The sequence below is a fragment of the Magnolia sinica genome, chromosome 3, assembly GCF_029962835.1.
Source record: "Magnolia sinica isolate HGM2019 chromosome 3, MsV1, whole genome shotgun sequence".
Classification (NCBI taxonomy): Eukaryota; Viridiplantae; Streptophyta; class Magnoliopsida; order Magnoliales; family Magnoliaceae; genus Magnolia; species Magnolia sinica.
This window is the reverse complement of record NC_080575.1, coordinates 72635145-72779323: the sequence shown is the minus strand read 5'-3', so window position 1 is coordinate 72779323 and position 144179 is coordinate 72635145. Positions and strand designations below refer to the sequence as shown.

Genomic DNA, 144179 nt, shown 5'->3' with positions numbered 1-144179 from the left:
GCTGGGAGCTAAGAATGGGGCACTACGGAGGCTGTCGGCACAGGATTAGGCAATCGGGATTCCTGTGAATCCAATTTTCATATTTGAGGCGTGACAGTAGTGCTCTCATTATCATCACAAATTTCAGCAAGCACTTTTTCTAAATCAGAATTTTTCAAGTCCCCAAAAACTTAAATCAATTCCTAAGTCAGACTAGGTTTTAATTCATCTTCTTCTATCAAGCGGTCCATGAAATTCAGCTCATGGATCTCATTATTATCAATGGGCTGGTTACGTAGATTAAAAATATTTAGCTCTAGAGTTATGTTACCAAAAGACAAGTTCATCATTCCATTCCTACAATTTATAATTGCATTTGAAGTTACTAGGAATGGGTAGCCTAAAATGATGGGAACTTGAGCACTAACATTAAACATGGTTCAATGTCTAGTACAATAAAATCCATGGGGAAGTAGAATTTCTCCACTTGGACTAGCACGTCCTCTAAAATTCCCCTTAGTACCTTAGTGGAGCGGTCAGCGAGTTGGAGTGTAATCATAGTTGGTTTAAGCTCACCTAACCCCATTTATTTGTAAACCGAATAAGGTATTAAGTTAACACTTGCACCCAAATCTAGCAAAGCATGCCCAATTTGAAAATTCCCAATAATACAAGGAATTGTGGGACTTCCTGGGTCTTTGTATTAGGTACAGCCTTTTGTTGAATGATAGTGCTCACTTTCTCAGTAAGGAAGGCCTTTTAGTGCACATTTAATTTCCTCTTTGCAGTGCACAAGTCCTTAAGATATTTAGCATATGATGGAATTTGTCTAACGGCATCAAGCGGAGGAATATTGACAGTAACCTTTTGGAGCACATCCAACACCTCTTGATATTTCATGGGAACAGTCAAATTCCAAAGTCTAGATGGGAACAGAACTGGAGGCTCATATGACTTAGTCTCTTTATCTTTTTGTTGTTGTGACTCTCAAACTATAGCCGGTTCATCATTCTCTTAAGCCAGTGGCTCATCCTCCGATATTTCTACCAATAACATTATCTTGTTATCGACCTCTTTCCTACTTCTCAAGGTAATGATGGCCTTAGCTTGTTCATGATGTAGCTCACTTAGATTTGATTCTCTAATGAAATGTGTATTTCTAGGGTTTGGCACAAGTTGAGAAGGAAGGGTGCCTTTTTCCCTAGCTTTTAGTTGAGTCTTAATCTTAGCCACGACCGTCTTTAATTCCTGATTTGATTGGATTAGAGATTGATTCATTTGAGCTTGAGAGTTCATGAATGCGGTCAATGCATCCTCCACAGATGATCGCTTTGGCGGGGGCACATATGGTGCATTGTTAGATGCCCCAAAAAAGTTATTTTGTGGAGGCATTTTAGGTGTATTGGGCGCATTAATTTGTAGTCTATTCCTCCAACTAAGATTAGGATGGTTACGCCAACTTGGATTATACGTGTTTCCCATTGGTTGCATAACCGAGCTTTGGTAGTTATATATAGCATTTACTTGCTCATGCTGATGCGTGATATTTTGTACAACTAAGATTGTTGGACAATCCTCTATGTCATGGTCTGTACCACCACAAATGTTACAAAAATTACCTAAGGAAGTGTTTGCTTTAACCATATCAACCTTCCTAATTTCCAAGGCTTCGACCTTTCTAGCCAATGCAACGAATTTTGCATTAAGGTCGTCTTGCACTCTTAGAACATACTTCCCAACTTTCTCTCTAGGAATGGGTCTAGTTTGGTCTGGTTTATCAGAGACATCCCATGTCTGCATATTCTCTCCTAACATGTCTAAAATATCCTCAGCCTTTTATGATCCTTGTCAAGAAAAGTTCCCCCACACATCATCTCTATGAACTGACGAGTATCCATGGTGAGTCCCTTTCGTAACGCATCAATCACGTGTCATGGTTCATAACCATGATGTGGACAAGTAAGTAGAATGTCTTTAAAGCGCTCCCAAGCTTAGAAAAATAGTTCATTTCCCTTTTGGGAGAACGACATGATTTCCTGTTTAAGTGCATTTGTTTTGTGCTCGAGAAAGAATTTTTTCAAAAACTCTCTACTTAAGGCTTGTCATGTAGTGATGGTATTAGGTCTTAGAGAGTTGAGTCATGCTTTGGCCCGATCCTTTAAAGAAAATGAGAATAACCTAAGTTTAAGTTCATCCCTATTGCCATTGTTTACTTGTAATGTTGCAATTACTTCCTCAAAATCATTGAGGCGCGAGTAGGGGTTTCAGAATCCAAGCCATGAAATTTAGAAATCAATTGAATCATACCTCATTTAAAATCAATGTTCCTTGTGTGAGTAGAAAACACTATGCAAGATGGTAAAGTTGATCTCTCAAGGTGTAGATGTTCATGTAAAGTCCATGGTTGGTTTAACACATTCCTATGAACTTCATTTTCATCCTCAAGAGGATGATAAGGTTGATTTTCTCTGTTTTGATTTATAATTGGATCTGGCATATTTGGATTTGGATTATTAACTGGGTTTGCCATAGAATCCAAGTGATGTTGAGTGCCTCTTCTAACTGAATGATCAAGGCCTGGAACTAGTCCACCTTCGGAAGAGGGTCAATTGTTTTGATCTCTACTCCAACGAGACATAAATCATCCACAGCATACAGTAAATACCAATAATTCAAATAGCAAGTATGATACTTAAAATAAAAATAAAAACTTAACCAACAACCCAAGCGGCAGGGCCAACTATAAGGGTTCAATCCACAAAGCAAAAATAAATCAACGACCCAGGCGGCAAGGCCGACCATGAGGGTTCAAACCACAAAGAAAAAATAAAAAATAAATCAACAAAAGTAAAACTAATGTAGAAATTAAACTATGCTAATCTGAAAAATAGATTCAAAAGATGTTCTTTGTGATCAAACAGCAACTGTAGGACAATCATAGCACTTAGGTGATAAAATTTCAAGCAGGGCAACCTTATGTCATAGTTAGTACTTGAAAGACCCAACTAAATTTATTTTCAAAGAAAAATAGAAAATCTGCAAAAAATTTAGAGGGTTTAGAAGAGAACTTACCTTGGAAAAGAACTTACCTAAGCTATCTTATACAGATCTAATCTATCTCAGTCTCTCCCCGACAACGGTGCCAAAAACTTGATGGCTTGCCTCCAAGTACAGAGGTTTGTAGGTAATATCCCGTAAATACAAGGTCGATCCCATAGGGAGATGAATTGTGAGAATGAGAAAATCAAATGCAAAACAAACTAAGTAATAAAAAAAACCAAACTAATTATTTGATTTTAGGATTTTTGAATGGATGTAATTCAACTGAATTAAAACAACACTGAAGTTTCAAAGTTCCACACATAGGTTAATGTTCCAAAATCATGATGGCTTGGATAATACAACTAGGATCTGAGCACTATGGTCAGCCTAATTGGAAAATAAAATAGCTTAAATATTTTAATAAATGATATAAATATTAGAAAATCATGGATTTACACCATTGATATATATTCTCAAGCACCAGTGATTTTAAGAATTCAATATCAATGAGATAATGAATCAAAGAAATGTAACAGGTTGAGAACTTCTCCTATCTAGGAAATTTGATTGATCTAGGGTAAGCCTATCATCAATGTGGATCTCATATGATGGAAATATATGGATCTCACAAGAGGATAAAAAATAAAACCTAAACAATAGATAACATTCATACATCATTCTTCTCATCATTAAAACAATCAATCATCATAACTTAAAGAATTATTAAACACATGTGCTTCCCTTCTAGCTTGGGTTAGAGGAAACTAGAAAAACATAACTAGAATAGAGAAAGAAAGCAACAAGAAAAAAATAAATGTAAATAGAAATGATTTAAAAGAAAATTAACAATTTAGAAAACTTAAATAAAATTAAAAACACTCTAAAAATCCTAAATCTTACTCTTGGATGCTTTTAATGATGCTTCTGAATGCCCTGGGAAGCCCCGTTTATAAGTGAGGAAGTCCAATTTTCGTATAAAGTTGGAAAACTCTAGAAACAACCTCAAATATACGCATTTTCTTAAAATAGACTTCTCATTACACAATTTGTTAAAATAAAATTCACTCTGCACAGTTTTCCAAAATAGACTTTAGAGATTCACAATATACTTTTTTAAGACCATTTCAGGATTCTTCACTTCAAATCTTCGATTCTTTTCATTCCTCACTTGGTTTTCTTGGATCGTTGGCATGTAAATTCTTCAATCTTGGTCTCCTAAGATCCATCCCTTACTTTAGTGATTCTTGAGCATCAAATTCATGCTTTTAGCACACATTTTCAATCCAAGCTCTTAAATTCACCTTACAACACATACATGAGTAAAATAGAACATTAAGCCGATTCATGTTCATAAAACTAAGATATAAATGTGGCAAATTATACAATATTTGAGTCTCAACATCAAGTTACATGGATTGTTGTTAACAACCACATTCCATGCAGGATACAACAATGATCCATTATTCATCATAACCACGATCCATGTACATGACAACCACGATCCATTGTGCATTTGAACCACGCCCCATTGTCCATGACAACCAGGACCATTTGCGCTTCATAACAATGACCCTTCGTACTGGCCTCAATGCTTGATCCACCCTTTAAGAAATCGAACCTCGACCATTGACAGTGTCACACCCCAAACTCGGAAAGCAGGCTCACAAAATTTCCAATTGCCAAATCCGGTGCCGACAGCCTCCTTGGCACCTCATTCTCGGCTCCTAACGCCCATCCACTAGATTCCGATCCTGGGATCCTATGGGGAGGATTTTCAAACTGCATTTATCTCGTAAGAAGCATAACAACAAGTTTGCCTAAATCACAAAGGCAACGTCATCATCACATAACCACTAATATAAACAATTGAATATAGTGCTGAAAAGAAAATACATATATCGACAATCAAAGATCAAGAAGATAGTTGCACGCTCTAAGCTCAACGCTGCTATGACCTAACACCACCTGCACACATCTATTGTGCATAAGCTTATGGACAGCTTAGAGGGTGGTGAAAGTGTGTGCACAAGATAAGTGCCAAGTATGCAATATCAGAACAGTGTGGAAACATACTGGTAAATCCATAAATACCATTAACCTTATCAAGACTATGCAATGTAAAAACATAATAAGCCAATATCATATACTGAGAAAGCAATATAGAATAACTATGTAATGCGGAGACATATTAAGCTAAATATCATATACTGAGGATGCAATGTAATATGCGGTGCGAATGAAATGACTAAACTGGAGTGTGAAGTCGAGATGATAGTACGTAGGGTCGCAAGCAATGGGGTCCATCACAAGGGACTTCTATCCAAACCAGTCCCATACCTAAATTTGGATAGAGAGGCTTAATGTGGTAAACTCCTGATCTCAGGTTGGTTACATGCCTCAACCAAAATCATAGCCATTGTGAAGGTATGTATAACAATTAGTTACGCACCATCAGCCCGAGTGAATAGTGAATGAATAAATGAATAGGTATAATGCTGAGTACGTAACTCTGACTCAGTAAGTCCACGTATTAGTACTATGCATCTCTGGGATCATCACTGGGGTCTAGTACACTCTACACTAGCTGCCGCCTCCCTAGCCACATAGTCATGGAAGTGGAAAAGACCTCACTACCTGCCTATCAGTAGTATACTATTGCCTACTCAGCTCATCAATATCGAACCCATTTGGGAGCAGGTTAAACTTAGCCTAGCTAACAGCCCCCTCACTAAGGTGAATAAGGCCACACCCCCTTCCAACCGACCACGACATAGTGGGAGATGTGGCCTACTGGTATTTGGCACTCGGACGCTCATGTATATCCACTCGGTCTAGACATTGGAGCATCTCCTAACCATGGAGGTTTAGGGACTTTCACCCACGAACATCTAACATGCCCAGATGCTCGAACCAAACATTTTCGGTGTCCCATCTGGCCATCCAAGATATGCTTGTGGAGGCTACGGCCCTGATATCGCTGGGCGTACAGCAGTCATATCACAAAATGAAAGATGCATGAGTCACATAGTCCAATCATGCATCAATCCTACGCATACCATGCACTCATGTGGGTCGACTTCGCCTATCAAGGAGCCCCATGAACAACCTACCCAATGGCATATGCAATGGTCAACCACATCTTATAACAAACATGCAGATGATGCGTATGGGCATGTATCATGATGTTATGCTATCACATACTAATAATTGACATCGATAACCTGCACCAATAATCAACATTGATAATCGGCCTCAATAATCAGCATCAACCTCGATAATTAGCACTAATAATCAGCACCGATAATCATCATTGATAATCGACACCAATAATCGGCCTCGATAATTGGCACCGATAATCATCATCGATAATCGGCACCAATAATTAGCACTAATAATCAGCACCAATAAAACATCGATAATCAGCACCGATAATCAGCATCGATAATTGGCACCAATATTCAGCATCAATAATTGACATCAATGAGAATGGGCCTAACAAGGCCTAAGGGAAGGTCACAATGTAGACATTCAACCATCATTGCCCATCAGTGTGGACATTTAACCAACATTGTTCTCAAGGAGTGGTCCACATAGAGCCTAAATGTAGTGGGGCCCATGGCCTCACACAAGGCCTCACATACAACATAATGGACCTCACACAAGGGCCTCTCATACATCATAATGGGCCTCATTGTATGGACCATATATACATCACATTCAGCCTCAACATAAGGGCCTCATATACATTACAATGGGCCACATTCATAGGCCTCAAATGCATCACAATGGGCCACATACATGGGCCTCAAATAAGTCACAATGGGCCTCACCAAATGGGCCTCTTACTTAGGCCTCAAATACATCTCAATGGGCTTTAAATACATCATATTGGGCCTCACATACATCTCATTGAGCCTCAAACAAGGGCCATATGTGCATCACAATAGGCCTCACTACATGGGCCACATATACATCGAATTAGGCCTCAAACAATGGCCACATATATGTCAAGGTAGGCCCCATGATCTAAATGGTTTGGATATAACACATCCTCACGATCTAGCCCACCATCCTAGACAGATGGACAGTGCAGATAAAATAAATACATCAAGGTGGTCTTCATGTGTATTGTCCAGATGGACAGTATGGATACAAAATTCATACATCAAGGTGGGTCCTACACGGCAGAAAATAGATGAATAGCGTGAAGAAACACATGCCTCATGAAGAACCCGTCGTCCAGAGGTTTGGACGATGTGGATCTAAAGCACATACATCATGGCAATCCCCACGTGGGACCCATGGACAGACAACATGGGTGAAACTCATACATCAGATGCAGGGTCCACACGTCCCACGTGGATGGATGGCTTGGATAAAACACATTCAGCATGGTGGGCTACACCTACCACCGTCCAAGTACGGATGGTGTGGATATAAAACACTGACATTAAGGTGGGTCCCACCCCCACATCAGCCACACTTATGGGGTGGGCCCCACGTCCCAATCAGTGGACGGAGTGGATATAAACTAGATGCATCAAGGGGTCCCACCATCCAGAAACACTGGACGATGTGGATATAGAACACATTTATTAAGGTGGGCTCCATCAAGATGGACGGACAGCTAGGATGGGATCCACACATTAGGTGGGTCCCACAGAACTTGCTGACGTAGTTCAGCAACTATATAGCTGCCCGGTACACCAGCTAATCTACACCCATTAGGTGGGTCCTACGTGGGGCCCACCAGATATACATATATATGCTTTATAATATATATATATATATATTATATTCTTTTTTTATAGCAACATCCAGGCACTGGATGGCTTGGATAATACATCATGGTGAGGTCTACCGTCAGATGGACAAACGGACAGACGGTGTGGATGATACATATGCTAGGTAACCACACCGTCCTACATACATCATGATAGGTCCCACAGCTGTTGGACGTCAGTCCAACAGTGTCCATTGATGGACAATAGGGGATAAACTACATAGATCAATGTAACACCCTAAAATTCGGGGGTCGAGCATAACTCAACTCCCGAGTTTCAAACCATCACTTATACAACATATTTAATGATGGATGTATGTTGTCTGTATGAGTACATAAAACATGGAATAGATTAAGCCAAACTGCAAACATAATTCAGGGATAAGTGAAGGACACAAGCAGAAGACTTAAAGAAACATAAGTGTACATGTGCAGGTCCTTGAAATACATACACATGCCAGGTCATACTTACAAGTATTGCTATCAAAAAATACAAGCATCAAATGACATTTTCTATTCCAAAAGAAAACCCAGAATCCCGGCATATCAGGACATGGCTCACAAGAACCCGCCTGAGAACTGCATAAAAGAAAATGCGGCCTCATCATCCTCGTACTACTGCTCTGCCTCAGGGGTCGCATCAACATCTGCATCTAAGACAGAGTCTGGTTGGTGTTTAAACACCGCCCCAGAACATGGGAGTGAGTGATCAACTCAGTGGAACAATAAAGTAAAGGTTAACATGTTATCAATTCAATTAAGCAGTAATGATAAAGCAGAACAATTAAACATGTCCTAATTACTCTTGTTAGTGCAAGGATGTATGCATAAATGATGCGTGCCCTTGCCTTACTCCCTCAGTGTCTTCATCTTACGTTACGCATGACATCCTCCCGCAGTGCCAACGACTTCCACGCACATGTAGATGCGATGCATGAACATGATTACCAAGTTATTATTAGTTCTTTTCATACAGCAAGATTGGGAAGCTAAGGTACCTTCCTCATATCAATTTCCACACAGTGATCCATTCTAGGGTCGTCAGTCTTAGGCCATCTCATACGATTATATGGTTCTAGGTCGCTGCAAAGGGCTCGTCACCAATCAATGCATGCCTATCATACCTTTGTTACTACTCTAAGGCTCGTCGCCTTAATGCAGTATCAAGGTATACTCGAGGTCACTACAAAGGGCTCGTCACCAATCAATGTAGGCCGACAGCACGAATATAGTGTCCCATGCCACCATAATCGGCTCACGAGTCTGGTGTGCTCACTGGTCACTACGGGGAGGCTCGTCACCCAAGTGTAGGCCAATAGCTCGACCACGGTGTCCCATACTACCATGTCCGGCTCATGAGTCTCAGCGGATCAAGGTACAACGGTTAACAGAATTTCATCAATAATTTTGGTACCCTAGATTCAAACAATAGTGTCCATACATGGTGAACATACATCGGACAATCGGGTTACTTAACGAACTCGACTAGCACGAGTGCACATTGGGTTGAACGACATAGAGTGCGCAAACACTCCGTGTGGCCAAACTACTGTCGACAACTCTAATACGACTCGGGTTCGTCAAATCACGTCCTTTGTGGTGAAAGCAATCTCAGCCACGAACTCAAGGCCGATTACCAATTTTCTAGACTATTTCATAGTCCCAACACATTCCATTATAATAGATATACATATACAATTTAGAACAGTAATGCAACCACAATTCAAATCATGTAGTATGTGAGCATTTAGAGAGTATCAACTTAACATGAATTTAAACATAAGTAATACTTGAAGTTAAACAACAAGGAATGTGACTTACACGTAGGAAATCATACACATCAATATGAGAGTTGAGAATCGTTTCTCAACGCCCGTAAATAGGATAATACATTGCACTTTAAACCATTCAGACATTTCTACAAACACTTAGCCTACATAGTTCAACATACATGACGTATGTTGGAATACACGCATTTGGACAATTCCTTTTGCCAAGGAGTTGACACACATACAACTAGCACAAGTATACGATAAATAATCATAACAAACACATGTTCATAGTTTATACGTATACGATACTTCCTACATATACATAGAATACACAAATCTCAATATAACACATACATATCAGGAACACAAAATAAACATAGCATTTGGCATGTGAAACTTCCACCCACAACAAGAATAAACCATTAACTGACATTGAAAGCCTTGAAAACCATAACCTATACGAATATAGTCTGCACCTTAAACCAGAAAAAGCGCACAGAACTGATTCAGACGATATGTCTTCGTCAACGGCGACTAGATAACCTAAGGCAAGAATAGAAATGAGCTACATCAACACATAGACTATTCTAAGCTCTAAACAGATTAGGGTTAGATTAACTTACCCAAGGATGAACTTAGAATCGCCGAAATAACGATTCAAAAGTGATGGTTTAAGGATGTAGAGTAACAAGAAAGAATCCCAAATGATTCACCAACTTCTCTCTCACTTTCTCTCACTTTTCCTCTCTCTATCTTAGCTAGGGTTTAGGAAATTCGTATGGTATAGAGGGTGAGGGTTTTAAGGTCTTTATATAGGCCTAACATTGATGAAAATAGCCCCAGGGCCAAGGTATACTTAGGTTATAACCAAATCAGGCCTCTCTCGATCCAACGGAGCACTTCCGGTGGTCCTTTTTTCACGTGCAGTTGGACTTAAGCTCACTGACCATGGATCTAGGTCAGGCTGAGTTTTCATACCGATCGGATTTACAGATTAGCCGTGGCGGACCACTCTCAATTCAACGGTCACCGAAACTCGATCAGGTCCACAAGCATTATGACATGCCTGGGCCATCTTCCCTGATCCGAGGGTAAAATTGGGTCAGAATCCAACGGTCAGATTGCTTAAAATCGTCGCGCAAGCGACACGACTCAGATTTCATAAAATCATATTTAATTTCTCACCGTTCTCACACTCTTTACTCTGGACTCAATCAAATCGACCTAGGACATCATCTGGACTTGATTTTTGAGGTGATGGTCAAGTCCAACATGGTGACCATAACTGTCTAAGATCATTGCTACCGAATTTTTGACGCGTGGTCCAGGTCCGATCCAAAGCTTCTAAAAATTTCCAAGAGCAACTGGATTTAGCGTTGAATCCTAGATTTCAGAGTAACTTAGCGCTAACGATTCTACAGGTTTTGAGTCCTGCAGATCAAATTTAAAGTGATTGATACTAATTTCACAAGCAATCGAGTTTATCGCTAATTAACCCACAAACAACTTCTAAGGAAAATAGAGGTAGTACTCGGGTCTTAGCACGAAATTTTTCGGGTCATTACAATCTACCCCCCTTAAAGAAAAATTTCATCCTCGAAATTCGTACCTTCTCATATTCCTCAAGGATCTGAGGGTAGCACTTTCTGACCTTAGCTTCAGTCTCCCAAGTAGCCTCTTCTTCACTATGATGCGTCCATAGTACTTTCACAAGAGGGATGACCTTGCTACGCAATACCTGCTCCTTCCTATTTAGGATACGCGTCGGTCGCAGTACATATGTGGCATTCTCGCTCAACTGCACCTGCTCCTAACTAATAATATGTGAAGGATCATGAACGTACTTCTACCGACGCGTATGCTACCGCTCCCACTTGAAATATGAAATATGAAATATGTTATGCACGCTCGCAAGTGGTGTGGGCAAAACAAGGCGGTATGCTACCGCTCCCACTCGATCCAGAATTTGAAATGGACCAATAAATCTCGGCGTGAGCTTTCCCTTTTTACCGAACCGCAGAACTCCCTTCATAGGGGAAATCTTAAGAAATACATGGTCTCCAACCTTAAACTCAAGCGGTCGCCACCTCGTATCAACGTAACTCTTCTGCCTGCTATGGGCTGTTAGAAGTCGACATCGAATAATGTTAACTTTCTTTGAAGTCGCCTGCACCAACTCCGGGCCAATCAAACTACGCTTGTCAACTTCTGCCCAGCAATGCAGTGCTCTGCACGGGCGACCAAACAATGCCTCGTAGGGAGCCATGCCGATACTCGCCTGGAAACTATTATTATGCGTGAACTCTGCATAAGGGAGACAATCATCCCAACTGTCCTCGAAATCCAAAACACAAGCTCGCAATATGTCTTCCAGAACCTGATTCACACGTTCCGTCTGCCCGTCTGTCTGCGGATGAAACGCGGTGCTGAACTTCAATTTCACACCCATCGCTTCTTGGATACGAGTCCAGAAGATAGATGTGTAACGCGTGTCTCTGTCAGACACAATCTCCGAGGGAACTCCATGCAGACGTACAATCTCCTTGGTGTTCAACCTAGCCAACTCGTCTGTAGAGTTTGTGACTCTGATCGGTAAGAAATGAGCTGACTTCGTCAATCGGTCGACGATCACCCAAATAGAGTCATGTCCCTTCCTCATTTTCGGTAACCCTGAAATAAAATCCATAGAGATGAAGTCCCACTTCCATTCTGCTATGGGCATGGGCTAAAGCAGCCCAGGAGGTCGGTGATGCTCTGCCTTGACCTGCTGGCACGTGAGACAACGAGATACAAACTCAGCAATATGAACATTCATGTTGTCCCACCAATAAGATCTTCTCATATCTTGATACATCTTCGTGCTACCTGGATGCATCGCAAGCTTAGAATTATGGGCTGACTCGAGAACCTCCCGTCTCAAGTCAGGAATGTCTGAGACATAACCGGCCATGAAATCGTAGGCCCCCATCTGAACTAACACTCCACTCAGAGTCCTCATCTGTACCAACCCCTCTCTCATCTTCGCCAAAAGCTCATCATCTGCCTGAGCTGCAACGATCCTCTCGTCAATGAGGGGCTGTACACGAATGTGTGTGATAACCTCATACGGCTCTTCCACAGTAAGTTTCTGCTCAAAGTCTCGCACAAACTCCAACATGTCCCATTCTGCTATCATTAGCGGAGCCACAAACTCTATAGCCTTCTTGCGACTCAATGCGTCTGCCACAAGGTTCGTCTTGCCCGGATGGTAAGAAACATCGAACTTAAAGTCTTTCAATGTTTCCATCCATCGACATTACCTCATATTCAAGTCACGCTGCGTGAAAATATACTTAAGGCTCTTGTGGTCGCAAAAGAGCTCGAACTCCTCTCCGTAGAGGTAATGTCTCCAGAGCTTTAATGCAAAAATGGCAGTTGTCAACTCCAGGTCATGTGTAGGATAATTTTCTTCGTGTTTCCTCAATTGTCTCGAAGCATATGCAATCACCCTGTCCTTCTGTATAAGGACACAACCCAGACCAACGCGAGAGGCGTCAGTATATATCGTATACCTAACCCCTTGCTCTGGCAATACTAGCACAGGGGCGGACGTCAACTTGTCCTTCAGCTCTTAAAAAGCTATCTCCGCCCTCTCATTCCAAGCAAACTTCAAATCTTTCCGTGTCAACTAAGACAACGGTCTGGCTATCTTCGAGAAGTCTCGTATGAAGCGTCGATAATAGCCTGCTAGACCCAGAAAGCTTCTCACCTCAGTAACTGAACCAGGCTGCTTCCAGTCCTAAACTGCAGCAACCTTAGCAAGATCGACAGCTATCCCTTCCTTGGACACCACATGTCCTAGGAACTTGACTTCCTCTTTTCAGAAATTGCATTTCTTGAACTGCACAAAAAGCTGATTCTTCCTGAGAGTATCCAAGACCGCTCTTAAGTGCTCCTCGTGCTCTTCCCAACTCGTAGAATATATCAAAATGTCATCGATAAAGACAATGACGAATCGGAACAAGAATGGCCGAAATACCTTGTTCATCAGATCCATGAATATGGCCGGTGTGTTCGTAAGACCGAACGACATCACCAGGAACTCATAATGGCCAAATCTAGTCCTAAAAGCGGTCTTCTGCACGTCTTCATTCTTGACGCGCAACTGGTGATACCCTGACTGCAGATCAACCTTCGAGAAGTACCGTGCCCCCTTTAACTGATCAAATAAATCATCGATCCTGGGCAAAGGATACTTGTTCTTCACAGTCACCTGATTCAACCTGCGATAATCAATACATAATCGTAAGGAACCATCCTTCTTCTTAACAAACAGGACAGGTGCTCCCCAAGGAGACACACTAGGCCAAATAAAACCCAATTTCAACAAGCCATCTATCTGTTTCCTCAATTCCTCCATTTCACTTGGAGGTATACGATAGGTGGGCAAAGAAATGGGTGCGGCACCAAGCATGAGATCGATAGTAAAATCAATCTCACGCTGCAGGGGTAATCCAGGAATCGACTCGAACACATCTTCAAACTCCCGAACTACAGGCGTGCTTTTAAACGCCGATCCAGCAATACTCTCCAATAGAGAAGTATAATAACCAGAAGAAAAGGGTAACTGACCTGAACTGGGAAAGTAACTGTCTCACCCTCAGGTCCTTGGATTATCACCGACCTAGATTCACAATCAATCTCCACCCACATCCTCGTGAGCCAATCCATACCCATAATGACATCGTAATGGTAAAGAGGTACGACAAAAAGGTTAACAAGAATCGATCCACTCCCTAGATCAATCAAACAATCCATACAACGCTTGTCCATAGCAGAGGAGATCCCTGTAGTGATAGTGAGCATCACTCCCTTTATAATAACAGTGCCCAAACTCAGGCCCCTAACTGCCGCATACGATATAAGAGAGGTAGTGGACCCTGTATCCACCAACATAGAAACGGAAATACCTTGGATGTGAGCAGTAACCTCGAAGGATCTCGGCACCAAGTCAGCCATAGGCGCTTCAGCTGAGAGCGCATGAACTCGAGCCTGCTGCTAGCGATTCAGTGGAGGAACCATGGGCCGCTGAGGTGGCTTAAAGCTAAGTACAGAAGGTCTGAAGGAGGGATGAGTTGGCGCTGAACGAAGAGGTGGAGGTGATGTAACCTGAGGCATCGGACGGCTGATCCTCTGCGGTGGAGTAAATCCACTATATCCCGCATACGTGAAAAGCAAGTACGATCTGAATGCCCCATCTTCGTACAGTACGAACAACAAAAATCAGCTCGCACCTGCTGCACGGGCGGCATTGAACGCCTCGGAAGAGAATCTGCCTACGGCCTCCTACCGAGAAATGGTGCACTCTAAAAGTCAGGTCGTGGTCTGGGAACCATGGGTGCTCGCATACGGGATGACCTGTCCCCGTCCTTCTCATCTCGCAGGGACATGCTCACCAACTCTGCATAGGAAGATATGCTAACACAGCACATCTTCAATCGGATCTCAGGCCTCAACCCCTCAGAAAAATGCTGCATCCGCATCGGTTGATCACTCAGAATCAAAGGAGCATAGTGACCTAGCTCAGTAAACCGGTTCTTGTACTCCGTCACCGACATCCCTCCCTGACAGAGGCAAAGGAACTCACTATCCTTCTCGTGTCGGTACATAACCGAAAAATACTTCTCATGGAAGTGTGCCTCAAACGCCTGCCACGACCACTCATACCCTTCCACAATAGTGCGAAGAGCACTGTCCCACCATAAACTGGCCTCCTTCTCAAACATGAAGGAGGCAAAGTCGACCTGCTCAACCTCAGAACAGTGCAGCTGTCTCAGCATCTTAGAGATGCGATCAATCCAGTACTCGGCCTCCTCGGGTCTATGAGAACCCACAAATGTGGGAGGTCGTAAGCGCTGGAATCGCTCAAATGTGCCGCTCCCAGATGGGTGCATAGGTGAAGCAGGTGGAGTCACCCCCATCGACTAAGCAAAGATGCCAGCCATGGAAGACAGAAACCGCTGCTGCTACTATTGCTGCTGCTGCTGCTAGTGGTGGTGCTCTGCATTAACAACATCATCTGCTCAAACCTATCAGAAGGCAAAGCAGACAAAGATGCATACGACATCGACGCAGATGCACAGTTCGGCTCAGGAACCGAAGGCGTGATTGGAGGAGCCATAAGTGGAATCATAGGTGTCGGCCCAGCACCAGTATGAGACGGGCCCAACTGAGGATCTATCTGGCTATCACTTAGGGGAGAAACCCTGGCAAGCGACTAGACCAGAGAGAGACAGGCCGAAGTCTTCGAACCCTTAGGAGGCATACCCTACATTCAACAGAGGATGCAACCTGTAAGATTCAATCATCCAGATAATCCACCCACACAGCATTCACAGCACAACTTCAACGATAACAACATGCATTTCATTTAACAAAATTATCGCAATATAAGAAGTGCAGCATTACATGAATCGCGACAAGGAAAGCATGTGAACTAAAACATCTAAAACTTCAAAAAATAAACAACTTCCAACTACTAAGCCAACAATGGTAAACAACAAAATAAAGCAAAGGACGACTACAACTGCAGCTACTCGTCAGAATCAGGAGATGGAGGTAGGGCACCCTTATCCTGTAAACAACACAGGATAGACTTCAGAGTTTGAGTCACCTTCTTAAACTTATGCTTCACAAGGCCTCGAAGATTCATGATATCCTGGCGTAGAACAGCCTGACCCTCCTCAAGCCGAGCGATACGGGCATCCATGACAGCTTGATCTGCGCTCTGCTCTGGTGCCACAGGAGGAGAACTCTCACTCGTATCCTGGGCCTCTACCTCTTCCTCGTCCTGCTCTTCTTCTTCTTCAATCTCAGCTCCACCCTCGCCATAACTCTCTTCCTCATCACTCTCTGTCTCATCGTCACTTTCTGAGGCTTGTCGTCGACGAGGCCCAATGTCCATTTGATTTAGGGTCATCTCATTAATGTAGCGAACAGGTACCGACTTTTCTGCACCAACCCTGAAGCCAAACTCATGTGCATGCTTACAAATGAGTCGGACAAACAGGAGTGATTCGGTCCTCCTATTCGAACGAGCGATAAGGATAATCTGATGCAAGATGTATGTTGGCGCACATAGCTTCTCTCCTTGCCCCACCTGATATAGGAAATCTACCATCAGGCGTGTACACTCGCTGCGGTTGCTCCACCTTGGATATACATTGAATGTGCACATGTGGTGAAGCAAGCGGAAGTCGTCCGTCATGTTGGTAGCTAGAAGGCTTCAATTAGGCTGCCATTTGACCAGACGACCACACAGGAGCTGCGTGCAGCTATCCCTCTCACGTGCACTGCTCAAATTCTTCTCACTGGCATGCACCTCACCAAGCGGCACATTCAGGAGCCGGGATATCAAAGTGACGTTGACCGTGGCCTCCCGACCGCTTCGACAAGGGATCTTGAACTGCAGAGGCTCTAGTGAAGGATCATGAATGAGGGTATAAAAAGCTCAAACAGTGCTCGCATTGGCGCGATATTTACCCTCAAACAAAAGACACCAACCGGCCCCTTCCAGGCGCTCCAACAAGAGAAACTCGCTAAATAGCCGCGGATCTACATGAGCCTCAAAAAGGACCTTACGTCCTTCATAGACTCCATGAGATAGCTCCGCCAACAAGGTTCTTCCAATGGAAGCTTGAGGATCAAGGTCCCGCTTGGTCTGAAACTCACGGGTGGCGGTCGTGCTCGCGGCGGCACCTCTCGGCCTCCGTGCACGGGTTGGGCGGCTAGGCCCGGCTTCATCCACGATCACATCAACATCTGCATCTAAGACAGAGTCTGGTTAGTGTTTAAACACCGCCCCAGAACATGGGAGTGAGTGATCAACTCAGTGAAACAATAAAGTAAAGGTTAACATGTTATCAATTCAATCAAGTAGTAATGATAAAGCAGAATAATCAAGCATGCCCTAATTACTCTTGTTAGTGCAAGGATATATGCATAAATGATGCGTGCCCTCGCCTTAGGTAATGACCTTGGAAATTTTGTGTAACGCCCTGAAATTCGGGGGTCGAGCATAACTCAGCTCCTGAGTTCCAAAACATCACTTATGCAACATATTTAATGATGGATGTATGTTGACTGTATTAGTGCATAAAACATGGAATAGATTAAGCCAAAACACAGATATGATTCAGGGATAAGTGAATAAAGCAAGCGGAAGACTTATAGTAAAATATGTGTACAAGTGTAAATCCCTGAATTACATATACAAGCCAGATCATTTGAAAGTGTTATTTAACAAAATTATAAGTATCAAATTACATCATTTCAATTCCCAAAAAAATAATCCCAGAGATCCCGCGCAACAGACCGAGGCTCACTAGAACCCGTCTGAAAACTGCATATAGGAGAAGGCAGCCTCGTCGTCATCCAGCTCCCGCTCTGCCTCAGAAGTCGCATCCACATCTGCAACATCAGAGCCTAAGACAGAGTCTGGTGGGTGTGTAACACCGCCCCAGAAACTTGGGAGTGAGTGATCAACTCAGTGGAACAATAAGGCACTGGTTAACATGTTATCAGTTCAATCAAACAGTAATGATAAAACAGGACAATTAAATAAATCCTAAGTACTCTTGTTAATGCAAGGATGAATGCAGTATGATGCGTGCCCTCACGCGTACACCTTCAGCGTCTTCATCTTACGTTACGCATGACATCGCCTCAAAGTGCGCCACATCTACAAAGCACATGCAAATGCGGTGCATGGATATGATTACCAAGTTGTTATTAGTCCAATTCATACAGCAGGATTGGGAAGCTAAGATACCTTCCTCATGTCACCATCCAAACAGTGATCCATTCTAGGGTCGTCAATCCTAGACATCTCATACGATCATATAGTTGAGGTCGTAGCAAAGGGCTCGTCACCAATCAATGCACGCCTATCATACCTTAGCTACTGCACTAAGGCTCGTCACCTCCTTGCGGTATCCAGGTATGCTCGAGGTCACTACAGAGGGCTCGTCACCAATCGATGTAGGCCGACAGCACGAATATAGTGTCCCATACCACCATAATCGGCTCACGAGTTTAGTTGCCCATTGGTCACTACGGGGAGGCTCGTCACCCCAGCGTAGGCCGACAGCTCGACCACGGTGTCCCATACCACCATGTCCGGCTCATGAGTCTTAGTGGATCAAGTACCATAGTTAACAGGATTTCACTGGTAAGTTCGGTATCCTAGATTCAAACAGTAGCGTCCATACATGGTTAACATACAACGGACAATCGGGTTACTTGACGAACTCGACTAGCACGAGCGCACATTGAATTGAACGACATAGAGTGCGCAAACACTCCGCGTGGCCAAACCACTGCCGACAACTCTAATACGACTCGGGTTCGTCTAATACGTCCTACATGGCGAAAGCAATCTCAACCACGTATATAGGGTCAATTACCGAGTTCCTGGACTAAGGCATAGTCCCAAACACCTTACACTACTACAGATACACATATGGATTGTAAGACAGTAATGAAACAACAACTCAAATCGTGGCACATACGCATCTGAAGAATATTAACTTAACATAAATGTAAGCATAGGAGATGCTTGAATTTAAATAACTTGAAATGTAACTTGCATAAAGGAAATCATGCGCATCAATAGGAGTATTGAGAATCACTTCTCAATGTCCGCAATAAGTGTAATAAGTCACACTTAGATCATTCATGCACTTCTACAACCACTTAGCATACATGGAACAACATACATGACGCATGTTGAAATACATGCACTTAGACAATTCCTTTTACCAAGGAGTCGTCATACATGCATCTAGCATACATACATGACAAATAATCATGGCAAATATAAGTGCATAATTTATACGTATACGGTACTTTATAAATACACTTAGAATACACAAATCTCAATATAGCACATGCATATCAGAAAAGCAATGTAAACATGACATTTGACATGTGAAATCTCATCCATAGCAAGAATAAATCACTAACTAGGATTGAAAGCCTTGAAAACCATAACCTATACACTTAAAGTCCGCACCTTAAGCAAAGAAAGAACCGCCGAGCTGATTTAGACGAGTTGTCTTCGTCAACGGCGCTAGAATACCCTAAAATAAGGATAGAAATGAGATACAGCAACACCAAGACTAGTCTAAGCTCTATCACAGGTTAGGGTTAGGTTAACTTACCCCAAAGGAACTCAGAACCGTCAGAAGAACGATTCAAAGTGAAGGTTCAAAGATGAAGAAGAACAAGGAAGAAATCAAGATGATTCACCAACTTATCTCTCTCACTTTCTCTCTCTTTTCCACTCTCTTTCCAAGCTAGGGTTAGAGAAAATTCGTATGGAAATGAGAGTTAGGGTTTAAGGACTATATATAGGCCTTAAAATGATGGAAATAAGCCTAGGGTCAAGGTATACTTAGGTTATAACCAAAGCACGCCTTTCTCGATCCAACGAAGCACTTCTAGTGGGCCTATAACCACGAAAGGTCGGACTTAAGCTCATTGACCATGGATCTAGGTCAGTGTAACGGATCAGTGGATCGGCCGTGGCGGACCACACTCAATTCACGGTCACGGAATCTCGATCAGTCCACAAGCACTAGGATATGCTTGGGCCAACTATCTTGATCGAGGGTGAAATTGGGTAGAATCAACGGTCGAGATAGCTTAAAATCGTCGCACAAGCACGACTCAATTTCATAAAAGCTTATTAAATTCCAACCGTTCTCACACTCTTCACTCCGAGCTCAAGCAAATCGACCCAGAACATCAGATCGACTTGATTTTTGAGGTGAAGATCAAGCCCAACTCGGTGACCGCAACAGCCTAAGATCATCGCCATCGGACTTTCGACGCGCGGTCCAGGTCCGATCCAGATCTTCCAAAAATTTCCCAGAACAACTGGATTTAGCGATGGATCCCAGATTTCAGAGTAACGTAGCGCTCATTAATCTACACGTTTAGAGCCAAGCAGATACAATTTAAAGTGATTGATGCGGATTTCACAAGCAATCGAGTAAAGCGCTAATTACCCCAAAACAACTACTTAAGGAAAGATTAGCACAAAAATTCCAAGGTCGTTACATTTTGTGCTAATCTTTCCTTAAGTAGTTATTTTTGGGGTAATTAGTGCTATACTCGATTGCTTGTGAAATTCGCATCAATCACTTTAAATTGTATCTGCATGGCTCAAAACTTGTAGATTAGTTAGCGCTACGTTACTCTGAAATCTGGGATCCATCGCTAAATCCAGTTGTTCTGGAGAATTTTTGGAAGTTCTGGATCGGATCTGGACCACGCGTCGAAAGTCCGATAGCGATGATCTTAGGCTGTTGCGGTCACTGAGTTGGGCTTGACCATCACCTCAAAAATCAAGTCCATGTGATGTTCTGGGTTGATTTGTTTGAGTTCGGAGTGAAGAGTGTGAGAACGGTTGGATATTTAATAAGTTTTTATGAAATCTGAGTCATGTCGCTTGCGCAACGATTTTAAGCTATCTGATCATTGGATTCAAAAATTTGGTTGGTGTAGTTAGGAAGGTGGCCTGCATATGTTGGACCTGATAGAGATTCTGTGACCGTTGAATTGAGTGTGGTCCGCCACGGCTGATCTGAAGAGCCGGTCGGTATGAAAACTCAGCTTGACCTAGATCCATGGTCAATGAGCTTAAGTCCGACCTTTTGTGGTTATAGGCCCACCAGAAGTGCTTCGTTGGATCGAGAGAGGCATGCTTTGGTTATAACCTAAGTATACCTTGTCCTTGGGGTTATTTTAATCAAATATAGGCCTATTTATAGTCCTTAAACCCTAGCTCTCTTTTCCATACGAATTTTCTCTAACCCTAGCTTGGAAAGAGAGTGGAAAAGAGAGAGATAGTGAGAGAGAAGTTGGTGAATCATCTTGGATTCTTTCTTGTTCTTCTTCATCTTTGAACCTTCACTTTGAATCGTTATTCTAACGGTTCTTAGTTCATCTTGGGGTAAGTTAACCTAACCCTAAACTGTGTTAGAGCTTAGATTAGTCTTGGTGTTGTTGTATCTCATTTCTATCCTTGTTTTAGGGTATTCTATCACCGTTGACGAAGACAATTCGTCTAAATTAGTTCGGTGTTTCTTTACTTGCTTAAGGTGCGGATTTTAAGTGTATAGGTTATGGTTTTCAAGGCTTTCAATGCCAGTTAATGATTTATTCTTATTATGAATGAGATTTCACATGCCAAATGTTGTGTTTACGTTGCTTTCCTGATATGCATGTGTTATATTAAGATTTGTGTATTCTATGTGTATGTATAAAGTACCGTATACGTATAAAATATGCACTTGTGTTTGCCATGATTATTTGTCATGTATGTATGTTAGATGTATGTGTGACGACTCCTTGGTAAAAGGAATTGTCCAAATGCATGTATTTCAACATACGTCATGTATGTTGTGCCATGTATTCCAAGTGTTTGTAGAAATGCCTGAATGATCTAAAGTGTAACTTATTACACTAATTGTGGGCGTTGAGAAGTGATTCTCAACACTCCTATTGATGCGCATGATTTCCTTTATGCAAGTTACATTCCATGTTATTTAAATTCAAGTATTTCTTATGCTTACGTTTATGTTAAGTTGATATTCTTCAGATGCATATGTACCATGATTTAAGTTGTTGTTCCATTACTGTTTTATATTCAACATGGATATCTGTTGTAGTGTAAGGTGTGTGGGACTATGCATTAGTCTAGGAAATCGGTAATCGACCCTATGTTCGTGGTTGAGGTTGCTTTCGCCACGTAGGACGTATTAGACGAACCCGAGTCGTATTAGAGTTGTCGGCAGTGGTTTAGCCACGCGGAGTGTTTGCGCACTCTATGTCGTTCTGCTCAACGTGCGCTCGTGCTAGTCGAGTTCGTCAAGTAACCCGATTGTCCGATGTATGTTCACCATGTATGGACGCTACTGCTTGAATCTAGGGTATCGAACTTACCAGTGAAATCCTATTAACCATGGTACTTGATCCGCTAAGACTCATGAGTCGGACATGGTGGTATGGGACACCGTGGTTGAGCTGTCGGCCTACGCTGGGGTGACGAGTCTCCCCGTAATGATCAGTGAGCAATTAAACTCATGAGCCGATTATGGTGGTATGGGACACTATATTCGTGCTATCGGCCTACATTGATTGGTGACGAGCCCTTTGTAGTGACCTCGAGCATACCTGGATACCGCAATGAGGTGACGAGCCGAACTGTGGTAGTAAAGGTGTGAAAGGCGTGCATTGATTGGTGACGAGCCCTTTGCTACGACGTCAAATATATGATTGTATGAGATGTCTAGGACTGACGACCCTAGAATGGATCACTGTTTGGATGGTGACATGAGGAAGGTATCTTAGCTTCCCAATCCTGCTGTGTGAAATGGACCAATAATTACTTGGTAACCATATCCATGCACCGCATTTGCATGTGCTTTGTAGATGTGGCGCACTTTGAGGTGGTGCCATGCGTAACGTAAGATGAAGACGCTGAGGGTGTACGCGTGAGGGCACGCATCATTTTGCATACATCCCTGCACTAACAAGAGTACTTAGGATTTATTTAATTGTTCTGCTTTATCATTACTGTTTGATTGAACTGATAACATGTTAACCAGTGCTTTATTGTTCCACTGAGTTGATCACTCACTCCCACGTTTCTGGGGCGGTGTTAAACACCCACCAGATTCTGTCTTAGGTTCTAATGTTGCAGATGTTGATGCGACTTCTGAGGCAGAGCGGGAGATGGATAATGATGAGGCTGCTTTCTCTTATATGCAGTTTTCAGACGGGTTCTAGCGAGCCTTGGTCTGATGCGAGGGATGCCGGGATTATTTTTGGGAATTTAAATGATGTAACTTGATACTTATAATTTTGTTAAATAACACTTTCATACGACCTGACTTGTATATGTACTTCAGGGATTTACACTTGTACACATTTTTCTATAAGTCTTCCGCTTGCTTTATTCACTTATCCCTGAATCATATCTATGTTTTGGCTTAATCTATTCCATGTTTTATGCACTAATACAGTCAACATACATCCATCATTAAATATGTTTCATAAGTGATGTTTTGGAACTCGGGATCTGAGTTATGCTCGACCCCCGAATTTCAGGGAGTTACAAGTTGGTATCAGAGCATGATCTGGATTAAACCGGACCTGCGTTATGGTCATACACCGCACGTTGTCGCCACTTTAGTGTATTTGGGTGCGGGTCTATCGTAGATTTTGTGTTTGTGCTCCGTAGCTTCTATCGGCGAAAGTTTCCTGAAAACCTTCGCCGAGATCGAGTCTGTGCTCTCTCCTAATCACACACAGTGACCCGAAACCTTTTCTATACCATCTATTAATGAGTTTAGATGGTCTATCTTCCCTTTTTAACCCTTAAACCTTCAAGAAATCTTTATTTGAATCAGATTTCTGCCAGAATGGCCCGATAGGCGTCAAATCATGCAAGGGGCCAATCGGGGCATTTCCTGTGGGGCCCAGGGGGGACCCACACTTTTCTGAGCATGGGGGACCAGGAGGACCTCGTCAAAATGGCGAGGCATCGTCGGGATGTCCAGAGACTGGCGATGCCATGGCCGGCCAGCGGGCCAGGCCGGGTGGGCCGATGCTTCCTTGGCCTAAGGTGGCCTACCCCTCCACGATTTTCTATTTGAAACCTTTTCTTTCACCTACTTCCTTCACAAATACCCCTCCTAAGCTTTCCCTTTCTTGAAAACCTCCTCCAATCCTTTCAAATCTCTCCCTAATCTTCTTCTTCTTCCATTTTTCGTGCAAACCCATCACCCCATCTCAAAATCCTCCCTCCCATTGCTGATTTCTCTTTCTTTCCTTCTCATTTGGGCTCTTACATCCCCTTTTTGGCTCTCAAGTGTGTGGAAGCTTCACCATCTTCCTATTTCTCTCTTTCTCTCATTTCTCATGGCCCTCTTTGAGATTGTGATGGCCATCTTTTCCATTTCTTCCCTTCTTTCCTTAATGGGGAAGAAGAGAGCGCCCGTAGATGAAGCCGGGCCGAGCCGCCCAACCCGTGTACGGAGGCCGAGAGGTGCCGCCGCGAGCACGTCCGCCACTCGTGAATTCCAGACGAAGCGGGACCTTGATCTTCGAGCTCCCATTAGTAGGACCTTATTAGCGGAGTTGTCGCATGGAGTCTATGATGGCCGTAGAGTCCTTTTTGAGGCTCATGTTGATCCACGGCTCTTTGGTGAGTTTATGTTGTTGGAGCGCCTAGAAGGGGCTGGTTGGGGTCCCTTGTTTGAAGGCGAGTATCGCGCGAATGCTAGCACTGTTCGAGCCTTTTATGCAAATATTCTTGAGCCTTCGCTAGAGCCTCTGCAGTTCAAGATTCCTTGTGGTAGCGGTCGAGTGGGTATTGTCAATGTTGCTTTGATATCCCGACTCCTGAAAGTGTCACTTAGTGAAGTGCATGCCAGCGAGAAGAATGTGGACAGTGTGCGCGAGAAGGATCGTCGCACCCGATCCTTGTGTGGTCGTCGGGTCGAATAACAGCCAAATAGGAGTCTTCTGGCTACCTGAAAAGGCCAAGCTATATGTCCTAGAGGGGGGGTGAATAGGACAATGCCAAATAAAAACTTATAACAGCGGAATAATAAAGAAAATGATAGCCAAATTAAATAATAATGCAGGAAAGAAAAACAACCTCAAAATTCAGATCTTGAGAGGTTGATACAAACGTTATTCTAAGGACAACCTTACACCAAAAACAGAGTTTATGGTAGGACAACCTTATTTCTAGAAAGGTCTTTGTATCAAGTCTCAAATCGAAGAGGAATACAGAATTAAATACAAACTGAAATGAAATAACTTGTAATTAAAAATGTATTGTTCTAGGGACAGCCATACACCATAAAAATGGCAGGGCAACTTTGCTGGAACAACTTTCAAATGAAATTGAAAATTAAGGTTATAAAGGAATAGCAGAAAGTAAATTCTAAGCTATTACAACATTCTCACAAAGCTTGAAATAATTACAACATTCACCACCATACATACATCCCACAAAAAGAATAAAAATTAGAAGAGTAAAACAATCAACCACAATACAAGGGTTTATAGTGGTTCACCCTGTGTGTTCACCAATGTTAAACAACAGCCACACAAAAGCTACTCCACTCTAATATCCTCACACGAGGATATTAGCGTTCACTAAAGATAGGTTTTCCCGAGTTCACCCAAAACCCTTACAATTGTGTCTTTGTCGTGGGCTTACACAATTAAAAAAACCCCACTTACGAGTTTTCCTGGCTTTCCTCGGATAACCAAAATAACAAGATTTTTATTTGCAAATCTTGAAAGAAACCAAAATAATAGAAAGGAATTTACAATATGTAAAATACCTGAAAATCTCCTTCGTTGTAGCAGCCCGGTAGAACCAAATCAAAGTAGATGATTGAATGTCCAAGTTCAATGTCCAGTACTCGATTACAATGGTTCTAGTTCTAATAGATTTTAAATTAAACCAAATAGGGCTTGCCTTAATTGATTTTGATTCCAAAGAAAGGGAATAACAATTCCTCTTTTCAAATTAGATTGGAATAACAAAAACAAAATCAATTAAATAAAGCTAAGGAAAGAAGATATTAAATAAGTATACTTAGCTTAGATGGAGCGCAGAATTATCTCTCAGAAGTTCGACGAAGATTGGCTTGAATACTATAATTAAATCGATGATTTCTTCTGAGATTCGTGCACTATTTATAAGTGAAAAGATCAGGTCTTGGTCTTGAGTGCTCTTCGACTAGTCGAAGCTCTATCAATATTTAAAAATTCGGCGGGATATGCTCGGACCAGGTCGAGTCGTAGCCCTCCTACGATCGGTCGTAGGTCACCTGTCGTAGGTTTCCTTCGTGTGAGTCCGAATATCTTTTGGACTTCGAGTCGTAGATTCTGACGAAGATGCGCCTCCTCTGTCGACAGTTCGAGGACTAGTCAAGGCTATTTTATCCAATTTGTAACAAACTTACAGGTGAGGATTTTCTTAGACTGGTCGAAGCAAGTCTAGGACTAGTCGAAGCAGACCTAAGACTGGTCGAAGAACAGACCAATCAAATGTAAAATAACATTCGACTTATGTATCCGAAATGACCTACTTCTAAGGTCATCCTATGGTCAAACAAACCTCAATCATGAAGTATGGACATTGAAACAAGAGACCATGAAGAATGAGCCTTGAAGTCTTGATGTAGACTAAACCTTGAAGTAGCTCAATCATGAAAGTGGCTTGAGTTTCAGCTTGAGTCTTGAGTTCAGCTTGAGTCTTGCCTTGTACTTTCTTTTTCTTTTCAGCTTGAGTCTTGTGAGCAGTTCTTGCATTCAAGAGTCTTGTCTTGTGATCAGTTCTTTCATTCAGGATCTTGAGTCTTGTACTTGAGAGCTTTGTTTGATGTGAGCTTAGCTTGTTCATGTATGTTGATCCTTGAGAGAGCTTCACTTAAGCAGGTTATATATAACATAACAGTGATTTTGGCACCACAAATTTGACAATAAACAGGGATATAAACTATAGCACTTACACTACCTACATGATGGACGACTTCCGTTTGCTTCACCACATATTTACGTTCAATGTATACCCAAGGTGGAGCAACCGCAGCGAGTGTACGCTCCTGATGGTGGATTTCTTATATCAGGTGGGGCAGGAAGCGAAGTTGTGTGTGCCGACGTACGTCCTGCGCCAGATTATTCTCATCGCTAGTTCGAGTAGAAGGACCGAGTCGCTTCCTTTTGGCCGCCTCATTTGCAAGCTTGCACATGAGTTTGGCTATAGGCTTGGAGCTGAGAAGCCGGTTCCTGTTCGTCATATCAATCTGAGGACTCTTAAGCTGATGGAGGTTGGTTCTGGTTGGCATGCCTCAGAGAGTGAGGCTGAGTCTGAGAGCGGTGGTGAAGAGAGTTATGCTGAAGGTGGTGCGGAGATTGAGGAAGAAACAGAGCAGGACGAGGAAGGAGATGAGGCACAGGATTCAAGTGATAGCTCTCCTCCTGTGGCGCCAGAGCAGGGCGTAGAACAGACTGCCAGAGATGCCCATCTTACACGGCTTGAAGAAGGGCAGGCTATTTTACGTCAGGATATTGTTGATCTTCGAGGCCTTGTTAAACATAAGTTTAAGAAGGTAACTCGAACTCTGAAGTCTATCCTGTGTTGCTTGCAGGATAAGGGTGCTCCGCCTCCATCTCCTGATTTCGACGAGTATCTGTCGTCATGGCCGTCTTCTGCTTTGTTTGTTGTTTTCTTTCTGTATGTAGTCGTTGTTGGCTTTGTAGTTGGAGTGCTGTAGTTGTTGTAGTTGTTGGAGTTGTTTGTGGTTGTTTGTAGTTTCTGTGGTTGTTTAAAGTGTTAGATGTTGTTGTTTACATGCTTTCCTAGTCATGATTCATGTATTGCTGCACTACTTATATTGCGACAATTTTGATTAATGGAATGCATGTTGTTTGCCTTTGGAGTTGTGCTGTGTTGTTATGTGGATGGATTGTGACGTAGAATCTGACAGGTTGCATCCTCTGTTGAATGTAGGGATGCCTCCTAAGGGTTCGAAGTCTTCGGCTCGTCTCTCTTTGATTGAGTCGCTTGCTGGGGTTCCTCCCTTGAGCGATAGCCAGTCAGATCCGCAGGCGCGTCCATCTCGTGCCGGTGTTGGGTCGACACCTATGGCTCCTCCAGTCACACCCTCGGTTCCTAAGCCGAGCTGTGCACCTTCATCTGCTTCGCCTACTGATAGGTTTGAGCAGATGATGCTGTTGATGTAGTAGCAGCAGTTTCAGCAGCAGCAGCAGTAGCAGTAGGAGTTCCTTTCTTCCATGACTGGCATCTTTCTCAGTCAGTGGGGGCGACTCCACCTGTTTCACCTATGCCTCCATCTGGGACCGCTAGTGCCAGCGGCACTTTCGAGTGATTCCAACGCTTGCGACCTCCTACTTTTACGGGTTCTCATAGACCTGAGGAGGCCGAGTATTGGATAGACCGCATCTCTAAGATGCTGAGACCGCTGCACTGCTCTGAGGTCGAGCAAGTTCAGCTTGCCACCTTCATGTTTGAGAAGGAGGCCAGTCTGTGGTGGGACAGTGTTCTTCGCACTGTCGAGGAAGGCTTTGAGTGGTCGTGGCAGGCGTTTGAGGTGCGCTTCCACGAGAAGTATTTCCCAGTTACGTACCGACATGAGAAGGAGAGTGAGTTCCTTCGCCTCCGCCAGGGAGGGTTGTCGGTGACGGAGTATGAGAACCAGTTTACTGAGTTGGGGCAGTATGTTCCTTTGATCCTGGGTGATCAGCTAATGAGGATGCGGCGTTTCTTTGAGGGATTGAGACCTGAGATCCGATCGAAGATTTGCTATGCTAGCATTTCTTCGTATGCGGAGCTGGTGAACATGTCCTTACGAGCAGAGCAGGATGGGGATAGAGCGTCCCACATGGGAGCACCGATGGTTCCTAGGCCGCGACCGGACTTTCAGGGTGCACCTTTCCTCGGCAAGAGGTCGCTAGCAGATTCTCCTCCGAGGCGTTCAGCGCCGCCCGCTCAGTAGATGAGAGTTCGGTTGATTTTTATTCTTCTCTGTTGGAGAGTTCGGCCGAATCGGCATTAGTTAGTACGCCGATAGTTCAGGAATTTAAAGATGTGTTTGAGTCGATTCCTGGATTACCTCCTCAGCGTGAGATTGATTTTGTTATCGATCTTATGCCTGGTGCGGCGTCCATTTCTTTACCCACCTATCGTATGCCTCCGAGTGAAATGGAGGAGTTGAGGAAGCAGATAGATGGTTTGCTAGAATTGGGTTTTATTCGGCCTAGTGTGTCTCCTTGGGGAGCACCTGTTCTGTTTGTGAAGAAGAAGGATGGTTCCTTGCGATTGTGTATTGATTATCACTGGTTGAATTTGGTAACTGTGAAGAATAAGTACCCTTTGCCCAGGATTGATGATCTGTTTGATCAGTTGAAGGGGACACAGTACTTTTCGAAGGTTGATCTGTAGTCAGGGTATCATCAGTTGTGCGTCAAGGATGGGGACGTGCAGAAGACCGCTTTCAAGACTAGCTTCGGTCATTATGAGTTCCTTGTGATGTCGTTCGGTCTGACGAACGCATTGGCCGTGTTCATGGATCTGATGAACAGGGTGTTTTGGCCATTTTTGTTCCGATTCGTCATTGTCTTTAATGATGACATCTTGATTTATTCGGCGAGTAGGGCAAAACACGAGGAGCACTTAAGAGCGATTTTGGATACTCTTAGGAAGCATCAGCTTTTCACGCAGTTCAAGAAGTGTGATTTCTGGAAAGAGGAAGTCAAGTTCCTGGGACATGTGGTGTCCAAGGAAGGAATAGCTGTCGATCTTGCCAAGGTAGCTGCAGTGCAGGACTGGAAGCAGCCTGGTTCAGTTACTGAGGTAAGGAGTTTTCTGGGTCTTGCAGGCTATTATCGACGCTTTATTCAGGACTTCTCGAAGATTGACAGACTGTTGTCGCAGTTGACACAGAAAGATTTAAAGTTTGCTTGGAATGAGCAGGCGGAGTTAGCTTTTCAGGAGCTGAAGGATAAGTTGACGTCCGCCCCTGTGCTAGTATTGCCAGAGCAAGGGGTTAAGTATATTATATATACTGATGCCTCTCGCGTTGTTCTGAGTTGTGTCCTTATGCAAAAGGACAGGGTGATTGCTTATGCTTCGCGTCAGTTGAGGAAACACGAAGAGAATTACCCTACGCATGACCTGGAGTTAGCAGCTGTCATATTCGCATTAAAGCTTTGGAGACATTACCTCTATGGTGAGGAGTTCGAGCTCTTTTGCGACCACAAGAGCCTTAAGTATATCTTCACGCATCATGATTTGAATATGAGGTAGCGTAGATGGATGGAAACATTGAAGGACTTCAAGTTCGATGTTTCTTACCATCCGGGCAAGGCGAACCTTGTGGCAGATGCGTTGAGTCGCAAGAAGGCTATTGAGTTTGCGGCTCCGCTGATGATAGCAAAGTGGGATATGTTGGAGTTCGTGTGCGATTTTGAGCAGAAGCTTACGGTGGTTGAGCCGTATGAGGTTATCGCACACATTCGTGTACAGCCCCTTATCGATGAGAGGATCGTTGCAGCTCAGGCAGATGATGAGCTTTTGGTGAAGATGAGGCAGCGGGTTGGTACAGATGAGAACTCCGACTGGAGTGTTAGTTCTGATGGGGGCCTACGTTTTCGTTGCCAGTTATGTGTTCTTGACATCCCTGACTTGAGACGGGAGGTTCTCGAGTTGGCCCATAGTTCTAAACTTGTGATGCATCCAGGTAGCATGAAGATATATCAGGATATGAAGAGGTCTTATTGGTGGGACAATATGAAGGTCCAGATTGCTGAATTTATTTCTCGTTGTCTCACGTGCCAGCAGGTCAAGGCAGAGCATCGCCGACCTCCTGGGTTGTTGCAGCCCACGCCCATAGCTGAATGGAAGTGGGATTTCATCTCTATGGATTTTATTTCTGGGTTACCAAGGATGAGGAAGGGATATGACTCTATTTGGGTGATCGTCGACCGATTAACGAAGTCGGCGCATTTCTTACTGATCAGAGTCACTTACTCTGTAGACGAGTTGGCTAGGTTGTATATCAAGGAGATAGTGCGTCTGCATGGAGTTTCCCTAGAGATTTGTCTGATAGAGATACGCGTTTTACATCAATCTTCTGGACTCATATCCAGGAAGCGATGGTTGTGAAACTGAAGTTCAGCACCGCGTTTCATCCGCAAACAGATGGGCAGACGGAGCGCGTGAATCAAGTCCTGGAAGATATGTTGCGAGCTTGTGTTTTGGATTTCAAGGACAGTTGGGATGATTTCTTCAGTACGCAAAGTTCACGTATAATAACAGTTTCCAGGCGAGTATCGGCATGGCTCCCTATGAGGCGTTGTATGGTCGCCCGTGCAGAGCACCACATTGCTGGGCAGAAATTGGTGAGCTTAGTTTGCTTAGCCCGGAGTTGGTGCAGGTGACTTCAGAGAAGGTTGACATCATTCGACATCGACTTCTGACAGCGCAGAGCAGGCAAAAGAGTTATGCTGATACGAGGCATCGACCGCTTGAGTTTGTGGTTGGAGACCATGTTTTTCTGAAGGTCTCTCCTATGAAGGTAGTTCTGCGGTTCGGTAAGAAGGGAAAGCTGACGCTGAGATTTATTGGTCCATTTCAAGTTCTGGATTGAGTGGGAGTGGTAGCATACCGTCTTGCTTTGCCCACACCTCTTGCGGGCGTGCATAACATATTTCATGTTTCTATGCTGAAGAAGTACGTTCATGATCCTTCGCATATTATCAGTTAGGAGCAAGTGCAGTTGAGTGAGGATGCCACTTATGTACTGCGACTGACGCGTATTCTCGACAGGAAGGAGCAGGTATTGCGTAACAAGGTTATCCCTCTTGTGAAGGTGCTATGGACGCATCATGGTGTGGAAGAGGCTACCTGGGAATCTGAAGCTGAGGTCAAAAAGACCTACCCTCTGATCCTCGAGGAATTTATGAAGGTATGAATTTCGAGGATGAAATTTTCTTTAAGGGGGGTAGATTGTAACGACCTTGGAAATTTTGTGCTAATCTTTCCTTAAGTAGTTGTTTTTGGGGTAATTAGCGTTATACTCGATTGCTTGTAAAATTCGCATCAATCACTTTAAATTGTATCTGCATGGCTCAAAACTTGTAGATTAGTTAGCGCTACGTTACTCTGAAATCTGGGATCCATCGCTAAATCCAGTTGTTCTGGGGAATTTTTGGAAGTTCTGGATCGGACCTGGACCGCGCGTCGAAAGTCCGACAGCGATGATCTTAGGCTGTTGCGGTCACTGAGTTGGACTTGACCATCACCTCGAAAATCAAGTCCATGTGATGTTTTGGGTCGATTTGTTTGAGTTTGGAGTGAAGAGTGTGAGAACGGTTGGATATTTAATAAGTTTTTATGAAATCTGAGTCGTGTCGCTTGCGCGACGATTTTAAGCTATCTGACCGTTGGATTCTGACCCAATTTTACCCTCTGATCAGGGAAGGTGGCCTAGGCATATCCTTGTGCTTGTGGACCTGATCGAGATTCTGTGACCGTTGAATTGAGTGTGGTCCGCCACAGCTGATCTGAAGAGCCGGTCGGTATGAAAACTCAGCTTAACCTAGATCCATGGTCAATGAGCTTAAGTCCGACCTTTCGTGGTTATAAGCTCACCAGAAGTGCTTCGTTGGATCGAGAGAGGCATGCTTTGGTTATAACCTAAGTATACCTTGTCCCTGGGGTTATTTTCATCAAATATAGGCCTATTTATAGTCCTTAAACCCTAGCTCTCTTTTCCATACGAATTTTCTCTAACCCTAGCTTGGAAAGAGAGTGGAAAAGAGAGAGATAGTGAGAGAGAAGTTGGTAAATCATCTTGGATTCTTTCTTGTTTTTCTTCATCTTTGAACCTTCACTTTGAATCGTTATTCTGACGGTTCTGAGTTCATCTTGGGGTAAGTTAACCTAACCCTAATCTGTGTTAGAGCTTAGATTAGTCTTGGTGTTGTTGTATCTCATTTCTATCCTTGTTTTAGGGTATTCTATCGCCGTTGACGAAGACAACTCGTCTAAATCAGTTCGGTGTTTCTTTCCTTGCTTAAGGTGCGGACTTTAAGTGTATAAGTTATGGTTTTCAAGGCTTTCAATGCCAGTTAATGATTTATTCTTGTTATGAATGAGATTTTACATGCCAAATGTTGTGTTTACGTTGCTTTCCTGATATGCATATGTTATATTGAGATTTGTGTATTCTATGTGTATGTATAAAGTACCATATACGTATAAAATATGCACTTGTGTTTGCCATGATTATTTGTCATGTATGTATGTTAGATGTATGTGTGACGACTCCTTGGTAAAAGGAATTGTCCAAATGCATGTATTTCAACATACGTCATGTATGTTGTGCCATGTATTCTAAGTGTTTGTAGAAATGCCTGAATGATCTAAAGTGTAACTTATTATACTAATTGCGGGCATTGAGAAGTGATTCTCAACACTCCTTTTGATGTGCATGATTTCCTTTATGCAAGTTACATTCCATGTTATTTAAATTCAAGTATTTCTTATGCTTACGTTTATGTTAAGTTGATATTCTTCAGATGCGTATGTACCATGATTTAAGTTGTTGTTCCATTACTGTTTTACATTCAACATGGATATCTGTTGTAGTGTAAGGTGTGTGGGACTATGCATTAGTCAAGGAAATCGATAATCGACCCTATGTTCGTGGTTGAGGTTGCTTTCACCACGTAGGATGTATTAGACGAACCCGAGGCATATTAGAGTTGTCGGCAGTGGTTTGGCCACGCAGAGTGTTTACGCACTCTATGTCGTTCTACTCAACGTGCGCTCGTGCTAGTCGAGTTCGTCAAGTAACCCGATTGTCCGATCTATGTTCACCATGTATGGACGCTACTGCTTGAATCTAGGGTACCGAACTTACCAGTGAAATCCTATTAACCATGGTACTTGATCCGCTAAGACTCATGAGCCGGACATGGTGGTATGGGACACCGTGGTCGAGCTATCGGCCTACACTGGGGTGACGAGCCTCCCCGTAGTGATCAGTGAGTAATTAAACTCGTGAGCCGATTATGGTGGTATGAGACACTATATTCGTGCTATCGGCCTACATTGATTGGGGACGAGCCCTTTGTAGTGACCTCGAGCATACCTGGATACCGCAATGAGGTGATGAGCCGAACTATGGTAGTAGAGGTGTGAAAGGCATGCATTGATTAGTGACGAGCCCTTTGCTACGACCTCAAATATATGATCGTATGAGATGTTTAGGACTGACGACCCTAGAATGGATCACTGTTTGGATGGTGACATGAGGAAGGTATCTTAGCTTCCCAATCCTGCTGTGTGAAATGGACTAATAATAACTTGGTAACCATATCCATGCACCGCATTTGCATGTGCTTTGTAGATGTGGCGCACATTGAGGTGGTGTCATGCGTAACGTAAGATGAAGACGCTGAGGGTGTATGCGTGAGGGCACGCATCATTTTGCATACATTCCTGCATTAACAAGAGTACTTAGGATTTATTTAATTGTTCTGCTTTATCATTACTATTTGATTGAATTGATAACATGTTAACCAGTGCCTTATTGTTCCACTGAGTTGATCACTCACTCCCACGTTTCTGGGGCGGTGTTAAACACCCACCAGACTCTGTCTTAGGTTCTGATGTTGCAGATGTTGATGCGACTTCTGAGGCAGAGTGGGAGATGGATGATGATGAGGCTACTTTCTCTTATATGCAGTTTTCAGACGGGTTCTAGCGAGCCTTGGTCTATGCGCAGGATGCCGGGATTATTTTTGGGAATTTAAATTATGTAACTTGATACTTATAATTTTGTTAAATAACACTTTCATACGACCTGGCTTGTATTTGTACTTCAGGGATTTACACTTGTACACATATTTTTCTATAAGTCTTCCACTTGCTTTATTCACTTATCCTTAAATCATATCTGTGTTTTGGCTTAATCTATTCCATGTTTTATGCACAAATACAGTCAACATACATCCATCATTAAATATGTTGCATAAGTGATGTTTTGGAACTCGGGAGCTGAGTTATGCTTGACCCCCGAATTTCAGGGCGTTACACCTTACTCCCTCAGCGTCTTTATCTTAGTTACGCATGACATCCTCCCGCAGTGCCAACGACTTTCATGAACATGCAGATGCGGTGCATGAACATGATTACCAAGTTATTATTAGTCTATTTCATACAGCAAGATTGGGAAGCTAAGGTACCTTCCTCATATCAATTTTCACACAGTGATCCATTCTAGGGTCGTCAGTCCTAGGTCATCTTATACGATCATATGGTTCTAGGTCACTGCAAAGGGCTCGTCACCAATCAATGCACGCCTATCATACCTTTGTTACTACTCTAAGGCTCGTCGCCTTAATGCAGTATCAAGGTATACTCAAGGTCACTACAAAGGGCTCGTCACCAATCAATGTAGGCCGACAGCACGAATATAGTGTCCCATACCACCATAATCAGCTCACGAATCTGGTGTGCTCACTGGTCACTATGGGGAGGTTCGTTACCCCAGCGTAGGCTGACAGCTCAACCACGGTGTCTCATACCACCATGTCCGGCTCATGAGTCTTAACGGATTAAGGTACAACAGTTAACGGGATTTCATCGGTAAGTTTGGTACCCTAAATACAAACAATAGCGTCCATACATGATGAATATACATCGGACAATCGAGTTACTTGACGAACTCGACTAGCACGAGTGCACGTTGGGTTGAACTACATAGAGTGAGCAAACACTCCGTGTGGCCAAACTACTGCCGACAACTCTAATACGACTCGGGTTCGTCAAATCACGTCCTTTGTGGTGAAAGCAATCTCAGCCACGAAGTCAAAGCCGATTACCAATTTTATGGACTACTTCATAGTCCCAACACATTCCATTATAATAGATATGCATATACAATTTAGAACAGTAATGGAACCACAATTCAAATCATGTAGTATGTGAGCATTTAGAGAGTATCAACTTAACATGAATTTAAACATAAGTAATACTTGAAGTTAAACAACAAGGAATGTGACTTGCACGTAGGAAATCATACACATCAATAGGAGAGTTGAGAATCGCTTCTCAACGCCCTCAAATAGGATAATATATTGCACTTTAAACCATTCAGACATTTCTACAAACACTTAGCCTACATAGTTCAACATACATGACGTATGTTGGAATACATGCATTTGGACAATTCCTTTTGCCAAGGAGTTGATACACATACAACTAGCACAAGTATATGACAAATAATCATGGCAAACACATGTTCATAGTTTATACGTATACGATACTTCCTACATATACATAGAATACACAAATCTCAATATAACACATACATATCAGGAACGCAAAATAAACATAGCATTTGGCATGTGAAATTGCACCCACAACAAGAATAAACCATTAACTGACAATGAAAGCCTTGAAAACCATAACCTATACGAATATAGTCCGCACCTTAAACCAGAAAAAGCACACCGAATTGATTCAGACGATATGTCTTCATCAACGACGACTAGATAACTTAAGGCAAGAATAGAAATGAGCTACATCAACACATGGACTATTCTAAGCTCTAAACAGATTAGGGTTAGATTAACTTACCCAAGGATGAACTTAGAATCGTCGAAATAACAATTCAAAAGTGATGGTTTAAGGATGTAGAGTAAGAAGAAAGAATCCCAAATGATTCACCAACTTCTCTCTCACTTTCTCTCTCTTTTCCTCTCTCTCTCTCTCTCAGCTAGGGTTTAGGAAATTCATATGGCATAGAGAGTGAGGGTTTTAAGGTCTTTATATAGGCCTAACATTGATGAAAATAACCCCAGGGCCAAGGTATATTTAGGTTATAACCAAATCAGGCCTCTCTCAATCCAACGGAGCACTTCCGGTGGTCCTTTCTCCACGTGCGGTCGGACTTAAGCTCACTGACCATGGATCTAGGTCAGGCTGAGTTTTCGTACCAATCGGATTTACAGATTAGCCGTGGCGGATCATACTCAATTCAACGGTCACCGAAACTTGATCAGGTCCACAAGCATTATGACATGCCTGGGCCATCTTCCCTGATCCGAGGGTGAAATTGGGTCAGAATCCAACGGTCAGATTGCTTAAAATCGTCGCACAAGCGACAAGACTCAGATTTCATAAAATCATATTTAATTTCTCACCGTTCTTGCACTCTTTACTCCAGACTCAATTAAATCGACCTAGGACATCATCTGGACTTGATTTTTGAGGTGATGGTCAAGTCCAACATGGTGACCATAACTGTCTAAGATCATCGCTACCGAACTTTCAACGCGCGGTCCAGGTCCGATCCAAAGCTTTTAAAAAATTCCAAGAGCAACTGGATTTAGCGTTGAATCCCATATTTCATAGTAACTTAGCGCTAATGATTCTACAGGTTTTGAGTCCTGCAGATCAAATTTAAAGTGATTAATGCTAATTTCACAAGCAATCGAGTTTAGCGCTAATTAACCCCCAAATAACTTCTAAGGAAAATAGAGGTAGTACTCAGGTCTTAGCACGAAATTTTTTAGGCCATTACAATCAAAGTGGGGTCCACGCAGGTGGGCCACCCACTACCACAATGAAGTTGATATTTGTGTTTTCCGTTTGGTGCACACTAGTACAAAATGGACAGCAAGGGTGGGACCCAGACATGGCGGCAAGTATATCCCACTTGGTGGACGGCATGGATAAAAATACAAATGTCATAGGTGGGCCATCAAATGGGAAAGAGAAATAGAGAGAGAGAGGGAGAAAACGTGATGGAGGGGAGGGACCGGGCTACTATTGGCCCTCCATTTCTCATAATGCATACATCAAATGTGTCCCACCAGATGTGGGCCCTCAAATCATCAAGATCAATGGTAGGAATCCTAGATCACCGACAGATTGTAAATCTTCTAGGCTCCTTGATCTCTCAAGCTCCTAGCTTCCTCTTTGATGGAGGATGATGAGAGTTGAAGGGTTGGATGATGAGGATCTTGGTGTAGGAAGTGGGCCACACACTAGGCACTCTTTTGAAGCTTGGACATCCACTCTCTCATGGCTATTTTTGGAAAATGCTAGAGAAAATGAGATAGAGAGGAGATGTAAGGAGAGAGGGATGGTTATTGTAAGGAAGGGATGGGTTGGAGTTAACTTTGGGAATGAGAGAGAGATGGGTGACATGCTTTGTGGGTAAGAGAGAGATGGGTTGTGTATTTGCTTGTACTTGATTGATTGATGTGGTGTTTGGGTAGAGATTCTCTCAGAATTCGCAATGCGTGGTGCTTCCTCAAAATATACCCAAGCCCACAACTCTTGGCCTGCGTATCGCATCGACACGTAAGACGCGACATTGGAACCGTGGTGACGGCGCAGTCACAAGTGTATAAGTCTCAAGTCGAGCTGACTCAAATCAACAGGATGCGACTTACAGTCGCGAGCAAATGTTACCTACACATCACGAGTCACCGAAATTCGACAAGGAGAACCGTGAAAGCTTAAGGAACAGTATGGACTAGGATACAAGCCTTACAGATAGTGACAACCATGACCCCTCATGTTGGAAAACCATGACCCAGACAATGATTCATTGTTCACGGTATGTAGTGGATTGTGGTTGTCATCCAGATGGATTGGATTTGTTATGGTCATATCTGTGGGCCTCAGTAGCCTTGTACAATAAGGGGTACAGGAATATTTGTGTGTACAGTCAATCGGCCTCCCTCTGTAGCATTGATGCGTTTGACTATTCTAGTGTCTAGATGGCACATATACTATGGTACTACACTCCCTTGACTTATCATATGGTACATATATCATACGCATGATGATGGTGTGACTTGAACCACATAAATGAGTGAAATCACTTTTAAAAACTCTAAATTCACTTAAATATAATAGATCTTATGTGTATGAATCCATACTATACAAATCAGTAAAAGTAACATGCTCATCCATACGACAGTAACGCAGAAAAATTTTATATATCATACAGACTACTCTTAATTGATGGCATACGCAGCATATGCAGGCTTTTTAGGGGAGTAGATTAGGGTTGTGGTCGTGAACCACGATCCAATGTTGATGACAACCACGATCCATTGTGGATGAAAACCACGATCCAATGTGCATGTGAACCACGAGATCCAGCGACAAGGTCATGGTTGTCATATACAATGGGTGGTGTTTTCCAACAACAAACCATTTTAGATGACAACCATGACCCATTGTTCGTCATATCCACGACCATTCGAGTGGGTCGTGGTTGGCAGATGTTATGGGTTGTGGTTTTCATGGCAAATGGGTCGTAGTCGTAAAGCTAAAAGGATCGTGTTTTCCACTGCCCTATGTAATGCTGAACTCATTTTGCCCATGACCATGTATCGTGGTTACCAGGTTATATGGGTCGCTGTTGTTATGGATCGTGGTTTTCATGTTAAATGGGTCATGGTTATGATGTTCTACAGATCGTGGTTATCAGCAATATGGGTCGTGGTTCTAATGTTACAGGGGTCATAGTTGTCACGATATATGGACCGTGGTTGGCATCCACTTTCAACGACCCATACACAACAACGATCCATTATGGATGTCAACCAACATGGCTAACAACCACGATCTAATGTGCATCTAAACCACGATCACAAGATAGGGTCGTGGTTGTCATACACACTAGGTCATGGTTTCCAACCACGATCTGTTGTGGATGTTAATCACGATCTATTGTTCATCATATCCATGACCCATCTCATTCACCAAACCATTATAGATAATATAAAGAAGAAACACCAAATACACCAATCCATTCAGTATTTAATTATTATTCAGTGTTTGACTCTCTTCGCTGGTCTACATGACGTCTCTTCTTGTTTTTTTTTAAAGCAGCATCATTTTCTTTCATGTACTGCAGACAGTCATATGCAATTGTCTTTCTAAATTTAGGAATGTCCTCCTATAGAAAAAGAACAAACTAATATCAAAACAAAGGACAAAGCAATTAAGATTTAATGTAGATGAATAAATATATACTTACATGCATAAAGTCAATTTCATGCATGTTGCTCAAGAAGTCTATATATTTCAACATGAATATGCCACAATTGTCCGAGTTGTGTTGTGCAGGTCTGTCAGCGGATATCCTCACATTCCATGGCTTCTCCCAGATCTTAGATCCACCATCAAGAATATGGAGTAACCACCTCAATTTGTCTGTTATCTGTGCGACGATCAGCTCATTTTTCCCTTTCCAGTCAGTACTCATGCTGTCATATTAAGTGACATCCCTCTTCTTCGGATAAACAATAGCCATCAACCAGTGTTGCTGCCTCATGTTGAGAGGGATGTATAACTATCAAGCACAAGAAATATGACAACAGTTAAAGTCTGGCCTTTCCAAAATGAATAATATCATTTAAGTCCATGTACATGTACAAGTAACTAAGATCTTACCACTTCATACTTCCATAGAGGCTTCGGTTTACCTTCACCGTCGACTATATGTATAATGGTTTCATTCAACTTCTCAGACTTCATGGCCTGTTGATCCTTATGGTTGCCAGCTCCATAAGTTCACAACTCATCAAGTTGAACTTCCATGAATTGCTATTGATATATTGGATAGGGTTAGAAACATAACTAATTAATGATGTTTTAAAGATAACTATGGTTCTCAAATTCACATTACCATAAATAGCGACGGGACGAATGCACGGTCTTGTCTACCTCATGGTCGAGTTTCCTGGCATGCTGATAGGTAGCTTAGGTATAGATTTATGGCCTACATAATGAGGAGAATGTGTGATATATTATTCATACATTGATATTAAATAAAGAATGAGAAAGGATAGAAATTTACCTCAAAGTCAACCCATGATTTTAGGTCACAGATGCTCTTCAACCAGAGATGTGAACCTGATTCTTTGACAACCCTCAACTTGTTATTTTTATCTTTGGATAGAGCGTAGTGGGGATCCACGTAACCCTGACGACACTCCTTTACAGTTAAAGCTCGGTGGGCATCCGTTGTATTATGGTGTGGTCTCCCTTCCTCACTCAATTGTGAAGTACCGATGTTGAGCTGTAATAAAATGACACATTATCTATTCAATTCATAACATAATGTCTATTTAAAACCACGATCCAAATGCAATTTCACGTACAATTTTCTTATTTACTTCATCCTTTAGTAGGTTCATCTCCTACCTTGACGTAGTATTGTGCTTCTCCCGCTACACAATTTGTGCTTCGATGTTTTGCATCGAAGTGATTTTCTCCTGTAACACAAAAGCATAATATTTTTGTATTTCAACACGTCATGTAGGGAAGTAAGGTTGTCATCCATAAAGGGACGTGGATTGTGGTTGTCATCCACATAGGGTCGTGGTTCATAATTGGCCTGGTTCGTGGATCATGGTTATTATCCATATAGGGTCGTTGTTCACAATTAGCATCCATAGTGGGTCGATGTTCATCCACGATCTACTTGGGGTGATATCCACGACCAATTATACATGATAACCATGACCAATTATACACGATAACAATGATCCAATGATGACAGTGACCGTGACCCTCATTGGATCATGTTAGTCATCCAAACTAGGTCATGCATCAACTACCCATGACCCATTGTGACTGGCAACCACGACCCACTATGGATAATCACAACCCATAAATATACTTGTGATGCGTCAAACTCCTTTCTTAGTGTAAGAAACCTCTGCCGCTGAAGTGCCATCTCATGGCTGAGAGGGCTTGTCGAAATTTTATCCTGAAATAAAATCATACATTATTTATGTATCATCCAGATGAATGGTCATGGTTGTCACCTATCAGCCATGTTGGATCGTGGTTTTCATCCACATTAGGTCGTACAACAACCACGACCCATTATATATGATAACCACGACCCATTATGAATAATAACCATGATCCTTGTCTGGACTGGGCAAATCAACACATAACCATGGCCAAATAATTACAAAGATAAATAAATTCATATACCATTGTATCACGGAAATCATCCGCTAGCTACTTCATATGCACCCATAATGCAGCATTATCATCTTTAAGATGGGTCAACCCAACTTCAAAACTACTGAGTTGTCTCATCCTAGCCTCAATGGTGGAGATGTTGACCTTTCATAAAATCATATATTAGAAGATATTACATTCATAATGACTAGTTGACAATTTAAACCAAAGGCAAATCATGTACATATTTTGTATGTATATCATATCACGTCCACATTGGGTCGTGCGTCAACCACGACCCATTGTGGATGATAACTATGACCAATCACACATAATAAGAACAATCCAACATTGACAATAACAATGATCCAATGTGGAATACAACTATGATCAAATTTCAATTTCATATACCTTTATTGCTTGTACATCCTCTCCTAGCTGCTTCATCTACTCTTGCAGTGAAGCATAGAGGGCTGGTTGAAGGGACATTGTCCTGTAATAAAATCATATATCAGAAATGAAATTGAATGTCACTTTCAAGAAATTTCACCATGACCCTTCCTAGTTGTGAACCACGACCCATTGTGGATGACAACTACAATCGCGAAAAAGGTCGTGGTTATTATGACCAATGGAGCGTGGTTCACATCCAAGGAGGGTCGTGGATGATAGCCATGATCTGCAATGGATGATAATCACGATCCATATTGGATGAAAATCATGATCCACTATGGATGATAATCACGACTGACATTTCGTAGAAACCATGACCCTTGTCTAGATCGTGGTTCTCATAAAATATGGATCGCTATTCATCCACGACCCGGTGTGCATGACAACCACGACCCCTGGGGTATGATAACAACAATCCATCACTGGATCATAAACATGACACAAAATGGGACACAACGACGACCAAATAAGATTCAGGATAAATTTAATTTCATATACCTTCATTGCCCGGATCTCCTCTCTAAGTTGTTTCACCTGCTTCTGTAGTGAAGCATTCTCCTCTCTAAGAGGACTCATCGAAGGGACAATGTCCTGTAATAAAATCATATATTATTATGTATTTCAATATGTCTTTTTCCAAGGAACACAACCATAACCCTTCTTGGATGTGAACCACGACCCACCATAGATGACAACTACGATGAAGTAAAGGGTCGTGGTTATTACGAACACTGGATCGTGTTTGTCGACCGTATTGGGTCGTGGCTCAACCACGACCCAAAATGGAACACATCAATGACTAGGATGACAACTACGATCAAGAATAGGGTCATGGTTATTATAACCAATGGAGCGTGGTTGTCGTCCATGTTGGGTCATGGTTCAACCACACCCACGAACCATCATGAATGAAAACCATGATCCACTATGTATGATAACCACGATCCATATTTCATAGAAACCACGACCCATTTTATACAGTAACCACGACTGTCAGCTGGATTGTGGTTGATACAGGACCCAATGTGTATGACAATCACGACCCTCAGCTGGATCGTGGTTAATACAGGACCCAATGTGTATGACAACCACGACCCTTCCTGGATGATAACAACGATCCTTTGTGGATGATAACCACGATCTACTTTTCATTTACCTTCTTTGCCTAAAACTCATCTTTTAGCTACTTCAACTGCTCTCGCAGTGAAGCATTGTCATCTTTGAGATGACTCATCTCATCTTCAAAACGTTTGAGAAGGCTCATTCCATCATCAACAGTTATTGTGGTTGTTGTGCTATTGACCTCTATTAAAATCATATATTAGAAGACAGTAAATTCATAGTGAGCTATTAACAAATAAAGCAAAACAATTTCACGTACATATTTTGTATTAAAATGCTCTCAACAACTTTATTTCTTCGCGTAAAGAAGCATTCTCCTCCTTGAGTTGCTTTATTTCTCCTCCAAATTCATTAATCGACTTCACTTCATCCTTTATTCCTTCCACTTCAGTGACAATGGTATCAATCCACTTATTAAGTTTCTTATTGCAGATCATGATTTTTTATTATCTTTCACTACCTTACCAAGAAGTTCCTCGAGGGAAGCTTTAAGATTAGCTTCAACTTTATTTGTCATTTCCAAGAAAGAGGCTGTAAGATCAGCCTCAACTCTATTTCTTATTTCCTCCACATCCTCCACCCTCGTCTCTGTCATTGGTGCTGCCCACAGAGCCTTGTCCTTCGTATAAGTGTCGTCAATTATACTCCTGACAACCTCTGTCTCTGCTTCTCCGACCGTTGGTTAAAGCTCTGGAGTTAGCACCACTTGCAGGAGCAAAATTGATTTATTAATTATAAACATACTGTATAATTAAATTACACTACTAATTAAATAACTCTTACCGGTACAGCTCGAAAGATGGTGGATATGGAGAGATATCTGCCTACTTTATGGGAAACCCAATTTAATATTCGAGGAATCCTTGTACGCAATCTTCTAACGGCCCACCCACTGTCACCAATGAGTTTGGGGAACCGTTCATAAGCCCAAACCTGTTTAAAATCAATTATCATGCATTACATATTAGTTTACATGTATGAAGTAAAAATTCAAACTCAAAGTATGAATCAGGATAAGAATAATTTACTTGTAGGGCATACGCACATCCGCATATGTTATATAATTTGGATACTGGCCATTCGCCCAAACACTACCAATTGCAGTGTTAACCCCATCTATCAAATATTCATACCCCACGCTGCCCCATGAGTAGTTATTAAAATATTTCAAGTCATCAACCATGTCAATAAACTTATCAACATAGTAATTCTTTTGTGGAGATCCAACTAATAGACGCTCAATGCAAATTATTAAAGTGAGCTTCACTGCATCCATATGTTCTTCTTTATCAACAAGTGGCAAATAGGCTTCTTTCAATTATTGTTTACTCACACTAGCTGCTCTCAGGTAGGTCTCCCAAATACTTTTTCCTACCTCTACTCTTCCGACCTCGCCATGACCACCAACATCTATCATAATTGGTCTAAACTTAAGAACCATTATTAACACAAAATCGAGCTCAGTAAATTTTATCATGGTGCCCTGAACATTGAATTTCATATCACCAACATGCCTTTAGATTAGGCATTGCATGATCTGAGAGTGTGCTCTCTAACTAGTCAGTGGAAAGTGAAGCAGAAATCCAATACAGCTGTTTCTAAATAGTTTCTTTCTATCAGGATTATTCTCCATATCTTTAATCATGTACTCCTTCCAAAAACTGATGGTGCACTTAAGAGAGACCTTTGCATTTTTGAAGTCTAAGCATGTGGTCATCATTGACTTGTTTCAACCTGCATTCCAATATGGTCGTGGATTGTTAATCAATAATAAGATGGTCTTACAAAATTTAACATGGGTCGTAATTGTACTACAAAGTGGATCATTGTTGTAATCCATGAAGGGTCGTGGTTATTACGAGTTCTAAAGGATCGTAGTTGTCATGCTACATGGTTCGTTGTTGTCATTTATGGTGGGTCATGGTTGATAGTCACGGCCACCCAAAATGTGATCCACGATCCACTGTGCTTGTCAACCACAATCCATAAGGCAAACCAACCACGATCGTGGTTCTTATGCTATACAGATTGTTGTTGTCATCTACATTGTATAGTGGTTCATAGCCATGACCCACATAACACGTGAGCCACGATCCACTGTGACTGTCAACTACGATCCATTGGGCATATCAACCACGATCGTGGTTGTCATGCTACACGGTTCGTTGTTGTCATCAATGTTGGGTTGTGGTTGACAGTCATAACCACCTAACATGTGATCCACGATCCACTGAACCTGTCAACCACGATCCATTAGGCAAACCAACCACGATCGCAAACATGATCGTGATAATCTTACTATACGGATCGTTGTTGTCATATACGTTGGGTCGTGGTTCATAGACATGACCCACATAACATATGAGCAATGTTCCACTATGCCTATCAACCACAATCCGTTGGGCATGTCAACCATGATCACAACCACGATCATGATTGTCATGCTGTACATATCATTGTAGTCATATACATTAGATCGTGGTTCACAGCAACGACCCACAAAACATGTGAGCAACAATCCACTGTGCCTGTTAACCATGATCCATTGGGCATATCAACCACGATCACAACCATGATCATGATTGTCATGCTATACATATCTTTGTATTCATATACATTGGGTCGTGGTTCACGGTCATGACCCATATAACATGTGAGCCACGATACACCGTACCTGTCAACCATTACCTTGCTTTGTCATTGATATTGACTGAGATGCACTAAACTTATAGATGTACTCGCTGAGTGGCGATGGAGAGGCCCAATGAAGAATGAAAACTAGGAAAGTGCAAAGGGAAGGGAGTCCTAGAGAAGAAGCTCCAAGATAAAGTCGGTGTTCCGTATGGGGACAAGCAGTGGCTTTACATTCTATATCATCCAACCTCAGACATTTCTAAGTCACATCAAATTGCCTTATATCTAATCCACTCCATCCATTCTATTTGTAACATCAAGAAACATAATTGCCCAAAGAATGATGAAAATATTCAAATCTAATGGAACATAATAGTTCAAACCAATAGGTACCGTAAAAGCCCATAATTTGTCATTTTTACTCAGTGTGGGCCACTGATGGCTCGATACATATCACTATTAAAATTTTTGATGGAATCCATCAGCCCTAGACAATTCTAACAGATTAGATCCCATTTATGATGGGCCTATAGACTAGAACAAGATGATCGACAATTGATGTTATGCGTTGGGAGTCGTAAGCAAACTTTGTCTTTTGCACACCATTTTTAATGTATGTACATGCGACATATTGATTCAGTACAAACTAAGACATGTGCGATCCACAGTGATATGTAAATGTCACCTAAACTGATCATCGTATGTAATATATGTATATAAAGGCATAACATAAAAATAAGGTTTATAGGTGGATGTACAACCCACGTATTTCTCAACACCTTATAAATGTTTATTTCAGTGTGGTCAACTACATCTGTAAGTAAAGATCATATTTTTGGATAAAGATTAGTATATACTCAAACAACTAACAATCAGTGTAAATTGAAATTTTACATAAGATCTGTCCTACAACCGACAGATAACCAGAGCTGTATGAGACATACCAGCACAATATAATAAATCTGACGTCGACCTTACCTTTTCATCATTACCTCTTTTTACATGTCGAGGGCATATTGGTCCATAAAATTTGAAAACCATGATCCATATATACAATGAAAACCACGATCAATATCATCATGTCAACTACGACCCATCGAACATTAACACCATAACCCATATAATATAATAACCATGATACAAAGTTGTGGGCCAAAGAGTTAGGCTTCAACACGGCCCCTTGAACATGGGTCGTGGTTGTCACGGAACATGGGTCGTGGTTGTCACGGAATACGCTTCATGGGTTCCAGTAGATATGTCTCGTTCATGTCATGTTAAAAGGGTTGTGATTATCAGATGACATGGGTCGTGGTTGTCACGGCATATGGATCGTGGTTATTATTTTACAACAACAATCTATTATTCATCATAACCACGACACAACGTAAGTGACAACCAGGACCCATTGTCCATGACAACCAGGACCAATTGTTCTTCATAACCTTGACCCTTAATACTGGCCTGGATGCATGGTCCTACCTCTAAATATTCCGACGGTAGCCGCTTTCTAACAATTTTTATAAAACATTTCAAACGAAAATGTCCCTTGGATCACGGATAACAACCACAATCCATTGTTACTGTAAACCACAATTCAATATGCATGTCAACCACAACCCGACTTCCGGGCCATGGTTGTCATACCCAATGGATAGTGGTTCCCAACCACAAACCCATTAACATGACAACCACGACCCAACCTTTATCATAAAACAACCATTTCCCCATACCTGGAATCTTCTGGGAAAAGGAAAATGACTGTTTCCCCATACTGGGAATGTAATGTAATGGATTTACCAATGGGAAACAACTGTTTCCCCATATTGGGGGTGTATCCATTTATCAGACCTTCTTATAGACACTTGCTACGGATCACGAAGATCAAACTGGATATGGTGAGGGCTTTTGTTGTCAAGTGAAGGGAGCTTACTATAGGGCACACCTTCATCAAAGTCATCCCAACCTTCCACAGTGACAAACACAACCCATCATAGATGATAACCATGAACCTTCACGTTATCAAAACATGACTCAGACAAAGGATCGTTGTTGACAATTTTTTATTTATCGTGGTTTGCATGTAAAATGGATCGTGGTTGTTATGATATATGGATCATGGTTGTCAAAGTTACATGGGTCGTGGTCTTGGTTGTTATGGGTTATGGTTTTCATGTTTTATGGATCATGGTTATCATGTTATATGGATTGTTGTTGTAATGTTACAAAATATCGAGTTCTTTTGTAGAGCTTTCACATCAACCTGGAACCCGGCAGAAGCCATTTTATATCAGCCTAAAACCCGAAAGAATCCATTACACACCTGGTCTGCCGAGTCCGATACATGGGTCGTGACTGTGATTATAAATGGGTCGTGGTTGTAATGTTGTATAGGTCATGGTTATCATGAAATATGGGTCGTGACGAAGTGAAAGCACGACTCATTAACATGACAACCACGATATATATATCATGAAAACCACGACCTATTGTTATGTACATTATTTCCATTTTTAGGTCGTGATTTAAATGTATAAAGGTTCATGATTATCATCCACATTAGGTCGTGATTGACATGGTACATGGGTCGTGACTGTCATTATATATGGGTCATGGTTGTAAGATTATATAAGTCATGGTTGTCAGATACACGGACCATGAATGGAATGATATATGAGTCGTTGTTGTAGTGTTATATAGGTCATAGTATACGTGAAGCATTGGTCGTAGTTGATATGGGTCGTGGTTATCATGTTAAATTGGTAGTGGTTTGTAGACAACCACGACCATATGAGAAACATGACCCATACAACATGACAACCACGATCCATATGTCATGACAACCACGACCCATTATTAAGTTCACGATTTCCTCTATGAGTCGCGGTTCAAATGCATAATGGATTGTGGCTATCATCCACACTGGATCGTAGTTAACATGCACTAAGGTTCATGAATCAATAAGTATATTATAATTCACATTACATTATCATAAATAATAAAATAAAATAAAAAACTAAAATAATAAGTCATCATCAGCTTCAGCCTCAGCTTGCAGAGACATAAGTGCATCGACGCCGATTGTGATCTATTCGTTTGCATCTTGAGCATTTGGGTGTTGGCCTATCTTCTCCATGAGATGTAATTCAAACCTTTTTTGATCTTCCAGAAGATCTTCTTATTTCTGGAGGCTTTATGTTCTCACATAAAATCTTCACTTCGTCTAAAATGTCCCATTGTGTCTTATCAAGCACTGGATAAATTGACTCTTGGTATATTTTACAATATATTTCATTAAAGAAGAATAAAGAGAAGTATTTGTACATATCAAGCTGATACTTATCACAGGCCGCTATTACATAAACACAAGGCAGCAATATTTTTCCAAACTCACTGCATATACATTTCATTGATCTTAGTTTCACTACATCAGTCAATCCTTATGCGATCACTCATCTGCTGAAATCGCAATACATTGTGTCTTTCGTACTTCCGAGTGATAAAGTTCGGTCAATCTTTTTTCTGCCCAAAGAGTCAAAATTCTCTTGCAAGCCAAGGCCTCGTAGCGTCGGCAGAGGAAGAAGTTTTAGATTTTACTCATTGATTCAAGAAGTTTCATGACGGGGTACTCTCGTGCGTCTATGAACAATGTATTCATGCTTTCGATGATGTTGGTGGTTACAATGTTATACCTCATGCTAGAAAAGAAAATAGATGCTCATCTTTCCTTTTCTATACCATTAAGAAACTAATATGTTGTGGGATTCAACATTTAAATGGATCGCATAATCTCCCACAACATTGATGTCCGGTATGTCTTAACAACACTCCAAAATTATTCCCTTATAGAATCATCCGAACATGCCTTCTTTATGTTTTCAAGAATATGATGATAATATCCATGGATCACATATGGGAAAATGTTAGGGACTTCACTGGTCAACCCTTTGTGACGATCTGACATTACAACTAGTCCTGGAAGATTCCCGATGGCTTTGGATAAAATTCCAAGGAACGACCTTTAACTACTATTGTTCTCAGATTCTCCGATCCCATATGCCATAGGGAGGATGTGATTATTTTCATCCAATGCAGTAGCCATGAAAAGAACACCCTTGTACATTCCTGTCAAATGTGCCGCATCAACACACAACACCCTCCGAATATGCAAATGTAGGCTTCTGATGCACTGTCCAATTGCAATAAAGCATCGTTCAAAACTATTTTTTTCATCATTCACTTGTAACTCCATCACTGTCACTAAATTGGCCTTTCTCAACTCATAAAGATAGGTCGGAAGCTCATTATAAGGACCCTCGTAAGATCCCAAGACTTGTTCCATTACAATCTCTTTACCTTTCCACGCTTTCATGTAGCTGATCTCAACCCTGTACATTTTACTCATACGATATTGAATTTCCTTTGGCGTGCAAGTCAGTCCCGAACTCATACGACGAACACCAAATTCACTACTAATTAAACTGGTGGCTTAGTGATGATATCTTCCCTTCTTCTTCGAGGTTACTATATCACGACCGTCATCCACAATTGTTGACTCAGAGTGGCATATCACCTCAAACGACATGCCACATGTATGCTTCGAGTTGTAAGTCTTTATCTTGAACATCCCTGTGCTGTCCAACTTTGAAGCATGCATCCTCCAATTAAAATTTTCTATAATGCACCTAATTATATATAAGCTTATTAGATTTCAAGACCTTATACTGGAACTTGTGGCGCATCGCATATTTACATAGAAAATATTGTGATCAACCTTTGTCCTTAAACACTTGCCTGACAGCTATTTTGATTAAATCTTCCACAAATTCTGGATATCCTTGATGATTTGAATTGATAAAAGCTTCATCAGATGGAGTGAAGACAATATACAATGATCTATGAATATCTTCATTTTCTTCATACATTGGTATGGGTAAATTTAAGTTTATAGGTTGTGGATTGACCTGCACGGATGGATCAACATATGCATCATTGACGGATGAGATTTGGAGATCACACTGGTAGGTTATTCCTTGAAATTGATCATTACTTAAAGGGCCACATATATTGCAATTGTTAAGTCCTCAATTGTGATATCTATCATTACTTGAAGGCCAGTATATCGTAGTCATCATTCCCTACAACACGATGTGTATTATTACATGAAGGGTCGCTTATATCATAATCGTTGGCTCCTCAATCGTGATATCTATCATTACTTGAAGGGCCAGGTATATCGAAATCCTTGAATATCTAATCATTGCTTGAAGGCTACGACTGAAGAGACGATATGTTCGAATGTAAAGTATAATCTATGTTGTTATCCTCAATGAAAGGATAACGCCTCACTTTCTCTACATATAATGGTATTTGTGTTAAAAGAGTTTGTCCATAGAATACCATATATGCTTTGAGATCTTCATCATCTTTAATTATATGTGGGTGGAGGAATCCATGTAGTGCATCACCGTACACAACTTTAATTATCAAATCAATTCATCCGATGCAATCTTCGTAATCTGATGCATTTTATCCAGGAGCTGTCGATATGTAATATCATCACTCACAACAAACCCCTTTGAGTCTCCACTATCATAGGTAAACATTCCCTTGTCATATACACTCTCTCCATCATAATATCATAATATAAACCTACGACCCATACTCTTCCAATATTGATTAATTTGTGATAAAATTGAATGGGTATAACTTGTCAGGAATGCAGGATACTGGTTGTCATCTTAAATAGGTCGTGGTTATCATCTACATTGGTTCGTGGTTATCATCCACATTGGGTCATAGTTGACAACCACAATCCACTGTGGACGACAACCATGAACCACTCGAAGGGTCATGGTTTTCAACCAAAATGGGTCGTGGTTGCAATGTTATAAGGATCGTGCCTTTCATTGGCTTGTGCAAGGCCCAACTCATTTGGGTCATGGTTGTCATGTTATATGGGTCATAGTTTTTTAGTTTGACGGGTCATGGTTGTCAGCAGATATGGGTCATGGTTGTCACGGTATATGGATTGTGGTTGGCAACCACATTCCACGACCCATATACAACAACAATCCATTGTTCATCAAAACCACGATCTAATGTGGATGACAACCACGATCCAATGTGCATGTGAACCACGATCACACGACAGGGTCGTGGTTGTCATATAAAAGTGGTACTTTGGTTTCAAATTACTTTCATAAGCCAGTCCAAACCAGAATCCTTATTGCAAGGCCCAACTCGTTTGGGTCGTGGTTGTCATGTTATATGAGTCATAGTTTTATATTAGATGGGTAGTGGTTATCAGATGATATGGGTCGTGGTTCTCCTGTTACATGAGTCGTGGTTGTCACGGTATATGAATCGTGGTTAGCAACCACATTTAACGACCCATATACAACAACGATCCATTGTTCATTAAAATCACGATCCAACGTGGATGACAACCAGGATCCAATGTGTATGTGAACCACGATCACACGACAGGGTCGTGGTTGTCATACACACTGGGTGGTGGTACCCAACCACGATCCATTATGGATGACAACCACAACCCATTATTCATCATATCCATGACCCATTCGCTAATATAACATCACATTCTTTTTTAGGAAATCGTATTCATTTCACTATTTCCCTGTAATCTCGAAAAACCAATAGTCACGTGACATCCTAATCACATTAACCACTCATTCACCAACTTATAAAAGTAGTACTTGGGTTTCAAATTACTTTCATAAGTCAATCCGAACTAGAACCCTTATTACAACACCTTAAGCATTCATTGATTTCTTTGATCTTTTAATCAAAATAATGGAGGAGATATTCGAAGAAGGCATCGAGTCATTCTCGCATTCTTCCCTTATGGGTGATCTCTTCCCTTTCCTCAGGGATGTTGTCGATCATCCTGAAGATCAACGGACTCTACAAGAAATTCTGAAGATAATTTCAGCACTCTGGCAACTCGGAGATAATTTCGCTGAGGCAGAAAGAGAAATCGAGCGATGTTGTTCCGCTTGGTCTCATGAGCAAGACTTTAATGATAACAGGTTGCACTGGATTGAGAGGTACAACGTGGCAAATGAAGCGAAAGCTCAGGCTGCTAAAAGATTTGAAGACCTCAAATTGGCCCACCTATAGCTCCCATCCAGTCACTCTTCTTCTTACTTGTCCTCCTATTATTCTTGTAATTAAATGAAAGTTTACTTATTAATTTTATAGTCATCTTGCAGAGTTCAGGTATAATGTAAGGCCCAAATCCTAGTCCATACAGTTCCTTAGACTCCCGTAATCCTCCCTGTCAAATTTCAACAACTCACGACCAATAGTAGGCATTTTCACATGACCCGAAGTCGTATCCCATAGATATGAGTCATCTTGACTCAAAACTTATACCCTAACAACTGCGCCGTCGCACAGTTCCAACGCCATGTCTTGCACACCGATGCGATACCCAAGCTAGGAGTTGTGAGCTCGCATATATTTCGAAGAAATGTCATGCATTGCAAATTCTGAGAGAATCTCTACAACCCATCACATCAATTAATCAATCACTAGTCAAGTACACAACCCATCACTCAACCCAACACACCCATACCTCACTTGTCACCTCTCTTACACAACTCATACCTCTCTTACACAAGCTACCCCCAAAGTCAATATTTCTCTTACACAAGCTACCCCCAAAGTCAACATTTCTCTTACACAACTCATACCTCTCTTACACAACTATCCCTCTCATCTAATCCTTCTTACACACATCTCTCCTCTCTCATTTCACTCCATCCCATCTCATTCTCTACCATTTCCAGGAAACTAAGGAGAGAAAATCCTAAGGAGACAGAGAACCCAAGATTAAGGCCCACTTCTTACCCCCAAATCTCACCATCCAACCCTTCAACCTTCACTATCCTTCACCAAAGGGTGAGCATAGGAGCTTATCATTCTAAGGAGCTAAAGAAGAGGACCTTAGGTGGGTGTTTTGTAGGGTTAGGATTTTGTTTTGATGATGGGCCAAGTGGGGCCTACTGATTAATAGTATGGATCCCACTTTGGACCCTAGGTGTGGCCAATGGCCCACCATGATATGCATGTGTATTCCATGATGGGGCCATTCTTCATGGACCCCACCATGATGTTTGGTTGTTATCCATTTGCTCGAGGTCATCTAGACCTTAATCTTGGTGGTGGAAATGGGATTTCCACCTTAGAATTTTTATTTAAGGCCCACCTATTTGAGGACCCATCTTGATGTATTACAAGATCTAAGGGAGCTCATAGTGGCAGAGCTCCCCCGCCTCACGTCTCTCTCTCTCTCTCTCTCTCCCTCTCTATCTCTCTCTCTCCTCTGTTGATGGCCCCCATGAGGTATGTATTTAATCTAAGTGGTGCAGTAATTGGACCACCCTACCGACGCTATGAGCTTGCATGACTGGCCGGTCATGCAGACCTATCCGATGGGAAACACAAAGGACAACTTGATCCAGGGTTGAGTGGCCCACTTGCGTGGACCCTACGATGATGTATGTGATGAATATCCCCATCGTCCAACCATTTAGAGAGATCATTATAGGGCTGAGTCCACTGGACAGATCCATCGTCTAGTAGCTGTGGGACTGGCAAGATGCATTTGTTTTATATTTCCACCATCCATCTGTGGATAGGTGAAAGCCCACCAGATGTGTGTTGTCCACACATGGGCACCACATGATGTATGTATCTTATATCCACACCGTCTACCTCTCTAGACGGTGGAATCCACCGTGATATTTATGTTTTATACCCACACAGTCCATCTGTTTTATATCCAAACTGTCCATTTGATGGACTGTGGGCCAGCACCTACAGCAAATAGCTAATGTACTTACGTGAACAAGCTATGGGTTTAATCATGGGTATATGTTATATTCAAACTGTCCAGTAGTGGATCTCACTGCTTGACGTCAGCAAGTATTGTGGGTCCCACATAATATGTGTTTTATGTAACCATCCGTCCATGGGACGTGGACCCCACCTGGTGTAAGTGTTGCTTCCATCGTCCAGTCCATGGACAGTGGTCCTACAATGCTGTAAGTGTTAACGGTGGGATCAACTAGGATGCATGTATTTTATGTTCACACCATCTAGCTGTCTGGACGGTGGGAACCACTGAGATGTGCGTGTTTCATCCTCACCATCCATCTATTTTACATCCAGACCATCCATCTATTGGACAGGCTGCTGGTTTGACGTCTGCAAGTTATGTGGGTCTGATCATCAGGTATGTGTTAAATCCAACCATTCATCCACCTTGCAAGTTCCTCTTAAGGATTGAGTCAAAAAATGAGACATATCTATCTATTAAGTGGACCACACTGTAAAAATCAGTGAAGGATTAAGTGCTTGCCATGGAAACCCGTTTGGGATCACAGAAGTTTTAGATCTATATGAAATTTAATTTTTCCTCTTAATTTAGGTCTTTGTGACCTTATGAACAGATTGGATGGAAAATAAACGTTTAGGTGGGCCCTGTGAATTGTTAACAGTGAAAATCATTATCTCCACTGCGATTTGTGGTATGGTCCACATGATCTTTCGATATGATTCATTTTTTAGAAAATGCTCTAAAATGATCTCTAAATAGATAAATGGTCCAGTTAGAAGGGTGGGCCCACTTGAGGTAAATGAGGCCCATTGATGCGGCCCATTGCAATGTATATGAGGCCCATGAGATGCGGCCCATTATGACGTATATTAGGCTCGTGTGAGAGGCCTATTATGATGTATATTAGGCCCGTGTGAGAGGCCCATTTTGACGTATATTGGCCCACATGACGAGGCCTTTGTGATTGTTATGAGGCCCATTGAATGTGTGAGGCCCATCATGATGTACGTGTTATATACACACCATTTATCCATTTTTAGGCTGTGGGCCCCACCGCCTTATGCAGGCCCACCATGTATGAGTGATGGGCACGCGTTGTTCATCCATTCCCTAGATATTTTGAGGGCCAAGGGCCCCGTTATGATTCCGATTCTGATTTCTAAACGGACCGCACCTTTGGACAATGGTGGTTAAATGTCCACCATTGTAAGCTTTCCTAGGGCCCATTATTAAGCCCACTTCTACCGTTACCCAGTGGGCTAACCCAAACCACTGGGTCCCCACTTATATCAGTAACACCCATTGGGCTAACCCAAACAGTTGAGTCTCCATTGATGATGATACTTTCCACCGTCCTTGCAGGGGACCCTCTGTTAGGATATATGATATGCTAGTACCTTGAATAAGTTATGATAGTCTAACATGGACCATTCCATATAGACTTCTATATGCCTAGTGAGGTGTATTGTTCATCCCTTACTCTTATAAGTAGCACACCGATTAAGGCCGATCATCACCTATTGTATCTGATAATCATGTTAATATACTTATTCTAGTAGAATACACTGAAAATGTACTTAATATGTCATCACGATACATGCCCATATGCATCATTTGTATGCCTGATATGAGGAGTGTTTGATCATAGCATATGCCGCTGGGCTGAGACATTTATAAGACTCCTTATGAGATGGAGTGCCCACATGATCGCGCAGTACATACAAGACTAATGCAAGAGTAGATGGTATGACTCATGCATCTCACATTTGTGTGGCATGATCATTGTACACCCTAGCGACATTAGGGTCGCGGCCTCCACAGGCACATCGTGGATGGCCGGATTAGATACCAGAAATATTGGCTCTAGCACTATGGGCACATAGGATGTCCTTGGGTTAAAGTCCCAGAACCTTTTTGGTACCAGGAGATGCTCCAACATCTAGACGAAGTGGATACATGAGCGCATGAGTGTCGAATACCAATAGGTCGCATCTCCCACTGTGTCATGGTTGGTTGGAAGGGGGTGTGGCCTTATCCGCCCGAGTGAGGGGGTTGTAAGCTACGTTGAGTTTGACCAGTCGCAAATGGGTCCATTATCGATGAGTTGGGTAGGTATTCATAGACTATTGGTCAGGCAAATAGTGTGGTCTCTTCCACTTGCTGAGCTGTACGGCTAGGGAGGTGGCAGCCAGTGTGGAGTGTACTAGACCCCAGTGATATCCTAGAGGGGAACTGTACTGGTATATGTATTTGATGAGGACTGACATGCTTGCGTTGTATCTTGCATAGAACATTTATCTACGTAGGCCTTGTATCGCATGGCCTTGGTATGGCTGATAGTATTCATGCCTTGCATCGCATAGTCTTAGTATGCTTGATAGTATTTATGGACTTACAAGCATATTTTCACATTACTCTGATGTTATATACTTAGCACTTGCCTTGCGCACACACTTACACCCTCTAAGATTTTTGTAAGCTTATGCATGACCATTGCATGCAGGTGGCGTTGGATCATAGCAGTATTGAGGCAGGAGCGTGTGGCAGATTATTTTGAAGCTTTTTGATCATCTTGTATTTTTCCTTTCCTCGTTATATCAAAGTTTTTGATATAATGGATATGTGGTGATGTTATTTTGTGACTTGGTTATATTTGTGATTATGCTCATTTACAAAAAATCATACTAAAAATCCTTCTTATAGGATCCCAGGATTAGAATCTGGCGTATGGACGCCAAGAGCCGAAAATGGGGTATTACAGAGGCTGTCGGCGTTGGATTGGTGATCGGGAATTATGTGAGCCCGATTTTTGAGTTTGGGGACTGACAGAAGTTGATATCATAGCATAACTTAGGAATACCTATGGATCACATCACATATTTACTATAAACTTAGAATGAATAAGTTTTAAGTCGAAATAACTTAGTGATTTTCTGATATAGACCCTTAACGTCTTTGCCTTCAAGAGTTCTCAAGGCTGATAGGCCCCTTGTTCATTCGTGGAGGACATGCCGCCTAGGAGAGTGACCCGAGCAACTCCCGCTCCCCCATCCTAGTCTAATGCAGCCCCGACAGTGCCTGTGAGTGCAGATCAGCTGTAGCAGATGCTACAAGTGATGACCACTATCCTTCACTTCTGACAACACGATCCCCTGCGCTTCTAGGGCGAGACAGACCCGACTAAAACAGAGCGATGATGCTCCTAGGTGGAGAAGATATTCGACACCATGAGATGTATGACCCAGTAGCATGTCCCATTAGCTATTTTTCTTCTCCAAGGCAAGGCTGAGCACTGGTGGGCATCAGTCGTCCGAGCGACATCGTCCGATTTCGAGTGGACCTAAGAGGACTTTGTAGACTGGTTTGACTAGAAGTTCTTTCCTGAGCATGTTCGACAGTAACGCGCATTAGAGTTTGAGACTCTGATCCAGGGGGATATGTCTGTGTCGTAGTATGAGGCACGTTTCGTCGTGTTATTGAGCTTCGCGATGCATCTGAGTGATGATGAGGGAGGAAGGCCCACTATTTCGAGAATGGCTTACGATCTAACCTCAAGAGCCGTGTTGTCAGACTTATGCTCCCGACGTTTGAGCAGGTAGTGCAAAGGGCACAGGTTTACGAGCAGATTGGGCTAATTCACATAGGGTTCATGACCACAGAGGAGACTGGAAGAGGAAGGCGCCCTCCGATAGCTCCTGACAGTAGCAACATCATCCAAAGCAGTAACACATGAACCACCCAGCATTTTGAGCACCAGTGACACCTCGGGCACCACCTCCGAGATCGTTCCCATGTGCTTGCTTTAGATGCAGTAGGACAAGACATCGTAGGCATGAGTGTCCCCATCCACAGCAGCAGCAGCTGAGGGCACCACAGAAGCCTGCACTGCAGTAGCAGCAACCGCAACACCAGCCTTTGAGACCTCCCCCGCAATAGCAGAGGCAACAGATCAAGCCGCCATAGAAGTAGTAATAGCAGTTGTGACCTCAAAGGGGACATGCACCTCCCTAGCCAGCTTAGGCTAGATTTTACACCGCCCAGCAAGACCCTCAGTCATCCAGAGGGGTCATTAAGGGTACCCTCCCCATTTTTGCATGCACAACACGTGTATTGTTTGATTCTAGTGAATCGCATTCCTTTGTGGCCGAGGATTTCTGTCGATCGACCGATTAACCGTTAGAGTCTGCTTGTGAGGGTCTGTCGGTATTGATTCCCTTGGGGAAGACCATAGTGCTAAGCTAATTTTGCTCATCTTATCTCATTTTGATAAGGGAAACATTTTTGCCTGCTAATTTGTTTGTATTGCCGATGTTTGAGTTTGATGTCATCCCGTGCATGGATTGACTTATCGAGTATCATGCCATATTTGACTACTCTGCGAGGACAATCACATTTGTATATCCAGCATGCCGCAGTTCCAGTTTGTAGCCGATCCCAGAGGAGAGCAGCTTTCCTGCCTGTTGTCATGTCTCATTGAGGAGTCAGTTTCTTTGAGTATTGACCAGCTGGTGGTTGTTTGTCATTTTCCTGATGTGTTCCAGGAGATTCTTGTAAAACCCTGAAAATCGGGGGTCAAGCAGAAGCTCGGCTCCCAAGTTCCAACGCATCACTTATGTAACATAGATAATAATGATTAAACGTTGTCCGTATTAGTACATTAAACATGAATGGGATTACACTACATCAGCATATCATACTCCAGAGACAATTACATTACGCAAGCGAAAGACTAAGATAGATATATAAAGCATATAAGTGGTTGTAAGTCCCCAGAGTATGAACATGCCACCAGGTAAAATAATTACATGTATAGTTCCAAAAATTCACAAAATGATAAAGTGTAATGTCATCTAATCCATATCCATATAGCCCTAGTGGCGCAACTCCAAGTCTACATAGACCCGCCAGAGAGTTGCAGGTAAGAGAACTCCTCATCGTCAAAAAAAGCCAGCTCCAACTCGTAATCCTCGCCATCATCTGAAACTACAAAAGAGTCTGGTTGGTATTTTAAAACACCGTCCCAGAGTGGGAGTGAGTGATCAACTCAGTGGAGCTATAAGGCAAAGGTTAACATGTTATTAATTCAGTCAAGCAGTAATGATAAAGCAATACAACAAGCATTCCTAAGTACTCTGGTTAATACAAGGATGATATGTATTAATGATGCATGCCCTCGCCTGCACTCCCTCTATGACATCATCTCACGGTCGCGCATGCTAAACTCCCACTATGCTCAACACCCGTGCCAAAGGCACATACAATGCGGTGCATGGTTGTGTTAGCCAAGTTCTTAATTAGACCTATTCATATAGTGGATTCAGGAAGCTAAGGTACCTCCTTTTATATCATTTACCCAAATAATGATCCATTTGGGGTCATCAATCCTAATTAATCACATACGACAGGTAAGTTCGCGAGTTTACACTATAGGTTGCTATAGGAGGCTCGTCACCTCAGTGTAGGCTTAATTCACACTCGAGGTCACTACGAGGGGCTCTTCACCCGATCGTAGGCTTATTTTATACTCGAGGTCACTACGGAAAAGGCTCGTCACCTTAGCATAGGCCGACAACTTGAATTCAGTGTCCCATACCACCGTATTCAGCTCACAAGTTTGGTTTGCTCACTGGACTCTACGGGAGGCTCGTCACCACAGCGTAAGCCGACAGCTTGACCACAGTGTCCCATACCACCATGCCTGACTCATGACTCTTAACAGATCGTGGTACGAAGGTTAAACAGGTTTTTCAATCGTAAGCAGTACGTTAGATTCAAACAGTAGCGTCCATACATGTGGTGAACATACATTAGGCCAATCGGGTTACTTGACAAGCTTGACTGGTACGAGGGTACATTGAATTAATTGACATGGAGCACATTAGCACTTTGCGTGGCCTAACCACTGTCAGTAATCACCGTATGGCTCAGATTCATCGAACATATCCATCGTGGCGAAATTAGTTCGGCCACTAATCATAAACTATTATCGATTGCCTGGACTACGTATTAGTCCCAATCGGACTAAAAAATAATAGGCATTCATATGTGATAGTCCAAGCAACATGTGACAACTAATTTAATCATAAATCTCATTTAAGCCTTTGAACAAACACATAGTGCACATGTTATTATACATAGGCATTTCATCCATAAATCACATAGTAGTAAGAGAGATTACATGAAGGAAACTGTAGCTATAGATAAGGTAATTGAGAATCCTATCTTAACACCCTCATTAAATACATTTCAATAAGCATTTTTTCATTCAGTCATTTTATCAAACACTTAGACTACACATATCAACATACATGTAATAAATTAGTTATAGCGTATATTATAGCAAATTCTTTCATAAGGGAGTTGCCACACATACAACAATCATGTATTTCCAAACAACAATCATGGCAAGCACAAATCATAATTCCATATTCATACAAACATTTCATCAAACACATGGAATGCATTAATTTCAACATAGTTCATATATATATGTAATACGCGGAAAACATCGAATCTAAGCATATGTCATAGCAATCAAGTCAGTCATAAATTATATTGACATTGAAAGCCTTGAAAACCATAACCTAAACATTTGTAGTCTGCACCTTTCCTCGATATACCCGTATCGAACTCAATTCGAATCCTATGTTCCCAAATACGGAATAATGAGTACCTATATCATGCAATAGGTTAGCTATTTCACCGATCTACTTATTTGGATACCTAAAATAGATTAGGGTTAGGATTTCTTACCCAAAATTGGTTTTGGATTCGACGATGTAGTGATACAGGTAGGATGATTCAGCACGTGGAGCGGTGGGAACGAATCCCAGCAACTATCTCTCACTCTCTCTCTCTTCTCCTCACTTTCTCCTTCTCTTTTCTCTCTTCTCTCTCCTAGGGTTAGGAATTTCATATGGAATGAGAGAGGGGTAGGTTAAGGCCCTTATATAGGCCTAAAACTGATGTCAATGGCCTCAGGGCCATGGTATACTTAAGTTATAGCCAAAAGTTGTCTGTTTGGGGCCAACGGAGTTCATCTGGATATCCATTTCCTGCATACAGTCTGGAGAAAGTTCCCTGACAATGGATCTATGTCAGGTTAAAGTTTCAGTCCGATCGAGTTTGTAGATGGACCGCGGGGGATCAGTTTCGGTTCAGCGGCCATCGTTAGTCGATCAGGGCCACAAGTACATTGACATGTATAGGAAAATTTTCCTGATCTAAGGGTATAGTTGGGTCAGAATCTGATAGTGTAAAACCTTAAACTTAGCCTGCAAGCGAACGGCCCAATTCACTTAAGTTTGAGTCGATTCCCTGAAGATATTCGCAATTCTCACACAGTTTACTTCGGGCTCAAGTTGTGCATTTCTGGATACTATTTGGACTTAATTTCTGAGATGATTGTCAAGCCCAGTAAGGTTGTCATAACCATATAGTTTCGTGGTAATCAGACTTTCGATGCGTGGTCCAGGTCTAATACAGAGTTTCAAGATGCTCTCGAGAGCAACTAGGTTTTGAGATTGATCTTAGGTTTCTAGGTAATGTTGGATTAGCGATTCTAATGGTTTTAGGTGTTGCAGTTCGTATAAAAAGTGATTCGAGCTAATTCGTCGATCAATTCAGTTTAGTACTTAATTAATTTTCGTTTAATTTCTAAAGAATTTGATCCTTAATGATTTCTTCCTGAGGTGGTACTCAGGTCTTTGTATGAATTTTTTTGAGACGCTACAATTTCGGGGTTACTTATCTCGAAGGCCCCTTATCGAATGGCATCGTTGGAGTTATGGGAACTACAAAAGTAGTTGAATGAGTTACATGATCTAGGATTTATCCGTCCGACCAGTTTGCTATGGGGAGCACCGGTACTCTTCATGAAGAAGAAGGAAGGCTCATTGAGGCTTTGCATGGATTACCGCGAGCTCAACAAGGTCACGATCAAGAACAAGTACTCGCTCCTGAGGATAGATGATTTGTTTAATTAGCTACGGGAGGCACTATTCTTTTCAAAGATAGACTTGCGGTCTAATTATCATCAGGTTCGGGTCCGAGAGGAGGATATCCCAAAGACAGCATTTAGGACACACTATGGTTTTTTTGAGTTCCAAGTCATGTCCTTTGGACTGACCAATGCGCCAGCAGCATTCATGCAGTTGATGAACAAGGTCTTCCGTCCTTATCTCGATCAGTTTGTTGTAGTGTTCATCAACGACATTCTGATATATTTAAGAACCCGTAAGGAGCATGAGCAGCATCTGGAGATTACTTTGCAAACCCTCCGTACACACCAGCTTTACGTGAAGCTGGAGAAGTACGAGTTCTGGCAGGAGGAGATGAAGTTCCTCGGTCATGTGGTGATAAGACAGGGCATCCCAGTGGACCCCTTGAAGATTGATGTCGTACGTCAGTGAGGCCAGCCCACGAATGCGTCCGAGATTCGCATTTTTCTTAGTTTGGCAGACTACTAACCACGTTTCATTAAGGGATTCTCCCGTATTGCAGTCCCGTTGACCAAGTTGACTAGGAAGGGCGCCGAGTTCATTTAGACTGACACTTGTGAGCAGGCATTTATGGAGCTGAAGGACTGCCTCACGTCCACTCCTGTCCTCACTCCTCCCTCTGGGAGTGATGGATTTGTTGTATTTACTGATGCATTACGAGTTGGCTTGGGTGTTGTCTTGATGCAACATGGGAAGCTGGTGGCCTATACATCTCGTCAATTCAAGGCCAATGAGCTGAACTACCCCACGTATGACTTAGAGCTAGCAGCAGTTGTCTTCGCACTGAAGGTGTGGAGGCACTATCTCTATGGGGTTAGGTTCGAGCTCTTCTCCGACCACCAGAGCTTGAAGTATCTATTCTCTCAGTCCAAGCTGAACATGAGGCAAAGACGTTGGATGAAGCTCCTGAAGGACTATGATTTTGATATTCAGTACCACCCGGGTAAGGCGAACATGGTGGTGGATGCCCTCAGCCATCAGCCACGAGGCCTGGTGGTGCACATGATGATTTAGGAGTAAAAGATGCTTGAGGATGTGTTAGCATTTGACTTCGAGATCGGCTTGCAGTCTTCTATTGTGTAATTATCGAGCCTGTCAATTAAACCCTCTCTTGTCGTGAGGGTGATTGAGGCTCAGCAGTTGATGAGTAGGTGCAGAGTTATCGGGTAGAGGCAGCATCTGAGAGTCAGTCAGATTGGTAGATTGGTTCTGATGGTGGACTTCGCTTCAGATGCTGATTACGTGTCCCGGATATTCATGAGTTGCGCAGAGATCTTATGACAAAGGCATATCGATCGTGGTTTTCTATCCACTCTAACTTGACGAAGATGTATTGTGATATGAGGCGACAGTATTTTTGGGCGAGGATGAAGCTCTAGATTGTCAGTTTTGTGGCCAAGTGTGACACGTGCCAGCGGGTCAAGGCCGATCATCAGAGACCCTTAGGTCCATTGCAACCGTTGAGTGTCCCGTTATGGAAATGGGAGCACGTATCCACTGATTTTATCATGAGTTTTTCGAGGACTCAGTGCGGTCACGATGCCATCTAGGTTGTCGTCAATCGTCCGATGAAATCGGTGTATTTTTTTGTTATTCATGCAACTTAGCCTTTGAACCGGCTTGTGAGGATATTCATCGAGGAGATTGTGAGATTACACGACATTCCAGTTTTGATCGTTTTTAACTGAGACTCGAGGTTCACGTCTCAATTTTTTAGCAGCTTTCAGATGGCGATGGGGTCTGTTTTGCAGATTAACACTGCGTATCATCCGCAGACCAATGAGCAGACCGAGAGGGTCAACTAGATCCTTGAGGATATGCTTCGGGCTTGCGTGATTGACTTTTCAGGTATTTAGGATGAGCACCTGCGATTGGCTGAGTTTACGTTTATCAACAGCTATCAAGCGACTATTGGCATGGCTCCTTTTAAGGCATTATATGGCAGACTATGCAGATCTCCGAGTTATTGGACCGAGGTTGGGGAGTGGGGTCTCCTAGGTCCTGAGCTTGTGCAGTAGACATTAGAGGTCATTGATATCATTAGACAGAGGATGCGCACAACTCAGAGCCGGAAGAAAAGTTTTGTTGATCGTGGGTGTCGTCCCTTAGAGTTTACCATTGGGGACTATGTGTATCTTAAGGCTCACCCATGAAGGGTGTGTTCATTTTGGAGCGAAGGGTAAGCTTGCTCCAAGATTCATTGGATCTTTCGAGATCACTGGCATGTTGGTGCCATGGCTTATTGGCTTGCCTTGCCATCTCAGTTGTCTGGCATTCATAATGTTTTCCATGTCTCTATGTTGAGGAACTGTGAGTCAGACATCGTTCCTATTATTGATTGGAAGCCATTGGAGGTTCGCGAGGATGCTTCTTACATTAAGGAGCCAATTTGTATCCTTGATCAGAAGAAGCGGGTCCTCCAGACTAAGGTCATTCCCTTAGTGAAGGTACAACGGGGTCATCATAGCGTAGACGAGGCGTCTTGGGAGTGCAAGGCTGAGATTCGAGAGCGTTATCCCCATCTTTTTGATGATTGATTGTATGTTGTATGCTATTTCTGATTATATATGATGCTATGTTTTCTTTTCCCTTATGAGTTATGTTTAGTAGCAATGATATTATAAATTTTGAAGACGAAATGTTTTATTAGGAGGGGAGAGTTGTAAGGCCTGTATCCTAGTCCGTACCGTTCCTTAAACTCCCGCGATCCTCCGCGTCGAATTCGGTAACCAGCGACTTTTAGTCGTCATTTTTACGTGACCCTAAGTAGCATCCCGTAGATCTGAGTTGGCTCGACTCGAAACTTGTACCCTAGTGACCGCACTATCGTCGCGGTTCCAATGCAGCGTCTTGTGCACCGATGCGATACCCAGGCCAGGAGTTGTGGCCCACATATATTCCGAAGAAATGCCGCGCGTTACAAATTCCTAGAGAATCTCTACAACCCATCACATCAATCAATCAATCACTAGTCAATTATACAACCCATCACACCCATACCTCACATGTCACCTCTCTTACACAACTCATACCTCTCTTACACAAGCTACCCCAAAGTTAACATTTCTCTTACACAACCCATACCTCTCTTACACAAGCTACCCCCAAAGTCAAAATTTCTTGTACACAACTCATACCTCTCTTACGCAACCATACCTCTCATCCCATCCTTCTTACACACATCTCTCCTCTCTCATTTCACTCCATCCCATCTCATTCTCTATCATTTCCAAGCAACTAAGGAGAGAAAATCCTAAGGAGAGAAAGAGCCCAAGATCAAGGCCCACTTCCTACCCCAAATCTCACCATCTAACCCTCCAATCTTCATCATCCTCCATCAAAGGGTGAACTTAGGAGCTTAGCATTCTAAAGAGCAAAAGAAGAGGACCTTAGGTGGGTGTTTTATAGGGTTAGGATTTTGTTTTGATGATGGGCCAAGTGGAGCCTACTGATTGATGGTATGGATCCCACTTTGGACCCTAGGTGTGGCCAATGGCCCATTATGATATGCATGTGTATTCCATGATGGGGCCATTCTCCATGGACCCCACTGTGATGTTTGGTTGTTATCCATTTGTTAGAGGTCTTCTAGACCTTGATCTTGGAGGTGGAAATGAGATTTCCACCTTAGAATTTTTTATTTAGGTGTAACGCCCTGAAATTCGGGGGTCGAGTATAACTCAGCTCCCAAGTTTCAAAACATCACTTATGCAACATATTTAATGATGGATGTATGTTGTCTGTATGAGTACATAAAACATGGAATAGATTAAGCCAAACTGCAAACATAATTCAGGGATATGTGATAGACGCAAGCGGAAGACTTAAAGAAACATAGGTGTACGTGTGCAAGCCCCTGAAATACGTATACATACCAGGTCATATTACAAGTGTTGCTATCAAATGTACAAGCATCAAAAGACATTATCTATTCCCAAAAGAAAATCCAGAATTCCCGCGCATCAGGACATGGCTCACAAAAACCTGCCTGAAAACTGCATAAAAGAAAATGCGGCCTCATCATCCTCGAACTCCTGCTCTGCTTCAGGGGTCGCATCAACATCTGCATTTAAGACATAGTCTGGTGGGTGTTTAAACACCGCCCCAAAACATGGGAGTGAGTGATCAACTCAGTGGAACAATAAAGCAAAGGTTAACATGTTATCAATTCAATCAAGCAGTAATGATAAAGCAGAACAATCAAACATGTCCTAAGTACTCTTTTTAGTGCAAGGATGTATGTAGAATGATGCGTGCCCTCGCCTGTACACCCTCAGCGTCTTCATCTTACGTTATGCATGACATCACCTCAAGTACTCCACCTCTTCCAGGCGCATGCAATGCGGTGCATGAACATGATTACCAAGTTGTTATTAGTCCTTTCAATACAGCAAGATTGGGAAGCTAAGGTACCTTCCTCATATCAATTTCCAAACAGTGATCCATTCTCGGGTTGTCAGTCCTAGACAATCTCATATGATCATGTGGTTTTAGGTCATTGCAAAGGGCTCATCACCAATCATTGCACGCCTATCATACCTTCGTTACAACAATAAGGCTCGTCACCTCAATGCGGTATCCAAGTATGCTCGTGGTCACTACAAAGAGCTCGTCACCAATCAATGTAGGCCGACAGTGCGAATATAATGTCCCATACCACCATAATCGACTCACGAGTTTGCTTGCTCACTGGTCACTACGGGGAGGCTCGTCATCCCAGCATAGGTCGACAGCTCGACCACGGTGTCCCATACCACCATGTCTGGCTCATAAGTCTTAGCGGATCAAGGTACAACGGTTAACGGGATTTCATCGATAAGTTTGGTACCCTAGATTCAAACAATAGCATCCATACATGGTGAACATACATCAGACAATCGGGTTACTTGACGAAATCGACTAGCATGAGCGCACGTTGGGTTAAATGACATAGAGTGCGCAAACACTCCGTGTGGCCAAACCGCTGCCGACAACTCTAATACAACTCGGGTTTGTCAAATCACGTCCCACGTGGTGATAACAACCTCAGCCATGAACTCAAGACTGATTACCGATTTCCTGGACTATTTATAGTCCCAAACATATTCCATTATAACAGATATTCATATCGACAATTTAGAATAGTAATGGAGCAACAACTCAAATCATGTGGTATGTGAGCATTTGAAAAATATCAACTAAACATGGATTTTCACATAAGTAATACTTGAAATTAAACAACATGGAATGCGACTTGCATGTGGTAAATCATACACATCAATAGGAGTGTTGAGAATCGCTTCTCAACACCCGCAAATAGGATAGTATGCTACCCTTTAGACCATACAGACATTTCTACAAACACTTAGAATACATAGTTCAACATACATGACGCATGTTGAAATACATGCATTTGGACAATTCCTTTTGCCAAGGAGTTGACACACATACAATTAGCATAAGTACATGACAGATAATCATGGCAAATACATGTTCATATTTTATACGTATACGGTACTTTCTACATATACATAGAATACACAAATCTCAGTATAACATATGCATATCAGGAACGCAAAATAAACATAGCATTTGGCATGTGAAATCTCATCCATAATAAGAATAAACCATTAGCTGGCATTGAAAGCCTTGAAAACCATAACCTATACGAATATAGTCCGCACCTTAAACCAGAAATAGCGCATCGAACTGATTCAGATGATATGTCTTCGTCAACGGCGACTAGATAACCTAAGGCAAGAATAGAAATGAGCTACAACACACATAAACTATTCTAAGCTCTAAAATAGATTAGGGTTAGGTTAACCTACCCAAAGATGAACTTAGAATCGCCGGAATAACGATTCAAAAGTGATGATTTAAGGATGTAGAGTAACAGGAAAGAATCTCAAATGATTCACTAACTTCTCTCTCACTTTCTCTCTCTTTTCCTCTCTCTTTCTTAGCTAGGGTTTAAGAAATTCGTATGGAAAAGAGAGTGAGGGTTTTAAGGTCTATATATAGGCCTAACATTGATGAAAACAACCCCAGGGTCAAGGTATGCTTAGGTTATAACCAAAACAGGCCTCTCTCGATCCAACGGAGCACTTCTGGTAGTCCTTTTCCCACGTGCGGTCGGACTTAAGCTCAATGACCATGGATCTAGGTCAGACTGAGTTTTCATACCGATCGGATCTACAGATCAGCCGTGGCGGACCACACTCAAATCAACAGTCACCGAATCTCGATCAGGTCCACAAGCATAATGACATGCCTGGGCCACCTTGCCTGATCAGAGGGTGAAATTGAGTCAGAATCCAACGGTCAGATTGCTTAAAATTGTTGCGCAAGTGACATGACTCAGATTTCATAAAATCACTTTTAATTTCTCACCGTTCTCGCACTCTTCACTCCCGACTCAATCAAATCGACCTAGAACATCATCTGGACTTGATTTTTGAGGTGATGGCCAAGTCCAACATGGTGACCATAACTGACTAAGATCATCACCATCGAACTTTCAACGCGCGGTCCAGGTCCGATCCAGAACTTCCAAATATTCCCAAGAACAACTGGATTTAGCGTTGAATCCCAGATTTCAGAGTAACATAGCGCTAACTATTCTACAGGTTTTGAGTCATGCAGATCAAATTGAAAGTGATTGATGCTAATTTCACAAGCAATCGAGTTAAACGCTAATTACCCCACAAATAGCTTCTAAGGAAAATAGAGGTAGTACTCGGGTCTTGGCACGAAATTTTTCAGGTCATTACAATCTACCCCCCTTAAAGAAAATTTCGTCCTCGAAATTCGTACCTCTCATATTCCTCAAGGATCTGAGGGTAGCTCTTTCTGACCTCAGCTTCAGACTCCCATGTAGCCTCTTCTTCACTATGATGCGTCCATAAAACTTTCACAAGAGAGATGACCTTGCTACGCAATACCTGCTCCTTCCTGTCTAGAATACGTGTCAGTCGCAGTACATATGTGGCATCCTCGTTCAACTGCACCTGCTCCCAACTGATAATATGCGAAGGATCAGGAACGTACTTCTTCAGCATAGAAACATGAAATACGTTATGCATGCCCGCAAGTGGTGTGGGCAAAATAAGGCGGTATGCTACCGCTCCTACTCGATCCAGAATTTGAAATGGACCAATAAATCTCGGCGTGAGCTTTCCCTTCTTACCGAATCGTAAAACTCCCTTCATAGGGAAAACCTTAAGAAATACATGGTCTCCAACCTCAAACTTAAGCGGTCGCCGCCTCGTATCAGCGTAACTCTTCTGCCTACTCTGGGCTATCAGAAGTCGACGTCGAATAATGTCAACTTTCTCTGAAGTCGCCTGCATCAACTCCGGGCCAATCAAACTACGCTCGCCAACTTCTTCCCAGCAATGTGGTGCTCTGCACGGGCGACCATACAATCCCTCGTAGGAAGCCATGACAATACTCGTCTAGAAACTGTTGTTATACGCGAACTCTGCATAAGGGAGACAATCATCACAACTGTCCTTGAAATCCAAAACACAAGCTCACAACATGTCTTCCAGAATTTGATTCACACGTTCCGTCTGCCCATTTCTCTGCTAATGAAACGCGGTGCTAAACTTCAATTTCACACCCATTGCTTCCTGGATACGAGTCCAGAAGATAGATGTGAAACGCGTGTCTCTGTTAGACACAATCTCCAAGGGAACTCCATGCAGACGTACAATCTCCTTGATATACAACCTAGCCAACTCGTCTGCAGAGTTTGTGACTCTGATCGGTAAGAAATGAGCTGACTTCGTCAATCGGTCGACGATCACCCAGATAGAGTCATGTCCCTTCCTCGTTCTCGGCAACCCTGAAATAAAATCCATAGAGATGAAGTCTCACTTCCATTCTGCTATGGGCATGGGCTGAAGCAGCCCAGGAGGTCGGCGATGCTCTGCCTTGACCTGCTGGCACGTGAGACAACGAGATACAAACTTAGTAATGTGGACCTTCATGTTGTCTCACCAATAAGATCTTCTCATATCTTGATACATCTTCGTGCTACCTAGATGCATCGTAAGCTTAGAACTATGGGCTAACTCGAGAACCTCCCATCTCAAGTCAGGAATGTCTGGGACACATAACCGGCCACAAAATCGTAGGCCCCCATCTGAACCAACACTCCACTCGGAGTTCTCATCTATACCAACCCGCTTTCTCATCTTCGTCAAAAGCTCATCATCTGCCTGAGCTGCAACGATCTTCTCGTCCATGAGGGGCTGTACACGAATGTGTGCGATAACCTCATACGGCTCTTCCACCATAAGTTTCTGCTCAAAGTCCCGCACAAACTCCAACAAGTCCCATTCTGCTATCATTAGCGTAGCCGCAAACTCTATAGCCTTCTTGCGACTCAACGAGTCTGCTACAAGGTTCGCCTTGCCCGGTAAGAAACATCAAACTTAAAATCTTTCAATGGTTCCATCCATCGGCGTTGCCTCATATTCAAGTCACGCTATGTGAAAATATACTCAAGGCTCTTGTGGTTGCAAAAGAGCTTGAACTCCTCTCCGTAGAGGTAATGTCTCCAGAGATTTAATGTGAAAATGACAGCTGCCAATTTCAGGTCGTGTGTAGGGTAATTTTCTTCGTATTTCCTCAACTGTCTCGAAGCATAAGCAATCGCCCTGTCCTTCTGCATAAGGACACAACCCAGACCAACGCGAGAGGCGTCAGTATCTATCGTATACTTAACCCCTTGCTCTGACAATACAAGTACAGGGGCGGACGTTAACTTGTCCTTCAGCTCTTGAAAAGCTATCTCCACCCCCTCATTTCAAGCAAACTTCAAATCTTTCCGTGTCAACTGAGACAACGGTCTGGCTATCTTCGAGAAGTCTCATATGAAGTGTCGATAATAGCTTGCTAGACCCAGAAAGCTTCTTACCTTAGTAACTGAACCAGGCTGCTTCCAGTCCTGAACTGCAGGTACCTTAGCAAGATCGACAGCTATCCCTTCCTTGAACACCACATGTCCCAGGAACTTGACTTCCTCTTCCAGAAATCGTATTTCTTGAACTGCGTAAAAAGATGATTCTTCCTAAGAGTATCCAAGACCATTCTTAAGTGCTCCTCGTGCTCTTCCCGACTCGTAGAATATATCAAAATGTCATCAATAAAGACAATGACGAATCGGAACAAAGAATGGCCAAAATACCCTGTTCATCAGATCCATGAACACGACCGGTGCGTTCGTAAGACCGAACGACATTATAAGGAACTCATAGTGGCCAAAGCTAGTCCTGAAAGCGGTCTTCTGCACGTCTTCATTCTTGACGCGCAACTGGTGATACCCTGACTGCAGATCAACCTTTAAAAAGTACCGTGCCCCCTTCAACTGATCAAATGAATCATCGATCCTAGGCAAGGGGTACTTATTCTTCACAATCACTAGATTCAACCTGCGATAATCAATACATAATCACAAGGAACCATCTTTCTTCTTAACAAACAGGACAGGTGCTCCCCAAGAAGACACACTAGGCCGAATAAAACCTAAATTCAACAAACCATCTATCTTCTTCCTCAATTCCTCTATTTCACTCGGAGGCATACGATAGGTGGGCAAAGAAATGGGCGCCGCACCAGGCATGAGATCGATAGTAAAATCAATTTCGCACTAAGAAGGTAATCCAGGAATCGACTCAAACACATCTTCAAACTCTCGAACTACAGGCGTGCTTTCAAACGCTGATCCAGAAATACTCTCTAACAGAGAAGTATAATAACCAAGACGAAAAGGGTAACTGACCTGAACTGGGAAAGTAACTGTCTCGCCGTCAGGTCCATGGATTGCCACCGACCTTGCTTCACAATCAATCTCTGCTCGCATCCTCGTTAGTTAATCCATACCCATAATGACATCGTAATGGTAAAGAGGTGTGATAAAAAAGTCAACAAGAATCGATCCACTTCCAAGATCAATCAAACAATCCAAACAATGCTTATTCATAGCAGAGGAGATCCCTGTAGCGGTAGTGAGCATCACTTCTTTCATAGAAACAGTGCTCAAACTTAGATGCCTAACTGCCGCATACGATATAAGAGAGGTAGTGGACCCTGTATCCACCAACATAGAAATGGGAATACCTGCAATGTGAGCTGTAACCTCAAAGGATCTCAGCACCAAATCAGCCACAGGCGCTTTAGCTGAGAGCGCATGAACTCGAGCCTACTGCTGACGATTCGGCGGAGGAACCATGGGCCGTTGAGGTGGCCTGAAGCTAGGTACAGAAGGTCTGAAGGATGGATGAGCTGGCGCTGAATGAAGAGGTGGAGGTGATATAACCTGAGGCATCGGACGGCTGATCCTCTACGGTGGAATAAATCTAGTCCTGCATATGCGAAAAGCAAGTACGATCCAAATGCCCCATCTTCCCACAGTACGAACAACGAAGATCAACTCGCACCTGCTGAGCGGGCGGCGCTAAACGCCTCGAAGGAGAATCTGCCCGCTGCCTCTTGCCGAGAAATGGTGCACTCTAAAATTTAGGTCGCGGCCTGGGAACCATAGGTGCTCACATACGGGACGACCTGTCCTCGTCCTGCTCAGCTCGCAAGGACATGCTCACTAACTTCGCATAGGAAGATATGCTCGCACAGCACATCTTCGATCGGATCTCAGGCCTCAATCCCTCAGAAAAATGCCGCATCCTCATCGGCTGATCGCTAAGAATCAAGGGAGCATAGCGACCTAGCTCAGTGAACCGGTTCTCATATTCTGTCACCGACATCCCTCCCTGGCGGAGGTGAAGGAACTCACTCTCCTTCTCGTGTCGGTACGTAACTGGAAAATACTTCTCGTGGAAGCGTGCCTCAAACGCCTGCCACGACCACTCATACCCTTCCTCAACAATGCGAAGAACACTGTCCCACTATAAACTGGCCTTCTTCTCAAACATGAAGGAGGCAAGCTCGACCTGCGCAACCTCAGAACAGAGCAGAGGTCTTAGCATCTTAGAGATGCGATCAATCCAGTACTCGGCCTCCTCGGGTCTATGAGAACCCACAAATGTGGAAGGTCGTAAGCGCTGGAATCGCTCAAAGGTGCCGCTCGCACTAGTGTTCCCAGATGGGGGCATAGGTGAAGTAGGTGGAGTTGTCCCCACTGACTGAGTAAAGATGCCAGCCATGGAAGACAGGAACTGCTGCTACTGCTGCTGCTGAATCTGCTGCTGCTGCATCAACAACATCATTTGCTCAAACCTATCAGAAGGCGGAGCAGACGAAGATGCACGGTTCGGCTCAGGAACCGAAGGCATGACTGAGGAGCCATAGGTGGAATCACAGGTGTCGGCCTAACACCATTATGAGACGGGCCCGACTGTGGATCCGTCTGGCTATCGCTCAGGGGAGGAACCCTGACAAGCGACTCGATCAAAGAGAGACAGGCCGAAGTCCTCGAACCCTTAGGAGGCATACCCTACATTCAACAGAGGATACAACCTGTAAGATTCTACATCCATATATTCCACCCACACAGCAATCACAACACAACTTCAACGATAAACAACATGCATTCCATTTAACAAAATCGTCGTAATACAAGAAGTGCAGCATTACATGAATCACGATAGGGAAAGCATGTGAACTAAAACATTTAAAACAGCAAACAACAAACAACAAACAACTTCTAACTACTATGCCAACAATGGCAAATATAAAACAAAGTAAAGGATGACTACAACTGCAGCTACTTGTCAGAATCAGGAGATGGAGGCGGGGCACCCTTATCCTGCAAACAACATAGGATAGACTTCAGAGTTTGAGTCACCTTCTTGAACTTATGCTTCACAAGGCCTCGAAGATCCATGATATCCTGGCGTAGAATAGCCTGCCCTTCCTCAAGCCGAGCAATACGGGCATCCCTGGCAACCTGATCTGCGCTCTGTTCTGGTGCCACAGGAGAAGAACTCTCACTCGTATCCTGTGCCTCTACCTCTTCCTCGTCCTGCTCTGTTTCTTCTTCAATCTCAACTCCACCCTCAGCATAACTCTCTTCCTCACCGCTCTCTGTCTCATCCTCACTTTCTGAGGCTTGTCAATGACGAGGCCCAATTTCCATCTGATTTAGGGTCATCTCATTAATGTACTAAATAGGTACCGACTTTTCTGCCCCAAGCCTATAGCCAAACTCATGTGCAAACTTACAAATGAGTCGGCCAAATGGGAGCGATTCGGTCCTCCTGTTCAAACGAGCGATAAGGATAATCTGACGCAGGATGTATGTTGGCACACATAGCTTTGCTCCTTGCCCCACCTGATAAAAAAAATCTACCATCAGGCGCATACACTCGCTACGGTTGCTCCATCTTGGATATACATTGAATGTACACATGTGGTGAAGCAAGCGGAAGTCGTCCGTCATGTTGGTGGCTAAAAGGCTTCTATTAAGCTGACATTCAACCAGAAGACTACAGAAGAGCATGGTGCGATGATCCCTCTCGCGCATACTACTCAAATTCTTCTCACTGGCATGCACCTCACCAAGTGGCACATTCAGGAGTCAGGATATCAAAGCGACGTTAACCGTGGCCTCCTGACCACTACCACAAGGAATCTTGAACTGCAGAGGGTCCAGCGAAGGATCACGAATGTTGGCATAAAAAGCTCGAACAGTGCTTGCATTGGCGCGACATTCGCCCTCAAATAAGGGACACCAACCGGCCCCTTCCAGGCGCTCCAACAATAAAAACTCGCCAAATAGCTGCGGATCAACATGAGCCTAAAAAAGGACCCTACGGCCTTCATAGACTCCATGAGATAGCTCCGCCAACAAGGTTCTTCCAATGGGAGCTTAAGGATCAAGGTCCCGCTTGGTCTGAAACTCACGGGCGGCGGTCGTGCTTCCGGCGGCACCTCTTGGCCTCCGTACACGGGTTGGGCGGCTAGGCCTGGCTTCATTCACAGGCACTCTCTTCTTCCCCATCAAAGAATGAAGGGTGGAGATGGAAAAGATGGCTGTGATAAACTCAAAGAGGGCCATGGGAAATGAGAGAAAAGGGAGAAATGGGAAGAATGGTGAAGCTTCCCCACACTTGCGATCCCAAAGAAGGATTTGAGAGCTCAAATGAGAAGAAAAGAGAGTGAAATCAGTAATGGGGATGAGGTTTTGAGATGGGTTGGTTGGGTGTGCACGAAAATGGAAGAAGAAGGAGATTAGGGAGGGATTTTGGTGGAGTTTTGAGAGAAACTTGAAGAAAAGGAGAACTTGAGAGGGTATTTTATGAAGGAGAGAGGGTTTAGAAAGACCTAATACTGAGCAACCATGGAGGGGTGGGCCACACTAGGCCCCAAATGCATCGGCCCGAGCCGGCTCGCCCAGCCTGGCCCGCTGGGGGTCGAGGGCTCGCCGAACCGGCGAAGTCATCGCCGGTCACTGGACCATCCGGCGATGATTTGCCATTTAGACGAGGTCCTCCTAGTCCCTTAGCTCCAAAATGATGTGGGTCCCCCTTGAGCCCCCCTGGAAATGCCCCGATCTGTGCCTTTGTCTGATTCGACGCCTATCGGGCCACTCGGGTTAAAATCTTATTCAAATACAGGTTTACTGACATTTAAAGGGTTGAGATGGGAAGATAAACCATCTAAACATGTCAAGGGACGGTCTAGAAGAGATTTTGGGTCGCTGTGTGTGATAAGGAGTCCGCACAGACTCGATCTCGGCGATCGTTTTCCATAAACTTTCACCGATATAAGCAACGGGACACATACACAAATTCTACGATAAACTCGCACCAAAATACACTAAGGTGGCGACAACGTGTGGTGTGTGACCATAACCCAGGTCCGGTTTAATCCAATTCATGCCCTGATACCAACTTGTAACGCCCTGAAATTCAGGGGTCGAGTATAACTCAGCTCCCGAGTTTCAAAACATCACTTATGCAACATATTTAATGATGGATGTATGTTGTCTGTATGAGTACATAAAACATGGAATAGATTAAGCCAGACTGCAAACATAATTTAGGGATAAGTGATAAACGCAAGCGGAAGACTTAAAGAAACATAGGTGTACGTGTGCAAGCCCCTGAAATACGTATACATACCAGGTCATATTACAAGTGTTGCTATCAAATGTACAAGCATCAAGAGACATTATCTATTCCCAAAAGAAAATCCAGAATTCCCGCGCATCAGGACATGGCTCACAAGAACCTACCTGAAAACTGCATAAAAGAAAATGTGGCCTCATCATCCTCGAACTCCTGCTCTGCCTCAGGAGTCGCATCAACATCTGCATCTAAGACAGAGTTTGGTGGGTGTTTAAACACCGCCCCAGAACGTGGGAGTGAGTGATCAACTCAGTGGAACAATAAAGCAAAGTTAAGATGTTATCAATTCAATTAAGCAGTAATGATAAAGCAGAACAATCAAACATGTCCTAAGTACTCTTGTTAGTACAAGGATGTATGTAGAATGATGTGTGCCCTTGCCTGTACACCCTCAGTGTCTTCATCTTACGTTACGCATGACATCACCTCAAGTGCTCCACCTCTTCCAGGCACATGCAATGCGGTGCATGAACATGATTACCAAGTTGTTATTAGTCCTTTCAATACAGCAGGATTGGGAAGCTAAGGTACCTTCCTCATATCAATTTCCAAACAGTGATCCATTCTAGGGTCGTCAGTCCTAGACAATCTCATACGATCATGTGGTTTTAGGTCGTTACAAAGGGCTTGTCACCAATCATTGCACGCCCATATACTTTCGTTACTACAATAAGGCTCGTCACCTCAATGCGGTATCTAGGTATGCTCGAGGTCACTACAAAGGGCTCGTCACCAATCAATGTAGGCCGACAGCACGAATATAGTGTCCCATACCACCATAATCAGCTTACGAGTTTGCTTGCTTACTGGTCACTACGGGGAGGCTCATCACCCCAGCGTAGGCCGACAACTCGACCACGGTGTCCCATACCACCATGTCTGGCTCATGAGTCTTAGCGGATCAAGGTACAACAGTTAACGGGATTTCATCGTAAGTTTAATACCCTAAATTCAAACAATAGCGTCCATACATGGTGAACATACATCGGACAATCGGGTTACTTGACAAACTCGACTAGCACGAGCGCACGTTGGGTTGAACGACATAGAGTGCGCAAACACTCCGTGTGGCCAAACCACTGCCGACAACTCTAATAGACTCGGGTTTGTCAAATCACGTCCCATGTGGCGATAGCAACCTCAACCACGAACTCAAGGCCGATTACCGATTTCCTGGACTATTCATAGTCCCAAACATATTCCATTATAACAGATATTCATATCGACAATTTAGAATAGTAATGGAACAACAACTCAAATCATGTGGTATGTGAGCATTTGAAGAATATCAGCTTAACATAGATTTTCACATAAGTAATACTTGAAATTAAACAACAAGGAATGCGACTTGCATGTGGTAAATCATACACATCAATAGGAGTGTTGTGAATCACTTCTCAACGCCCGCAAATAGGATAGTATGCTACCCTTTAGACCATACAGACATTTCTACAAACACTTAGAATACATATTTCAACATACATGACGCATGTTGAAATACACGCATTTGGACAATTCCTTTTGCTAAGGAGTTGACACACATACAATTAGCACAAGTACACGACAGATAATCATGGCAAACACATGTTCATATTTTATACGTGTACGGTACTTTCTACATATACATAGAATACACAAATCTCAATATAACACATGCATATCAGGAACGCAAAATAAACATAGCATTTGGCATGTGAAATCTCATCCATAACAAGAATAAACTATTAGCTGGCATCGAAAGCCTTGAAAACCATAACCTATACGAATATAGTCCTTACCTTAAACCAGAAATAGCGCACCGAACTAATTCAGACGATATGTCTTCGTCAACGGCAACTAGACAACCCAAGGTAAGAATAGAAATGAGCTACAATACATATAAACTATTCTAAGCTTTAAAACAGATTAGGGTTAGGTTAACTTACCCAAAGATGAACTTAGAATCACTGGAATAACGATTCAAAAGTAATGATTTAAGGATGCAGAGTAATAGGAAAGAATCTCAAATGATTCACCAACTTCTCTCTCACTTTGTCTCTCTTTTCCTCTCTCTTTCTTAGCTAGGGTTTAGGAAATTCGTATGGAAAAGAGAGTGAGGGTTTTAAGGTCTATATATAGGCCTAACATTGATGAAAACAACCTCAGGGTCAAGGTATACTTAGGTTATAACCAAAACAGGCCTCTCTCGATCCAACGGAGCACTTCTATGGTCCTTTTCCCACGTGCGGTCGGACTTTAAGCTTACTGACCATGGATCTAGGTCAGACTGAGTTTTTGTACCGATCGGATCTACAGATCAGCCGTGACGGACCACACTCAAATCAACAGTCACGGAATCTCAATCAGGTCCACAAGCATAATGACATGCCTGGGTCACCTTCCCTGATCAGAGGGTGAAATTGGGTCAGAATCCGATTGTCAGATTGCTTAAAATCGTCGCGCAAGCGACATGACTCAGATTTCATAAAATCACATTTAATTTCTCACCGTTCTCACACTCTTCACTCCGGACTCAATCAAACCGACCCAGAACATCATCTGGACTTGATTTTTGAGGTGATGGCCAAGTCCAACATGGTGACCATAACTGACTAAGATCATCACCATTGGACTTTCGACGCGCGGTCCAGGTCTGATCCAGAACTTCCTAAATTTTTCAAGAGCAACTAGATTTAGCGTTGAATCCTAGATTTCAAAGTAACATAGCGCTAACTATTCTACAGGTTTTGAGTCATGCAGATCAAATTGAAAGTGATTGATGTTAATTTCACAAGCAATCGAGTTAAGCGCTAATTACCCCACAAATAGCTTCTAAGGAAAATAGAGGTAGTACTCGGGTCTTGGCACGAAAATTTTCAGGTCATTACATTAGGGCCCACGTATTTTAGGACCCATCTTGATGAATTGCAAGATCTAGGGGAGCTCATAGTGGTGAAGCTCCTCCGCCTCACATCTCTCTCTCTCTCTCTCTCTCTCTCTCTCTCTCTCTCTCTCCTGTTGATAACCACCATGAGGTATGTATTTTATCCAAGTGGTCTAGCAAGTGGACCACCCTGCTAACACTATGGGCATACATGATCGGCCGATCATGCAGGCTTGTCCGATGGAAAACATAAAGGATAGCTTAATCCAGGTCAGGGTGGCCCACCTGCGTGGACCCTACGATGATGTATGTGATGAATATCCCCACCTTCCGTCCATTTAGAGAGATCATTACAGGGCAGAGTCCACTGGATAGATCCATCATCCAGCAGCTGTGGGACTGCCAAGATGTATTTGTTTTATATTTCCACCGTCCATCTGTGGACAAGTGGAAGCCCACCAGATGTGTGTTGTCCAAACATGAGCACCACATGATGTGTGTATCTTATATCCACACCGTCCAACTCTTTGGACGGTGAAATCCACAGTGATATTTATGTTTTATACCCACATCCTCCATCTGTTTTATATCCAAACTGTCCATCTGCTAAATGGTGGGCCAGCACCGGCAACAAATAGCTGTTGTACTTACGTCAACAAGCTGTGGGTCTGATCATGGGTATATGTTATATCCAAACCATCCAGCAGTAGGTCTCACTGCATGACGTCAGCAAATTATGTGGGTCCCACATAATATATGTGTTTTATCTAACAGTCCATCCAAGGGACGTGGACCCCACTTGGCGCAGGTGTTGCATCCATCGTCCAGCCCATGGATAGTGGTTCCTACAATGCTGTAAGTGTTATATCCTCACCATCCATCTAGACGGTGGATCAACCAGGATGTATGTATTTTATGTTCACACCGCCCAGCTGTCTAGACAGTGGGAACCACCGAGATGTACGTGTTTCATCCTCGTCGTCCATCTGTTTTACATCCAGACCGTCCATCTATTGGACAAGCTACTGGTTTGACGTCTGCAAGTTCCGTGGGCCTGATCATCAAGTATGTGTTGAATCCAACCATTCATCCACCTTGTAAGTTCGTCGATTGAGTCAAAAAAATGAGCCAAATCTATCTATCAAGTGGTCCACACTACAAAAATCAGTGGAGGATTGAATGCCTACCATTGAAACTCATTTGGGATTACAGAAGTTTTGGATCTTTATGAAATTTGATTTTTCCTCTTAATTTAGGTCATTGTGACCTTATGAACAGATTGGATGAAAAATAAATGTTTAGGTGGAACCTATGAATTGTTGTAGACACCCCACCCAGTCTAGTATCTTGAGAAGGCAAAGACAGTCCGAGAACCATGATCCCATCCAAACGCTGAAACCCTAATCTGCACCCCTAATCAAAACCCTAGTCCATGCCCAAAACCCTAATCCAAACCCTAACCCGAACCCAAAACCCCATAACTTAAGACCCATTAGAGCCAGACAAGCATGAAATACACCCAGTTGAGTTAAAAAACCCAAAAAAGAAGACCATCGGAGGAACCAGTGTACCAAACGAGGCTCACACGCTCCAGCCCGGCCCGAGAGGTAGTCTGACTACCACCGACAATACTCTGACTACTGCCACTTGCGGGGTGCGTGTGTCCTCCAAGCAACAACTAACACAGTATCCGAAAGTCAACTTTCTTTCAGAATTACCCCTCCAGCCGACCCTACTTACCCTTTTACCAACCCCAAAAGCCAATGGGAGCGGGCCACGTGGCGTTTCTCTCCCCTTAACCACTCACAAACTGCCACATCAGCTTTTACCCCTCATAAACCCTACAATTACCATAAAACCATTAGATAAGGCTATAAATAGCCCTCTCCTCTTCTCATTTTAAGACAACTTCCACTTTCCAAGTGAGAGAGAGAGAGGGAGAGAAGAAGAGAGTGAGAGTGAGGGTGAGAGAGAGAGCTTCCAAGCCTCCAAGATCAAATTTTTCCAGTCATCTCTTAGCCTCCTCCTAACCTTCTTAATCCCAAGTCTAGCCTAGATTAATCATGGTGCAACCCATGTCTTAGCCCACTCAAGTTCAAGCCAAAGATTTCTTCATTTTATATATAAGCATTCATCATGACATCTATTCCCTTCTCAACCACCCTACTTCTCCAGATCTCTAGTGAATGTATGATCTGTGACTTCTCGTATATCGGATCCTATCACATCAAAATTTCTTGTGATCTAGTCCACTCTTCTTTACCTTTTTACATAAGTATCATCACATCTGCCTTCTAGACACGTTGTTGGGCGTATGCTCTGTGGCTAGCCAAACTCGAGGATCTTGCCACATCAGAAACCCACATGTGCCTTATCCCACCTCGACCACATCATTCATCCCTTGAGATTTCCATACCGCACTAAGTAGAGATCATACATTTGTACGAGTAGAGAGAGTGCCTAACACCTTCCCTCTTTGGAACCAAGGTCCCTCACTCAAAATCCCAGATCATAGACCAGGAGTCAATCTAAGGTAGGAGAGTCTTCGGATTTCTCCAACCATACATATTTCTCGGGTTCTATTCGACTGCAGGATTCTAAGATTAATTGGCTAGTGGTGACTCCAACATTCACAAATCAGCCTACTAATTCCCACCTATCAAACTAAAAATATTTAAATCAGCGTGGGCGCCAATTTTTAGTGTTCACAGAATGGCGACTCCACTGGGGACTTTTACTAGCTCTCACTAGCCGAGACCTGACTCGAAAGTGTACGACACTTTAATCTCAAGGGACATCATCACTGCGTTCATTAAAAAAAAAGTCTTTGGCTTACACTTGTTTTGAGCATTAATTCGAGTTATAACTACTCGATCCCGAGTAGCCTTGGTTACCCAGGAAGAAGAGCCAGCAGCTCCACTAACTCTTGAAGCACCAGCATTAGAACCAACACCTGTACTAGTGCCGACACCAACACCGACATCTCTAACAGATTTTCTAGTCGCAATAGCCTTGAATGAGATGTCTCAGAGCTTCAAGGCATTACAGGAACTGCTACTTCACTTGGTACCAAGTGCCATATCAAACACACATGCAACACAGCCTAGTGTCCAAAATAGCTTAATCCCACAAACTCCTTTCGCTTTCTCCCTCATTCCTCCAGCTGATCCTGTCTCCCTCTTCCAGAGGAGTCAGCACAGCCACAACAGCAACCAACAAATAGGAGTAATCCTCCCACACATCACTACTCAATACATCACAATAATCAGGTTACAACACAAGTTCCCCCTAATGAGAATCATAGACAAGAACTGGCAGATGCCCATGAAGCGGGTTAGTTTCGAGTCCAACATACTCCCCCCGACGGGAGCAACATTCCGGAATTGGCAGATACCCCAAGTGAGAGCCATTTTCGTACATCACACCCTCCTCAAAAAGGGAGTGGAGTTTAATTTCAATTGCCTCCCGCCACCGGGAGTCTATCTTCTTTCCAACAACCCCCCACTCTTAGAAATCAAAGGGCCGAAGAACTTGACCCTTATGAAGAGGGAGCAGCACAAGCCCTATAGCAAGGTGGAAGATATAAGCAACCCCACAAATCTAAACTGGATGAAATGTGGGAACAACTGCAAATGGTACAAAATTAGTTACAGAGGCAGCAAGGAGTGGATCTCCCATCCGCTAAGTTCAAGGACTTGTGTCCCTTTTCGAATGCTTGGGTACCTCTAAACTTCGAGGTACCAAAATTCAAAAGATACAATGGTAGCGGGTGCCCCACAGCACATTTAAAAGCTTTTTGTGGGCAACTCAATGCAATAGCTGGGAAAGACGGAGCCTTGATACAGCTTTTCCAAAACTCCCTCAAGGGTGATGCCCTAGACTGGTATACCTCATTGGACAGCCATCAAATTAAGACTTGGGAGAGACTCTCCCAAGCATTCACTGACAGATTTTCCTATAATCTGAATATGGCTCCGAGAATAGCCGATCTAGCTGCCTTAAGACAAGAAAGTGATGAATCATTATCAGCGTATTGGGACGATGGCAAGCCATGGCAGCCCGAATGAGAAGCCCCATCGATGATGAGGAACAGATATCCATGATTGTTTATTTGTCAAATCCAAACATCTCAGGATACCTGATCTCATACCCATATATAAACTTCTCCTAATTCATCCGAGCTAGAGAATAGGTAGAAATCGGGATAAGAACTAAAACCATTTGACCATGGCCACATCAGACCCCCTCAGTCAAAAGAAACAAACTTGAGAGGAAACTCATTGGATATGTGAATGGAAACGGCACTGTTCTCGTGCAATGTACCACCAAAGTTAACAACATCATCACCAATACTCAAGGTAACCAGTACAGTCACGCCCCAAAACTCGAAAGTCGGGCTCACAAAAATCCTGATTGCTGAATCCAATACCGATAGCCTTCGTAGTACCCTATTCTCGGCTCCTAGCGTGCATACCCCAGATTCCGTTCCTGGGATCCTACAATGAGTATTTTTCAACGTACATTTATCTCATAAGAAGCATAACCATAAGTTTACCCAAATCACAAAGGCAACATCATCACCACATATCCACTAATATAAAAATTTGAGTATAGTGCTGAAAGGGAAATACATATATAAAAAATCAAGCTCCAGAAGTCTGATGCATGCTCTAAGCTCAATGTTGCTACAACCTAACATCACCTACACGCATCTATCATGCATAAGCTTATAGAAACCTTAGAAGGTGGTGTGTGTGAGCAATATATGCGTGCTCAGAATGTAATATTAGAGTAAACGGAAATACTGGTAAGACCATAAAAATATATCAACCTCATCCAAGATATACGATGGAAAGACACAGCAAGTTAATGTCATATACTAAGAAAGTAATGTAAATCAGTTATGTAATGTAGAGACATAATAAATCAAATATCATATACTAAGGATACAATGCAATATGCAAATCTTAACGAGTTTAAGAATGCCGTCAGCCTCACCTTGGCCATAAATCCAGAAACATAGTAACCTAAAATACCATATGCCGTGGATGTAATGCAATATGTGATGCGAATGAAATGACTAAGCTGGAGTGTGAATTCTGGATGGTAGTACGTAGTATCGCAAGCTACGGGGTCCACCACAAGAGACATCTATCTAAACCAGTCCCATACCTAAATTTGGATAGTCAGACTCAATGTGGTAAACTCCTACCATCAGGTTAGTCGCGCGCCCCAACCGAAATCCTGGCCATTGTGAAAGTACACGTAACAAATAGTGGCGCATCACCTACCTGAGTAGATAGAGAATAAATAAATGAATGAGTATGCAACCCCTACTTAATAAGTCCACATATCAGTACTGTACATCTCTGGGATCATCACCGGGGTCTCGTACACTCTATATGAAATTGCCGCCCACTGACGCGCGACCATTCAAGTGGAAGAAACCTTACTATCCACCTAACCAGTAGTCAGCCAATATCTACCCAACATGTCGATAACGGACTCATTCATGAGCTAGTCAAACTAAGCCTAGTTATGCCCCCTACCCTTGGGCAGGTAATGCCACACCCCCTACCAACCGACCAAGACATAATGGGAGACGCGACCTCTTAGTTTTCGGCACTCAAGCGCTCATGTATCCACTCGGTCTCGATGTTGGGGCATCTTTTGGTACCAAGAGGGTTTAGGGATTTTCACCCAGGGCCATCTATGCCAGTCCGATGCTAAAACAGATTTTCGGTGTCCCATCTGGCCATCCACAATATTCCTGTGAAGGCTACAGCCTTGATGTCACTAGGGCGTACAGTAATCACAACACATAATGCAAGATGCATGAGTCATACAATCCAGTCATGCATCAATCCTGCGCATACCGTGCGCTCATGTGAGATAACCTCCACCTATTAGGGAGTCTCATAACAACCTACTCAATGACATATATAATGGTCAACCACATCTCGTGATAAACATGTATATGATGCGTATGGGCATGTATCATGATGTAATGCTGTTACATACTCATAATTAGTATCAATAACCGGCATCGACAATCGACCTCAATAATGTGGACATTTAACCAACATTATCCCCAAGGAATGGCCCACATAGAGCCTAACATATAGTGGAACCATGGCCTCACACAAGGGCTAAATATACAACACCATAGGCCTCACTCAAGAGCTTAATACACATCACGATGGGCCTTTCACATGGGCCTAACATATTTCCTTGCATGGATAGGGTCATCTAAACCTTGCATATCGATGGAGAAAGGATCTCCACCGTTGGTATTGATCGGTGGGCCCATATGTAATGGGACTCACTTGATGTACGTTGTAAATCCTGGAAGGGAGGGCCAATAGTGTCGGGGTCCCTCCATCACTCAATCTCTCTCTTTCTCTCTCTCTCTTTTCCCTTGTTGTTGGCCCCTTAATGTATGCAATTCATCCTTGTCGTCCACCTTCATGGGACCCATTTGATGGACGTTTTGTATTTACATTGTCTAAGTCATGTGGGCCCTACCTTAATAGGCAATGATGATTCCTAGCATAGTTGTGATGATGATGTTGCCTTTGTGATTTGGGTAAACTTGTGGTTATACTTATTACGAGACAAATGTACATTGAAAAATCCTCCTTATAGGATCTCAGGATCAAAATTTGGCGTATGCATGTTGGGAGACGAGAATGGGGCACTCGAAGGCTGTCAGCACCGAATTCGGCGATCGGGAATTTTGTGAGCCCGATTTTCAGATTTGGGGTGTGGCAGAGAGAGAGAGAGAGAGAGAGAGAGAGAGAGGTGATGGATGGATGGAGTGGGTGTTGTAAGAAACAGGAGTGTTGTAAGAAACGGGAATGGAAAGTATAGGTTGGTTTGAATTTGGTGTAAAGGTGGAATGGGTAGGGAGAGAGAGTGTTGACTTGGGGAAAAGAGGGAATGGGTGCATGTGCTTGGGATAGGGTGAGGTGGCATTGGGGTATGGAGGGTGTACTTAACTTGCTTGTTGTGACGGGTCGTAGAGATTCTCTCGAAATTCGCATCGCACGGCGTTTCTTCGAAATGAACGTGAGCCCATATCTCCTAACCTGGGTATCACATTAGCACGTGAGATGCAGCGTTGGAACCGCGACGATGGCGCAGTCTTTAAGGTACAAGTTTCAAGTCGAGCCAACTTTAATATACGGGTCACTAAGCAAGATCAAGATGGTTGTCGAAGATTATGAGAAGACTTCTTTCATCAACCATGGGGAACTTTCTGCTATTGGGTTATGCCCTTTGAGCTTAAGAATGCAGGAGCCATGATTGGCTTGTTCCACGACATGATAAACTAGGAAATGGAAGTTTATGTGGATGACATAATTGCCAAATCTCACATGATTGAAGGACATTTCAAAGACCTCAAGAAGTTCTTCGATAGGCTAGAAAAGTTCAAGTTCCTCCTCAACCCGCAAAAACGTGTCTTCGGCGCAACCAGAGGTAAGCTGTTAGGCTTTATCGTCAGTGAAGATGGCATCCGAGTAGACGAGATCAAAACCAAAGTAATCATCAAGATGCCGCCACCTAGTACCAAAAAAGAGATTTGGGTTTCCTCGTAAGGATCAAGTACATCATCCAATTCATTTCTCAACTCACGCCCATCTGTGAGCCCATATTCCAGATTCTAAGGAAGAATTCGCCACAAGAACGAAATGACAACTATCAAGTGGCTTTCGATAGGATCAAGAAGTACCTATTAAAACCTCCAGTGCTCATGCCACCTACTCTAGGTAGGCCACTACTGCTGTACATCTCCATCGCAGTAGAAGCAATCGGATGCGTTCTCGGTCAACACGACGACACAAGAAGAAAGGAGTAAGCGATCTACTATCTAAGCCGACGGCTCATGAGCTATGAAGCCAAATACTCTAGCTTAGAGAAAATATGCCTCACCCTAGTCTACGCAATGCAACGACTACGACAATACATGATCGCTCACCCAATCCTTCTGCTCGCTCGTATGGACCCGTTGAAGTACTTATTCAAGAAACCGGCACTAATGGGGAGAATCGCAAAATGGCAACTATTGCTTTCCAAGTTCGACATCACCTATGTCACTCAGAAAGCGATCAAGGGGCAAGCACTAGCCAACCATTTAACAACACACTCTCTACCAGATTACCAACTGTTGAAGACCTTCTTCCCTGACGAATACATCCTCCTAATTGAGGAAGAAAAAGAAAGAAAGGCAAGGAGTGGACACTCTTCTTCGACAGAGCTGCAAATTCAAAAGGGAGTGGGGTAGGAGTAATACTCTACTCTCCCGATGACGTCCCAATTCCCATCTCTCGGTGATTAGCGTTCCAATGTACTAACAACGTGGCTGAGTATGAAGCATGTATCGCTGGTCTAAGAGAAGCCATAATCCTCAACGTGAAGAAGTTATGAGTCTTTGGAGACTCACAACTCATCATCAATCAGATGAATGGCGACTGGAAGTCAAAGGATAAAAAGCTAATCCTATATCACGTCTATCTAGAGAATCTGACCGAGGAGTTTGAAGAGATCACATTCTCTTAAATGCCCCAAGCCAAGAACTAATTTGCGAACGCTTTGGCTACCCTTGGCTCAATGCTGTAAATCCCAAAAGGGGTAGCTGAATGGGAACTCACCGTCAAACTCCAGAAAGAACCCATGTTCTGCTTGCAAATTGACGAAGCCGAAACCTCTTTGAACGATCAGCCGTGATACATAGACATCAAAGAATATCTCGAGCATCAGAAGTACTTGGAAGGAGCGACATGAACCTATCGTCACACTATCCAGAGGCTAATGGCCCAGTTCACAATCACTGGGGGCATCCTTTATAAGTGATCCTTCAATCAAGTCCTTCTCTGTTGCGTGGATGAAACAGAAGCAACTCAAATCATGTCAGAAATCCACGAAGGACTATGTGGCCCATACATGAACGGACACATGATAGCGAAGAAGATCCTATGGCTCGGATACTATTAGCTAACAATAGAGATAAATTGCTACAAACACGTCAGGAAGTGCTTCAAGTGCCAAGAGCATGCGAACCAGATCCATGTGCCTGCTTTCGAATTATACAACCTTACAACACCATGGCCCTTCTCTATATGGGGACTTGACATCATCGACAAAGTCAACCCCAAGCTTCAAACGGGCATGAATACATCCTGGCGGCAGTAGATTACTTCACCAAATGGATAGAGGCAACATCCTACACCACCATCGCGGCATCTTACGTGATCAAGTTCATGAAGAACAACATCATCAACTAATACGAGATTCCTCAGGCCATCATTACAGGCAACAGGACTCTGTTTGTCAATAAAAGGATGGGCGATTTCCTCGACAAGTTCAAGATTCAGCGTCATCGGTAGCGTCATCGGTCAAGCCCCTACTGCCCTCAAATGGTGGGGTCGAAGCTCCGAACAAAACTATCATCCGCATACTGGAGAAAATGGTCAAAACATATCGTGATTGGTCAGAAATGCTTCCATACGCACTCTGGGCTTATCGAACATCTGTACGGTCTGCTACAGGCGCAACACCATACAAACTCGCATATGGAATGGAAGCGGTGCTACCAGTTGAAGTCGAAATCTCATCACTCTGGATATTGCTGGAAAGCGAAGTCAAGAAAAGCGAGTGGAAACAAGCAAGGTATGATCAACTGCATCTGGTAGATGAAAAGCGCATGCATGCGTTAAGTCACTCGCAATGCTACCAAAGAAGGATCGCACGGGCCTGCAACAAGTGGGTCCGAAAGAGGAGCTTCAAAATCGACGACATGGTCATGAAATGTATCCTACCACCACATTTACCAGACTCTAGAGAAAAGTTCAAACCCTCATGGGATGGACCGCTGATCATTCGAGAGGTACTCCCGAGAGGTGCTCTTCGGCTCACCAGTCTAAGAGGAGAAGATCTTCTCAAGCCCATCAACACTGATAACGTAAAAATCTATCACGGGTAACCATACCTAACCTTGTCAATGATTACAATCGCAGAGTTGTACCCACCACTGCCCCCCCAAAAAAAGTAAAAAAGAGAAAAGTACCCGTTATTTCTCCTATAAAAAAGAAGAAAAAGATGAAACGACACCTCAAAAGAAATGAAGAAAAAGGCAGAAAACCTCAAAAAGAAGACAAAAAGGGAGAAGAAAATAAGATCATCATCCCCAAATAACCCAACCAACATAAAACAACTTACGATTGTGATCAAAGACAAAGACAAGAGGGTAACCAATCGGCCAGCTATGAAGGAAACCTCTTCGTCTCTTTCAGCACTTCAAAAAAAAAAAAGAAAGAGAGAAACATGCCTAAGCAAAACGGCGAGTTGAAAACTCGAAAGGGCAGCTCAAGTAAAAACAGTGGGCATGTAATGGATTTGGCAAAAACCCGAAAGGGCGCCAAGGGTAAAAACAGCACGGCTGCCAAGTAGTAGACAAGATCAAATACCCATGACGTAGTGAAAATCTGAAAGGACGCTATGGGCAAAAATGACGGGAAAAGCTAGTCGTAGTGAAAACCTGAAAGGACGCTATAGGAAAAAATGGGTAACAAATAAAAACAAAAAATATATATATAAGTGTAGGTACAAAAGAAGCCAAGGCAACAAGCGCAACAAAGAGATGCAAAGAAAGGACCAACTTCAGATTAGTACCATGTCAAACTCTGCTCAAAACCAAAGGACATGATACTAGACGCACTCTCAAGGAACCAAGATCTCTAGTACACAATCCAGACTATTGCATGCAATGTGGGCTGAGCCCAATATTCTGATCCCAATCGTCCAAAGAACAAATCTAAACCTGAGCTAGCATTCACAAGTTTTGGCACACACAAAAATATTCTTTCTTGTCAAAAGTCTTTTACATCACTTGTCTTTTTTACTTGCAAAAACAAAAATAAGAAAATTATATATATATATATATATATATATATATATATATATATATATATCCATCCATACAAGACAAGCAGCTAGTCAAAATTAGGGATCCTAGGTAAGCACCTATCCCTCAAACATCAACAATCTCTTCCTGAGTTGCTCTACCTCTATGCACAGATACAAGACCTCTTCCCTCTCCAGGCGATGCAAAGCAAGCATGCCCTCATCATACTGCCTCCCCACTGCCAGCCGCGGGCCATATCCTCATAGGAATGATGAAGAACGACAATCTCAGATATAAGATGGCCATGCATTGCGAGAAGAAATGATGGATCAATGAACAGCCCCTCCTCGAAAGCCTCCAACGAATCATCGACACATGAGTAGGAAGAAGTTGTATCGCCAACCATGTCTCGATCATCGGCCTCATCTGCCAAGTGCCAACCGGGGACCTGACGATAAAGCGAATGCTCTGTCACCCATCGCTAGTATGGTACTGTCGCCAAGCGTGGAGCCTAAGACTAAAACTCCAGAGCCACCGCATTTAAAGAGCCCTGCTAGAAAATCCAAACTCATTGATACAAAGCAATCAAGCCAGAAGGAAGAGGAACATGTCCAAATCCAGAAAAGGCGAAGTTGGGAACATCCGGCTAGAAGCCAGACTGCCAAAGAAAATGAGTAGGATGATAAGAGCAATATCCTCGGAGGCCTAACAACAACAAAGGAGTGCGAGCTGCGCTACAGATCAAAAGAGTACAGCAGAGGCATGGAGCCTCCCAGCTAATCTCCTATCCCCGGAGCTGAGAGAGCATGTGACGGTAAAGTGACTCAGTGGCCTCCACACGAAGGGGAAGGCCATCAAGCAATAGAGACAGCACATCGTCATTACGGGAGTCAGGCTACAAAAGCAGAGGGGTCATATAAAGGTGCTCCCACAACCATACCTGGAGAAAGGTACGAGTTCAAGTTGCAAGCAAATAACAAAGAGGATGAAAGAAAAGATGACCAAAGTGAAAAAATACCTGGAGGAATGAGTAACAACCCCGGAGGATATGAGAACGACCGAGAGAGCACTCGGTCAGGCCCAAAAAGAGCTCCGCCAGCACCACAAAAATGATACCCCTACGGACCAAAATGTGGCGGAACACATCCAGTAAAACTGCCAACGATGATTGTCGCCAACCTAAGAAGAGTAGCTCAGCCAGGACAAAATATCAGTGCATTCAAGCACTAAAGTTGGCGATCAGATCTAGGGCCTCTTCGAGCAGTAGAACAGCGATCATACAAAAGCTCGAGCGAAAGCTCATCGGCTCTACCCTCTGCAATGGGAAAACAGCTGAAAATCCAAACCAAGGGATCAGATCAGCTGGACGAACCAGCTCAAATGAAGGAACATAAGGCTCCTGAATGAGAGGAAGACCAGAAAGGCACGCAAACTCCTCTAAAGAAGGGCCCATCTCCAAATCATTAAAGGAAAACAGGTTCAATGTTAGAACCCAATCATATGACATCGCCCTCAACAATCGCCAGTCTAGGCGAATTCTGTGGAAATGAAGAACCTCCCGGGAGCCCAGCTCAAAGATCTCGGATTCGGTCAAGCTCTTAATCCAGATATGCAACCACTCAGAACATGTGTCACGTGGCTGCAACTAGCACGTCCAGACAGGCACACCGTCTACAATCTGAAACCTATGATTCATAGGTGAATCGTCAAAAATTGGCATGCCCTCATCAGCAGATCTATCTCATGGTACTGTAAAAAGCCTGACCCACCCTTCGCATCTCAAAAAGTACCCTGAAAAGCTACAACAAGTGGGCCTAATCCTCTAATGACAACCACATCAGGAGCATTTAAAAAGTACATGCCCCATGAGCTGCAACACCTAAAGTACCCCAGTAGCTAACTAGACCGGTACCCTGATCCCTGATAATAGTAGCATGTCTCATCACGGCCTCGAAATATGTGCCAAATATATGACCTAAGCCAGCTGCAAGAGGTCCATCACCCACCAAATCCAAACCACTTGAACCATCAAAAGGGGGGCCGCCACCTGTCTGGATCCAATCCACGCCATCTACACCACTCAAGTCCATCAACATAGCATCCTCACCATCCAAGCATGGCCCAACAAGATCCGAACCATCCACCATCCCTTCAACACCATCCACACCATCCAATGGTCCAACCATCCCAACATCCATAACACCCAATGGCCCACCAAGCATGGAACCATCAAATCCATCCAAGCCACCAAACCCATCAAACCCATCTAATCCATCCAATCCCAGCTCATGGCTACCATTAATGGTAGTAGGAGCCATGCCATAAATGGCATTAACCTCTCCAAAAGAGACCATCACACCACCACCTACCCCCATCAATCCACCCATAAATGAGCTCTCACCACCGTAAATGAAGGACCCACCACCCATCTCTCCATCATTCATGTTGGGCCCACCAACATCTCCATCATGACTAGCCATAATAAAAGACAAGAGAAGAGGAAGATAAAGGAAAGAAAAGATAAAAATGAGGACAAAAAGGATGAAAAGAGGGCAAAAGGAATGATCAAAGGAACTAAGAAAAAGAAAAAATAACTAGGGAAGTTGTTGGAAGTAGACAGAGAAGAAGGGAGCTTGCTGGAAGAAAAGACAGATGGAGTCAGTAATCTAATTACTGCCGGCGGTAATCCGAGTCCCGCCGTCAGACCCTGACATCTTTACACCACTGACAAGACTGAATGGGAAGAAAAAAAGTCAGCGGCAGTAGTTCGACTACCGCCTAGGCCCACTTTTTAGCGAGATCAAGGTGGGGTCCACTTCAGGGGTCTTAAAACATGAAATGTCTGCCCAAAAGTCAAAGTGAGATTACAATAAGGATCAAGGACAATCCGAGAAGCAGCATCAAGCAACCAAAATTTCATATGTACAGAAGATTATACAACTGGTGATACAATAAAACTAATCATCATCAGCTATATAGTCATCTATATCCTTCTGACAAACATGCGGACCTAAAAGTCTCCCTCCAACAAAACGCACACCGCCGCCCGGAGCATAGGCAGGCTGCAAGATCGGGCCAATACCATATTGCTCACGCTGTGACCTGTACTCCCTTACCGGATCGACAAAGGCACTGGCATTAAACCCCTCCAAAGTAGTAGTCAACGCCTGCTCAGGCACTGTCCTCCAATCCGATGGACTAATCGGAGGGCAAAGCGGAACCAAAGGACTGTCAGTCAACTGTCAAAACAACTTCTCTCCAAGATACCATTTCGTCACACTAGGATCTTCCAGGATGCAGCGCCATCACGAAGCCTGAAAAGCCTCTTGAGCTGCAGGAGTAAGTGCCACATTTGATCGGAGATACGACCTAGTGCAAAACTACAGAAAATCAGAAAATCAGAGATAGAAAAAAAAAAACAAAACAAGTAGGATCAACTAACAAGAGGACAGAACAATCGCTTACATCATCAGGGACTTGGGCATTGACGTTCAACCTCCATGCAAGGTCATGGAAACTACGCATGCAGCTGCGGTTATCTTTATACCAAAGCATCATACATGAAAAGGAGGAGAATGGTCGATCAGAGTGGGCGCTAAATGTAGAAAATGGTCAAAAAAGCAGACCTGCATGGGGACTCAATCAAAAATTATGGGCAATCATCTCAAGAGGAGTGTATAGATAAAAGGTTTGATCATACCTCGATGACCGAATAGAAACCAGTCAAGGTCCTACTGAGGCATCGACTGGCTTTGTCCAACCCCACCTACAAATGAGCAAGGAGGGTTGCATTCCAATTGTATGTCGTGGGGAAAGTGATGTCAACCACAAGTGTCAACAAACGAGAACTCACTAACTGGTTCCTATGACAGAAAATCATCGCCCCCATGGTGTACAATATCAAGGCACATGCCTTCATAACGACTGAAGCCTCGGTCACAGGAATGCACCTAGCAAAATTGGCGAATAGCCAAAGTAGCTTGAACCAATGGCTGAAAAATTTAGAAGGATCTAGCATCATCCCCAACAGGCTCATCCAATCATCAGGAGAAGGTATCGGGAGATCACCCTCAAATGGGATGGATCTCCCATCATACCTCAGACCCAATTGCAAGTAAATGTCGTATGGGGTGATCCCCCATTCCCCAAAGGGTAAATGGAAAATGTGGGTCTCTGCATGCCATCGCTTCGTCAAAACGGACAAGAGGGACATGTTTGTCTTGCTAAGACGAACCCAGAACAGATCAGCAAAAGGTGTACACTCTAGTACATCAAAGAACAAAGGTTGAGGATCATGAAATGAGTCTGGCCAATGCGTCCTGACTCCACGACCCTCAAGATTGCAGGAGCACACCCTTCCTAGCCACATCAAATAAGTGATGACCATAACAAGGAATGTAACACGGATCTACAAACTAACAGGAAGGGCCAGCCTCATTCCTACTACGGCAAGGCATGCTGCACAAGCAAGATTCACAGGTAAGTATCCTTCTCACTACCAAGCCTAAGGCCCAATTCAAGAGGCCTAAGTCAAAAGTTAAAGCCCAAGTCAAGGAGCCTGAGTCAAATGGTCAAAGTCCAGGTCAAAGTTTAAATCAATAGTCAAAGCTCAAGTCAATGTTAAAGTCAAAGGTCAAAAAGTCCAAGTCAATGGTCAAAGTCCAAAGACAAAAGGCCCAAGTCAACGGTCAAGGCCCTAATGTTCAAAGCCCATCCAGGCCCATTTTCAAAAGTCCATGTCTCTAAGGCTCAAGCCTACTTCTCCAAGGCCCATTCTCTCGGCCCACATGTCCATAGTTTAGGCCCACTTCCATAAGTCTATATTCTCACAAGCCCATCTCCTAGACCCACATACCCCAAATTAAGGTACATTCCAACTTGACCAAATCAGGATCGTGATTTGAGGCCCACTTGAGGAACTTCATCCATACATGGAATCAGAAACCAAGCTAAAATGGACAACTAACTCCACAAGTGGTCCCGCCATCAAAGTGCTCAAGAGGGTCCCAAATCACCCATCCTACGGTCCAGATCATTAAAAAAAAAAAAAAAAAAAAAACAACAAAAAATAGAGAGATACAAAAACCAAATAAAAGAGTGGGGCCCCCTTTCTTATCACACCCCACTCTAACATAAAAAAAATAAAAAAATTCAGCCAACTCTTTGGCCCAAAAGGAAAATCCAACAAGATCCAGCAGTTGAGATCGGACCAAAATGATCAATGGTCCCAATCATGGCCTCCCTAAACTCAAAAGGGAGATCCAAGGCTACAAATGGCTCCTCCAAACATTTCACAAGGAAGATCCAGCCAAACTCCAAGCAGACACAAACAATGATTCATGATTATCCACCTAAGATTGAAGAAGGAAGAAGGGCAATGGAAAACTACAAAGATCAATGGCCAAAGATCCTCTAGGGAGCTACAATGGTGTCCCTAGACAGAGATGAAATAAGAGAGGAGGCTACATTGGTCGGACCAGCATCCACCCTGAACCAGTGGACAAAGCCAGTGACTGGTGGTGGCACTCCGACTTCCACCCCTAACCGAAATCGTTTGGGACAGTGAGCTTGCCTCCTTTGACAAGAGGGGACATCCGGACCTCCCTTGGATCTGTTGGACAATAACCCAAAAAATCAAAAAGGAAAAGATTCTCCCATACAAATTTGCTTCTCATGAGTCCATCTCAAAATCTCGTGAGAAATTTAAAATCTCACGAGAAATTGAGAATCTTGACAAAGTGAAATGATAAATTGCTAGAAATACCAAGAGAAAAAGAGAGAAATCTCAAAAGTGCAAATATAATACAATAAAATGCCCCATTATTTTAGTGGAGGCCATCTGACTGTTTGATCTGAACCGTACAAATAAAAACTAGACGATCACGATCACCCACGAGATCGGACGGATCTTTTAAAAAAAGAAAAATATTTCAAACCATCAGCCCCATCAGCCTATCAGTGGAGGCAATGTAACCGTTAATTTTTGAATAAAAAACTGACCGATGACGCCCACCCACGAGATTGAACGAATATTTTCCAAAAATCTAAAAATATTTTTCAAATAAAATCCCCAAGGAGTCTAGTTCCAAGGGATTAGTTTTCAAATAAGCAATTTTCAAAAATGCACGCGGCGCGCAGTACACCGAGGAATCCTCCATATTAGTTACAATCAGTGCAAATAGCTAAATAAGATTCGATCTCTTCTAGTTTCAACATAGGATGATCGAATCTGTACATGATACATGTACGATTGGCCCGGTCTCTATATCTAGACAATCGTACGATTGCTACTAGAAATGATTGGATCTATCTCTCGAAAGAATAATCAAACTTAAACTAACAACAATCTATTGTAACCAAAGTATCCGAATTAGCAGACTACATGGCAAAAGATTACCTACACATACCTAGTCTGGGATGTTTAGAAATTTTGATCAAGTCCAAGTCAGCGTAGTGAGTTCCCCGTAAGGCTGCACGAACGTGTAGGGCAGCTAACCACTTTGATGAACAAACAGAATGAGTTACTCCTAGGGTGATTACGTAGCAAAGGAAATGATAGATCAAACAGTATGAGAATCCTCATAAAGCTGTAACGAATGTGCAGAGGCCCTACTTTCAAACTTACCCTCCAATGCTATTAACAATTTGATGTGAAAGGGTTGTGATTGGTGACCCATAATGCTACACCAACACGCAAGGACAGTCACAACATTTTCTTCAACCCTCATGATATGAGCAAGCCATCTCTTTTCCAAACAGTCAACTAAAATGATACATTGGCAGGTAACATATTCGAATCACTGCCCTTTCTAACCATAAGGGTGGGGTGTCCACTAACTTTGGAGCATGGTTGCTCGTAACCTCGGCCAAAGAGGGGCATCTTTAGACACCCCACCCAGGCTAATATCTTGAGAAGGCTAAGATAGTCCGAGAACCATGATCTCATCCAAACCCTGAAACCCTAATCCACACCCTAAAACCCCGAACCCTAATCAAAACCCTAATTCGAGCCTAAAACCCTAATCCGAACCCTAACCCTGAACCCAAAACTCCACAACCTAACTTAAAACCCATTAGAGCTAGACCAGCATGAAATACACCCAGTTGAGCAAAAAACAACCCGAAAAGAAGACCATCATATGAACTAGTGCACCAAACGAGGCCCACATGGTCGTGCCTGGCCTGAGCCCAGCCCGGGCTGTAGTCCGACTACCGTCGAAGGTAGTTTGACTACTGCCGGTAGTAGTCTGACTACCATCGACGGTACTCCGACTACCGCCACTTGTAGGGTACGTGTGTCCTCTGAGCAACAGCTGTTATAGTGTCCAAAAGTCAACTTTCTTTCAAAATTACCCCACCAGCCTATCATATTTCCCTTTTACCAACCCCAAAAGCTAATGGGAGCGGGCCATGTGGCATTTCTCTCCCCTCAAGTACTCACAAACTGTCACATCAGCTTTTACCCCTCATAAACCCTACAATTACCATAAAACCATTGGGAAAGTCTATAAATAGCCCTCTCCTCTTCTCATTTTAAGACAATAACTTCCACTTTCCAAGTGAGAGAGGGAGAGAGGGTGAGAAGAAGAGAGTGAGAGTGAGGGTGAGAGGGCTTCTAAGCCTCCAAGATTAGATTTTCCTAGCCATATCTTAGCCTCCTCATAACCTTCTCAATCCCAAGTCTAACTCAGATTAATCATGGTACAACCCATGTCTTATCCCACTCAAGTTCAAGTCAAAGATTTTTTTCATTTTATATATAAGGATTCATCATGACATCTATTCCTTTCTCAACCCCCCTGCTTCTCTAGATCTCTAATGAACGTATGCTTTGTGACTTGCCGTATATCAGATCCTGTCGCATCAGAAATTCCTAGTGATCTAGTCCACTCTTCTTTACCTTTTTGCATAAGCATCATCGCATCCACCTTCTAGACACGTTGTTGGGCATATGCTCTATAGCTTACCGAAATCTCGGATTTTGTCGCATCAGAAACACACGTGTGCCTAGTCCTACCTCGACCACATCATTCATCCCTTGAGATTTTTGTACCGTACTAAGTAGAGACCGTACATTTGTATAGACAGAGAGGATGCCTAACACCTTCCCTCTTTATAATCGAGGTCCCTTACTCGGAATCCCGAATCATAGACCAGGAGTCAATCTAAGGTAGGAGAGTCTTCAGATTTCTCCAATCTTACATATTTTGCGAGTTCTAGCCGACTGCTCGATTCTGAGATTAATTGGCTAGTGGTGACTCCAACATTCACAAATCAGCCTATAATTCCTACCAATCAAACCAAAACATTTAAATCAGCGTGGGTGCCAATTTTCAATGTTCACAATTGTTAACAATGAAAATCATTATCTCCACTGCTATATGTGGTATGGTCCAGATAATCTTTCAATATGATTCATTTTTTGGGAAATGCTCTAAATGTTCTCTAAATAGATAAATGGTCCAGCTAGAATGGTCGGCCCACTTGAGGTAAATGAGGCCCATTGTTGTGGCCCATGAGATACAACCTATTGCGATGTATATGAGGCCCATGAGATGCGACCCATTGTGATGTATATTAAGCTCGTGTGAGAGGCCCATTGTGACATATATTAGGCCCATGTGAGAGGCTCATTGTGATGTATATTAGGCCCATGTGATGAGGCCTTTGTGATTGTTATGAGGTGTAAGACCCGTATCCTAGCCCATATCATTCCATAGGCTTCCGCGGTTCTCCCGGTCGAATTTTGGCAACCGGCGATCCGTAATTAGTAGTTGTGTGTGACCCTGAGTCATATCCCATATTCCAGAGTTGGCTCAACCCAAGACTTGTACCCTAACGACTGCGCCTTCACCGCAGTTCCGATGCCGCATCTCATGCGCCGAAGCGATACCTAGGCCAGGAGATATGGGCCCACGTTTAGTTCGAGGAAAATGCCATGCATTGTAATCCCTAAAAAACATCACATCAATCACATCAATCACATCAATCAAGTACACATCACCCCCATCACTCACACCCATCCCCAAGTACAACAACCCTCCTCAAAGTCAACTTTCTTTTACAACAAAGTACACCCATCTATCCCTCTCTCCCATCACTTCTCTCCCATCATCTCTCTCTCTCTCATTCTCTCTCTCCATTTTTCAAGTAACCCTATAAGAGGTGGACGTCTAAGCTTCCCATGAGAGAGCTAGTGTGACCCACCTTCCTGCCTCCCATCTCAACCATCCAAAGTCCATCTCGACCATTGAGTTGCACCCCCTGGAGCTCTAGATCATATTAGCGGAAGAAGGAAGAGGAGATCATAGGTGGGTGTTTTCTAGGATTTGAATTGTTTCTTTTACTTAGATTTGATGATTTGAGGGCCCACTTGTGGTGGGAACCATTTGATGTACGGTTTGTATCATCTACAGGTGCCCATGATGGCGGGGTCCCTCCTCCAGCCGTCCTCTTTTTATCTCTCTTTCCCCTCTTTCTTCTCCCTATTTTGATAGCCCACCTTGATGATATATTGCATCTATACCATCCAGCAATTTGGTGTGTGTGAGACCCACCTGATAGATGTGTTGGATGGTGCCATGTGCGCCCTACCTTAATGGTGTTGGGAAAACACAAATGTCAGATTAATCTAAATCAGGTGGGCTACGTCTACGTGGGACCCACCAACCATGGCCCCCACACGTGGGACCCACATGTAAATCCATACCGTCTAGCATCCAAGGACGCTAGACGTGCCTATACAATGAAATGTGAACTCGCAGTTGGGTGTACTAAATAGCTAACAAAAAAATAATAAAATATAATATATATATATATATATATGTATATGTAAGTGCTATAGTTTATATCCCTGTCTGTTGTCAAATTTGTGGTGCCAAAATCACTGTTATATATAACTTGCATAAGTGAAGCTCTCTCAAGGATCAACATTCATAAACAAGCTAAGCTCACAACAAGGCAGTTTGTAAAGAACTCAAGACACTTTCAAGATTGAGCTACATCAAGATTTCAACTACATCAAGACTTCAAGGATCATACTTCAAGGTCACTAGTTCCTAATGTTTCAATGTCCATACTTCATGGTTGAGGTTTGACTGACCATAGGTTGACCTTAGAAGTAGGTCATTTTGGATACATAAGTCGAATGTTTATTTTACATTAGTTTGGTCTGTTCTTCGACTAGTCCTAGGCCTTCTTCGACTAGTCCTAGAGTTGCTTCGACCAGTCTAAGAAATTCTTCGATCAGTCGTGAGTTTGTTACAAATTTCGGATAAAATCATAGGCTTCGACTAGTCCAGAATCTGTTCGACAGTCGTAGGAACAGTGTCGACGCATCTTCGACCGTCAAAAATCTTCGACTCAAAATCCGGTGATGTTTTATAGGTTCTTCGACCTCGAAGCAAACCTACGACTCGAAGGTGACCTACGACGATCGAAGGAGACCTTCGACTCGTAGAACGGCCGAGCTTATCCCACCGGATCTTTCAAATATCTATATTGCTTCAACTAGTCGAAGAGCTCCCTGGACCAGTCAAAGCGCGATCCGCTCACCTATAAATAGTGCACGAATCTCGAAGAAATCATCGAATTAATTAATCCATTCAAGCCAATCTTCGTCGAACTTCTGAGAGATAATTCTGTGCTCCATCTAAGCTAAGTGTGCTTTTTTAATATTCTCTTTCCTTAGCTTTATTTAATTGATTTTGTTTCTGCTATTCCAATCTAATTTGATAAGAGGAATTGTTATTTCCTTCTTTGGAATCAAAATCAATTAAGGCAAGCTCTATTTGGTTTAATTTAAAATCTATTAGAATTAGAACCATTGTAATTGAGTACTGGACATTGAACTTGGATATTCAATCATCTACTCTGATTTGGTTCTACCGGGCTGCTACAACGAAGGAGATAATCAGGTATTTTACATTTAATTGTAAATTCCTTTCTGTTTTGGTTTCTTTCAAGATTTGCCAGAAAAATCTTGTTATATTGGTTATCTGAGGAGAGCCAGGAAAACTCAGAAGTGGGGTTTTTTAATTGTGTAAGCACACAGACAAAGACACAATTGTAAAGGTTTTGGGTGAACCTGGGAAAACCTATTTTGTTAGTGAACACTAATATCCCCTGTGTGAGGATATTAGGAGTGGAGTAGCATTCTGTGTGGCTGTTGTTTAATAGTTGGTGAACACACAGGCGAACCACTATAATCCCTTGTGTTATGGTTGAATGATTTATACTTCTGATCTTCAATTATTCTTTTGTGGGATGTATGTATGGTGGTGAATGTTGTAATCATTTAATTCAAGCATTGTGAGAATGTTATAATAGTTCAGAATTTATTTTCTGCTATTCCTTTATCAGCTTGATATTTAATTTCTTTTAAAAGTTGTTCCAGCAAGGTTGCCCTGCTATTTTTATGGTGTATGGCTGTCCCTAGAACAATACATTTGTGATTACAATTTATTTCAATTTGTATTTATTTCTGTATTCCTCTTCGGTTTGAGATTTGATACAAAGATCTTTCTAGAAATAAGGTTGTCCTACCATAAACTCTAGTTTTTGGTGTAAGGTTGTCCTTAGAACAACATTTGTATCAACCTCTCAAGATTTGAATTTTGAGGTTATTTTACTTTCTTGCATTGTAATTTATTTTGGCCATCATATTCTTTTTAATTCCGCTGTTATAAATTTTATTTGGCATTGTCCTATTCACCCCCCCTCTAGGACATATAGCTTGGCCTTTTCAAGTGGTATCAAAGCCTAATAGCTCTTTTTTTTTTTAATTCTTGGATTTAATTCCTTAGCTAACGATTTAAGCTATTTAAGATGTCAAATTTTGATAGCCTTTCAGTCACAAGGCCTCCACCCTTTGATGGTTCCAACTATGCCTATTAGAAAGCCAGATTGAGGATCTTCCTCAAATCAATGGATGAAAATGTGTGGCAAGCCACAATGACTGAATGGAATCCTCCTATCATGGAAGTTACTGGGGTTGATGGTTCAAAATCTATGAAAGTCACACCATATTATCAATGGACTACTCTTCAGAAAAGTGAGAGTAGTGCAAATGCTAAAGCACTAAATGCAATTACTTGCGCACTATCACCGGATGAGTTCAAAAGAATCATTTCCTGTGATACTGCAAAGCAAGCTTGGGATATATTAAAAATGACACACGAGGGTACTACAATTGTTAAAAAATCTAAAGTCCAACTCCTCACAACCAGATTTGAAGAAATTCATATGGAGGAAAATGAAATGTTTATGGACTTTTACACTAGATTGAATGACATTGTAAACTCAATGTGGGGTCTTGGCGATAAAATTTCAAAAAGTAAAGTGTGTGCAAAAATACTACGCTCACTTCCTGAACGGTTCAATTCTAAAGTAACCGCGATCCAGGAACTTCGTGATACAGATAATATGAGGGTAGAAGAACTAGTTGGTTCACTACAAACCTACGAGTTAAACTTTAAAGCTCCTAAAGGTAAATCTATCGCACTAAAATCTTCTAAATGTAATTTAGAAGAAAATTCTAATAGATGATATGGCTCTTTTAGCTAAGAAATTTTACAAGATTTTCAAAAGCAAGAAAAGGGTTGATTTTCAAAAATCAAATGATAAAAAGAAGTTTAGACCCAAATCTCAAAAATCTTTGAAAGATAGTCAATGTTACAACTGTCAAGAATATGGGCACTTAGCAAATAGATGTCCTAAAAGGGACAAACCCAAGAAGAAGGGTATGTTGGCTACATGGGATAAATCATCTAATTCTGAAGGTTCTTCTGAATCAGAAGATTCTGAAACTGAGTCGGGCAATGGGTTAAAGCTCTTATGACTCTAGCCAAATTCATATTTTCAGATAATGACTCAACAAATGAAGAAAATCTGAGTAGTGAATGTGAAAATGAAGATGATCTTCAAGACGCTTACAATGCCCTATATAAGGAAAGTTGTAAAATTGCTGTCAAACTTAAACTTCAAAAAGAAAAATTTTCTAAACTCAAAAATTGTTTTGAATCACTTGTATTAGAAAAATCACAAATTTCAGATTTTTTTGAAAAATCAAAATGCGATTTGAAATTCAAAAACTCACTAATTACTGATTTAAAATCTGAAATTGAGAAACTTAAAACTGAAGTATCTTCTCTTCTGAGTCTAAAGGACACATGAAAATATGCCTAAGGTGATCCAAAGTTAGAAAAACTGTTATCCGGATCTAGAAAATGTGGCGATCGATCCGGGTTGGGCTATGATAAAAATCTACCTCCTAAACAAAAGTATACTCCTCCTATGTTTGTTAAAGGAGAGTCCTCAAACTCAAAAGGGAAAAGTACTTATCAAGATTTTTCTAGAAATTCAAAAACTTTTCAAAAACCTAGAAACAGCCATGTCAACTTTAATCAGAAACGAAATCCACTAGCTGAAAAGATAGTTGATTTACTCAAGGAGCTCTTAAAATCTAACTCTATAGGTCATTCCTACAAATATACACAAAAGAAGACCAACTATGTTCTAAACCCAAAACAGTTATGAAATGGGTTCCTAAAGTCACCTGCTTGGTTGCTTACATCGCTTTCAAAGCAACAAGTCATTCAAAGTGGTACCTAGACAGGTGGATGCTCCAGGCATATGACAGTGACAAAGCTTTATTCACGGATCTCGAAAGATATGATTGATGGTTCATCACATTTGGTGATGGTAGCAACGCAAGATTATAGGCCAAGGTACGGTTCAACTTTTTAATCTTCCGTGGTTTAAAAATGTTTTATATGTTGAAGGCTTAAATCATAACTTGCTTAGTATATCTCAAATATGTGATAATAACCATAATGTTCGGTTTTCTAATCAAAGCTGTGAGATACTAAACAATAAGGGTTCTGTAATATTAACTGGACGTAGAACGTCTGAAAATTGCTATATTATTAGCGAATCCAGCTCATCTAATCAAACATGTTACATGGTCCATACAGACGAGACTGATTTATGGCACAAACATCTTGGACATGTACATTATCGAAATTTATATAGATTGAGCAAACGAGAACTTATAAGAGGTTTACCCAAACTTCAGAAATTAGATAAAATATGTGGTGAGTGCCAAATAGGCAAACAAACAAAGAACTCACACAAAAAGGTGAATTCAAATACCACATCAAGACCACTCGAACTTCTCCACATGGATCTGATAGGACCTACCAGAACAGAAAGTCGTGGTGGGAAAAAGTATATCCTGGTAATAGTTGATGACTTTACCAGATTCACTTGGGTAGTCTTCTTAAGGGATAAATCTGAAACCCTTGAAGAAGTAAGAAAAGTTTTCAAAAGGATTCAAACTGAAAAATCTTCTCAAATCAGTAAAATTTGTAGTGATCATGGATCTGAATTTGAGAATAGCAATTTTGAGAAGTTCTGTACCGACCAAGGAATATTACATGAATTCTCTACTCCCAAAACTCCACAACAAAATGGAATTGTAGAAAGAAAGAATAGGGTGCTTCAAGAAATGGCTAATGTCATGTTGAATAGCATGAAGCTCTCTAAAAATCTTTGGGCTGAAGCAAACACAACTTGCTATATTATTAACCGAGTCTACACTAGCAAAGATAATAATAAAACGGCTTACGAATTGTGGTTCAATAAAAAGCCTACTGTTAAATACTTTCGAGTTTTTGGCAGCAAGTGTTATATTTTACGTGATCGTGAAAATTTGGAAAAATTCGATACGAAGAGTGATGAAGGTATTTTTCTAGGATATTCCTTAAACAATCGAGCTTATAGGGTTCTGAACAAAAGGACTGGTGTGATTCAAGAATCCATTAATGTTGTCATTGATGATCACTTAAACACGCCAATTTCTAATTCAGATAATGATGAAGTACTAATCATTGATAAACCCGATACTTCATCGAATCAGACTGATTCTGAGTTGAGGACTGTTAAAGATCATCCAACCACACAAATTCTTGGAAACCCTCTCACCGGTGTTCGCACCCGTAGACAACTTGAGGATATATGTAATTATGTATGTTTTACATCCCAAATAGAACCATCTAACGTAAAAGCTCTTGCTGATGAGAACTAGATTGTTGCGATGCAAGAAGAACTCAACCAATTCGTAAGAAATGATGTTTGGTATCTCGTACCAAGACCTAAAGATAAACACATCATTGGAACAAAATGGATTTTCAAAAATAAGTCCGACGAGTGTGGAAATATAATTAGAAACAAGGCTAGACTAGTGGTACAAGGTTATACTCAAATTGAAGGGATTGATTTCGATGAAACTTTTGCACCAGTAGCACGTCTTGAATCTATCAGACTATTTATATCCATTGCATGTTTTAGAAAGATAAAGATCTATCGATGGATGTGAAAAGTGCTTTTCTAAATGGCGATTTACATGAAGAAGTCTATGTTGAACAACCAATGGGTTTTGAAGATTCCAAAAATACTGATTATGTATATCGGCTTAAAAAGGCATTTTATGGATTAAAACAAGCACCTAGGGCATGGTATGAGAAATTAACAAAATTTCTTTTAAGTCATAATTTTCAAATGGAATCTGTTGATAAAACTCTGTTTGTTAAAAAACATAATGATCATATCTTAATGGTGCAGATTTATGTTGATGATATCATTTATGGATCAACTTGTACTGACTTGACTACCGAGTTTGCAGATTTGATGAAATCACAGTTCGAAATGAGCATGGTTGGGGAATTGACTTATTTCCTTGAATTGCAAGTAAAGCAACAACCTAAGGAATATTCATTTCTTAATCTAAGTATGCTTTGAATCTAATCAAGAGATTTGGATTTGAGAATGGCAAGAATTTCGATACTCCTATAAGTACTACCCGAAACTCTCAAAAGACTCTAATGGTAAAAATGTTGACTCAAAACTTTATCGGAGTATGATTGGTAGTTTGTTATATTTAATTGCTAGTAGACTGATATTTCTCTAAGTGTTGGTATTTGCACAAGATATCAATCGATCCAAAAGAATCTCACTTGATTGTCAGCGAATTATTAGATATGTCGCAAGTACTGTAAATCTCGGTCTCTGGTATCCTCATGAGACCAGTGTACAATTAGCTGGGTACTCGGATGCTGACTGGGCTGGTAATCTAGATGATAGAAAATCAACCAGTGGTGGTTGTTTTTACATTAAAAATTATCTAGTTTCCTGGTTTAGTAAGAAACAAAATTCTATATCACTTTCAACAGCTGAAGCTGAGTATATCGCAGCTGGTAATGCATGTACACAGCTTGTTTGGATGCAACGAATGCTAAGTGATTATGGAATTAAACAGGATTCTATGTTATTACATTGTGATAATTCCAGTGCGATAAATATTTCAAAAAATCCTATTCAGCATTCTCGTACTAAGCACATTGACAATAGATTTCATTATATAAGGGAATTAGTAGAAGAAAAAGTTATATCTCTAGAATATATTCCTACCGAAGCTCAATGAGCTGACATTTTCACAAAACCTCTCGATAAAAGTAGGTTTAAAAAGATGAAATTTGATCTTGGCATGTGCATTTTAAAATGATTATTTATGCCTACTTGTATTATAGTGTATATATTTGCTAGATTGAATTCTAATTTTTGTATAATTTGCAAGAAATATGAATTTTTGGACATTCTTCGACCTGTCGTGAGTATACTCGACCAGTCGACCTTCGACCGGTCGTAGATATCCACGACCAGTCGTAGAACTCGGGAATCACTTAAATTTGGGGATTTTTGCTTTCTTCCTCATTTCGGTTTTCTTCTCCTTGGAGCCATGCTTCGACTTGTCGAACCCATCTTTCTTGTTCTTCAAGGTTAGTGTTCCAAATCACTTTTTCTTGCATATTTGTGTCTAGATTGTATTCTTTTCAAGCTTTAAGCTTTCTATTTTGGATTTCATTGAGATTTGGGGTTTGGATTTTGAAAAATCTGTTGAGTAAACCCACTTCTCAATCCTCTGCCACTTCTTAATTCCTTGATATCCTTGTTGCAAATGGCTTCTAGAGGTAGAAAAACTACTTCCCATGGTCCTTCTTCTTCCTCCAGATCGACCATTATCTCTAAGCGTCATCTTCTTGTTCCCAATGATGATTCATCTTATGTTAGGGACATTAAATTACGTAATGTTATTGTTGAACATCCTGTTGATGTTAATCATATTGCACCTTTTGACATCCTTCCTATGCTTGAAGCTGTAGGTTGGGTTAACTTATTACATTGGGGTGGGCCTGCATACCGGTCCATTGCCCAATCCATGTTTACATGTATTAGTGCTTTCTCACAGGATAATTTAACTTTTAAAATATCTACTAGAGAAGGGCCTTTTAACATTGATCGTCATTTAATTTCAGCCCTTATGGACATTCCTGTGAATGATGAGGGTATTCCTATCCATAACTTAACCGATAAACCCTCAATGTCTGAAAAACGCATGCTCACTAGAGACTTGTGCAACATGGATGTTCAATGGACTCAAAAAGAGAATGCGCTTCCCGCAAGGTATTTGTTACCCAAATACAGAATTCTCCACAAAATCTTTGTGTCTAATCTGTATCCTCGTTCGGGTAATAAATCTGACTTGACTTCGTTTATGGTTCGTGTTATCCATGCTATTTCCAATGGTACTCAGATTTGTTTACCATCCTTAATCTGTCATTTCATTCTTCAGTTTAGACTCCATCCTAGTCATAGTGACATTCCTTTTGCCTATTTAATGACTGTATTGGCTACACATATGTTAGTCGATATGCCGGTTGATGAGGCACCTATCCATCATCTGATTTTCAACAATACTAATATCAATAAGATGAAGCTGGATCTACTTCCTGAACAAGGTGGTGGTGGTGGTGGTGGTCATGAAGAAGCTGGTGATGACATTAATATGGATGACATTTTTGAGGAACTGGATTCTGACTCAACAAATGATCCAGATTTTGAACCATCTGATGTTGATGCACGTCTGAGTGCATTAGAGGGTAAAGTTGAGAATATAAATGTAAAGTTGGAAAACATGTCTGTTGCTCATGATTTACAATTCAAGTACATGCGCAAATATCTTAGGCGCTTGAACAAAGGCATGCACCAACTTGATCCCTCTATTCCTGCTCCATCATCTGGTTCTGGTTCTGACTAGTTTATATGAGACTTCTGGTCTGTAATAACTTTATAACTTAGCACTTGGTTGACTGATTTTGAGTTGGATACTATCTATGTTTTATGCTGGATATTTATTCTATGTGAAGCTATGCTGTTTTGCTATACTCTCATAACTCCTCATGTTTATTCTCATATATCTCCTTATTTAGTTCTCCTTTGTCATATTGTGACAAAAAAGGGGAGAATGGTTTGTTCTTAATGTGATTGTGAGAGGAGTAGCATTGGTTATGTTACTCAGGGGGAGTATGAATGAAACTGGTTGTATGTTGAATGTTGAATATTGAATATTGATTTGCAGGTAAGCCAGTTGATATGACCTGGTTCTCTTTAACATGTTGTTTTACTTTATGTTTATCTTGGTTATGTGTTTTGTCACTAATTTGACAAAGGGGGAGATTGTAAGTGCTATAGTTTATATCCCTGTCTGTTGTCAAATTTGTGGTGCCAAAATCACTGTTATATATAACTTGCATAAGTGAAGCTCTCTCAAGGATCAACATTCATAAACAAGCTAAGCTCACAACAAGGCAGTTTGTAAAGAACTCAAGACACTTTCAAGATTGAGCTACATCAAGATTTCAACTACATCAAGACTTCAAGGATCATACTTCAAGGTCACTAGTTCCTAATGTTTCAATGTCCATACTTCATGGTTGAGGTTTGACTGACCATAGGTTGACCTTAGAAGTAGGTCATTTTGGATACATAAGTCGAATGTTTATTTTACATTAGTTTGGTCTGTTCTTCGACTAGTCCTAGGCCTTCTTCGACTAGTCCTAGAGTTGCTTCGACCAGTCTAAGAAATTCTTCGATCAGTCGTGAGTTTGTTACAAATTTCGGATAAAATCTGTTAGGCTTCGACTAGTCCAGGAATCTGTTCGACCAGTCGAAGGAACAGTGTCAACTGCATCTTCGACCTGTCGAAAATCTTCAACTCAAAATCCAGTGATGTTTTATAGGTTCTTCGACCAGTCGAAGGAAACTTACGACCAGTCGAAGGTGACCTATGGCCAGTCGAAGGAGACCTTTGACCAGTCGTAGAACGGTCAGAGCTTATCCCGCCGGATCTTTCAAATATCTGTTATTGCTTCGACTAGTCGAAGAGCTCCCTAGACCAGTCGAAGATGTGATCTGCTCACCTATAAATAGTGCACGAATCTCAGAAGAAATCATCGAATTAATTAATCCATTCAAGCCAATCTTCGTCGAACTTCTGAGAGATAATTCTGTGCTCCATCTAAGCTAAGTGTGCTTATTTAATATTCTCTTTCCTTAGCTTTATTTAATTGATTTTGTTTTTGCTATTCTAATCTAATTTGATAAGAGGAATTGTTATTCCCCTTCTTTGGAATCAAAATCAATTAAGGCAAGCCCTATTTGGTTTAATTTAAAATCTATTAGAATTAGAACCATTGTAATTGAGTACTGGACATTGAACTTGGACATTCAATCATCTACTCTGATTTAGTTCTACCGGGCTGCTACAACGAAGGAGATAATCAGGTATTTTACATTTAATTGTAAATTCCTTTCTGTTTTGGTTTCTTTCAAGATTTGCCAGAAAAATCTTGTTGTATTGGTTATCTGAGGAGAGCCAGGAAAACTCAAAAGTGGGGTTTTTTAATTGTGTAAGCCCACAGACAAAGACACAATTGTAAAGATTTTGGGTGAACCTGGGAAAACCTATTTTGTTAGTGAACGCTAATATCCCCTGTGTGAGGATATTAGGAATGGAGTAGCATTCTGTGTGGCTGTTGTTTAATAGTTGGTGAACACACAGGCGAACCACTATAATCCCTTGTGTTGTGGTTGAATGATTTATACTTCTGATATTTAATTATTCTTTTGTGGGATGTATGTATGGTGGTGAATGTTGTAATCATTTAATTCAAGCATTGTAAGAATGTTGTAATAGTTTAGAATTTATTTTCTGCTATTCCTTTATCAGCTTGATATTCTATTTCTTTTAAAAGTTGTTCCAGCAAGGTTGCCCTGCCATTTTTATGGTGTATGGCTGTCCCTGGAACAATACATTTGTGATTACAATTTATTTTAGTTCAATTTGTATTTATTTCTGTATTCCTCTTCGGTTTGAGATTTGATACAAAGACCTTTCTAGAAATAAGGTTGTCCTACCATAAACTCTGGTTTTTGGTGTAAGGTTGTCCTTAGAACAACATTTGTATCAACCTCTCAAGATCTGAATTTTGAGGCTGTTTTACTTTCCTGCATTGTGATTTACTTTGGCTATCATATTCTTTTTAATTCCACTGTTTTAAGTTTTATTTGGCATTTTCCTATTCACCCCCCCCCCCCTCTAGGACATATAGCTAGGCCTTTTCAGTATATACATATATATTATATGGTATATGGTGGTGGGCCTTACGTAGGACCCACCTGTACCATCATCCGCAGCTGACGTTACATCTTACGCAGCTCAATAGCTGTTGTATTAACATCAACTGTAGTGGGCCCACCTGTTGTGGGACCACCATGATATATGTAGATATCCACACCGTCCGTCCATTCTACTGGACTAGTGGGCCCCACTTGTGAACCCACCTTGGCAAACAGATTGGCTGGGGTATCTCACACCAGTCATATAGTTGTTGTACTAATGGCAGTAAGTTCTGTGGGTCCCACCTGTTTCATCCACGTCATCCATCTATGGACCATGCCTTGCGTCAAGGCCGATTGTCGAGGCCGATTCTGATTGTTGAGGCCAAGATAGTCGGGGCTGATTCTGATTGTCAGGCCAATTTTTATTGTCAAGGCTGATTCTAATTGTCGAGGCTGGTTGTCGAGGCCGATTTCGATTGTCAAGGTCGATTCTAATTGTTGAGGCCGATTCTGATTGTCAAGGACGATTCTGTTTATCGAGGCCGATTCCGATTGTCGAGGCCGATTATTGGGGCCGATTTTGATTGTCAAGGCCGATTCTGATTACCGAGGCCAATTCCAATTGTCGAAGTTAATTTCATTTATCGAGGCCGATTCTGATTGTTGAGGCCGATTCCGATTGTCGAAGTTAATTGTTGAGGTCAATTTCGACCATTGAGGCCTATTCCAATTGTCGAGGTTGATTCCGATTATCGAGGCCAATTCCAATTATAATTCTGTTTATCGAGGCCGATTCCGATTGTCATGGATGATTGTTACGGCCGATTCTGATTATTGTGACCGATTTCAATTGTTGAGGTCGATTATTTGTCGAGGCCAATTTTGATTATCGAGGCCGATTGTCGATGCTAATTCTGATTATCAAGACTGATTGTTGGGGCTGATTCCGATTCTGATTATTGAGGCCGATTCTGATTTTGAATGTCAAGGCCAATTATTGAGGTCGATTCCAATTTTGATTGTCGAGGCTGATTATCGAGGTTGATTGGTTATCGAGACTGATTGTTGAGGCCCAATGTGATGTATATGTGGCCCGTATTTGAGGCCCATTATGACGTGCATTCGGCCCGTGTTTGAGGCCCATTGTGATGCATTTGAGGCTTAGGAGATGTAGCCCATTGTGATGTATGTTAGGCCCATCGTGATGTGTATTAAGCTCTTGAGTGAGGCCCATGGTGTTGTATATTTAGCCCTTGTGTGAGGCTATGGGTCAACTATATGTTAGGCTCTATGTGGGCCACTCCGTGGGGGCAATGTTGGTTAAATGTCCACATTGTTGAGGCCGATTGTTGATGATGATTATTGATGCCGGTTATTGATACCGATTATGAGCATATGATAGCATAACATCATGATACATGCCCATACGCATCATCTGCATGTTTGTTATGAGATATGATTAGTCAATGCATAAGTCATAGTGTCGGTGGTTTATGGAACTCCCTGATAGGCGAAGTTATCTCACATGAGCGCACAATATGCGCAGGATTGATGCATGACTGGATTGTATGACTCATGCACTTTGCATTGTGTGTTGTGATTACTGTACGCCCTAGCGACATCAGGGTCGTAGCCTCCACAGGTATATCGTGGATGGCCAGATGAGACACTAAAAATTTATTACTAGCATCGTGCTGACATAGATGACCCTGAGTGAAAATTCTTAAACCTTCGTAGTACCAGAGGACGCCCCAACGTCGAGACCGAGTGAATATATTTGAGCTCATGAGGGCCGTATACCAGCGTCTTCCATTGTGTCGTGGTCGGTTAGGAGAGGGTGTGGCCTTACCTACCTAAGAGAGTAGGCATAGCTAGGCTGAGTTTGACCTACTCATGAATGGGTCCACTATCGACGTGACGGGTAGATATTGGCTAACTACTGGCCAGATGGATAGTGAGGTCTCTTCCACTTACCCAGTTGTGCGCTTGATGGGACGTCAAGCTGGTATATAGTGTACTAGACTCTGGTGATGATCTCAGAGATGAACAATACTGATATGTGGACTTATTGGGAAGGAGTTGCATACTCATTCATTCATTCATTCACTATCCACTCGGGCTGGTGGTGCGTAACTATTTATTACGTATGCCTTCGCAATGGCTAGGATTTCGATTGGGGCGCGTGACTAACCTAAGACCAGGAGTTTACCATATTGAGTCTCACTATCCAAATGTAGGTATGAGACTAGTTTAGATAGAAGTCCCTTGTGGTGGACCCCGTACCCTGCGATACTACGTACTATCATCCCGACTTCACACTCTAGCATGGTCATTCCATTCGCACTGCATATTGCATTACATCCGCAGCATATGGCATTTTGGGTTACTGTGTTTCTGCATTTATATGGTCTAGATACAGTTGATGGTATTCGTGAACTCATCAGGAATTGTATATTGCATTATATCCTCGGCATATGATATTTGGCTCTTTATGACTCCTCATTTTCATAGCTGATCTGTATTGCATACTTTGATATTATTTGACTCATGGACTTGTCAGTATTTCTGCTTACTCTAATATCATATGATTCATGATCTTACCAGTATTTCTAATATTGTATAATTATGGCATTGTATTGAATACTTGGCATTTACCTTGTGCACACACTTACGCCACCCTCTAAGCTTTCTATAAGCTTATGCACGATAGATGCGTGCAGGTAATGTTAGGTTGTAGCAGCGTGGAGCTTAGAGCATGTAGTTGACTTTTGGGGCTTTGATTTTGACATATGTATTTCCCTTTCAGCATTGTATGCAAATGTTTATATTAGTGGATATGTGATGATAATGTTGCCTTTGTGATTTGGGTAAACTTGTGGTTATGCTTATTATGAGTAAATGTACATTGGAAAATCCTTCTTGTAGGATCCTAGGATCGAAATCTGGCGTATGGATGCTAGAAGCCGAGAATGGGATACTACGGAGGCTGTCGGTATCGGATTCGGCAATCAGGAATTTTGTGAGCCCAGTTTCCGAGTATGGGGCGTGACATAAGGCCTATTGAATGTGTGAGGCCCACCATGACGTACGTGTTATATACACACCATTTATCCCTTTTTAGGCTATGGGCCCCACTGCCTAATGCAAGCCCAGCATGTATGAGTGATGGGTATGCGTTGTTCATCCATTCCCTAGATATTTGGAGGGCCATGGGCCCCGTTATGATTCTCATTCCGATTTCTAAATGGAGCGCACCTTAAGAAAATGGTGGTTAAATGTCTACTGTTGCAAGCTTTCCTATGGCCCATTGTTAAGCCCACTTCTACCCTTACCTAGTGGGATAACCCAAACCATTGGGTCCCCACTTATATCAATAATACCCATTGGGCTAACCCAAACCGTTGGGCTTCCATTGATGATGATACTCTCCACCATCCTTGCAGGGGACGCCTCCTTAGGATATATGAACCTTGAATAGTTTTTGATAGTCTAACATGGACTATTCCATATAGACTTCCATATGCCTAGCAGGGCGTATTGTTCAACCCTTACTCTTGTAAGTAGCGTACTGGTTAAGGCCGATCATCGCCCGTTATATCTGATAATCATGCTAGTATACTTATTCTAGTAGAATACACTGAGAATATACTTAGTATATCATCATGATACATGCCCATACGCATCATTTGTATGCCTGTTATGAGGAGTATTTGATCATAGCATACGACATTGGGCTACGACATGTATAGGACTCCTTATGAGATGGAGTGCCCACGTGATTGTGCCGTACACGAAGGACTGCTGCATGACCGGATTGCATGACTCATGCATCTTGCATTTGTGTGATGTTATCACTGTATGCCTTGTCAACATCAGGGTCACGGCCTCCACAAGTACATCGTGGATAGACGGATTGGATCCGACAATATTGGCTCTAGCACTGTGGGCACATAGGATGTCCTTGGGTGAAAGTCCCATAACCTTTTTGGTACTAGGAAATGCTCCAACGTTTGGACCAAATGGATACATAAGTGCAGGAGTGTCAAATACCAGTAGGCCGTGTTCCCACTGTATCATGGTCGATTGGAAGGAGGTGTGGCCTTATCCGCCAGAGTGAGGGGGTTGTAAGCTAGGCTGAGTTTGACCAGCTCACAAATGGGTTCGCTATCGACGAACCGAGTAGGTATTGGCAGACTACAAGTCAGGCAAATAGTGTAATCTCTTCCACTTGTTGGACTATATGGCTAGAGAGGCGACAACCAGTGTGGAGTGTACTAGACCCCGATGATATCCCTGAGGGGAACTGTACTGATATTTGTACTTGATGAGGTCTAGCATGCTTGCATTACATCTCACATATGACATTTGGTTACGTAAGCCTTGCATCGCATGGCCTTAGTATGACTGATAGCATTCATGCCTTGCATCGCATAGTCTTGGTACGGCTGATAGTATTCATGGACTTACCAGCATATTTTCACATTACACTAATATTGCATACTTGGCACTTGCCTTGCGCACACACATATACCACCCTCTAAGCTTTTCATAAGCTTCTACACGACCATTGCATGTAGGTGACATTGGATGGCAGCAGTGCTAAGGAAAGAGAGTGTAGCAGATTATTTTGGAGCTTTTTGATCATCTTATATTTTTTCTTTCCTCATTGTACTTAAAATTTTTGATATATTGGATATATGATGATGTTGTTTTGTGACTTGGTTATGCTTGTCATTATGCTCCTTTACAAAAAAAGTCACACTGAAAATCCTCCTTATAGGATCCCAGGATCGGAATCTGGCGTATGGACGCTAGGAGCCGAAAATGGGGTACTATGGAGGATGTCGGCAACGGATTCGGCGATTAAAAATTCTATGAGCCCGGTTTCTGAGTTTGGGGCATGACATATAATATAATTTTCGGATGCAATAGAATGTCATATAGGGTCGTAGTTGTCGTGTGGTAAGGGTCGTGGTTGTTAGGGCTATGTTAAAGTCATAATTCGTTGGCCCCACTATGTTGCATCGTGGTTGACATGTTATATGGGTCATGGTTGACATGTTATATGGGTCGTGATTCACAGTTATATAGATGTCATGATTGACAACCATGAACCACTTGAAGGGTCGTGGTTTTCAGCCAAAATGGGTCGTGGTTCACAGGGCAGTGAAAGGCACAATCCTTATAACATGACAACCACGACCCATTTGGCATGAGAACCACGACTCATAACATCTACCAACCCCAACCCATGTAACATGATGACCATGACCCATGTAACATGATGACCACGCGTGTGAAAAACACGATCCTTATAACGTGACAATCGAGATCCAATGTGTATAGGAACCGGGAACCATGATCCTTCGTCTGGGTCATGATTTTAAATACATGAAGGGTCGTAGTTGTCACTGTCGGTGGTCGAGGTTTGATTTCTTAGAGGGTGGAAGGTTTTGAAAAAGTGAAGTCGTGATTTTCTATTATCAATGGTATAGGTTTGATCGAGGTGTGCCCTACAGTAAGCTCCCTTCACGCGACAAGAACATTCTTGACTCTGATCTTCCTTTACCTTATCAAAATGCCTATAAAAAAATAAAATCTGGACCTCGTAGTAGACAGGAATTTCAAACAATGACAAACAACGTCCCTCTCTGGAAGTTAATCCCTTGATCTTCACTTTTCTATGAAAACGAAAGAAGAAGAAGAAGAAGGTCTGTAACAGGTGCATGTGAAAGGCGACATTCTACCCTTCCAAGCTCATATATTCTTCTGTATTCTCCGGGAGAGAATGGATCAGCTACTCCCCTCGTCACCAGTCATGGGCCCAACCATGATGCATGTGTTTCATCCATTCTGTTCATCTGTTTACAGTGCAAGGCACGATCGTTCATCTGTTTTGACAGATCATTTTAAGGCTTGATCCCAAAAATGAGAGGGATCATTTTAATGGTCTACAACGCTCATTCAACACTGTTTCCTGTAATGTGGTCCACTTGCGATTAGGATATAGCTCATTTTTTGTCTCATTCTATAAAATGATTTGGAAAAATATATGGATTGCATGGATGAAACACATACATGGTGGTGGGTCTCAGTGACTACCGAGCACCAGCCATTGGCTGGTGGCAGGGGGAGTAGTCGATCCGTCGCTTTCTCGGGCATTGGAGCAACAGGTGACTTCTACTTCACTCCAAAGACCGTACAACTCCTGAACCAAGGACAGGGGCATTTTCGTCCGAAACAATCTTTGAACGTTGTGGATGGCCACACTTAGTATATATGTAATGGCGTAGCTTTCTAGATAATTGGCCCAAACTTCAAGGTCAGTACGGTCAACTTCCCAATTGCATTTGCCATATAACCAGTGCAATAGTAAAGCCAGTCAGCAGTTGCAAGGTTACAACTCGTTGTTGATCCTTGACGGATGCAACATGCCATGCCCTTCCTTGCATATGAACCTGGGCTGCGCACATGCATTTTTTTTCCTCCCTAGAGTAGTGCACCAAGCCCAAGCAGTAGTGCAACGCAATGTCCACGAACGCCCGCCATAGTAGCAAGCTACTGTGGTGAGCCCTCCCTCACATGAAATTAATTTAATACATGTGCGCCATTGGCCCACATATCAGATAACACGCGTATACGCATACCTACATTGACATGCAATGCATATGTACAGTTGCATTCACATAGACACTGAAACATTCGACGATGATTTGCACAAAAGCAGGCAGCTGGATCTCTCTCTCTCTCTCTCTCTCTCTCTCTCTCTCTCTCTCTCTCATGGCAATGATAATCTTTCACATGCTTGGCCCCACCATCTTCTTTTACTTGAAATTTAAAATACCCCAAGATACTTATCACCTTTCTCTTCTTGAATTCTGAAAGATTTTGGCAACTCGATAATCCTTTATAAAAAATAAAGAAGTCTATGTGGTGGCCTCTCCATCATTTCAAATTTTCCGTTGAGACAAATCATAGACATGGGAATGCTACCTGATGGCATACAACTTAAGAAAGTCTTAGGGTTTGAGATTCAAGGGCTTTTGGTCAAATTCCTCGGACACCCATCTACCCGACATCAAATTCACATTTCTAGGTCTTTATTTCTCTTTCCTTTTTCCCGATCTTTCTTGCTTAAGAAAATCTCTTTATTGGAAATTTGTAGTTGGGTTTTGCTACACCTGGAGATTTTTAACGGTTGAAATTGTCTGCAAGTGGTCATCCTACTTGATATAGCAAGTTCAGTCAGCACCTTTTTAGAGGGACTTAAGGGGGCCATCATGCCACGAGATCTTTATTAGAAAACTCTAAGGTAAGGAAGATCTTGTAAAAGATAACATACATGGTTGTGTTACAACCTCAACCAACCTTTTTTCCTTTTTAATGTTGCGCTAGGTGTTGTGAGCGTTTGCCACCATGAACAAAAGTATGGCAACCCATCCATGGTACATGACCCATACATGCAATGCAATCCCGACTACTAATATCATGGGCCTATTCCAGGTGGGGATTAATCCAGAAGTCGCTTTCATGAGAATGATCCTAGCCATTTAATTAGGGGCAATTAAGTGGATGATTGACAAGAAATGATTTGTTAAAATTCCAAAGGAGAATAAGATGATTACCAATGAAGTGTAATTTTAGGCTATGCACCATCCAAAATGATCTGCAGTTTGATGATTGGGATTGGCATGTCTACGTTATGAATAGGTTGCTTATATTTTAGTACTTTATGTTGAACACACAATAGAGTCTGCACTTTTAATTATACTTTCGAAAGTTGAAATTTCCTCATGCTCGATTTGCCACGACGTGGAAGCCGCATGTGATACATTTCTTTTGTTTGCTTTCTTTTCGCTTGGTGAAGAAAGGACAAAAGTGAGCTGGTCGATGTTAGTGATAAAGCTGGGATTCATAAGGTTGCATCTAAGATACCCCTACTCGAAAGAAGATCTGCCAGTTCTAACTTATTGTATCTAACTACGCTTTAATAATCAATGTCTAACCAAGTACCATCCACATGGAACAAACTAAAGTTTATCCCCTTTGAAGGAATTGAATAAAGAATTCGAATCCGTTTAGACATGGGCACTGCCTTCGACCGCTCAGCAATCTGATTTACTTTTGAAATTTTCAGAGATTGAGAGAGGTAATTACTGATGCAGGCCGCCTTTTTTTTATTTTTCTTCTTCTTCTTCTAAGATTCCATTAAATGAGAGAATATATACAAGAAAAATGGACATCGGGGAAGGCCCAAGGTTCAAATAATCACTTGGGCTAGCCTTTCATATACCCCAATCGCGAAAAACACTCCGTGACTACGATCATCAAACTCTCTAAGCGAACCCAGTCCCACACAGTCGAGAAAAAGGCTTCAACCTGATGCCAAAGGAAACGTCAGAAGGGTAAAGAAACAGCCGACAATCTTGGGACTCACTTCGCTAGCCCATGGGCTAATGCATTCGCTTCCCTAGGAGCATGATTTATTCTACCATGGGCCTAATGCTTGAAGGAGTGCCACCTTTAGTCCATCAGTACCCCGAATGGGAACCTTTGTTAAGAAGCTCTATGACACTTAAGAGTCGCTTTCAACCACAATATCGGGGAAACCTCGGTTGATACAAAGCGATAGCTCTTCCATCAAGGCCCGACCTTCCACTCTAATGTTGGATCCATCACCATTACCACCAGAGAAGGTAAAAAAATAAAATAAAAAAGGCTACCTCTTCAATCTCCACAAAACCCTCCTCCAGAGTTTCCCAGGTTGCCACGAGCTGACCCATCTACGTTAATCCTAACCCATCCTTCTTTTGGCTTAACCCATATAACAATGGAGAGTTACCATAGGGATGCCAGCTACTGCATTGTAATTTGCTAGGACAAGCTAGACTGAAAAGGAAAGAAAAATTGTTGGCTAATCAGGCCTAACCATATGAGAATTTGATGGATAGTTTTAACTTCGTTCTCCATAACTCCAAACCAACTGCTCGTTGTTTTTGCCAGAATTAGAATTGCGTCTCTAATTCGAACTAAACAATAATTACCCCGAGTGCCGAGGTAGGTAAACATATAGTGTATGACTGAGATGTAGAGAGATCAGTCACTTATTTGGCCACTCGCTCAATATGTAAATTAGATTAGGCGATATTCAAAGGGCGGGGTTCATCCTCTGATGATGGGCCACTCCTTTATCTTCCATACGAAATGACTTTCCATTACAAATTAGATGAAATTCTTACAGACGGTTGAGCAGAGCAGGAAGATGGATGGCACGGATATACCATATAACAAGTAAGCCACAGATGGATGGTGTTAATAAAACTCATACAACACAGTGGGCCTCACTTCCAAGTGGGCTGTCAATAGGTTAGATTGCAAATGATCATCACAGTGGTTCTACAATGGTTTGGATGGCACAAGTAACACTCATATGATATAACAACAGACTCTAAGATGAATGGCTTATATATATATATATATATATATATATATATATATATATATATATATATATATATATATATATATATACACACATGCACACACACACGATGACTCTTACAATGTGGTGGGTCCCACTTCCAAGTGGTCCTGGCAATGGATGAGTTCACACATAGATATTAGTGGGTCCACAACAAGTGGACGGTGTAGGTAACTTGCATGCATGAAGGTGGGCCAATGATGAATGGCATAGATGTACAAGGCACAAGTCAAGGTAGTCTATGGTGGATTCCTTGATTGGGACCATTCAGTTGGCGAAACAGATGAATGGTGTGAATAAAACACGTACACTGTGGTGATGGACATCAAGGATACAACTATATACACCACAATAGGATACAACTAAAACACGTACACACGTACACTGTGGTGCGGAGCTTTAATGGTGGTCATTCAATCATCACCGTCTCATGTCACGTGGTTCACACGAGATCTGGATCTTTTTCAGTTATTGGAGGGTGGCCCACCTAATGGATGGAGACGACAGAACCCATACACTATGGTGGTTTGCCGAGGGCCCCAACAGATGGATAGCACGTACGTGTACAGAATAAATACATCATGGTATTCAATCTCCATTCTTTAATGTGGTAAAGCCCATCTAAGGTTTGGATCTGCTTCAATTTTTAGGACACGACCTACCTGATGGATAGTGTTATCACATACATCAAGTCGGGGTCCACAATGACTCCTATATTATACAGTTTTAGTGCCAAATAAATATTACCATGGTTCCTAAGAGTTCTAGACCGAACCATTTGGGTTTTTCCTTTTTATCGAGTGAGCCCACGTTGGGCCCACAGAAGTTGTAAACCAAGCTAATATTTGCAATTCCCCACAACTAAGATTTGTGTGCCCGTACAACAGGTTGGGCGGTAAACGTTACAATAGGCACATGATCTTCACTATTTATTGAGGCGACGCCCAATGATCTTGTGGATCTAACTGATAGTTTTGATAGGTCCCTGCCTGCTGGAGCACGTTGCATAATTCATGGTTTAGACGACAAATAAGTGTTACAGCGGCTCAAGAAAGGTTTTAACCGTAGCCGGTCCATCAACATTTATTTATTTATTTTTATAGTGTGGCCCTCCCGATATTTAGATCTATTTCATTTTTACGCACGATAACTAACATGAGTTGAAAAGACTAATGAATGGTGTGGATTTGTCATGCACATCGAGTGTGGTCCATAGTGGCCTCCACAGATCTGAATAGCCTATCACGTATGGGTTGGATATGACAAATGACGTTGGGCCTGTAATTTGGCCGTGAGTGTACAATCCCCATTGTTTTTGTGTTATGTGGCCCAGCGTAGACAAGGATCAACTCCAACCATCTGGTAAAGCCAATGGATGATATGAATATACAGCACATCATCAACGTGGGCCATAGGAAAATTTTTGCGGTATGAGTCTGTTCTCTGCTGTCTCAGGTGGTACGGCCCACGTGAACTTTGGATCGGCCTGATTTATTTGTTGTCCATACCTTAAAATGATACGGTGGTCAAGATAGATGGCCTGGATAGAACATATACATGCATGATGGTAGGCCCATGAGAAGTTTTCAATGGTAAGAGTTTGATTCCCACTGTTTCGTATGGGGCGGCCCATTTAAGATTTGGATTTGCTTTTTTACTTCGAGCACAACCCTAAAATTATCTGATACACCGGATGAATGGTGTGGATATGTACATCCATCAGGTGGCTCCTAATAGCTATTGTCGTTGTGAGCTGTCGTTAACACGTTTTTTTTTTTTTGATAATATATATTTTTTTTTTTCACGAGTGTTGGCCGACACAGGACGCATGGAAAATAAGCATTGTTGTGTCCTTAGGAAGGGGTCAACGGTAGGAATCAATCCCCATTGTCTCTTGTGGTGTGGCCCACCCAATGCTTGGATCTACCTCATTATTTTGCTCATGTCTTAAATGATATGAAGAAATGGATGAATGGCCTGGACGTACATTTCATCACCAAGGTGGCCCCCTAGAAAATTTCAGCATTTTGAGGGCAATCCCCACTATCCGAGTGGTAGCCCTCTCCTAGCTGGTGGTGGCCCTTCTTAATGGTTCATCCCTCCCTGATTGGAAATGGATATTGTTTAGACTGGAAACGAAATGCATTTGATTCGGGGAATTATCCTACTTAATAATGATAAAAAGAAATAATAGAGTGAATAATTATCAAATTTATTCATTTTGAGTTTGTTACATCCTTTTAATCCTTTGATTCTAGGATAAAGCTTCATAACTAAAGTATAAATACCGAAACAGATTCAAATATAAATTTTGGTAGCATTCCGGCTTATGTTATTCATGTCTCCATAAGAAATGAGTTGTGCGGATCTTTTCCTCGCATGCATCTCCCTTCATTAATATGATAAAAGAGTGCTAGAAATCCCTATAGAACTTCAGAATGACTTGGGAAATTTTAAAAAATCAACATGATACTACCCTCTTAAAGTACCCGCGCAACTCCTCCTTGAGTTGCGCCGGTCCACGGCGTGGCCCGGCCTTCTTCAATCTCTCTCTCTTCTCTCTCCAGTACCTGTCAGAGGCACTAGTCTTCTAGATATCCGATCTTGCAAATGAGGGGGTATTTATAGGCTTCCGCATGTGTGGGTCTTCAAATTTCGAGCTGTGAACCCCACTTCACACCTTCAATCCAACCATCTGTAAGGGGAGTAGCGCGGGTCCGCGTAACTATGACGAGTTGCGCGGGACCGCACAACTCAGGTTCCCACGCAACTTGCTTCCGGCGCAACTCGGCTTATCTCTCTCTTTCATGCCTTACTTCGGTCTTCAATCTTCCTTCTTTGAGTCCTTTCTTTAAGCAAAATTTTTATGCTCCAATAGATATACTGATTGTCTAGGATTGAGAGGCATAAGTTCAAAAGACAGATGAATTTGATGCACATTCTTAGGGAAGGGAATGCACTGGCCGATGGGATGGCCCGTATGGGTAGCGAATGTCAAGGCTACTCCTTAGTCCGCATTTCACGGAGCTCCCCACTCACGTTAGGGTTCTCCTTTTCATGGATAGAGTGGGCCTGCGTGCCATCAGGCATTCCTCCAGGGAAGCCTTTCAATGAGCCTCGCTAGTGTTTCAGGTTCTCTCTTCAATTTTTTTTATTTTTTTTATTTTTTATTTTTGGTTAAGATAGGCTTTGCCCATGTCCTTTTTCTCCTGGGTGAGCCCAACTGTCTCCTACACTCTAAAGTCTGCTCCACGCGTGGATATACAATATATGCATCAAGGTTGGCCGACCCATCATATTGGGTGCAGTCGGCCACACCTAGTCCACTCCCGATGCATTATAAAGCCTCACTGCTGCTCTATCTGAACTCGGTAAAATTTTGTACGCCCCAACACCATGTATGTGTTATATTCACACACCATTCTTCCATTTTTCTAAATCATTTTAAAGTATGAGCCCAAAAATAAGGCACACTCAAAGCTCAAGTGGGCCACACTATAGAAATTAGTATGGATTGAGAGCTAACCATTGAAAACTTCTTCAGGGCATAGAAATTTTGAATCAAGCTTATATCTTTCCCCCCTTCATCCAGGTCCATGTGACCTTATGAATAGGTTGGACGGAAAATAACCATTATTGTGGGCCCTAGGAATGTTTCATTGGTTGGCGTTCAATATCCATTATTTCCTACGGTGTTGTCCACTTGAGATTTGAATCTGCCTCATTTTTAGAAAGTAGCACTAAAATGATATGCAAAAATTGAATGACAGCCTAGATATAGAGCACATATATCATGGTGGGCCATAACACTAGAGAAACACTCACCACCTTTGTTTCTCGGGTAACACCCAATCCACTTCTTATTGTTCTCCAAGGAAATTAACAATTTTATGGAAACCAACAATGGTTTGAAGGACGTCCACCTTTCATTTTTTTGAAAAGTCCCACCATGATATGTTCAAGAGATCCACTCGGATCATTAGATGTGTAATGTCATGTTGGGCTTGTAGCAAAAATAATTAAATAAAGCTAATTAATGATTTAAGTGGGTCATACCAATTGAAATAGTTGGGAGAGACATCCAATCTTTATTTCTACAGAGCCCACTATGATGTGAATGTAAAATCTACTCCAACCATTAGCTGCCCCACTAAATGTTAGACCTTGTAACCAAAAATCATGCCCACAAGTAATTCAAGTGGGCAACACCAAAGAGAGAGTTTAATTGGTAAGCTTTCTATTTACACTTTCTTTTCAATTGTGTGATTCACGTAAATCAAGGATAGGGCTGGTCTTTTTTGCATTGGGTCTAACATTGTCATGCCCTAGATTCGATAACCGGACTCACAAGGAACCCGATAGCCGGTTCTAACCACAACAGCTTCCGTAATACCCCATTCTCGGCTCCTGAGGCAGGTTTTGATCTTGGGATCCTAGAAGGATGATTTTTTTAACCGTATATCCATTTCAATATGAGCATACCTAAGATCACAATAAGTAAATCTCAGAAATAACAAAGGGATAGATTACAAAATCCACTAAAAATTTGAACTTTAGATACAAGGCTGAAAGGAAATACATCAGATGACAAAAGAAGAAGTAAAGAAGATCTGCAACACTGGGTCCTCGACTCAACTCCTATCCATGCTCTGCCGCTACGACGCCGACCTAGGATCTCTTCTACGCATCAATCATACATAAGCTTATAAAAAGCTTAGAGGGTGGTGAAAGTGTATGACAATGGTGCGCAGAAGAATAATAAGAGATATAAAAGGGAAACATGATCAATGCCAATAGCATTAACTTTACCAAGGTTAAGCCATGAATACATGAAGCCATACCAAGGCTATGTAATGCAACAAGGCTTATACAGCCGATACTAATGCAATGTGAAGTAATGTCAATGTTCATAACCAGTCCACATATCCTATACAATTCCATCATAAGGGATATCACCGGGGTCTAATGCACTACAGGATGACTGCTGCTCTTAATACCGCACAGTCAATGAGTGTAAAAGACCACACTACCCTCATGTAGAAGCCAATCACTAGCAAGGCCCAACGGTAGTGGACCCACTCATAAGTTGGTCAGACTCAGCCTAGTAATGCCCACTCACTTAGGCGGATAAGGCCACATCTCATCTCAACCGACTTTACGATAGTGGGAGACGCGACTTAACGGTTTAAGACACTTGACGCTCATGATTTTCCACTCGGTCATGGCATTGAGGCGTCCTTTAGGCACCTTGAAGGTTTAGGGATTTTCACCCAGGAATATCCTATGCAGCCCAATGCTCAAATGATATATTTCCGGTGCTTACATATAACCATCCACGAATATACCAATGGAGGCAATGCCCTGATGAAGCGAGGGCAATAATGTCCATTAGATGCGATGTCAGATGCATGAGTCACGCATACCAAACATGCACTAACTCCAAGCACTCATTGTGCACAAGAAGGGAACTCCATCCCTCTATCATATCAACCCAATGACCACACACAAATGTAATCCAATCACTCAATGATGCATATGGGTCATGAGGGTGCATCATACGACGATGATGACTTTGAAAGTACTCCTCCTTCCCAAAGGGAGAGAACGAGTTTAGGTATTTAGATAAGATTACTAAGGGGTCATCACCTAGTGGGGGCCCAATACTTTGGCGTAGCCCACAAACTAAGAAGGGCCATATAAACCTAAAAGAATAAGCGGTCCTAAAGAGGGCCGATGGTGGGCCTTAAACCACCCATAGCAACCCATGAGACAACCTTAGGGCCACCAAGGAGGACATCCAACCTCAACTGGGTCCCAAAAGGCAGCCCGTCACTACTCGAATAAGAAACAAGGCCCAAGACCTAAGCAATCCATGGCCTAGCGGGCTATACACCAAGCCCAACACATAGGCAATATGGTGAGCCCTTAAGTAAGGTTTGGGCCCAATCATAAAGGTCACATTTCCATATATTGTGGTGGGCCTAATGGGCAGCTCGATAATCTAATCATATAGGCAATTTCTATTCTTTATCCAAGTGAGTTGGGCCTCACAACTCAGCCCAAGTACAAGGTTATTTTGGCGGGCAATGAAGGGCCCAACTACTTGCACATTATGGCCCTTAAACCCATCACAATAAGTAGTTAGATACAGGCCCAAAGGTCAAGGGACCTAATTAGAAGATTCCATGATAAATGGGCCTACAAAGTCCAACCAAAACTATAAACATAGATCCAAAATAAAATCCAATTGAAGTGGGCCTCTAAGTAAACATAAATGAAGCCCAAAGACATTTTAGAGAATGACAATATTATGTGCATAATCCATACTTAATCCGGTAGGCCATGCTGCCCCCAAACAGGCTATTAGGGGCAGCTACTTTGGGCTCATTGCTGAATTTCTAGCCCACCTATTTCTAGGCCTACTGGAGCCCAACAATAAATAATATAACTTAGGTATATTTTCCCTGGTGGCCCACATATATCTCTGTGGGTCCCACCAGATTGGAGGACTGGATTACACACATAAAATAGGTGAACCATGCTGCTGGACTGGAAGTCCAGCAACAGTCCAATGGGCCTGGGTGTCCCAAGGTGGGAGGCCCTGTGGGCTTAGGCAATTAGCCCAATTACACATCAAGTGGGTCCCCAAAAAAATGGGCAAATCCTCAGGGAGGTGGGCCATGTCCCATGTGGACCACAATTAGATGGACGGCGAGGATACACAACACATCAAGGTGGGCCCACAAAGGGGGTGGATGGCTAACCATGGCTAGACGTCCCAGCCTGGTGGGCCGGTCCAGCCCACGCCACGAATTGTACAGGGGTCCGTTGGCCCCAAAAATTGGTAGGTGGGCCACCTCTCAGCAAAATTTCATAATTTTTAGAATAGGAAAAGTATTTAATTTAATTTAAAGAAAACTGACTGTCCCTAAAATCTGTTTAGTGCAGATTTCAGACAAACCCTGATCTGAGCTTTCAATGGGGTGGATTAAAGGCCTCTAAAAATTGGGGGAAATAGTTTTTATGTCCACTTATATATGTACTACAAAGTGGGTCCACGGATGTAGCCCACTAGTGGAAATATTATTTTATAATTAAAATTTTCCACTCTGATAAGTTGCTAGAAACATTCCAGAAATTTTAGGCTAACCACCTCACTTGGGCCACACATTTGGGGCCGCAATCAGGGTTGAATAGGGCTAAAATTTGGGGGACATCAAGATGAGATCCCCACATTTCAGAAAAACATATTTGATGGATATAGAAGGTCCCTTGATCAGTCCCAAATTCAAGCCCAAATTTCAATAAAAATCTTCCCAAAAATTTCTGGACAGCAATACATGCATGCAATAAAATAAATGCATGGGCCTATTAAGGAAGGGATTGGCCCATAATTGGGTGCCATGACCCACCCTAGTGGGCCCCACAATTATCCATAACAAACCCCCAAATTCTCACCATTGCATGAACATTTAAGATGGCAAAAGGGGATCTAAACCATGATGTAGGTTGAGTATAGATGTCCCTTTCTTACTGGGCCTTTCTGGGCAATCCAGGCCCACTAAGTGGACCGCACATAATGTCATCATATTACAAGCGAAGGAAAGAGAAAGAAGAACATCCCGCCATCAGGGGAGGGCTCTGCCACTATTGAGTCATCCCCACACAATCACAATTACAAACAACAATATAAACACATTGTACAACATAGATCTTGTGATGTATGGCTTAGATCTTTGAGATGAATGGTTGGGATGCCATCCCAACCACATGCAAAGGTCTAGATGACCCATCATACCTAGATAAATAGGGAAAATCCCCATGAAATGGGTCTATTAAGGGAAGAATCCCATGCATGGACATGCATGTACAATGTGGGCCTCATGGCCACATCTAGATAATTGTGTAAGATCTCCACCATTAATTGGTGGGTCTTACACATCCAAATGAGAGAGATAATAGAGACTACATGAGGAAGAAAAAGCTACAGGAAGAAGAGGAAGGATCTACTTGATGAAGAAAGCACCCACATAGATCAACCTTGAAACTTACATCACCATCATCTAGAGGATCCAAGCAACATGGTTAATGGTTAAGATCAAGTGTGAATGGATAGATGAGGAGGTATTATAGGGAGAAGGGGCTGTAGAAAATGGGGGAGAGGGGACGTTTGGGTGCTTGCTAGGGAGAGGAGAGATGAAGGTGTAGAGAGAAATGAGAGGGAAGGAGAGAGAAAGAGAGATGTTGTAGAAGACGGATGATTACAAAATGGCTTGGGAAGGGAAAATTTCAGATTTTCTCTTGAAAAATGGTGCTTGGGATAGAGAAACAATCATGGTCTAGGAAAGAAGGCCTAAAAAGGTGGCTATAATATAGGGTTGGGTAGTGTTAAGGGAATGGGTGGTGTAGAAGATGGGGTTTTGGGTAGTGTGTGTGTAGTGTGTTGAAAGTTGTGCCAAGGGATGGGACCACCTAGAAAAATATGTGCACCACCCCTATGTGGGCCACGTGATCATGATCATGATCTATAAAATGAGACACACATAACTTATGATCTATACATCTGATGGATGCGCAAGACGCGTCATCAGAACCGCAATGACGATGCGTACAAGATTACATAGGTTTCGGCTCCATCCAAGTAGAGTTTACATGACTGGACTTAAGGATGACTGCAAACACTATCCAAGGGTCGCGGGTCATTGGGATTTGACCGGTAGGATCACGGGATCAAGAGAAACGAAATACATACCTACACACATATGCACACACATGAAATCGGGTCGAGTCTTACAAACATGCAGTGACTCACCTAATGATTACGTGGATTGAAAGTGCTATGATGTATTAAGCACCCTTTATTGTCAAATTTCGGTGAGACAAAATAATTTAGAGTCTGACTTATTCGTATGATGGAAAGTTCACCTTCAAGATCATCATTATATGAAGATTTTAAGTACAAGACATAAAGATCAAGCTACTACTTCAGTCTTCTAAAGCCAGTCTACTTCAAGTTCAAGCTTCTAATGCGAATCTACTTTAAGTAGAAGATCTGAAGTTTCTGAAGATTTGAGTTCAATGTCCAATATTTCAGATATAAGTGACCCTAGAAAGGCCCTAGGTTTATGTCCTTTCTTATGCATATTATCTACAGGTTATTATACTTTGAATAGGCTTAAATTCGACTAGTCCTAGCCTATTTACAACCATGTACGTTGCAAACTCAAATTTAAAGTTTTTCTGGTAGATCCTTAACCAGTCGTGGAGATCTGCTCGACCAGTCGTGGGGAGCTCGACTCAAACTCCAGCAACATATTATTGGCTCCCACGACTAGTCGAGGAATTTACTCGACCAGTCGAGTAGGCCACTCGACTAGTTGAAGGTTAGTTTTATCCGATCGCGCCAGAAAATTTGAAATTTTATTGAATCTAAGACCAGTCGAAGGAACCGTTTTTCAGCCTATAAATAGATGTCTTTTCTCATTCTAAATCATTCAATTAAGCCACGAAAAGTTTCCACTTTGAGAGAAAAGCCCTCGTCATTATCAAGCTATAGTCTGGCGATTTTAGATTTTTTAAATAGCTTATTTGTTTTTGTAATTCCTTGATCTCTATTGTGAATTTGATTTTCTTTTAAAGGGAGTTTTTATTCTACCCTTTTGAGATCCAAGGAATTCAAATAAGTACCCAAGGTATGAGATAATTTAAAATCTATTTAGAACCTAGAACCCTTGATTATATTTGTTTGACATTTAACGTCTACATCAAGCGGAGCGGTTCTACGAACTATATCAAGCAACATCTTCAAGAAGAAGAGTACTTTTTATTTGCTTTTTAGTTTTTTTGAGATTAGCTAGAAATTCTCTGTATTGGTTTTAATTGAGATCAGCCAGAAAATCTCAGCGTGGGGTTTGATTGTGATAGCCCAATTGAAAACACAACTGTATAGGTTTTAAAGTGAACCTGAGAAAACCTTGTTTCATAGTGAACACCAATATCACGTGGGTTGTGATTATTGGGAGTGGAGTAGGTATGGCTACTTGAGAACAGTTGGTGTCACAACGAACCACTATATCTCTTGGTGTTTGAGGTGGATGATGATGTATGTGATGGATGTGTGCTGAATGTTTGTAATCTCTTCTTTCATATTCATGTGGTGAATGCTTGTAATAGATAGCTTCCATCACTACCAAAAAACAGGGCAACGCTGACGACTCAAAACCATCGGCAATGATGTTCCTCGACGGCTTTTAACCATCAGACGGTCCGTCAGGAAAAGGGGCGTGGGTGTTGCTCACCGACGGATTTTAGCCGTCAGCGTTCCCGACAGCTGAGGGTGATGGTTTTAGCCGTCGGCGTCTACGACTGCTAAAACTGTCGGTGTTTCCGATGGCTGAGGGAAACAGTTTTAGCCGTCGACGTTTTCGATGGCTAAAACCGTTGGCATGTCCGACAGTTGTGGACGGAAAAATCCTTAGCGTTTCTCATAAATAAAAATAATAATTTAATAATAATAATTGATTGCCTAATCAACACACATTCAAAACTAGATGATCCTAACCATTCTAAATGCATTCGAAATGCATTCATGAAAACATAGTACTAATAGCAAGAAAATATAAGCACATTAGAAAGATGATCCTAACCATTCCAAATGCATTTCATTGGACAAATACGTAATGAGTAATGTTACTAATTGCAGACAGGATAATGTACATATCAACTTTTCTATCTTATTCAGGGATGAATCTTCGAATATCTTTCAATGACTACTCAAATCACCGAAAGAAAAAAATCCTAAAAGAATAAAGCATTCCATTAGAATAGATCTTACTCATTTTAAACAGTCCAGACTTAGAGGGGTATGGTACACAAAACCTTATTAAATACTACAATAACATTAATCAAGCAAAGGGCTCTCCAATATGAGAACATAACAGTGAGATCTTTGTAGAAATATAATACAAAACCTTCACTTGAATTGTCTCCAATCTTTGTGTTTTCAAAGTATGAATCAAGTAAATCGAAGTTCCTTTAGGCTGTGTTCGGATGCCAAAGTGAATTGAACTGTGAACAAGCAGTTTAATCAAATGTAAACAACCAAAGTTAATAATCCTTCCTTGTATCCATATTAAGAAGCCCTCAACATCACAGAAACTTGCTTCCAGTCCAACTTGAAAGTAATGTAATTGAATATGAACGGCAAGGAAAGAAATCACAATTTTTTAGTCTTCTTTCCACTTGATTAAACTAACAATTGAAGTTCAATTTGACAATGCATCCAAACAGCACCCTTCATATTTCACTCACCCATTGGGTAATCTAGGAATGAACATATTGCATGACCTATTGCATATAAACTTTAATCCTATTGTATTCAATACAGTTGTACTTAAGGCTATATTCGGATGTGAAATTGAATCACAATAGTTATGTTGCAACAGTGAAATTCCCGAAGCCAAATCATTCCAAGAAATTGACATTATTTGAATTTAAGTGGACCTCAAGCAAACAGAATTACAAATAATAGAGAGAGAAACAATTTTGTAACTAGAAACACGTTGCAATGATTCATTTTCACAATGTTAAATTGTAATTATTGCAAAATCCATTTGATATCCAAACACAACCTTTAATAAAATAAAATAAAATAAAACTTTTAGTGACTGAAAAGTAAAATCATGCATTACATAATGTGTAAATGAGAATCACCCAAAAGCAATAAAAAATCTAAAACATTGCATACGATTTCAATATATGAATAGAAACTATGAAATTAGCTGAAATATTCAATTCTAAAACAATACCAAATGGCTCCCTAGATTTTTCAATATTAAACAATGGAATGAAGATAATGCAACTAGATCAAGGAAGAAACTAATTGCAATAAGATTCAACATACCCAATTGAAGTTCGAATCACAAAAAAGAAGAAAATGCAATGATTGTGAGCAGTTCACTAAAACAGGATAGGTTTTGGCTGGGACTGAAACTCCTCAGTGAAGTGGGTCAGTTCACTAAAAACACAAGAATACCATTTTATTTAGAACATGCAAGTTCACTAGTCAAAGCTCAAACACAACATGCATTCACAAGAGTCAATACAGGTCAGGCAAACCAGGACAATTAAGAAAAATGCCTATGTTCAGGGACCCATTTTAGATACATCTGTTTTTTGTTTTATGCATATATACATGACCAAGAATGCCTTATATTCTAAGCCCCATTTCTTTCTTTTTTTTTTCTACATCTATCTTAGTTCATGCATACATGAAGCAAAATGCCCATGATCACGGACCCATTTCAGATTTAGACCATCAAAGGACTACAAAATCCGAATCTCAAAACAAAACATAATCCGTTGTACAACATTATTCAATTGATGAAGTCAATGGGCCCAATCCCTATATAAGTTCTGTATGAAGTAAAATGCATTTCCTAGCATGGACATAAAATTCAATCTAAAATCACCCAAACTTATCAAATAAAACAACATTGGAGATACTTGATATGAAGAACAGAGAAGAGTCTCGTAAATCATTAAACTAATCAAGACTAAAATAGAAAATCTCAGCCACAATTATCTATAGTAAGTTATCATTGTTAAATATAACTATATTTAAGGTAACAAAATTGATGAAAGGACAGAATGTGTTTTTCCTATATTTACCCACATTCCCTTTGTATCACTGTTTTGGTCTGAAAAATGAAAGACAGTCAAGGATAACTACTTGGTCTATATGTTTTGTATTTTGAAAAATAATATTAATGAAAAATTAGAGTACCATCTATATTTTCAATCAGTTATAGGGAGGACTTGCGTTGAAAAAAAAAATTTACTTTTCTGTATCTACTTGTTGGAATGAAACTTCCACTTCCATCTGGCAAAAAAAAAAAAAAAGACATTGTCGTCTTAAAATGAAAAGACAATCTCATAAACTAGATTTCTACAAGAAGTTTTTTAATAGTCTAGTAATTTCATAAACCATACAATGCAATACAATAGTAAAGGGATTTATCTGTATTTACCCACATTCCCTTCTTCTTGCTACTAGCTGAATTTGTTGGCATAACAAAAAATGCAAAATAAAGGCATTAACCAAAAAATGGCATTTCTTTTTTTTTTTTTTTTTATCAAGTATCATGTAAAGGGAAATGAATAAAGATTAAGGAATATGATGTTTATAGCTTGCAAGGAAATTATATAAAGGGTTAAGAAGCCTACAGTTGCTGGTCGCATGGAAGTTCACTTAGTCCTACAACCGAGTAAAAAAGGGAGATTCTCATTACAACAACCTCATTCTTCTTCTGTTTGTAAAGCTCCATTTGTTGCATATAATCTTCTCTCTGCTTCTTGGCAATCTAAAATATATAAGAAATAGAAATTAAGAGTGTTTATAGACTTACAGAGGCGGAGAAGAAAATGTCCAACAAGCCAAAACCTCTTCAACTAGCGGTCATTGAAGGATTTCCCAACAACAGTAAGTCCCAATTTTTAGTTAGTCATATTGAAGGATTTTCCAATTTTTAATCCATGAACGCCTTGCAACTTTGATCAATTTCATCAGTTTGCAACATTCAGGCAGATTAGTCAGTAAGTACTTCTTCATGTCAGAGCTACCATCTTCAAAGAAGATTTTCTGCTCAACTGCATTGCCAGGTTCCCCTTTACAGTGAAAATGAAAGCCAGCAAGACATGAATCAGGCTCCAACTTGCCAGGAGCAACAGTAAGTCCACCTATGAGGCTGAACGAACAAGCACTCTACACCTGTGCAGCACTCCCTCACAATTAAGAACTTCATTAGATGGACAGTCTCATCTACTCAATAGGGAGGCCATACATGTCTAATGATAAATACTGTATACTTGGCTTTCTTTTTTCAAGTTGTCCATTGGTCTAACACCTGTTTAGCCCCTGATAAGTGGACTGGCTGACTTAAGGGCCATGACATCAACAAGGTGGGGGTCCACCTTATGCATGGCTCACATCCCACACACGAACTAGTTTAGCATGAGTGGCCATGAGTCATTAAACTTTTGCCAAGAAATCATGAAAATTCTCGTTTCAAATCTTATAACACAGCTATTCAACCAGCTATGCTATGTGGTCAGTAGTGTTGTGCAGTTACAAAGGCAACATGAACAAAGATTGACTGTTTTAGAGATGAGGATGTTAAGATGGATGTGTTGAAAGACTCGGCAGGATTGAATTAAGAATGAGTTCAAATGAAACAACCCAGTAGGTAGTCCTAATAAAAGATAAATGACGAACTTGAGATGGTTTGTTCATGAGCATCAAAGACCAAACATTGTCTAAAAGTAGGGAAACTTTGATTTAACTAACAGGGCCTGAAACGAGGATGAGAGGAAGACCCAAAAGGTCTTGGAATCAGGGCCTTAAAAAAAAGTATCGAAAAAAAAAGACTCATAAAGTCAACCCCAAATAGGAGGGGGAAGGCTTCGATAATGATAATCACAATTATGCATGAAATGGCTACTTCCGAAGGAATCCTCAACTTTCACTTAAATTTGGCTATAATCCCATTAACTTCAACTGATAAAATGCTATTTTAACTTTTATACAATCATAGTCTGACTAAAATAATTTTAATAATCTCTAATTCATAACAATTACTAATCTGAATCCCTGTTGATGATAAATTCATGTAAGAGTTAGTGAAGAAATGAAATCACCTCAACATAGTAGCTGAATGCTAGCTTGCTGATTAGCAGGAAGATCCAAAATAGAGTATATCTGATGAATCAAGAGCATTTAAAATAGAAAATGGTTAATCAGAAAAGAACATGGCTCCTGACGTTAAAAACCACTCATATTAGCATACTTACTTGAGAAGCGAGAACCAAAAAACAGGGCAACATCAGCAACTCCCTGTGTGCATCTGAAACTTACTTTCTTCATCTTCTCTAGGTCAAACTCAATGGATTTGATAGCCTTAGAAATCTGCATTATCTGCCATTCAATCTATGTATGGTAGCCTTAAAAATCTGTTATAGGCTTAAAGGATAGTTCAGATCATTCGATTGAACTATCTAACTGAAATAATGCAAATAGGAACAAAAAACACTCCAATTTTTCTTACCAAAGTATGATGGAACCACCAACCGCACACAAGGTCAGGATGCTCACAAATGTGAAACCGACCTCTTCATTCAAAGAAAAAGCTAAAGATGCCAAAACTCATCGTTGAATAAATCATAAGAGTTTTTTAGACCCTGCAAAAAACACATCCAAATTATGAGAAATCCTAAATCAAAAAATAAACTTTCAAAATATTAATGAACAAAAATATTTACACATCTGTTTTCGGTGTAATTTTTGTAGACATGGAGAACCAACAACAGTCGTGGCATAACGATGAAGGTACTTCTCGTATAGGCTAATCACATTCTCTGCAACAGCTCTCATAGATGATGATAATTCCCTACAGCTCTCTCTCTCTCTCTCTCTCTCTCGACAATTTAGGAATCCATAAAGAACAAGCATTTTCAGTCGAATGAATGTACTTGTTCCATATAAATTTCTAAACGGGGGGGGGGGATACATTGCTAATCCACTAGGTGGCATAAATACTAATTAACAACATCATTTAACAAGGGATCATAAGTATAAACATTTAAAGAACAAATATCAAAATGAATAAAGAAAAAGAATGAGATAATGGGAAATAACTCCCAAAAGTCATAAAGATATGATATGTTGTTATGACATCTAAACTACAGGCATTCAATAATAAGTTCATTATACCAAAAATAAAAATAAAAATCAAGGTACGCTTTGATACACTAGGACTCATTACATACAAATACAAAACAGGATGGAAAATGATAAAAAGAAGTTAAAAATAAAAATAAAAGAAAGAAAAAAAATAATAAACGAAAGTTTACCTCTTTCTTATAATATCTCCCAAAATGGTACATTGTAATTCGGTTAATCAACATTTGATTTATGAACATTGTTTCTTAAATTTGTATCCTTGACATGGTTATCTTATAAACATCATTGATAATTATAAACATTTTTTTCTTTTATATTTGTGTTGAAGGGAATGTTTATCTTTGTATGGTTTAAAAGATTGTGCCTTCTGTATTATGGTTCTTAATTTCAAAGGAAGCTTTGGTCCTTTGAAGTATGAATACTTCAACCTAGATATTTTGTAGGAAAATATATAGGGCGCGTGCATAATTCACTGTTGCCCCCGTTTGTATCCACATTGTCTTATGAAACCCTTTAATGAACTAATCATGACGATATGATTTGTTTGACATTGCAAAACAGAGTTCATGATTCTTTTTTACCTGCCTTAGGTTGAAGTATTAAGGTTGTAAGAGCCCAGATAATCTTGCATGCAGGCTCACACACTTTGGCTGTTAACCGGTGCAAAACATGGAAACTATATGTGGTTGCATGTACCTAATGTGGAGTCCAAAGTTATTGAGAAGAGCACCAAACGTACGTAGGCCAAATGACAATTTAAATGGTCATGATGGGCCCGAACAGTCCCATTCCCACTTGGATTGGATCAGTCTATGTATGCCAAATGTGTTGGACTAATACGGAGGGTTAGCTACCTAACCCTTATTTTTATTTTTATTTTAAGGAGAACTTCAACCAAGTGCTTCACTTGCTGAAATACATTCTCATTAAACAAAAATATATATAGAACAAGATAGGACGTAGTGTTGAAATGGTCATCAAAGAACTAATCACAAAAAAATACAAGATGAAAGCCATTCCTAGGCTAGGCAATACAATTCAGCACAAAATCCTACATCTGTTTCACAACAGAAGTTACCTGTACAAGGTCAGAGTATAGGCAACCTAACTCAACTGTGGCAAAACGATTCCCTAACTTATCACTTAATAGATAGTGTGCAGCAAAAGAGTACTCAATATGCTATTCCAGGACCTGAAGCTTATAGGGATAACATGATTCAGATGCAAGTGTAACTTGTTAATGAGATTCATGCAAGTTTGGGTTTGAATTCTAATCTTGTCAGCTTATCTTTTGACCTTGGTCAGAACAGAATGAGTTGATTTTGATCCATGTTTCTTAGGTCTCGAGTCATTTAATCTGAAGCTGATGTGTACAGAGTTCCATCATTTTCAGGGTTGAACTTCATATTGTTAAGTATGCAAGAGTGAACGGATCCATAAATCATCTTTTTATGTACCTAACCCTTAGTTGCCTTAACATATTTTGCTAAAAGAAGAATTTGGATTGAATTATAATTATTGGAGAAAGAAAGAAACAAAAGCTTGTTTTGTTGCGGCATTTTGCCAAACATGTCACCTGGAACTACTTTGAGAGTTGTACTTATCTGAAAATTACCATGGGTAACTGCTCTAAGAGTCACCAAATTAGATATATAGCCAAGCTAGCACTTCCCATTGTTCTGTATTTGAAAACTACCTATTGCATATAATCAATGAATGATATCGCCTATGATTCTGTTTCATTGGTTGGTCTAACAGATCAAGAACTGAATCTTGAACTTGGAAACCTTTATAATATTATTTTGCAATTAATCCAATTCATTTTAAAAATAAAAGTCAATGCCAAATTGTAACATTACATAAGATAATTATCAATATAAACCATCTACAACAAGACCCATTATTTGGATGGTCTGGATAGACATATATCAAATCCACATTTTTTATGAACGAGTCACTAGTATTTAACAAAAAATGCAAATCTAACAAGTTTTTTCCATATGTGGGGCTAGCAACAGTGTCTATGAGAAATCCACTTCGTCCATCGATTTCTCATGAGCTAAAAAATGCAACAGATCCAAATCTCAAGTGGACCACGAGACAGAAACAGTGGGGAAATGGAGAGGGAAATGCCCATCATGTGAAACCTTCCTAGGGCCCACCATCATGTTTATATGTCAACCATACTGTTTATACTATTAGTCCCACTAAGATTGATTGAAAACACAAATAATATCCTGATGCAAAATTAAGTGACCCCACAAAAGTTTCAATGATGGACTTCCAATCCCCAACACTTCTTATGGTATGCCCCACTTGAGTCTTGAATCTGCCTCATTTTTAAGTTCATGTCCAAACATGAATTGGTTTCACCAATGGACACAGTATTTCTCATGGACATTGCTGTGGGCCCACAAAGATTATGATTCGAGGAACTTGTAGGTAGGGCACATGTAATGATGATGTAGAACAATGGGCCATGAATCGACAATAGCCTGTTGGGATTAGAAATTCAAATGGGTTTCACTGTGAAAACATGGAGCTTGATGGAGATATAATGAACCAATGAAATCTTCATGATTGAGTCATTTACATAAATCAAAGGCAAAGATGGCAGAGAAATGTCATCCCATGTTATGTGTAAGGATGCATTTGAGTAAACTAGTAAGTTGCAAGGATATGGTCAAATCTACATGGTTGCACTGCAAAATTCCAACACAAACAATCTACAAAACTCACCTTAGCATGAAATCTGTATACGAGCTTCTGGATGAACGATCTGAATCGTAATGCCACCGCTAGGCAAAAAGGCGATCAATGGCGATGAAGATGGCGCTCGAAAGAGGGAAGGGAGGGGAAGAAAAGGGTGGTCGAAAGAGGGAAGGGAGAGGAATAAAAGGGCAGTTGAAAGAGGGAAAATGAAAATTCCATGGAAGGGAGAGGAACAAGTGGGCGGTCGAGAGAGGGAAAATGAAAAATCTCTTCTGAAATCATATAAGAATTGAAATCTGTAAAATATGAGTTTTACATATTTTATATAATAAACTGTATTTACAGCCGTACAATTAAGGGTCCATTTAGTGTATTTTTAAGATATTATTTCATACAATAGTTATAAATACAAATCATCTACAACAATACCCATTATTTGGATGGTCTGGATTGCCATGTATCAAACCCACATTTTCTATGGATGAGTTTCCACTGTTTAACATAAAATGCAAACCTGACATGACTTTATTGTACTGACGAAGATGCTAGCTTAGACTTTGGATTTGGTAGGGCTCTATGGGCCCCACGATGATGTTTGTGTTTAATCCACACCGTAAATCCATTTCTAAACAATTTTTTTAATATACGTACCAAAAAATTAGATCAAAATAAATCTTTAGTGAACAACACCACAGCGAAAACAGTAGCAATTGAACGTCCACCGTTAAAACTCTGGCCTATAGCTATGGACTGGGCTATTTTTGCTACTGATTTTAGCCATTAGATTTACCCACGGTTAATATCCGTAGCTAAAATAGCCACACATTAGTGCATTATTTGCCTCTTGTTTTAGCTTGCGATCTTGATCTTTAATATGTTTAAGAAATCAGGTTGTCCTACTATAAACATTTATTTTTGGTGTAAGGTTGTCCTTTGAACAAAGGTTTGAATCAATTTCTCAATACTATTACGATTGAGATCATCGATTGATTTAGTTATTTATTATTTTTGTTCAGCAATTTTATTTATTTATTTTGGCATAGTCCTATTCACCCCCTCCCCCTCTAGGACTGAGAGCTCACCTTTTTCATGGATTTCACATTAATACTACAATGGGACCCACCCAAACAAACAACGTAGATTTATTAGCATTAACTGCTTATTAAATGACATAGCTAGTTGGACCAATTTGAATAGTCGAACTAATTATGTGTGAGCATTTCTCTCTCTCTCTCTCTCTCTCTCTCTCTCACACACACACACACACACACACACACACACTATCATCATCATCATTAGCATGAGGATCACTTTCAGTTCGTAATTAACAAAGCACTGTCATAACTAGCACAAACAACTGCTCATCCACCATTAATGCATATGCCATCAATTTACTATGTATTAAATTATCACCATAATCGATATTAACCCTACAATAATCACCATCAATTAGATCATACCCATCATCATCATGTTACCATGCATGTATCATCATCTCAACCATGGATTGGTGGGTCCAACCTAGGTGTGATCCCCACATCAACCTTGGACTACGTGCAGGGCATGCGGTTCTATAGGTCAAGCATAAGTCCCTCTTGGTGAACTACTAGGCCAGCTCCAAGGATAACTTCTACTCACACGGCCTTTAGTGGTGTGGATCCAATTCCACATCTAAGTGGGCCTCCCACATTCCACTATTAACTAGAAGATAAATCACAATCTTAAACATAAAACCCACATGTATGCCAACATTGTACAAATTTTACATCTTGTTAGGCCCACAAGCCTCATGCACAAATAAAACAAGTAGGCTCAACTATTATAGCTTATACAATTCAAATGAGCCCCACTAAGTGTGGCCCAACTAACTAGTGGTAGTGTGCAAGGCATGCTACCCACTATGCAATGGGCCTAAGGAGGATTGTCATGATGGGCTTTTTATTCCACTATAAGAAAGTAGCCCTTTGGCCACAATTTTTTAGCCTTAGTTCAAAAAATGGAGGCTAAATATGCTTTTAAGCCTCAGTTGTTAAGGAATCGAGGCTAAAAGTTCATTTTTTGTCTCGATTGTAATGGAACCGAAGCTAAAAGTTTACTATTTTACCTCGGTTGGTGAGAAATTGAGGCTAAAAGTCTATCATTTTGCCTCAGTTGGTGAGAAACTGAGACTAAAATATTATTATTTTGCCTCAGTTAGTAAGAAACTAAAGTTAAAAGTTTACTTTTTAGCCTCAGTTGTTAGGAAACTCAGGCTAAAAGTCTATAGTTTTGCCTCGGTTCCAAATGAATTGATGCTAAAGGTCTGATATTTTGTCTCAGTTGGCGATAAATTGAGGTGAAAAGTCTACCATTTTGCCTCGGTTAGTGAGGAACTGAGACTAAAAGTTTAACATTTTGCCTCAATTGGGGAGAAATTAAGGCTAAAGATTATTATTTTGTCTTAGTTAGTGAGAGAAACTGAAGTTAAAAATTTACGTTTTAGTCTCAATTGTTAGGAAACTGAGGCCAAAAGTCTATTTTTTCGCTTCGGTTGCAAAGGAACTGAGGTTAAATGTTTGTTATTTTGCCTTAATTGATGAGAAACTGAGGCGAAAGGTCTACCATTTTGCCTCGATTTGTAAGGAACTGAGACTAAAAGTTTACCATTTAACCTCAGTTGGTGAGAAACTAAGGCTCGGATTACTATTTTGCCTCAGTTATAAAGAAACTAAAGTTAAAAGTTTACTTTTTAGCCTTAGTTGTTAGGAAACTGAGGCCAAAAGTCTGCCTTTTCGTCTCGGTTATAAAAGAACTGAGGCTAAAAGTTTGCTATTTCACCTTAATTGGTAAGAAACTAAGGCCAAAAGTCTTCCCTTTTGATTCAGTTGGTGAGAAATTGAGGCCAAGAGTCTGTCATTTTGCCTCAGTTGGTGAGAAACTGAGGGCAAAAGTCTACCCTTTTGCCTCGGTTGATGAGAAACTGAGGCCAAATATCTACCCTTTTGCATCGGTTGATGAGAAACTGAGGCCGAAAGTCTGCCTTTTTGCCTCGGTTAGTAAGAAATTGAGGCCAAAAGCTTGACATTTTGCCTCATTGGTTAGAAACTGAGGTCAAAAGTTTGTCTTTTTGCCTAAATTGGCGAGAAACTAAGGCCAAAAGTTCACCTTTTTGCCACGATTGGTGAGAAACCGAGGCCAAAAGTTTGCCCTTCATGGGTGCAATCCAAAAGGCACTACCCCATTAGGTCCAGTTGGGGTGACATAAAACAAGTCCATTCATTGGGTGGGCCACACCGTCAGATCAATTGACTGCGCTTGTTTGACCCGCAAGGTGAGGACCACTGATGAGCGGGTGGACCCGATTTCACGGATGGAAATATCCATGATCTGGCCTACTTTTGCAAAGCAAGACCATACGGATAAGTTCACGCCCATCACTACGCACAAAGTACCTCGCTCTGTAGTTCAAACCTACAACTTTCCACTTTTCTATCCCAACCGTCCATTTCTCCAACCACTGGGATCATTTGTTTTGGCGCCATCCATGACGAGAGACATGCATCATATGGCCTCTATCCCTTTCGCCATTCCGCGTCCACTCCTTTCATTTTGCTCCTTCCACTCGCTGCAAAAAGCGTAGAAAAAAAAATCCTCAAATTTCCCGTAAAAGAGCTGAAACCCTAGTCTCTGCCCCTTTTCTCTCGATCTCTCTTTCCATTTTTCTGGCGATTTCCGATCACTAATCTAGAGATTCATACCCAGAAGGCTCGTAGATACGAAAATACGTGTCTTCTGAACTCAGAATCTTCAATCGGCTGAAATAGAAGCAGATTCAGCTGCGGAAGCTCTTAGTTGTGAAGATTTGTGATTTTTGTGGCCTAGATCTTTGATCGATGATATAGAAGTTGTGTTTACCTTATCGGATGTTTACCTTATCGGAAGGGATATCAATCGACCTGTGCTTCCTTTTTTGCCTAAACGAGACATTTCAATTTTAGAAGATCTATAATTTATGAGGTCCTATCGATTTTTTAAGTGGGAGAGATCTGCTTTTTGCTGTGTTCTTTCACATCGGGATTTTACTCAAAAGAAAGCTTTTGCACGCATCAGCGGCTCGGATCTCCTCTCCCAAAACCGACTCTCTCTGTCCGCTATAAATTCCCTCTCTTCCTTCTTCTCTCCCTTTGCAAAACCCACCTAACACGAAGTTGGGACGATCAGTTGATGCTGCGGCTGGTTGTGCTGCTGGAGGCAGTAGTTGCCGCAGCTAGTGGGTTGCTAGAAACAATGGAGGGCCAGGCCAGAAGCAAGGGTTGGTAGGGTAGTTTCTGCTCACAGCAGAGCACATGGATAAAAATCTTGTTGCTGGAGAAGAGATGAAATCGGGCTTTTAGAAGAAGGAGGTGGACTGCCGGAACTAGTTGTGTGTGGCCGGAAAGAGATTCCGATTCCCTAGGGTTTCGGAGGTGCAACAGTTGTGTTATTAACGGTGATGGGGCCGAGCAGAGACGGAGCAGGGACTGCTTGTGAGTCTGCTAGTTTTAATGGCAGGTGTCAGTTACTAGTGGCTGTTGCTATGTGTGTGGCGTGGAATTTCTGTGGAGATGGTGGAAGACTATCTGCTCAGGTTAGAGATCTTCTCATTTTCTTTTGTAACCTT

At 41.8% G+C, this 144179-nt stretch overlaps 1 non-coding gene across 1 annotated transcript; it reads left to right on the top strand.

Annotated features, from left to right (window-relative positions):
• Positions 1 to 1920: 1920 nt before the first annotated feature.
• On the top strand, positions 1921 to 2027 carry LOC131241812 (small nucleolar RNA R71). The gene has a single exon (XR_009169382.1). It is a non-coding gene; the product is annotated as a small nucleolar RNA R71 (small nucleolar RNA).
• The last annotated feature ends 142152 nt before the right edge of the window (positions 2028 to 144179 follow it).